The sequence below is a fragment of the Schistosoma haematobium genome, chromosome 1, assembly GCF_000699445.3.
Source record: "Schistosoma haematobium chromosome 1, whole genome shotgun sequence".
Lineage (NCBI taxonomy): Eukaryota > Metazoa > Platyhelminthes > Trematoda > Strigeidida > Schistosomatidae > Schistosoma > Schistosoma haematobium.
Genome location: NC_067196.1, coordinates 16210678 through 16345935, shown reverse-complemented (window position 1 = coordinate 16345935; position 135258 = coordinate 16210678). Strand labels below are relative to the sequence as shown.

Sequence of the window (135258 nt, the reverse complement as noted above, 5' to 3'; positions counted from 1 at the left end):
TTGGAAAAATGCAACTCTCGACATTAGGTATCCTGTGTAAATTTTTGCGTTGTGTTTTTTTTACACTACAGCTATTTTTGGGTTTTTCAAAATTCAATACAAATCATCAAACGTCTATTTTTTCCACAAACACGGATACCTAACATTCATTCTCTTTCGGTAACCCTAAATGATTATTTTCCTCTTGATTTCCTGTGAAACTATATGGTTTAACATGTACTCCAAAGTTCGGTTATGAAGACATACTGATTATTTTAATCTAATAATAGTACATTTTTAGAGCAAGCTTTAAATTTCTAAACCAACATACTGCTGCAGTCACCATATAACCAAACCCGTAATATCAGTACAATTTTGTGGTTCAATGTACTCACAAAATAAAACTTTGATTCGCGACAGTAATGTTCTTATTGTATTCCGAAGTAGATGATAAGTAAAAGCTTTAAGGAGTGAAGTGATATGATACCCATGTTTGATGTACACGAATAATTAAGGTGTTATAACAAAGGTCTTTGATTTAGACTAATATAAGTAATAATTTCGTTGTGATAGGCTGGGTGAAACTAGTTATATCAAATATCTGTGTTCAAGATGAAATTATAAACAAGGCACATGATTAGATGAAGCTAATAATACGCTTTGTTAATGTCGTAGCTGATATATCTCAAGGATATTTATATATCTGAATCTGATGACGGCAGAACATAACACGTTGTAAGTTTCAAAAAAATGAGAAGGAATTCACAAGTAATTATTAATAATTAGCAGACAAAACTATATAGTCTTAATTTACATATGGAATTTTATGTCTATATTTTTGGAATTGGTGCTCTAACATATGATTCAATATAACCTGCTTGTATTCCACGTTGAACTTTTACATATCCATTATCACCCCATTCTTTACTCCATGAATTTGCACATAACCAATAAGGTGTTTTTCCTTCATAACCCCAACCAATTATTCGTAAATTTATCCAACCTAAATTACTTGATCTAGGTGTTGGTAAATAAACTCCTGATTTATAGATCAAAAAATCTGTTTTCACAAAAATGCTTGCTATCACTGGACCATTCATTAAAATTTCTTTTTGAATATCCTCTTGATTATCATAAACATTATAAATTTGTTCACCTAACAAACATTATATGACAATTATTAGTATTGAGATTCTAAAACAATTGGTTAACACTTGTAAAACGATAAGAATATTATATTATTATTAAATGATGATGGGTTTGGGCATCCGGGCAGTATCACAGCCCTCACACATATCAAATGAGATTTGTGTGGCGCATATGTATTTGGTGCCTCCTTGTACCAATATCTATGTGTTAAAATAAATAAAGTCTGCTTTCTTTTTATTATATCCCAATAGGTAGAAAAAAATTGTATTTCTAACGCTTCATGATTTAATATAATCCAATTCTTCAAAGTAAATGAATTTATTTACTTGTTTGTTTATCTTACTATTGTTTGAATTGTTAGTTCATTTTGAAATTGTTTTGTCGCCACATGCAAATCGTTGAATATTTAATGCATTGAACGTAACAATTTCATGGTGATCAATAGTCGTTTCAAGTTGTGGATGGTCTTGTTATTTCATTATTGTTTTTTTCATGAGGAGAGATTTTGAAACAGTTTCACACTTCATCTCGACAAGAAATTGAAATTTGACTACAGTTAATAAGTAATTAGTGAGGTTAATTTTATCTTAGCTAGTTAATAGGCAGTGGTTCCTACACTATTCTCTTTTCTGGTGTTGATTGATTCATAGTTTAACTCTTAGTTCATTTATCTTTTAGTCATTTCGTTTATAGTTAGTAGTTTATTCTTGTCGATCTACTCGCTTATTATTATTATCAAGCTGACGGTTTATACCAGCGTTCCACGCCTAACCGTTGGAACTGATTGGTCGACGTTTAATAATACCATTTAAACTTCAATCAATTTCTGATACAACGCAACGACCATCCATTCTTGTTGAGTACAATTGTTTCATTCCCGACGTATCTGTATTCCACCATTTACGATTAATAGATCTTGATAATTGTCCTATCCCACTAAAAATGTTGCGTTAGTGAGGTAAATATTTGTAACTGTTTAATATGAAAGTACTTGGTCATAAGTCTTAGTTAGGTAAATGATAAGGATTAACTTTAATCGACATTTACATACAAATATTATCATTTAGAAACTAATAGGTTTTTCGCTAAGCACTGCCGCTAAACATTCAATTAACAAAATACGAATTCAAAGTTAGCTTGGTAATCCTTACAAGCAATCTCATGATTCCAACAACATCGTCAAGGAATTCATAACAAATAGAAAAGTTCTACCATACATTGGGTAGAAAAATATCTCTTATATGGATTGTTAACATGTGAAAACCATGTATAGAGAAGTAGTCAAACTTAAATTAAATGAATTTAATGTGTCATTTCTTTAGATTAGGTACAGTACATGTCTATATTAATTGGTATTTAAGAATTTTAGTAAAAATAAAATAATACACAACTCTTCAATAATAAACCCTAGTGAGAGAATCCAACTAGAAGAAAACTTAACACTGAACGTAGGACAACTGTATATATGATAAGCGGTGTAACCTTGAGACACATGACCAAGTTAACAAACTGTAAGTGACAACAATCAGTTAGTAAGTGGCATAGGTTGTGAAGGAAAATTATACTCGTAACTATTACTACATAAAAAGAACTATCACCCTTCTTAACAAAGTAAACGTCAATACATAAGAGTAAGATATTTGGTGGTATATATTTTGTAGTCACATTTACTTTGCATTTTAGTTTTATTAATGAATATTTTAATGGATAATAATATACTATTATCACCCGTCTATTCACTGGGATATTATTAAGTGACAATTGTAAGCTTTACTAATCAAAACCATAGGTTTTAAAACAGTTCAGTTTAAATCTAGACTAAATGTTTTATTTATTTTAACACAGATATTGGTACAATGAGGCACCAAATACATATGCGCCACATAAATCATTCGGTTTGTGTGAGGGCTGTGATACTGCCCAGGTGCCCAAACCGAAATGATACATATAAGTCTGAAACCAAATTAAGAAGTGATCACTGGAAAATGTGAATTATTTATCCCTTTTTAAATGATGTATTCTTTAGAACTTAAAATGTAACTGATAAACATTGCTTGTTTAATATTCTTACCATAAAACTTATCGTCTTCGTATGTCTTATTATAACCATCTTGACATTCGCTCGTACACAGTGGGAACTCATAATTCACGTCTTTGCACTCAGGATATTTTGAAAAAGGATAAGGTTGGCAGCCACTTTGATCTTCATATGACCCACCGGTAACAATACCATTTACAATCCAGTACATTAAAACTTCTATTTCATTTCCATGGGAACACCCTGGGCTAAAACCACAGCTTATAACATCACGAGCACTTAGTTGTACAGAAACTCTACCATTTGAATAAATACAAATTCTATCACTAATTGAGTCTACCGTTGCGAATGCCTATAGTAAATTAGTAGAAGTTTAAAATTAAAAATTTAAGCAAGAAATTACGGCGACATCTATAATATGCAAATGAGCTTAAGACTTAGCTTTTTTTATTATAAACACTACTCTTTTTCTGTGTATTACTTTATATTAGTTGCCAAAATCCAGTAACTAGTTTTAATTCTAATAACCTTTGAGAATATATGATCGTGTAATAGTCCTGAGTATTTATATAAACTAGTAACAGTCACATATCCTCTCAACACTTACTGCAAGTACTTGCGGTTTCTTAAACCTAACAGCTTCCATGTTTGTGTGCCGTTTGTCTCCATTTGTCGATAGTCATTATTGATGTTAGACACAGCTACCAGATGTCATTTACTCTATCATAATTTGTAATTAATCCTAATGTTCTCTTCCATATATACAGACAAATTAACTGAAACAGAATACTTGGAAGTAGATATTTGGACGTAATTCACATATATTTTTCAATGTTAAACCGTTCTCTCAATGAATCTTTGTTTTGAACTTGGATTTCATGTGCATTTCAGTTGTGTGGTTGAGCGTTTCGACAAGCTTATTATATTCTTCTCTTAATATGAAAAACCGGACAATTAAATAGTTGTATCTGATCACAAATTCCATCAATAAATACTAAACAATTGTAGTTTCTTTAAGCTTAATTTATCCAATTACATCCTGCTATGGTATAAGGTGAACAACTTTTCAGACCTAACTTTTTCAAGAGCTTTTTGGAGTTGTCTTTCGTGCATATAATATTATGTATCAGCCTCTTAATAAGAACAAGCTGTTTCGTCGATGTAGTTTTGTCACAGATTGAACTTAGGAAAAAGTGAATTGTCATAGTATAACTAACTAACCGAATGTTATCTTATTCACACTGAAACATGACGATCCTGAGTACGTTGGTATGAGAAGTATTGATTTGCATATCAAAAGAGTCTTGGACCGAATCGAAATATTTGTTCAGTAATCGTTGACTAGCTTTAATGAGAAACAGTCTTCAAAAAAAGTATTATAAATCTCCACTTATCACTTGACAAATAAAGTAATATGAATGTGAATTATGGAAGGAAATTACTTTAAACAAAACCAAAAAATTCCCAGTTTAGGTACTGAGAAAATATTTTAATCAAATAGATAGAAGTCAAAAAACATATTCGGGAAAAATCTACTGAATTAATTGATTATACAAATGAAACAGTAAAACTAACAAGAGATTCAGAGTTCTAATGAGAGGCCGTTACCAGTGGAGTTCAACCAGGTCTGTTGTGAGATAGGAACTCACTGAAGACAATGGTGTACGGTGGCGCAACTCCGTGGATTCGTTGAAGTTAGATATTAACACTGTTGGATGCCGGCTGACCGGTCTAGTTGGTTAAGCGCCTGGCGCGAGACTGATGGGTCCTGGGTTCGAATCTCGCGGGGGGGTCGTGGATGCGCACTGCTAAGGAGTCCCATACTAGGACGAAACGGCCGTCCAGTGATTCCAGGTTTTCCATGGTGATCTAGCTTCAAATGACTCATGATTTCAACCAGTGAAGATTCAGATAAATTCATAATATTTATTTCACTTCCTTATCGTATGTCCTTTTGCCAGAGAAATAAAGGACATATAGTTTCCTCCTTACTTTTAATTACCGACTTTGTTGTAAGATCAAATATCTAATGATAGATCACCTCAAAGTATTTAAATAAATAATAAGAAATTTCTGAGATCAATATATGAATACTAATGGACAGTAGTTACAGTCTTGTTACAGATCTCATTATAACCATGAAAACATCAAAGTTTCAGTAAATGAGACAGTTTACTTAGTTATTCTATAATAAATTTACTAGGTAAAATATCTTTGGTTTTTTATCTTTTGGAAAACAGTACTAAACAACCAATATTTATGGTAACAATTCACTCAAAATGGAATCTTACATCCTCTAGACAAACATCCCATTTGTTAGCTATAATTCATAAATAAAATGATCAATAACATCTGTTTAAATGCCCACCACTCAGTCTCACTCTGATCTTGATTTGATCCATCTTCAGTTAATTACCAATCAATAAAGATTGTACCCATCAGACTTTACTCTGATATATAATAATATTTATGTGCATATATGAAACCAATAAATTGATCAGGGTAGATTATGAGTTAGTGAACAAAAATGAAATAGATTACATAACTAAACATAATGAGTAAAATGTACGAATTGATAATGTGACGGTAAGTGTACTAGTTATGATTAAAACAATAAAGAATTGAAACAATTTTTCACAACTATATTCACTCCATAGTTTTATACTAATTATAGTCATTTATATTCCAGAAACAGATAATGTATTACTGGTCAATTTTTACCTGTTCTGATAGCAGTTGTTAAGTCCAGGCTCTGCTGTTAAACAGTATTATAGAACGCGTTTGAAAAAGATTTCTTTATATAAAATAAGTCCTACACCATTTTGAACCTTTGAGGAGAAATGGTAAGTCGATTAAAAGCAAAGAAGCGTTTCAGCCAAATCTTACTACTCTACTCATAGCCCACTACAAAGATTTTAATTTAACGAAAAATGGATTATGTGGTGTACAAAGAGGTAAAACTGTACGCAGTTTGTTTAGGCGACGTTGTCCTTAAACTGACAGTTTTCATGGCTTACTACTGAACCAAAGTTTTATATTTGTCATGGTCATATCAAGATTTGTCCTTCAAAGTTTACTGATGATTAAACTTCCACACTGATAAATGCACACGTTATTCATAAGCGTTTATATAAAGAAAAATGAGATACGTTTCAGACTTACCCAATCTGCTCTACAGCAACATTCATCATGAATGTTTTTGATAGTTGAACAGTTTACCCAATGGTCTCTTGCATCAAATGAATGAGGTATAACCATATCCATATTTCTATGGGAAATTGTTTGAATTTGTTTTCCACCTGAATCCTTAATTTTAATGTTATTTCTAAACAATTTTTGAGTATCTTTTAAGTTTCTGAAACGACTATTAATTCCTGCTTTCCATCCAAAGCCTGGCTAAAAAAAAGAATCAGAATGATGGATAAGATGATATTCGAGATTTTGGGGCGAGACTATAATTTATGGACGACCTTTGAGGGACGTTAAAGTTGCCTTGAGAATATCAACCTACTGACTAGGGCTAAATAATGATTTTAAACCAGTGTGAAGGATAAGGATTGTGATTAACAGTTGACGGTTAAGGTTAGGAATTAGATTCAAGGTTTTCATCACGAACTAACATCAGCTAAAATGTTAAAACTCTATTTAGCCAAATGGATGAGTGAATTTCGCGCTAAAATCTGAAACCTGTTACCTTATACCTGATTAGTTCGTCCATGAATTATAGTCTCGCCGATTATGATCCTATCTATAAAATGTATGGTTGTAAACAGTTGTTTAATAAATGATAATCTCAGTGGTTGAGATCATGAGTCAATCGAAGCTAGACCACCATGGAAAACCTGGAAGGACTGGATAGCGTTTCGTCCTATTGTGGGGCTCTTCAGCAGTGCGCATCCACGATCTCGCCCCTCGCCACACTGTAGGTCCTAGGTTCGAATCTCGTGGGGGGGCGAGATCATGGATGTTCACTGCTGAGGAGTCCCATACTAGGATGAAACGGTCGTTCAGTGCTTCCAGGTTTTCGATGATACCCTAGCTTCAATTGACTCATGAATTCAACTATTAAATTACTATAATATCCACAAAAACCCTTTCCTGAAAATAAAGAATAGTTCACGAATTACCTACATTTTGATTCACATATTCAATCAATTTTTCAAACACCGGTTCAATATGTTCATTCTCCAAAACATTTACTTCACAGTTACAGACAATGTTCAATAATAGTAAAAATATAAAATAAAACATAATTAAAATGACAGTAAGTGAATAATGTCATAGTATATATATATATATATATATATATATATATATATATATATACATATTTGATGATTGTTTCTTTGTGATTTTTGATCATACTTAAAGTGTAAACCAAGTGTGTGTGTGTGTATTATCAAGATTTAATTGTAAATTTCAAACAACAACAATAAAAAAAAATTTTTTTTCAGATTCTGATCCGATTTTTAGAACTATGATCTAATGTATAGATCTCAAGTTACCTGAGAAAAAAAAAGTGGAACATGAATAGGTTTTAGTGTCCAAATTAAAGGACAAATATATTTAAAAATAATCCTATTCATTTTTCTCATATACACTATTTGGCTTAATGTATGTATCATCAATTAATTTGTTGAAATATATGCTAATAAATCATGTTAAATGATATATGATATGGATCGATGATTTTGATCTGGAAATTTTTAAGATCTGAATTCAAACGTCATTTCATATATTTTCTTTTGCCAATAACGTAGATAAATCACTCAATATTATTCATAGATTATTGTTGTATCCCGATAAGAATAATGAATGGTAGTTTTTGGGATCCATTTATGGACCGATATTATGAGTATATTTTTATCGTATAATTGTTATGTAACTAAGCTGTTCATGTCCCTCTTATTATGAGCTTTATTTTGACCTATGAACTATTATTATACGATTTACCATTCATGAACTATTCCCCGACTGTTAATCGCGACCTCCCTCATTTACAGCCACATCTGACTAATTCTTGTACAAATGTTGTTTCATATTTTATTGGTACATTGTGGTCGGTTTGATTGGTATATAAACTCAGTATGCTTGAAATATAATGATTCATATCTCAGAGGCCGAGACTTGCGTTTTGGACTTAACTGGTTGGGCTAGACAGGAAGCAGGGCCAATCAGAACTCTAGACTGCTCATACGGTTTTACGAGTCATTGATTCGATCGATAAGTCACTGCTCTCCAATCAGCGGTCAAGTTATAACAATTATATTTTGGATATATTGTAGCAACAGATTAAATAGAGATGAGCGTTTAAGGTACCAAACTTAAAGGAAGTATTTGGAAAATTTTCGATCAATTAGAAGACGGACAAACAAATTAAAATGTATAGTTGACAACTTACTGTCTTAACTAAGCCTTCTACCCTTTATGGGGCATAAGTCTTCGACTAGACAGAGATCTCCAACGGACTAAAACCTGGGATTTCCCTTCCAGTTGTTCCCAAATGCTGTTCATCCTCTTGATGTCTGCTTTTAATTCCCGACACCATAACTTATTCACTCTCTTGTTTGTTTTGGTATATCCAGCTCATGCTTTGACTTTTTCTGCTTTTATTTATCTGTTGTTGACTACTATCTTATTGTTTCCTCTTTCTTGTGTCTTGCCCAAGCTTACTATAGAGATATGTTCTTTATGCTGGTGTTACTCAGGGTCTATGACCTTTTAGTATGTTTTAGTTACCTCTTCCTTAATTCGTTTCCAGTTGTTCATCTTAGTGATTCTCTCTTCTCTCTGTAAATCTTGTAATACTTGAGACTTGTAACTGAGAGCAGCTATGCTACACTTTCTAAGTCTGTTAGCACCTGGAAGGGATTCTGTGGTAAGCTTTAACAATGCTGATTGCTCAACTTTTCAGTGCTTCTTTAGCTTTAGTTTCGTCTTGGCTACCACCAGTTGGTGATCTGTGTCTAAATCAGCTCTCTTCTTTGTTCTTAGGTTTTCCATAGTCCTTCGGAGTTTTTTTCTTCATGTATATGTGACCGGTCTGGTTCTTCGTAATATGGCCCGGCGAAATCTGCATAGCTTTATCCACGCATTTGCGAGGCAAATTGTGTCAACTATAACCATGTTATTAAAAGCACACAAATTTATAAGGCTCTCACCATTCTCATTCCCTTCTCCCAGCCCATGTCACTCCATGATGTCTTCATACCTTGTGATGTCTTTACCGACCCTTGGATTAAAATCCTCGGTTAAGGTGGTCAGGTATTTTTCGTATTATTCCTCTAAGATGGACCACACCCTCTCATAAAACTAATTTTTATCCTCTTTAGCGCTATTGTTGGTGGGTGAGCAGAACTTAAAGGCACTCTTTGAAATTTTTTCCTCCTTTGTTTTGAAAGATGCTTTGATGCTCTAAGAGCCATGAGATTCCCATCCTTTAAGAGCATGCTGTGCTTCTTTGAACCTTACCGGTGCGATTCTCTGCGTAGGTGTGATTTTTCTTTGCTTTTCAACCACAACACGAGATCATCTTCTTTAAAATTAATCCCTCATGCTCAGATTGTCTCCAATCGGTTTTACTTATTCTAAATAGATTCAGGTTGTAGCTTCTCATTTCAGCGGCTATTTTAGTGACTCTCCTTCTCATCAAAATTGTTCGGGTATCCCATTTTCATATTTCTACTGTTACCTTAATTGTCAGATGAGTCTTAAGCCTCATGATATCCATAGACTCTTGGCTCTCAGCATGTAGCGTCACAATTCCTCTACATCGAAACCCGTCAACTCCCAGAACAAAGTGTAACTGGTTTCCCATGTTTAACGATCTCATAGAGTGGCTAATTTTTACGAGGTAGAGTTGTTAGGCCTCTTTCTTTATATGGGCTTACGACCGACAGTAGATCTAGAGAGGCTTTACGTGAAGTTACAACTAGCAAGAATGGAATAAAACGTTTGAAGTGATATGAAGTGAGTCGGCTACAAATTCTAAAGAATTAAGAACAGAAATTATGTTGATTTCAAAGTATTTCTACCTTTAATCTCTTATATTTGTAAGACTGATTAGTAACTCTACTCAGTTGTTTCCATCGGCTTGTCCATTTCACTTGTTAGCACAACTAAATAAGGTGAAATTTTCAACCACTTATTTACTAACGATCAAAAGTTTTATCTACGTTACTGACTTAACTATATTCAGTTTAGGAAATTTTCTGCATTAAAGTATTCAAGGTTAGATTCTAAATACAGATAAAAGATTAATTACTAATTAGTTAGTAAGTGAACAGTAATATGAACGGAAAACACTGGATATTTTGCTGAAGTGAATTAGGACTTTCAATGATTAAGATCATGAGTCAGTTGAAGCTAGACCATCAATTAAACTGTTGAAAACTACCAAAGTATAAGCATATTTAACTGATTTCTCTCTCTAGAATTTATGGTAAACTAAAGAAGAGCATTTGTCTGTCTTTAATTCTTAAGTTCACTATAGAAGACATTTTATTAAAGCGATCAATAATTAATTGAAGGAATGGATTAGAATCACCACATTATTTTCTATAGATTGTAGAATGTTTCGATGGTTTTTATTTTCAATTAATCCCTATAATGTGATGAAATCTCACTTATCTCTTCATGTAATTATGCTGGTTGGTGGCCTATGCTCCATTGGGGGGGTAACAGGTGTAAGTAAGTAAATCTTCATGTAATTGAAGATAAATAAATCACAGAAAATAACGTTGTTATAATACTAAGAACAACCTATGTATATATGTAGACAAAGCAATTTTATTTCGCTGATAAATGCATATCGATAAATAAATAGAAGCATGAATCTGATTATTCAGCTGTTGTGACATACATTCTACCAAACCAGCCAAGGTACTTAAAAATGTAGAATCAATGTCATAAATATGCAGTACTACATAGTATGTTTATAAGTATTCCTAGTAATATATCGAACACGAATAACTACATTCCTGTAGCTTTAAACCACTATTACTAATCAGCTCGTTTCGACATACATGGCCTACTTTTTTTTCACCTTTATAATTTCGACTATGACCTAACAATCTACATTGTTGAAAATAATATTATTTTTGGGAGTGAAAAACTAAGATCATTCGTGTCCATTTACTGAATAATAGATAATAATCAGATGAGTTTTGTGGAGATTGTAGTAATTTGATAATTGAATTCATGAGTCAATTGAAGCTAGAGCACCATGGAAAACCTGAAAGGACTGAATAGCCATTTCGTCCTAGTATGGGACTCCCCAGCAGTGCACATCCATGATCCCACCTCGCGAGATTCGAGGTTTTCCATGGTGGTCTAGCTTCATGACTCATGAATTCAATTATTAAATAGATAATACGTTTTGATGCACGAAACACTGAACTGAATGATATCAATAATCATGTAATCGATATACTAAATAACTAGATCATTATGCTAAATTGTGTGACATATAGATACAAATTATTCAATAGACAATCGAGAGCCAGACTGTAGGGACAGAATAATCATGTATTAACACAATGTAAAATCCAGAGTAGAATATAGTGAATCAGTCTTTAATGGTGGTTTGTATACTAACCTATGTGTCTTCACGCACAGATTACACAATTCTAGAGCACATAACTTATGGGTTAATACTTTTAACTTCGCTTTTGTTAACTGTACATCCAATATTTTATTTACTTATTCGTTCTCAACCCTCATGATTCAAATAAAAACCACCTATCTAATCGCCAAAAATAATGTTTAAATTTAAGATAAAAGTTAGACTACTTATAATCGTAATTGTTTCCGTTTTCCTCCTTTTTCCTTGAGTTAGCTCTTATTATCTAATTCAATATTAGTAGACAATTTACAAACTCCGCCTGTAGCTCTTCTAGAGTTACTGCCGGTCTCAAGCCTGGGTAAAGGAGGGAGGTTGGGCATGGCGTTAGCGTCCCCATCCCGTAGAAAACTAACTCGCTAAAAAACGCTTACCAGAAAAAATTATTCAAACCATTTAAACTCTGCCCTGAAAGTTAGAAGGTCTTCATTTAGAAGAATTATGACGCTTCATGGTGAAAGCCGAGTTCCTTTGGAAGCCACGAGGCCGATGCCCCTTCTAACAACCAGAGCAAAAATTTTTATAGGTACATGGAACGTCCGAACAATGTGGGAGACCGGGAAGACCAGTCAAATAGCAACGGAAATGAGGAGATACAACTTGACAGTACTGGGAATCAGCGAAACTCATTGGACCCAAGCTGGACAACAAAGGCTAAATACGGGAGAGATGCTACTATACTCCGGTCATGAAGAGGAAAATGCTCCGCACACTCAGGGAGTTGCTCTAATGCTGTCCAAAGTAGCACGAAATGCACTTGTAGGATGGGAATCTCACGGATCTAGAATCATCAAAGCATCATTCAAAACAAAGAAGGAGGAGATCACAATGAATATTATCCAATGTTATGCACCCACCAATGATAGCAACGACGACATTAAAGATCAATTCTACGAGCGGCTGCATTCAATCATAGAGAAGTGCCCAAGAAAGGACCTAACCATTCTGATAGGAGATCTAAATGCCAAAGTCGGAATAGACAACATCGGATATGAAGATATGGGACGACATGGACTGGGTGAGAGAAACGAAAATGGAGAAAGATTTGCAAATCTGTGTGCATTCAACAAATTGGTCATAGGCGGCACAATATTTCCACACAAACGTATACACAAAGCTACATGGACCTCACCGGACCACGCTACAGAGAACCAGATAGATCAGATCTGCATCAATAAAAAATTCCGAAGGACAACGGAAGATGTGAGAACCAGGAGAGGAGTTGACATAGCTTCAGATCACCATCTAGTTGTGGCCAATTTAAAACTGAAGCTAAAGAAGAACTGGACAAGTGGACAAACAGCACTACAAAGGTTCAATACAGCCTTCCTTCGAGATACTGACAAACTCAATAAATTCAAGAGAGCTCTCAACAACAGATTCCAAGCCTTACAGGATCTACTGAATGAAGAAGAAACTACTATGGAGGACAACTGCAAAGGTATCAAAGGAGCATTAACTTCAATGTGTCAAGAGGTTCTGGGCCTCAACAAGCATCATCATAAGGAATGGATTTCTATAGAAACACTGGACAAGATCAAAGAAAGGAAGAACAAGAAGACAGCAATTAACAACAGCCGAACACGAACAGAGAAGGTCCAAGCACAAGCTGAATACATAGAAGCAAACAAGCAAGAGAAGAAAAGCATCAGAGCCGGCAAGCAGAAATACGTGGAAGAACTAGCAACGACGGTGGAAAAAGCTGCAAGGGAAGGAAATATGAAATTACTTTACGACACAACGAAGAAACTAGCAAGGAAACACAGTAAACCAGAGAGACCGGTCAAGGACAAAGAAGGCAGACCAATCACTGAAATTCAACAGCAGCGGAACAAATGGGTAGAGTACTTCGAGGATCTCCTGAATAGGCCGGCTCCAATGAATCCAGTGGACATCGAAGCAGCACACACAGATCTTCCTATAGATGTCAATCCACCAACAACGGAAGAAATCAGAATGGCCATCAGAGAAATCAAGAGCGGGAAAGCAGCAGGACCCGACAATATACCAGCTGAAGGACTGAAGTCAGACATCGAAGTAACTACAAGCATGCTTCACCTTCTATTCAAAAAGATTTGGGAGGAGGAACAAGTGCCAATGGACTGGAAAGAAGGACACCTCGTCAAGATTCCAAAGAAAGGAGACCTGAGCAAATGTGAAAACCACAGAGGAATCACACAACTGTCAGTACCAGGAAAAATCTTTAACAGAGTTTTGCTGGACCGGATGAAAGATGCAGTAGACGCCCAACTTCGAGATCAACAAGCTGGATTCCGTAAGGATCGGTCGTGCACAGACCGAATTGCGACACTACGGATCATCGTCGAACAATCAGTTGAGTGGAACTCGTCACTGTACATCAACTTCATTGATTATGAAAAGGCATTTGACAGTGTAGATAGGAGAACGTTATGGAAACTTCTTCGACACTACGGAGTTCCTGAGAAGATTGTCAATATTATCCGGAACTCATATGACGGACTACAGTGCAAGGTCGTGCATGGAGGACAGCTGACAGATGAATTCCAAGTAAGGACCGGAGTCAGACAAGGCTGTCTACTCTCTCCTTTCCTCTTTCTTCTGGTGGTCGACTGGATTATGAAGACCTCGACATCTGAGGGAAAACACGGCATACAATGGACAGCTCAAAATCAATTAGATGACTTGGACTTCGCAGATGACCTAGCCCTCCTATCCCATACACACGAACAAATGCAGATAAAGACAGCCAGTGTAGCAGCAGTCTCTGCGTCAACAGGCCTCAAAATACACAAGGGGAAAAACAAGGTCCTCAAATACAACACGACGAACATCAATCCAATCACTCTTGATGGCGTAATTTTGGAAGATGTAGAATCCTTCACATATCTGGGAAGCATCATCGATGAACAAGGAAGTTCAGATGCAGACATAAAGGCGAGGATTGGCAAGGTAAGGGCTACATTTCTACAATTGAACAACATATGGAACCCAAAACAACTTTCAACCAATATCAAAGTGAGAATCTTCAATACGAACGTCAAGGCAATTCTACTGTACGGAGCTGAAACTTGGAGAACTACTACAACCATCATCAAGAAGGTACAAGTATTTATAAATAGCTGTCTACGCAAGATACTCAACATCCATTGGCCGGATACCACCAGCAACAGCCTTCTGTGGGAGAGAACAAACCAGCCTACAGCTGAAGAGGAAATTAGGAAAAGACGATGGAAATGGATAGGACATACATTACGCAAATCATCAAACTGCATCACGAGACAAGCCCTAACTTGGAATCCTGAAGGAAGGCGGAAAAGAGGAAGGCCAAAGAACACATTACGTCGGGAAATAAAAGCAGATATGAAATGGATGAATGGGAACTGGATGGAGCTAGAAAGGATTGCCCAGGACAGGGTTGGATGGCGAATGCTGGTGAGCGGCCTATGTCCCTTCACGAGGAGTAACAGGTGTAAGTAAGTAAGTAAGACAATTTACAAGGAAATATGTCCCAAAGATTGCCATTCGTGAACTCGCTGTGTAAGACTGTAATTTATGAACTCATACTTGAAGAAATACTTAAAACAAAGTAGTGTCCAATTTCAAAACACTGAATTATGTTCTGGCTCATATAAATATCCGTGACATAATACTTTCACACTTATTGGTTACTCTTTTGTAAGTTCACAATGTAAAATTTATTGACAATATTAAGTTTACACCACACCCTAAAAATATTTGAAAATTGGTTAGCTCGAAGTAATAATTTAGATAGGAATTACGTTACTAGGTTGTTTTTGATAAATAAACTGAAACAACACACACACAAAAAAAAATATGTTCTGAAAGTTAAGAACATGGTATGCTTACAACCAAAAATAAACATTCGTGTAAACGATGCATAGGCAAAGCATCCTGTACATTCGGTAAATAAAGAAAGATAATCATTTTTCTAAAAAAAATCTTAGGATTAAGTGAATATCAAGAATAAATTAAATTACAGAGTAATGTTTTTTTTTCCTTCTCTTTGTTGAGTATAACATCCATAATCCAAAATATATATTGATTTGACTCATCGACTGAGATGGTTGGGTCACGTGTTACATGTGCCTGAACACCGATTACCACGAAGTGCGATGCTAACCGGTGTTAGAGATGGTTGGAAGAAAGTTAGGGGCGGCCAAACCAAAACGTGGCATCAGTGCTTGAAGTCACTAACTTCTGGTTTGAGCCATGTTGGGAGATGCAGACTACTTGGTTGGTGTCCGCGTGACTATCGTAACCAATGGTTAGAGACTCTTGGTGACATGACTCGGAATCGATCACAATGGCGTCGGTGTATACACTCTCTATCTTCCCTCAAACTAAGAGATTAAAATCGCCTCATATCTTTCTTTCTACGAATTAATTCTTTCTTCCTGTACTATATCCTTATATGCAATCTTTCTCCTATATATTACCACCACTGAATTAACTACTCTTATGAATCCAGTGTTCATTTTGTTGTGCTAGTGAGGTATGGCAACTGGGACCGATGTACATATATGTCTGGTCCTACGTTGTAGCTGACTGACTGATTGATTGATTTGACTCAATATCTTTCTATTGGAGTATCTATTTAAATTGTTCCAATCAACTAATAATATCCATTCTACTCTGCTTTAAAATATTCTTATAATTTAATGAAAATATCAAGGCAACTCTGCCAGGATACATATACTTCAAATGAGATTAGCTAATTTCAGTCTTGAACATCATTAACGAGAAGATTTAAACTCTTGGTAAAATCTGAGAACCACACAGTAGATAATCCATTTACAAAATGTCCATCAATTGTCTCAAACTTTCTCGTTCCTTCATTTTCATATCAATCATTCTCTGTTTTGGTTCTCTTCTCTTCTATTTTTTCAACCTTCTACTGCTAGGCATTCCACTTTCGACTGGTGATACATACTACTCATGTCTGTCAACATCAACAGCACACATTAGAATGGTATTTACAAAGAGAATAAATAAAATATTTTGATAAAAGTTCAATTTTATAGTAACTATGTAGAACTTAGAGACGGATATTGAGAATATGTAAAAACATGGAAGTCAAGGAATTTAGAAAATTGTTTCAATATATCTTGATAGAATGTAGTAAATTAAAGTTCAGCCACCACACACTCCTATATCAACGATCAATGTAGGTAGAGTGTGCTGTGAAACTTTCATATGAATACAATGGTTGAGTTTGTGAACATGGATTCTGATAGTTTCAGCTAAATCCAAAAGACGAACTCATAAAACATGTAGTAAGTTTGATGGAGTGTGGTGGATAACTTTAAAGATTTGTTCAAGTCAACTTATTGTCCTGTGTCCACCTACTGAATGAGAATAAATTTCTTAATCACTATTGCTTGTTCTCTGCTGAACCAAAACGAATAGTGTTCTGTTATGAGATGATGAACTTGCCTATTCTCAAGTCTTATATAAATTTTTAAATCTTATACCTTATTCGGTGTAAGGATTCGTTTAATATTAATGACCTTCACAAAATCACTACAAGCAAACATGTCACCGGTAGGTAAAAAGAATACAACTGTCAATCTATTCATATTAATTAACTGAATATAACATTGAGAATTTGTATACTTTAATCTCTATCTAAATTTTGGTTGATTTTTTTTATAATAAATTAACAAAACTAGACAGCTTTCTACTTATATAATCAGTTTATTGAACATGTATGATTCAAACTAGAATGCCTTAAACACATAACAAATCTGTTATTAAACAATCTGTTCATTAAACCATCACTTAGATGACCATCATAGCTACTACTACTACTACTACTATACTAATAAGAATGAGACTGTTGGCAAGTAACCATGTCAACAAACATTTGTAAACAAACTAGATGTCCAAAATGTCAATAATAATAAATATTATTATCTTAAAATATTTCAATGTCAATCCATCTCTCTCTTTATTCATAAACTACTGTCCAAATTATTATTAATCCATGTCATAGGTAGATGAAAAATTAAGTTTACATTTCAATTATACTAAAACTAATCAGAATTGAATTGCCAAATAAATAAACAAAGAATTATAGGATTGTAGAGCCATGAATAATTCATACAAGGATGATAGAACATTAGGATGATTTATGCAAATTTATTTTGATATCCTTAAATGACATTCCTTCTTTTTGAATTACGTCATCCTGTTTAATGCTTAGAAACATAAATACAAATGGAGAAACAAAGAATAAACGAAAAGATGAAAATAATTTTCTTTCTATAAAAATTATTTATAAATAAAATAGACGAACAAGTTCAAAATAGCCGATTAACATCTGATGACACTAATTCCGATCTTTGTACAAATTAATTCAAACCAAAACTAGTGAGGAACAACGAGTTCATTTTATTATGTTCCCATAACTTGTAAAAAGTTGATTATGATTAGATTGTAACCCTAAGAGAATCATTGATCAACTCACTTGAAAAAAAAAACTATAAACATACAGTGTTGAAAATTTTCATATGAAATAGAACAGTTGTTCAATATGGCAAATGGTACTAAACAAACGCAAGTTGATGCTGTTGAAGATGGCACAGGTATTCAGTGTTTGGCAACGCTTTTACCAGCAACACCTAATATAATTCGTACCCACCAAGAGAAAGCAAAGGACAGAGTCAAGGAGATCGAAAGAGTGTATTTGGCGATTACCAATATATCGGAATTCTCTGATCTAATCTGGCTAGCGATTGCGATAGATGTTGAGCACAGCGTTACCACACGTGATCTGGTGCGGATGCATGACCGAGTGCCTTTAGCTAGATGAGTCCACTAAAACATATGGTCAGCATCCAATGTCGAAAACTTACAGAGCTATTTATTTTGGGGATTTATTTACTGCTACACTGTAATTTATTTGGATAAATCAAAAAATGAACACAGAGAAATTTTTATAGCTGAATTCATAAGTCAATTTAAGCTAGACCACCATGGAAAACATGGAAGCATTGGATGGCCGTCTCGTCCTAGTATGGGACTGCTCAGCAGTGAGCATTCACGATCCCGCCTCGTGAGACTTGAACTCAGGACCTATCGGTCTCGCGCGCGAATGCTTAACCATTAGAATACTGGTCTGGCATCCAACAGTGTTAATGTCTAACTTCAACCAATCTACGAAATTGAGTCACCGTGCACTATTTTCTTCAATGAGTTATTATCTTACAACAGAGAAATTCGTTTATTGAATTTATGATCATAATTATCAGAAAACTGTAAACTATTCATTTATATACACAACTTTATATCAAATAAATGATTATATTAATATTAGGGCTTTTTCTTTCCCTTCCTAGGTGACCGTATCACTTAAAGTGTTTACAAAATCTAATCTAGTCATTACTTTGTAATAAACACAAAATTTAAATCTTTTAAATTTCAAACTACATAAACACTTTGTTACTAAGTGTATTTAAAGTAACTGCGATAGACAAATTCTTGATTTAAAAACTAGAACTGAATGAAAATAGTTTTAGTGCTGTTTTATTCTATTATTTCCGAAATACAATATCAAAAGTTGTTGTTGTATGTGTGTGTGTTTCTTTCTTTTTTTCAGTTGTTATTTGACTGGTCTTCCCGGTCTCCCACATTGTTCGAACGTTCCATGTACCTATAAAAATTTTTGCTCTGGTTGTTAGAAGGGGCATCGGCCTCGTGGCTTCCAAAGGAACTCGGCTTTCACCATGAAGCGTCATAATTCTTCTAAATGAAGACCTTCTAACTTTCAGGGCAGAGTTTAAATGGTTTGAATAATTTTTTCTGGTAAGCGTTTTTTTAGCGAGTTAGTTTTCTACGGGATGGGGTCGCTAACCCCATACCCAACCCTCCTCCTTTACCCAGGCTTGGGACTGGCAGCAACTCTAGAAGAGCTACAGGCGGAGTTACTTCATTAAAATTATACAAAACCATTGTAACTATTCTAAATACTTTATTGAGAATAATTTGATTATTCTGTAGTTTTGATAAAGATAAAAATTAACTCATCTGCAATTCGATGTCGAATTATAATTACTTCATCAGTTGAGCAAATAGTGTCAATTGAATATTGGACCTATGATAGTTAGATAGTAAAAGTATATGCTGCTTTTGTTTGTTATACATGTATTTATCATAAGTCTTGGATAACATATACCTTGTATACTTCAGAAACCGATTATTAGTTTAAAAAAATTTAAATTCATTTCGTATTGTTTGTTTAAATCTTCTCACTGATGTTTAGAACTGTAATTGATCAGTCTCTTATTGGCATTTATAGATCCTGTGCAGATCGCCTCGATCCACTATCCATCTTTTCTTATAATCTTAGTGATTAAAGGTGTATTATCGAGGCCATACGTACAGTATACACTTATGCCAATAAGAGACTGATCAATTTGCTAGGTTTGGATCGATTACGAATTCACTGATTCTGCGAACGGAACAGACTTGTGACCAAAGACCAATAAACTAGCTATTCTGTTGCGTCCCAGACCCGCTAATTAGAGAGAGAAGTCGAAGTCCGAACGGGGAAGTATATTCTGCAAAACACCAGAAGCACGAGTGATAACAAGAGACACAAATCAAAACGTATATATACAGCACAAAACCGTCCTTGGGAAGGGTTACAAAATAGCATACTAAAAGACACAACGGACCAATAACGTTTAAGATTCTCCCAAGTGCGAAATATGACATGAAGGTGAAAAGAGTTTTTGGCGCGAAAACAAAGAAATTCAAATTTTCAAAATAAGATTACAAAATTAGGACCTTTTCCAAGTGAGTTCTGGGGATCTAACGTTCCTAACACAATTACAGTCTTAAACATCAATGGGAAGATTTAAGTGAATTTAAAACTTCACTCCATTGCACAAGCGAATGACTATCAAAACTCAGTAGCTAAGTGGATAACATTATGGTGTTTGAAACGAATAGTACTAGGTTCGAGTCCCGGAGTAAATATCAACTCTGTAATGCAAGTATATCCAGCTGATGAGTCCTAAATAGGATAAAACGTGCATACTAGATTCCAATGTTAGTTACTATCTATCTTTAGTGAAAAAAATTGTTATTTATGTTATCTACTATTATATAATTTCTCTGAATTGATTATTCTAAAATCACATTATTGTTCAATTTATCACCTAAAAATTAATCTTTTAATTATCAAATTATTAAATTCTTATTAGAAAATAAAATCAATTTAATTATCAATCAACATAAGAATAATTTATTTAAGTAATATAATATTCATCGTAATATTCATCATCAAACTGAATCACGAGGCAAGCCCTAACTTGGAATCCTGAAGGGAAGCGGAAAAGAGGAAGGCTAAAGAACACATTACGTCGGGAAATAGAATTAGATATGAAAAAGATGAATTACAACTGAAAGGAGCTAGAAAGGATTTCCCAGGACAGGGTTGGATGGAGAATGCTGGTGAGCGACCTATGCTCCTTCACAAGGAGTAACAAGCTTAAGTAAGTAAGTAAGTAATATAATATTCATAATGTGAATACTTCTCATCTAGAATAAGCTTTCATTCTATTATAATATTAAATCTATGTTGATTGATATGATGATGATGATGATCATTTTGTAATTGTATTCAGATCTAAAATTTATTGATTTATAAATTTGATTGAAAATCAATAAAACTAAGAATGTACATTATCTAAAATGAAAATTTTATGAAATAACTTATTTAACAAAGTTAACTAAATTCAATTGACTTTATTCATCTGTAATTTAATAATAGAATGTAAATCTCCAAGTTGGTAATTATATACCATATTGTAATAATAATAAAGGTCTACATCTCTTATTTCAATATTCGCATACTAAATTGAGTTTGTAGTGGCTGTGCTTCGTTAACCAATCACTCTCGTAACCGTTATCATATAATCCACAACGGTATTTGAAATCAGAAGGCAAAGAGAAGTAGCGACTACAGTTTTATTAGCAGATAACTCAAACCACAAAGCAATGATGCGAATGAGTGAGCCAGAGAACCGAGAGTATAGTGTTAAATCTACATCTATATATATATAGGGAAATGAATGGATCATCGAATCAATTAAGCAGTTAATAATAAAGCTAGCAGAATGAATATATGCGTAGGCGGTAAACAATGTTCAAGCATACATATTTCATACAAGCACAACAATAATGAAGGTACAATAAGTTGTTATAGTATAGTACGGATGACTTTGTCCGCTAAATAAGTTAACAAAAGGGCTAAACTGAGTTAAATGAGAACAAACTCAATTGCACGTGAGTTGCTATAAATTTTCAACCTAGAATGCAATAACTACTTAATTCATCCTAGTTCACATAAGTTCCCCAACTTATTATACTCAGTAAGGAAAACTGTCTCTAAACTACTCAAGTTTCCATAAAACAACTAAATTAAACGAAAATTAATACTATGTGCACTGTCCTTTAGGAAGTTCATTATTATACGAAGAAACAAATCAGTGACTGAAAGTCATATAGAACCTATAAAAAACGTCATAGTTATTTATGAATATTATTTATTATTATCAAAATATAAATGAATGTATACACAATTGATTGATCATTGGATGGTGATCAATGTCATGTGTGTCTAGTCCTTATTAGTACAGATCGAATGCTATCGACCATGTTGCAATTTGGCCACCAGTCTAGGTGACTCGACACTGCGTGCACTATATATTGAGATTAGATGGTGGTTGGAGGTAGTCGACAGGAAACCCTGGACCCAGGTTTCGTGCTACTTGGCACTCGTCAGTAAGGTGTACCTGTAATATTGAGGGAACTGGTGCTCCCTGACGGATTCAATCTCGTCACCCAGATTTACAGTCAGAGACCTTACCGCTGAGCTATCCGTGCCGTGACCGACCTCCTGTAGGGTTGAAATGTAATCACGATTGATTGATCACTGGATAGTGATCATTGTGGATTAAGTGTTTAAATTACAGTCAGAAGATAAATAATGCAGTAGTTGAATATATAATTTTACTTTAACCATTATCAGTCAGTGGTAGTACATTTAGTCTTAGAAGAACAACAGTGTTTAAATTATCACTATACAACCCCAAACATGTGTCAGCATAGTTTTCCCCGAAATTCAACGCTTTGTTCATTAGCTCTATATAATACTACATTTTCCATTGAATACCGATTAAATTCCTTTTACACCTTGTAAAATAAATGAACTAAACTACATATGTGGCCTATTGATGAATAGGATTATTTATGTGTTTAAAGAATATAGAAAATGTTTGTTGTCTTTCAATGTGAATTCAGTGTAATCAATTAGAATCTCTTCATCAACCTCGAAGTAAATTTATTTTAATTTAAATCAATCTAACAACTGATTGTCAAGTGGATGTCAAGCAATAAAAACGATTCAACTGTTAGTGTTCTGTCGATTCAACAAATTCAGTTTTTCATTAACTACTTACTTGTTTTCAAAAAAAGCTAAATACATTTTCTATACTACTGATGATTACAAACAAATTTAGGTAAGCCAAAAATAACTGAATTAAATGAGAGCAAACTCAATTGCACGTGAGTTGCTTTAAGTTCAATTTTAAACTTGAATCTTTTCCATGTATAATTTTTCATATATCATTTAGACACTATTATTTAATACCCGAAATCATATACATTTTTGGTGAACAGTGACAATTTGATTATTATCGATCATTGTAGTATTTGATCAGTGAATTTTTACTTCATAACACTGATTATCATCTAGTTAGATACAGTATATACAATATACCAAAAAAGGTTTGTCATATCAAATTGATAAAGTACATTAACTGTTTAAATATGTGTACTTATAAAGAAGTTTAATTTTGACCTATCAATCTATGTTTGACAGGTCAGTTTGAGTTAATACTTATTTATTCATTTATTTCAACACATAAACATTGGTACAAGGAGACACCAAATAGATACACGCCACATAAATCATTCGATGCATGTGAGGGTTGGGATACTGTCCGAGTGCCCAAACCGAAGTAGGTGCTCTTCTTAGGGAGTCACACCACGAGCCTTTGACCTAAAAGTCAAATCCACAAGGTAGTAGAGCAACTTAAGGAGATGCAGTTCCATGGTAGCCGGTGACAAACAATTGGTTCATATCTCATTTGATTTGGAATGAGGGTTTTCCAACTGCCCTAAGTGCGTCCTCCATATCCACCAACCAACCTGTTTAGAGTGCCGGATATTCGATTTTCCTCTTCTCGATTTCATAAACACCCCGGCCACTAGAAGGAAGTGAGTATGACTCCCCAGGCAGTGGTTGTATGCACGTGGCCATGTGAGAGTAGTTTGAGAAGGAGAGTTGACTCTCCTCACTCTGGACTGTACCAGGGCATTTGAGGGTAAAGTTCGGGCTTGTCCGAATACAGTAGTATCTTTTCCAGTTTCAGACGTCGGTTAGCAAATACATCCTAAATTTATCTCTTATACCAGCTGAAAATTACATGTCTTCCATAAGCTTATGTAGCAATGCCTAATTCAGGGCTTTTGTCGGACCAACTAGGGATTTCACCAAAGAAGCAGAGCCTTCTCTAAATTTACCAAAAAGTAGACCACGAGAACCAACAAGATTGTTATGATTGACAGAACTGAATGACTAATAGGTATATCGTGAAATTATTTGTCTCATTTAATTGACAATTTGCTGCGTGATAAGTGAATGATAAGATATTCTTAATTAATGACCACTTTGATTCATTTAGCCGATTAATTCTATTCAATTCAGATATGAGGATTGTCTTAATAAAAAAATCCGTTAAGTCGCTTGAAAGCCTTTCAACAGTTCTATCATTAGCTTACTCCATCAGTCTCCATGAAAGCTTCACTTACCACTTCCAAATTTATTAAGAAGAGAGGCAAATTCATTCTCATAATTCAACATAAAAATTATCATCTTATTAATTCTCAGATGAAATTTTTAAGAAATTAATGAATCAATCGTTGACCGCATTAACAAAACCATTCATAAAATGTTGTGGTACACGTCAGTTCCTATAAATAACTCTTAGCAAAATAAAGAATTTTAGTCATTCGACAATAAAATAACCTAACATATTTTGACTAACGGTACAGCATCATCGGTGAACAAGGATGATCTAATGCACATATAAACACAAAGATTGGCAAAGTAAGGGCAGCATTCATACAGCTGAAGAACGTATAGAACTCAAATCAACTGTCAGTCAACTCCAAAGTTCGAATTTTCAACACGGATATTAGACAGATCTATTGTACGCAGCGGAAACTTCCAAAACTACCACAACCATCATCAGACAAGTACAAGTAAACAATTTTATACACAAGATATTCAATGTCCATTGACAAGATACCATTAGCAACAGCCTAGTGTGGTAAAGAACAAATCCGCTTCTGACTGAGGAGGAAGTTAGGAATTGACGCTGCAGCTGGATAGGATATACATTGAGGAAATCATCAGAATTCATCACGAAGCAAGCAATAGCTCGGAATCCTGAGTGGAAACAGAAAACAGGAAGACCAAGGAACATATTGCGTCGAGAATTGAAGGCAGACATGAAAAGGATGAATAGCAATTGGAAACAAGTGAAACGAATTTTCTAGGACAGAGTTGGATGGAGAATGCTGGTGGGCAGTCTATGTTCATCTAACGGGGGTAATGGGCGTGTGTAAGTAAGTAAATAAGGGTACAGTATGTGTTTATAGTGAAAACTGAATATCCTAATAAAGCAAATGCTAAATTTTATGAAGGTTTTGCTTGATGCATGTAACAACATATTATTGATTCAAGATTGTTTCAAAGTTTAACACTTCATACAACTACCAAAGCGCCCCCAAATGCCCTGGTACGGCCGAGAGTGGGAAGAGTCAGCTCTCCCTCTCGGAATGCTCTCATATGGCCACGTTCATACAACTACTGCCATCTCGCCAAAGGGGTATTGTTTACAAAATCAAGAAAACGAATATCCGGCGCTCTAAATAGGTTGGTTGGTGGATATTGAGGACCTATCTAGGAGAGTTGGAAAACTCTCATCCTTAACTAATGGTGTACATAGGCTCCAGGATCCTGAAGGAACAAATGTCGTATGAACCAATTGTTTGTCATCGGCTACCATGGAACTGCATCTCCTAATGTTGCTCCACTTCCTTGTGGATTTGACTTTTAGGTCAAAGGCTCGTGGTGTGACTCCCTAAGAAGAGCACCTACTTCGGTTTGGGCACCCGGACAGTATCCCAACCCTCACATGAATCGAATGATTTATGTGGCGTATATTTATTTGGTGTCTCCTTGTACCAATGTTTATGTGTTGAAATACTAATAACAATACTTCCAAATTATAACAGTAGAATACAATAGTTTTTCTTTTCCAAATATTTCACAAACTGAAAACTTCCTTCTTTAAATAATGATTTGATTCAACATAAATATATCGATTTTACGGTATACAAGAAAAAGTAAAACAATATAAAGGTATACAATTTCAAAAGGAAAAACGAATGTCATTAAATAAAATTCTAAAAATTGAACAAATTGTACAAAATCTTAATCATACTTACAGTATATTTCATTAAATCTCATTTAACTTTGTCTACCTAATAAATAAAAAAAGCAAAATAAGAATATGATTTTCCGAAAGAATACTTTCCTGTCATTATTATTAGAACAGATTTATTAAATAAGACAAATTTTTTTAATCAGAATCCGGTTTAAAATTAATTTTTCATAGTTTGATTTTAAAACTTTATTTTAATTTATGAATTTAAAAAAGAAAAAAACAAAGAAAAACGGAAAGAATTATCTTTCAAAAGAATCGAAGAAAAAGAAAAGGAAGAAAGAAAAAAGAAAAACACGGATTAGAAATACCGAATGTTACATTGTCCAATGTTATATTTTATTGGACATTTGTATTAATTCGAATGTTGCTCTATGATTGGTCAATTTTAATAAACCAATCAGATTAATATCTTCAATCTTTTGTTATGGATGTATAATGGTAATGAGGATGATACATTTAATGGAAATGATCTCATCGAAATTGAAGCCAGAAATTACATGTCCATTATGTAATCAAATCTTTCAAACTCCTCTTTTACTTCCATGTGGACATTCTATTTGTTCTGGATGTATAAGTAAACTTTGTAGAACTTTGACCAAATCATCAATTGTCACTAATAATCAAACTCATTATCTAGCTACTCAAACAATTTCATCTATTGGAATTGAAGATGCTATTAGTGAAGCTGATTCTGGTGTAGTTGTTTGTAGTTTGGAATCTAATAATGATTGTCAATTAACATCATATTCACCTCAAAGTGTTAATCGTACTCATTCTATACAAGAATTATGTCGTATATGCAGTACTAATCGTAGTAATAATAATTCATTCAAAAAGACTAATAATTTTACAAGTTTAAATTTAGAAAATGGAAATAATGAAATATTATCAAGTGAAATATTACCTCATAATATAGCTTTGGAAAACTTAATTACACGAATAACTAAAGCTGAAGTGAATCATCGTGATACAGATACAACACTGAATTCTGGAGTTATTAAAAAAGATAATAACAGTCTATCTACAATAAGATGTCAATTATGTGAATCATCAAATGAGATTTTATCATTATCATTTTGTGAACAATGTAATCTTTGGTATTGTAAAACATGCCTAAAATTATGGCATCCACCTACTGAAATGTTAATTAAACATCGTATTACATCGTTTAATAATCATAATTGTTTATTGTATTCATCAAAACAGATTATTACAGAAGTAACTGGACCAACATGTACACATCACTCAGGATATGTTTGTAATTTATATTGTATAACATGCTCAATGTTTGTTTGCCTACGGTGCTTAAGTTCAAACGAAAGGAATTATAACAATGATCATAACTATTATAACACAAATAGTAATCACAATGATGTAACTACGCCTAATTTGTACACACCAAGCAGTACTTCTCCTCATGAATGCTTATCCCATATTGGTCATACAGTATGCTCAACTAATATTTATGCCAAAAAGATGAAGGTAAACATTTTTATCAAACTCTGTTAGAATTCTACTGTTTTCTTATCTACAATTCATCATTATATTTGCTAAGAACTCACAAAATTTGATGGATAAAATACGGTTTAGGCAAACTAAAAACAGACAAATAAATGTTTTTTTCATTCAGTTCATAAATCTTCTGAAGATTGTCATTGAACTAGTCTGTTATGATTTCCAACTGGATCTTTTAAGTAATTCTAATTCTTTAAAAAAAAATCATGGAAAACTATAGTGGTAGTATTCATTGTTCCCATGTTGACTTTTCTCAACATTGTTGAAATTGACATTGAGTCTATTAACTAAACACCATCTTAACAGGCATTTATCTTTATATTGTAAGAAGCATATTAAAAAAACTTGACTAACTATCAATTCACTATTCTGATGATTATTAAAGAATTAAAAGCTAACAGCTTAATAAGTCTTAAATTTCAAATCTGCTCGTGTCGTACAAATACGAAATACATCTAACATTTCAGTGTACTGGCTGCTTAGTTTCCTCAGCTTATACAACTGCTAACGACTTGACTTAAAAGGAATATGACAAAACTAATAAGTATGGTGTTTGAAATGAGTTTTTTTTATTGTCTACTATTGGAAGAAATGTCGATGAGACTATGATTTATGAACAAACTAATCAGATTTGAGATAACAGGTCCCACTCATTTGATTAAATACTATTTCGGCATCATAGCTTAAGTCGGTTCGTGATGAAAACTGTAAATCTAGTTCCTAACCCTAACCATAAATTTCAAATCATAAGTCTAATTCCTCTCACTGCTTTACAACACTCGGTTAGTCCTAGTTAGTAGATTGACATTTTCAAGGTCATTTTAGACTTGCTCAAGGGTTGTCCATAAATTATAGTCTCACCGAAATGTCTAATTTTATAATTATTCTTGAATATAATATCAGTTTGTCCAACTTGATAATTTAACTTCAAAATTGACGCTTTATATATTATTACATATATTCAGTTATGCTTGCAATGCGTTACAAAAATATCAACCTGTTGTGCAGGAAGACTATAAAAGTACCATCTGTTGTTTATTCCAAACCACACATTTTTTCTACTTTGAATGTAAAGTAAATAGCAATATGACGAATGTTAAAATTCATTAAATCATAAACACTTGTTCCAAATGACTCCACTAATCATGGATAATTATTGAGTTATCTCATCAAGGGTTGGATAGAGAGTGCTTGTTGACGGTCTATGCTCCTCCACAAGGGGTAACAGGAGTAAATAAGTAGACAAGTAAATCATCTAGAATAATATAAATGATGAATAGTATCGTAAAAATCAATGAAAACTTTGATCATATGATAGACAATAAATTAATGACTGATTATAACCATTTTTCTTCTAGATATGCTTTTAAAATTCATTTATCTGTAAGAAAGATTTTCATATCCATTAAGACATACGTAATCCAATGGTTTTAGTTCAAAGTAGACTTTTATTATTTTTCCCATTCTTAATATATTGCATTGAGATTACAGTCAAACACTATAACACTGGTATATATACGTATAAAGCTGACTAAAACTTGGTAAGAGATATTGTACTTTATCATTTTAAAGCTAATGGTTACCGAGTACAAAGCCCTTAAATGCCGTGGTATGGCCGAGAGTGGAGAGAGTCCGCTCTCACATGGCCACGCGTATATAGCCTCTGCTAGGGAAGTCCTACTTACTGCCTTCTCATGGCGGAGATTTTGTTCACGAAGTTGAGAGGACGAAAAGGGAATGTCCGGCGCTTTAACCGGGTTGGTTGGTGGATATGGAGGATCCATCTAGGAGAGTTGGAAAGCCCTCATTCCAAACCAAAGGTGCACATAGGCTCCAGTATCCTAAAGGAACAAATGGCGTATGAACCAATTGTTGGTCACCGACTACCATGGGACTGCATCTCCTTACGATACTCCACTGCCTTGTGGATCAGACCTTCAGGTCGAAGGCTCGGGGAGTGGCTCCCTAAGAAAACCACCTGCCTCGGCTTGGGCACCCGGGCAGTATCACAGCCCTCACACATATCGAATGAGATTTGTGTGGCGCATATGTATTTGGTGCCTCTTTGTACCAATATCTATGTGTTAAAATAAATAAATAAATAAAACCGAGTACAAGCTAAAAACTACATAAATCAAATGTCAAAGTGATTGTTTGGTGAGGAAAAATTACTAACCTATACTTACATCTCAGTTATGAAAACATACTCTATGCTCATTGTTAACTTATGTTCTGAAATAAGATAAAATATAATTTGAAGCAATCCAGCTTACTTGTAAGATTTAAATTCAAATACTTATTGTTTGTTACAAGGTGAGGTTAGTTTACTGTTACAGGCTTCGTAATAAATAAGATTGCATACTGGGTTTAACTATTGGTCCACAATGAAATCATCTAATTAATACCAAATAAATTTTTCTTTGACTAGCATTTAATGCCAAGCATCCTAATACATCGTTAATTAAATATCCGAAAAATATCACACATGTAATCACTGCATCTGTTATAACCTCAGGAAACTGATATTTGCAACAGAAAACTATGTTTCGCATAACACAATAAAGAAAGCAAGAAGATAAATGAAAGACGATTATTTATCAAAAAGAGATGAAAAACTATATCTAAATACATTGAGCTATATACATTAGAATTACCTGATCAACAGTCAACTTTAAATAAACTGAACTGGTCATATTTAGTACCAATTAATCAGTGACTGAATGTACGCACAAAATCATAAAATTAAACTGCTACGATCAACAAATATACTTATTTTAGTGAGTTTTATATTTGCTCATTCTTAACAGTACCCTATTAAGCTCATGTATTTTGCCAATAAACTAAGTAAATTTATCTACATAAAACCTTTCACAATATCAAATAAGTTCAAAATAAATCACTGTAAATCTGATCCAACTGATATTTGGACTTGGAAGCAATAAAACAATAACGAAACAGCCGTCTAGTGCTTACAGGTTTTCAATGGTGGTTTAACATTGGTCGATTCATGATCTCAATTTTTAAAAGTGATTTGCTGTAGGTTTATTATTGCTAAAGTCCTCAGTTAGCATAGCTTATTTAAAATTATATTTCATATTGTTCGTAAATACTCGTAACCATCAGAGGAACAGTAAGAACTTCTGATCATTGGATATATATTTCGTTCCAGTTCGGGCCTTTAAATAAGAAGGAAAATTTGTTCAAAACCTATCCTTTTTACTTTGATGTTGAAAACTGAACAGGAATGTAACTGGAGACTGAATGTGCAAATATTCTCTTATTTCTTCCAGAATTCCTGTCGTAAAGTCAAGCTAAATACTGATAGTACGTTGCAACTGACTCATTTTAATAATCTATATCATATCAATGTACACTTCAATCATTAATTGGTGTAATGACCTTTAAGTACATTTTTACAATCAGATCAGTTATTTTCTCATCTATAAATGAATTTCATAGATTCTCTTTATTTGCACATTTTTATCTTTTTTTATCATTGACTTTTCCTTCAAATTGTCTTCAAAAGGGCAAGGTCATTGCAAATTGTCCAGAACAATGGCATATATGAGTCCATATGAGAGCCACTGAGTCATCATTAATATAATCATCATTATTATTTCTAATGTCATTCGAGTCGGTTCAGCTTTTCTAATTATCTAACCTTGTATTTGATTCTATTAGTTTCTTCACACTTTAAATAACTTTGACCCTTGACCCAAAATTAAAAAAATTAAGATAAACTAATAATAATAATAATGAAAACTGTATTAATATAACAGAATCCAAAATCATAGAAAAGTCCCAGTCAGTCACGGTTTAAAGAGAGTTAAAAATAAATAAAACCTAATGTGAAATTTTACTTACTAACGTCTGTTACCCCTCGTGGAAGAACATAGGCCGCCCATAAACATTCTCTATCCAACTCCTCTCTGCTTCGAATTCTCGACGCAATGTATTCCCTGCTCTTCCTGTTTTCCGTTTCCCTTCAGGATTCCGAGTTAGTGCTTGCCTCGTGATGGAGTCTGATGATCTCAATAATGTGGCCTATCCATTTGAGGCGTCTTTTCCTAATTTCTTCTTCATCTAGAAGCCGATTTGTTCCGTCTCATAACTGGTTTTTGCTGATGGTATGTTGTCAACGGACATTGAGTATATTTTATAGACAACTGTTTATAAATACTTGTACATGTTTGATGGTGGTTCTTGTAGCTCTGGGAGTTTCCGCTGCGTACAAATGATCTGTACTTAATGTGCCAATCCTTGTGTTTACGTGTGCATTAAATCATCCCTGTCCATCGATGATGCTGTCCAAGTACATGAACGTTTCCACATCTTCCGGAACCCATCCACCAATCGTGATTTGGTTGCTGTTTGCCGTGTTGTATTTGAGGATCTTGCTTTTTCCCTTGTGTATGTTACGGCGTACAGATGCGGAGGCTTCTGCTACACTAGTTGTCTTCATTTGTAGGTGTGTATGGGATAGAAGAGCTAAATCGTCTGCAAAGTTCAATTCGTCTAGTTGGATGGAAGCTGTCCATTGTATTCCGTGCTCCACCTGAAATGTGGAGGTCTTCATATTCTAGTCAACCACCAGAAGAAAGAGGAAGAGAGAAAGTAAACAGCCTTGTGTGACACCGGTCCTCACTTGGAATGAGACTGTCAGCTGCTGTGATGAAGAACTGCTGCATAAGTTTCATATCACTAAAAGGAATAAAATCAAGCAAGAGTATAACGAGCTTATACATCTTTTCTTTCGAAACTGTCTGTGGGCATAACACTTTTCAATTAATACTGAATAAATGGAAAAAGCGTAATTTATCAACTGCTTTTTTTTTTACTGTTTATCGGAGTTCATGCAATTCATAAAAAATAGACCATTCCTTCTCACCAATTGTAACATTGGAAAAACTTAATTTTAAAGATACATGTTAGTTTTTATTCTACTAGATACAAATAACCTATACAAAAGGCTTTGTAAAACGTCAGATGCACGAACACATGACCTACTATCCGCTTACAAATTCTAATTTTAGCACCGAACGAAGTTAACAAAAATGAATAGAATGTTTATCGTATAGAATAGAAAATATTCATAAGGTAATGGACGAAAACATCAAATTTGGTAACAAAATAGACAATTATCCATCCACTATAACACAGAGTCCGTCCATGGGATACTGATTAGACTGAATGCTTTCAATCCTTTCTTGGCTTCTGGGAGCTTGTTTGAGGAATTCTGGAGGGTTACCGACATTTCAGATTTATTATTTGTAATTCATCCAAATGTTAAATGGTTTTTCAAGAAAACCTACTATATTGTCAGTTTATTGATTTTTCACAAAACAAAAGCATATTACAATATCTCGAGAATTCCAAATCGCACCTTCCAGAAAAATATTCGGAAAATGAAATTCACTCAAAATGATTATACATCTTTCTATGTTTCATCTCAGTGGCTATCATATCTACCACTTCTATAGTTTTTAGGTAAATGAAATACAAAAAAACCTCTACCACTATGGGATTTGATTTGACAACTGCATCTCTGTGCTAATGTGGTATGGCAACTTGAACTGATGTACGTACGCACGAAGTTCTACGTTGTTACTGACTGACTGTCTATAATAAATCTTAGCAAGATGATAGAAATATGTATTTGATTACCATTATTTGCCACTTCATAGGTAGAACTGTGAAGTTCAGACAACTCAACTACAACTCTATTGTAGTTTCTTCTTGCCTTATAGTAAAAATAATACTTAAGTATTTTTTTATAACAATCTTTACATCTTAATCATTTATTTTCTTGCTTATATCTAATTAATCTGATTGTACCTTTAACGTACAAAAATGTCCATTTAACATAAACATAAACTTATTTTTAACAATAAAGTATTCATAGAATATACAAGATATCCACTATTAGTATCCTTCTTTAGTATATGATAGTTCTAATCATTTCGTTAATTCCACTGAGTTGACTTCAATAAAAAAAAGGAATCGAATACATAGTTCCTCTTCTGAATTTTTCTTTTATATTCATATAGTCTCCATTTAGTGTTCTATCCACAAGAATACCTAGTGAAATATTTACAATCATATTTACCCCAACTACAACATGGAAGTAAAATATCTAATTATTCCTACGAACATATTTTGTACTCATAATAATATAATGAAAATAAGTATCAGTTTACTATTCATTATTCGAATGGGATTGTATCTTTCCATTGTTAATGTTAATCGCTCTACGTGAATTCAACTAATGAGTCCCATTATTATAGTGCGAAACTGTCGTCACTACTGGTTCCTATCCAAATTTACTAAATATCAGTTTTGTCTTTTTCTTGAATGAACCTTGTTAATATGATAGTAGGTGTGACGTTTAAATCCAAGCCAAAAGTATGACTAATCTGTCTTGATTTCTATTTTTGATAAGAATCAGTCAATTGTTTTGATGCATGTTTTAAAAAAAGTACTATTATCATTTTGTAAAGAATGCCATTTTTAATGAATAAGTTCGCAACAAACATTCACCCAAGTAACTAAACTATAGTCAGTATGAGGTATGGTATAAATTCAAGATTTGATATAGGCTTGGCTATTGAAAAGTGAACAAAATCCACTTTAAATATTTTCACAGCATGTACACAGTTATTTTTATATTTTTATAAGTTAAAAGTAATAACTATCCTGTCAAAAACCTATTTAATACATTATGATTATCAGTCAGTTTAAAAATACCTTACTGAAGGCCTCAAAGGAACGAATTCAAATTAAGATAGCGCCTTAAAGATTTTTTGCACGAAAACAAAAGAGCAATTAGAGTAGTGAGTTATTGTGACGTAAGTGAAAACTGGTAATATTTGGCCCCTAAAATCCTTGGAGTTAATAAAAAATATTACACAACTATACAATGAATATCAGCTCCTAATACAATTTGTATATAAGAATATTTATTGAGATGCAATACATTGTAAAGGATTCTTTACAGTTAAATAATACTATCCTACCCTAACTTGTAACTCAAAATCTAATCTTTAACTTTGAGTTTATAAGTAAAAGGTGACAAAGCTTCGTTATTTATTTATTTATTTGGACACATGAATATTGGTACAAGAGAGCGCCAATATATATGCGCCACACAAAACAATGAAAATTCGAGAGGAATACAAAGAAAGAAAAAAAAGCTAAGGAGCGCAACAAAAAAAGAGAGAACAATAACGAAGAGATTGGTGTAAGGTAATGTGCTAGTAATCAGGGAACGCAAAGGTACAATCAGAAGAAATCTTTCAGGTAAGGGAGACAACCACTTTTTATGAAGAAAGTAAAAGAAGGTTACAGCAGGATCGCCACTGGCTTCTATTCTGAGCCATATCTGATAACGTCTCTAGCCACTGTGTAGCACCATCTCTCAGACCCCAACCAGGGAGTCGTGAAGGACCAACACAAGCCAGTCCTTTGCAGCTTTCTTTCATGCCACGACACCATGTCATGCACTGACCACCTCTCCGCTTCTTCCAACCAGTCGCAGAGTCGGCAAATAATGCACGACGTGGAATTCTCTGGGACGACATTCGGAGAACATGTCCAAGCCACCGAAGTCGGTGTTTCAAGATGGTGACACCAATTGAATTATCATCTCTGTACCCGAACACACGATGCCGAACCTCTGCATTACTGACATGGTGTTGCCACTGGATGTCAGCAATCCTTCGGAGACAGCGATGATCGAACACAGAGAGTCGTCTAACGTCCTCAACTCGGAGAGACCAGGTTTCACAAGCATAGAGCAAAACTGCTCTCACCAACGCGTTGTAGATCCGACCTTTTACAGCCAGACTAACATCATGAAGGCGCCAAAGATGGCCCAGATTGGCATAAGCCGCTCTGGCTTTCACTATTCGTGCATTGATCTCATCACTCACACCCCCACCAGCACTTATGCAGCAACCCAGATACACGAACTTCTCCACTACGTCTATCTGCTCACCATCCAGGGTGAGTACAGGATTGGAATCCTATCAGTCTTGTAGAAGTACTTTGCACTTCGAAGGTGCAAAGCACATACCATACCTACGGACACTGATTGCCAACTGATTAAGTGCGGATTGCATGCCTTGGACATTATCGCACAGTAAGACAATATCGTCCGCATACTCAAGGTCGAGAAGTCTTTCTCCAGACAACAGATCCACACCACTATTACTTACATTCATCAGAGCTGTTTCCAGAATGTCGTCTATGGCAAAATTGAAGAGGAATGGTGAGATTGGGCAACCCTGTCTAACCCCACTGCTCGAATGGAACAATGGAGAAAGGTGGTTGTATGCCCTCACTCTGCCTGAGGTGATTGTATATAGGGCTTTTAGGATGCTAATAAACTTCTCAGACACACCCTTCTTCAATAGACAATCCCAGAGAACAGTTCTATCCAACGAATCGAAGGCAGCCCTGATGTCAAGAAACACTACGATTGTTGGCCTTTGATAAGTATGGCGGTGTTCTAACATTTGGCGGAGGGTGAAGATATGATCAATACATCCTCGACCAGAACGAAACCCAGCCTGCTCCTCGCGAGTCAATCTTTCTCGGGTTTTGAACAACCTACGAAGAATGACGGAAGCCAATAGCTTGGACGCAATCGGAAGTAGACTTATCCCTTGATAGTTGTTACAGGAATGACGTGAACTCTTTTTAAAGATAGGGACAACTATCGACTCATTCCATGACGTTGGTACACTCTCTAGTTCCCAAACCTTTGTAAACAACGTCGTCAATTCCTTAGTCAAAAAGTCACCACCATCTTTAAAAAGAGCCGGAGGTAAGTCATCTGGGCCAGGTGATTTGTGACGCTTCAAGAGTTGGAGTTCCTTGCGGACTTCCTCCTCGTTTGGTGGATCAGTCGTCACCGGCCATGGAGGGCAGGACAGTCTGACCAATGTTGCCGGAGCAGCAGGCCAGTTGAACTGCCCTTCGAAGAATTCTGCCCATCGTCCAAGACGTCGATGGATGTTAGTGATTGGCATCCCATCATCCTCGCAGATTGTTTCACTCACACCAGACTTCTTGCTGCCAGTGGCTCGGATGAGCTGGAAGAGCTTCCGGTAGTTACCAGATGCAGCTGCTGCTTCCAGCTCATTAGCACGCTTCGACCACCAGGCTTCTCGGTCCTTACGCAAGCTTTGCCCAATTTCAGTACGTAACATCCTTCGTTTATGGTCAAACTCACGGTCACCCGGAGTAGACCGACGGGCTTCAATGAGTTGTAAGGAACCTGCAGAAACCCAGTGCTTATAAGCGGGACGTTTCACGAACCCACAACTGACTGTACCCGCCATTTTCATGGCGTCATGCAATTGCAACCAATGTTCATCTATACTTTTCGGTGGAGTGGTAGCTAGCCTAGAGGCTAGCTCGGTTCGATACTTGCTAGCAACAGAAGTTGCAACCAGCTTGCTAATATCAATCCGTTGATGGCGGTCACTTCGTTGTCCACTGAAAAGTAAGGCAAGATTGGCGCAGACCAAGGCATGGTCAGAGTCCAGATAGGTACTACAAAAGGAGCGGTAGTCTTGTACACAACCACGCCAGCGGTAGCTGATCGCGATGTGATCAATCTGAGTCCAGGCTTGACATGCAGAGGGAGGACGCCAGGTGGCACATCGGCGATGACTGTGCCGAAAGTTAGTGCTAGCCAGAAACAGGTTGTGGTCTGTGCACAGTTGCAGTAGACGGTCCCCGTTATCTGTCCTACGACCGACGAGTCCCCATCGGCCACCTAAACGACTCTCTTCTGTGCCTAGACGCCCGACCTGGGCATTCAAGTCTCTGGCTAGTACTATAATATCTGTCGAACGCACTTTCTGGAGAAGAACAGATAACTGGTGGTAAAACTCATCCTTGATTGCATCCGGGCTGCAATCTGTCGGGGCATAGGCGGAGATGACGAAAAGACATCGTTTCTCACGCCGATTTCTTCTCACTTTGATGGAACTTTCTAATCTAACAGCACATAACCGACTGTTAATGTGGATCCAATCGACTAGTGCTGCCTCAGCTCTAGCGCTTAGTGCGACACCAACGCCAGCAACACCAATCGAAGATGCCACAGGGTCCCCGGATAAGCGCACGTAAAACAAGCTTTTTGAAGTGACAGATGTAGAGCGAATTTGTAGTACATCACCAGAGTCTTGAATACGGGTCTCAGATAGACAGCAGACATCGATATGAAGACTTTCCAAAGACATAGCCAGCCCTATCTGTTTCCCGACCTGCATAAGTGTGCGAACGTTGAAGGCAGCCAGTTTGAATGGCGCACGTGGTTTCAGAAAAACTGCTTCAGTACTCATATTCGATGGTAACATACAATTTTCAACCGGACAGTGACTCGAGAACGTTTAGATACAGTCGGATTTCCACCAAAGACGAGCCGCTGTATAAGTATAAAAGAGGGTGAATAATGTGGAAAATAATAATAATAATAATAATAATAATAATAATAATAATAATAATAATAATAATGACAATAATAGTAATAATAATAGTATTAATAATGATAATAATAGTAATGATAATTATTTGAATCGATTGATTGTTTATCGGAGCGAGAAAAGCAGTTGCCATAGACATAGAGTTCATCGTTTGTGTGTGGGCTGTGATACTGCCCGGGTGCCCAAACCGAAGCAGGTGGTTATCTTAGGGGCCACTCCCCGAGCCTTTGACCTAAAGGTCTAACCCACAAGGCAGTGGAGCATCGTAAGGAGATGCAGTCCCATGGTAGTCGGTGACCAACGATTGGTTCATACGCCATTTTTTCCCGCAGGATACTGGAGCCCATGTGCACCATTGGTTTGTGATCCGGTTAAAGCGCCGGACATTCGCTTTTCGTCCTCTCATTTTCGTAAACAACATCCCCGCCACGAGAAGGCAATGAGTAGTACTTCCCTGGCAGAGGCTGTATACGCGCGGCCGTGTGAGAGTATTTCGAGAAGGAGAGCGGACTCACCCCACTCTCGGCCGTACCAGGGCATTCGGGGGCTTCGTTAAATCATAGCTGATTTTTATTATGAACCCTAACCCTATTTCGTAATCCTAACTCATAACTCTAACCTAACTCAGAATCCCCAACCTTAATAACTTTTTGCATTACAGCTAATGTCAATTGATGACGAAAACCATAAAGATTTATAGCCCTAACATACAGCACTTATATAACTACTAACCGTTTTCTTTTACTATAAATGAATGATTCAGCTTGTAAAGGTAAATTAATCATATCAAAACCACTATTCCACTGTAATCTCGTTTATTATTGTTTTTGTTATATAACGAAACACTGTTTCATGAGACTAATAAATCGGTCAAGATCTTCAGTATACCACATTAAACCTGATTTTGTTAATACCTAGGTAACTAATTAAACTACAGAGAAGCCCTTGAATGCAATTGTACTTAATCCTATATAAAAGATTTTAAAAAACTCTCAATACAGTGACTACATTGTTTTATCACAAAAATGTAATAGCGTCCCTATATCATAAAACGGTGTGATACAGTAAACGAGGTTATCAGAAATCTCCTCACCAGATTAAAATATATGGCAACTCACGTGCAATTAAGTTTGTTCCTATTTAATTCAGTCAAGCCCTTTCGTTAACTTATTTAGCGGACAAAGTCATCCGTACTATACTATAACAACTTATTGTACCTTCATTATTGTTGTGCTTGTATGAAATATGTATGCTTGAACATTGTTTACCGCCTACGCATATATTCATTCTGCTAGCTTTATTATTAACTGCTTAATTGATTCGATGATCCATTCATTTCCCTATATATATATATAGATGTAGATTTAACACTACACTCTCGGTTCTCTGGCTCACTCATTCGCATCATTGCTTTGTGGTTTGAGTTATCTGCTAATAAAACTGTAGTCGCTACTTCTCTTTGCCTTCTGATTTCAAATACCGTTGTGGATTATATGATAACGGTTACGAGAGTGATTGGTTAACGAAGCACAACCACTACAAAAATATTGATTATAGAGTGTAGATTATTTCACTTCTAAAGTATCTTCCAACAATGTACATCATGGATAGAGATAACAGAAACTTTTCATAACCAGTATGAAAATTTGGTTATGCTTTACTACTCCTATTTTACTCACTTTATTAATTTGACTATATTTAACTTCATAAATTGTAGTCTTCTTTTCTTTATGATTTGTAAAATGAAACTGAACATTTGAACGTTCCATCTGAATCCTACAGGTTTTTCTCAGCCCAAATAGATCACTGATAATACTTCCGTCTGTTGACCTTAGTGGTTTGGTATCGAATACTTCAGCAAACACCAGTACCACCAAAATTCCAGATAACCTTACTGACATGCTCTGTCTAGCACAGAACCTACTTCCTGTTGACTATCTCCAAACATCTAACATTCAAACTTGTACTTTATTTTTCATGTTAACCTAGTAATGAATCTTTCAAAGAATGAATCTTAGAGGAAAAAACTGGTTTAAGAAAATGATTCGTATAATTCCTAAATATATTTGCCTTGCTTTGTGTCATAATGGTGACCTTATGATCAATACTTTTTATGATATGAGGATTGTTAGTAAATGAATGAATTTGTGTGAATTATCGAATTAAGAATATAAACTATATATCTATAGTGAATCGTATTCATCACAATTCGATTACATAAATAGAATAAAATTTGTTGTTTATTATTCGAAAGTTGTTTTTTCACTTTTAATGTCCTTGAGATAAATGTAAATATAAATAAAACCCAAATATAGAAACCATGGTTGTAAATCTATTATGGGATAGTAATCAATGTCACATTTTCTGGACCTTGACACTTCTTCAGTCGACGCAGTTACTAAAAATGACTGAGTATGTGGGACATTTTCCACGTTCAACTATCTTTATCCATTGTATTTAGCTGCATGTATAGATGCAAACTACAGTTAAGTAATCTAAATATCTTACACTTTGAAGGCTCTAAATTCATACTTCACATTTTGTGACCTGCTATTTCATAAAAGTGATTTAATCTTTCCCATAACTGAAACTTGTATAATCTATGTTTGGTGAATTTTTTTTTAGCTTTATAAACAAGATAGAAATTAAAATGCATACTTACTCACTTACTTACACCTATTACTCCGAATGGAGCATAGGCCACCGACCAGCATTTTCCAACCCACTCTTTCCTGGGCCTTCCTTTCTAGTTCTATTTAAACTAAAATACTTGGATTATCCTTATGGAACATTTTTTTACTTTATCATGATGCATTTCATAATTCTGTTTCTTGCAGATAATGTAGACATCGTACCATTTTAAAATTATATCAACTTGGATGTATATTTTCACTGAAATATCATAGAAGTTATGAACGCAATTGAATAAATGATTCACCAATCAGATGATACAGTATGAGAGGTCAGATAAGATGACCTTACGAAAATACATAATCCCTTTGTGAATAAATATTAGAACTATAATGACTGAGAAGTAAAATTTAACGGTCGTGTGTTGTAATATAATTGGTAGAGTATAGATAGATTCGATGTCCTGGATTTAAAGTGATTTGAGCCCTTTCGGAAGCCAGTTTACTATAGATAGTTAATCATTCATATGTAGTAGTATGTGTTAGCATTCTTCACAAATAAATCTGGCTACAAGTCTTTGCATAAAACAGTACATAGATGTTATGCTTCAATGTATCTTTTTTTAATATCCATATTGTCAAACGAACAAATTGAATGGATATCGTCTTTGTTAAAATATTCGGAACATTGTTTCAAATATAAGACAGAAACTTTTTCATGAATTTATGTCAATAATATAAATAGTCAAATGGTTTAAACTAAAGTATTAGAAACAAATTTATTTTTAGATTCTTATCAGGTGTCATGAAAAGATTCTCATTTACATGAAGGTTATTTATCAGAAGATTATTGATGAACTGTTTTGTTTTTCCGCTTCATATGCTTTCTTCATTTATGCACAACAACTACACCCTACATCTCATATATTTATAAAGTACGGAAGTTAGAGAACGTACAATACACAATCCAGAGAAAAAAAGTACTCAGTCCCATTCTATCATACAATGTTATGCTAAAAATAGAATGTGAATGAAATTATTAAATTCATTTGGTAGTGTTTACTTGAATCTTCTCATTGATGTTTAGCATTGCAATCGATCAGTCCCTTATTGGCATGTGTTCATACTGTGCAGATTGCCTCGATCCACTATCTATCTTTGCTTATAATCTTAGTGATTAAAAGTAATATCGAGGCCATATGCACAGTACGCACATATGCCACTAAGAGACTGATCAATCTCAGTCCTAAACATCAATTTGAAGATTCATGTAAATATTACCAAGTGAATTTAAACTTCACCCCATTGCACAAGCAAATGGCTATCAGGACTCAGTAGCTAAGTGGATAACATTATGGTGTTTGAAGCGAACGTTACTGGGTTCGAGTCCCAGAATGAATGTCAACTCTGGGATGAAAATAGATTCAGCTGACGAGTCCCAAATAGAACGTAATGTGCGTCTTAGATTCCACTTCTAGCCACTACCTATCTTTGCTTGAATGCAATTGTTAGTTATAATAATAATAATAATAATAATAATAATAATAATAATAATAATTATTATTATTATTATTATTATTATTATTATTATATGGCCAAGTATGTGTGAATAATTAAAATAACAAATACTTGTGACAATTTCACAATTTACTATTAATCAATATCATTGTCATAATACAAAGAAACCTGTGACTCACGTTCTCCTTGTACATATCAATGTTTTTCTAAGGTGTCTCATTTACAACTTTCTCAAATGTATACCTGGTCTTATGTATGTAAATGTCTCCGCATACAAATGTGTCTTTGTGCAAGTAACTTAATCTCTGCCCGGTATGAAATATTCGAAGCAGTAGTATATTAATTGGGACCTAACAACAAAATTGAATTCATCTACTTTTCTTATTTTAAACTTGTTGATTGTATTAAGTCAACTATGTGTTTCTATTTCAAATGATATTTGAAAGTACTACTTACCATTTCAAATAACATAGGGTTATTATGGTAAAAGTATATTAAAGGGGCAAGACAATCATAAACAATTTTTGACTGTACGTGCGAAATTCAAACATGAATCATTTTTATTTTATGTATTATACAGAGCAAGCAGAGTGTACACAACACGCAAATCAAATCTAACCGTTAGTCCATAATCTTTAACTGCGACCATAATTCCATAACTTTAGCTCTCTAATCCTAGCCAGGAACTATGTGGGACCTCCTAAAAACTGTTCGTATCTTTATAAGGATTCAAGAAGACAGATGTTCTATTGCCATCTGAACAAATTTACATAACATTGCTTTTGCAATTTACAGGCATAAAAGTCTTTAGAAAGACTTAAATAGAGTAATCACTTATATAAAATCTTTGTGACATTATTGCTTTTCCCATAAACTATTCATTAGCGATTACTGCTTTCTGATTGATGGGCTAAAATTTCTCGCAATTACTCTTGCTCATCTTTAAACCATACTCTTACCCTTATTACTAGATTACTGGAATATAGTGGTTGCCCACTTATTAATAATGTTGGTAATTTAAGTAGTTTGTTGTCTTTGACAGAACTAATTGTATATAATTTCCGACCTTATCCAGAATTCCTTCAGAACCTACAACTTTCACAACCAGCATGATAAAAGTCGGCTAATGGGTTGTTAGACTCAATGATCCAATAATTTGTACTTTGATTTAATTCCCATAGAGAATTATTCGTGTGGATATTTGGAAATGTAAACCAACCTAGAATGTTCAGTTTTTTCTTCAGCCTATGTTGGTCTAGAAACAAAAACCGTCTTCAGGTTAAAATGATTATTTATTAAAGTTGGATTACAGCTAGCAGTGGAATCCGAGACTGGCATTTCGTCCCATTTTGGAATCATCAGCTGGATGAGCTTACATCCTAGTGTTGATATTCATACTGAGACTCAAACTTCGTCAATTTTGCTTCAAACGACAATATGTTTTATACTGAGTTCTGGGTCTAAAGAGCAACTATCTGGTGCAATGAATATGAATTTTATTTTCTTTGTGTGGATTCGAATCTTCCCATTGTTGATGTTATGGTATATAATTAGTCAGTTTGGCTTATATGCACGGTGATTTTATAAAATCCTCTTCCATTGATAATTTCTAATGAAGATAGTAAAACATAGTTTGCAAAAGGCTAACTAATTTATTCATGCAAATTTTGTCGTTTTTTTAATTTATTAAACTAATAACGCTTTAAACATTTTCATGATACCACATAGAATGATTACGTCATTTATAGATCAGTAGGTCCTGGGTTCGAATCCCGTGGGGTGCGGGATCGTGGATGCGCATTGCTGAGGAGTCCCATACTAGGACGAAACGGCCGTCCAGTGCTTCCAGGTTTTCCATGGTGGTCTAGCTTCAATTGGCTCATGATTTCAATCAGTACAATTTATAGATCAGTTAATATACACTTATGGAAATGAAAGTGTAGACTTATGGAAATAAAAACAAATGAATTTGACCAATTAGTACACATGTCGTATCATATAAAGAGGATGAACTCTTCAAAAAACATTTATGTGATGACCCACTTATCCAATGACTATGAGATCAATTCTCAGCTACCCAGTTCAGGATCTAAATATCGCTTCACTTATTTTATTTTTCTCTCGTAAATGGGCTGTATCATTAGCTCTCAAACACTTAAATTTATGACTCGAAGTCAATCTGTACTTGACAATTTAGTTAATGGGATGACCTCAGATAATCAGTATTTTAGTATAAATTGTTTTGTCATTATTAATTTAATTAATGTGGTTACAAAAAAATCTTTATTCAGTAAACATTCTGTCCTTAGATTTATAATCCATAAGTTTTTAATCGGTATTATGTATATTCTTCTATATAACTTGTTTTCTTTTTTGGCATAATAAACGACCTGAACATAATTCAATGAAGCATGTAACTTTTATAATTAAAATAAGTGAACCATGACTATATCGAAGAATTTTCATCATTTAGTTAATAGGTAAGCTGAAAGTCATTTAACTAGTAAGATTGATATCACTTATTGATCGTTGTCGGTAGTATATGTATTTCAATGTGTGAACGTAACGTGTTTTTCTTTTTGAGGATTTATTACTTAATTTGGTTTGAATCAAACATGCTTTTCATGAGAACACAGATTTTTAAATACTAAAAGTTTTACATTAACCGAACAAACGGAAGGTTAACATTGGTTGTCTGCTGAACGTTAAGTAATAAAAAATGGATGTTTCATTCTGTTTAAAAATATTTAAATGGTAGTACTTATATAATGAGAAATATTTTTAAGACGTAGCTCAGGTTATAATCTTACCAATTTTACTATTTGAAGTAGTAAAACTTCATCAGTTGAGATGGCTGGAACACATATTACGTATGCCCAACCACCGACTGCCCCGGCGTGCAATGTTTTATGGTGTAGGAGTAGGTTGGAAGAAAGTCAGGGGCGGCCAGATCAAAACATGGCACAAATCCATAAAGTCACTGACAAGTGGTCTGAGCTATGTTGGTAGGTGTAGACTACCTGGTTGGGATCCACGAGATGATAGCAACCGATGGTTAAAGACCCTGAATGACATGGCTCGAAATCGTTTGCAGTGGCGCAGGTGCATCTACTCTTTGTGTTCTCCCAAATTCTAATCTTCTGAATTCTCCTTGTCTCTTTTTATCTCTTTCCAAATTTATTTCACTGGATTATACTCCTTGAATAACATCTTCAAACCCTAATCTTTCCGATTACCGCTTATACTCTCACTGCCCCTAATAAGAGCACCTGGACAGTATCCCAACCCTCACATGAGGCGAATGATTTATATGGCACATATTTATTTGGTGTCTCCTTGTACCAATGTTTGTGTTTAAATAAATAAACACAAGGTAGTGCAATAAAATCAGAAGTTGCTGAGCGCATTTTCCCCATTTTAAACTGTACCAGAGTTTTCGAAAATGAGTCAAGATTTATCATTTTAAAGTATACTAAATTACAAAGAGTTCAAATTCGTCAATATATTCTGAAAGTGAAGTAGGTGGTAATTGAACAAAAACTCAAGATTTATCTATGACTGATGCACTCTGTTACTGTTAACTTTATGAATTAATTAGTGACAACTGAGAATGAAATGAGTAATGAAACAGATTCATGGAAATTAGTCATCTTCTTGATGAAATCAAGTTCCATGAAGTACGTAGTATAATCATGAAGCTTTCATTATCTTTCTAGACAACATCACCAAAATAAACTTGTGGAAGAAATCGTCTATTATATGAATTTCTTAAATAGATTATAAACTTTGTTACAGAGTTATTTCTATCACATTTTATTCTGTGATTAAATTTTTTGTATTTTTTAAACTTTATTCAGTACCTTAAAAACATATATAAATCATAGTATCCTGTAGTGAACGAAAACGCAAACAGGGACGACCAAATGTATTTTGAACATAAATTACAGAATCTCTTAGCAAAATTTGAGAACCATACAGTAAATACTTCATTTGAAAAATGTCAATCAATTGTCTCAGACTTGATTGTTCCTTTATTTCCACACCGATCACTCTCTGTTCTCATTCGCTTTTCTTTGATCTTCTAAACAGTCTGCCTCTATATATCTCACTTTCAATTGGTGATATATACTACTTATATCTATCGACATCAGTAGCACACATCACATCCCACTACAATTTCGCTAAAATATGGTAATAGGAAGGATCGACAGTTCAACTGTGGGGGCTAACATGGGCCTAAAAACTTTAAATTTAAATATAAGTAAATAAATGATAGAGAAAAAAATGAAATATACTTTTAACTATTTATCAATCATCAGGTTATGATTTATCAATTTGACAGTCTACTATTTATTTTGTATTACTGTAATACTATTTATAATAATAATAAATAAATAAATTCACATTACAAAACACATCGATCCATGTTTTCCATGGTAGTCTAGCTTCAATTGACTCATGATCTAAGCTATTGAAATTACTATAATATCCACAAAAACCCCTTTTGATTTTAATCAACATATGCCCACTAGTGTATTTCCTTAAGTTGAGAAGCAGTGACCAATAGAGTTCAACCGGGTCTGTTGTGAAATAGTAACACACTGAAGACAATGGTGGCACAATTTCGTGGATTAGTTGAGGTTAGACATTAACACCGTCGGACGCCAGATCAATAGATTAGAGGTTAAGAGTTCACGGACGAGACCGATAGATCCTGGGTTTGAATCTCACAAGGCGGGGTCGTGGATGCACACTGCTGAGGAGTCCCATACTAGGATGAAACAACCATCCCATGCTTCCATATTTTCCATGATGTTCTAGGTTCAATCCACAAAAACCCCTTCTGAGATTAGTTATTTGTTATAAACATTATTTTTAAACCTGAATTTTTTTATAGCCATACTTTTAGAATAAGTTATTTCATATTGAAAATAATAATGCCGTTTTTTTCTTTCTTTAAAAACATGCACCTTTGTACATTTATACTTAGTTAGAATAGGTCCAAAGAGTTCAATGAATTGCCCACTCATAGAATATAATGTAAACATTCTACTGAATGTCGTAATCTCTCGTCATTTTCTTTTTCTTCTTATATAAACAAACTTGAATATACAATGAATGATTGAAATGAAAAGAGGTGAATAATATATAGTACTTAAGTAGTTTTAAAAAAAAATCACACTTGACTATGGAAATGTTAAATGAAAATGGGATTATTTGTTGTTTTTTTTCTCACTCAGATACGTGAATTTTACTTGATTACTTTGTTTATCATTATCATATCATAGTATAGAGGGTATAAATTCAACTTAGTATCTAGAAAGTAAATACTAAAATGTTTTTTTTCTTTCGAAAGATAATTAGACCACTACTGAAAACCTATAAGCACTAAACGGCCATTTCGTTTAAATATGCGGTTCCTCAACAGTGTGCATCCACGATCCCACATACGGGACTCGAAAATAATTTATAGAAACTTAGTAGAATAAATAATTATGTGAGAATATTATTATCAGTCTTTTTATTTTGAATTAGTTCAGTTAAAATTCATGTTATATCCTTTCTTTCTTTATGAATTTTTGGTTGACTTGTAAAATATCTAATCATTAAACATTTAATCCAATAACCGATGGAGTTCCTTGTTCTTTTACAAACCATATACAGGTAGGGTTTAGTAAAGTTTTAAAGAGTTCTACATTCTTTTATGACAATATCTTGTTTATAATAGTAATACTTAAGAGTAGTCAGTTTTTTCAACTATTCAAAGCCATTTACCAACTGGAAAATGATGAAACATTTATTCATGTCTAAAATTGTTTAGTATCAGAAGGAGTTATGTGGATATTAGAGTAATTTCAATGGTTGAAATCATGAGTCAATTGAAGCTAGGCTATCATGGAAAACTTGGAAGCGCTGGGTGGCCGTTTCATCCTATCGTGGACTCTTCAGGAGTATGCATCCACGATCCCACCTCCTGAGATTCGAATCCAGGACCTATCAGTCTCTTGCGCGAGTGCTTAACCACCAGACCACTGAGCCGGTACCCAACGATTTAGGTTGTTTATATTGGAATTCTGTAGCTAAAAATAAAGATGTTTTAAATGTTGTGTTTTTTGAATCCAATGGTTTAGTCATGAAGCTTTCATTGTTCATAAATACAATGTAAGGTTTATCACTTAATCATTCAGTTCAGAGAACATAATACGTTCAGAGCATTCTAAATTGTAGTGTATAAAATTGAAGCTCCAAATTTCAGTTAACATTGCCACGTGTTCTATATTCTATTATATAGTTTATCACCCAAAAGTATTTAGAACCGCTAACCCATTCACCACATTTCCATTGTTTTTTACATTAGTTAAAAATCAAGAGTGATTTTATTTTTTAAGCATGAACAGGTATCCACGGTTGTGGACTAGCAGTGGTTTTCTGTTAACATTATTGTAACCTAACGAGATATAAGCTACTAGTTAAGTGTTGAGATTTATGGTCGCTTCTGGCTATTCTTAATTAAAAGCAATTGAGGTATTTAATAAGCAACTGGCTCTATGCAAGCTTGATAGACTAGGAGACTGATGCACAACACTTCTACAATAATCCTAAATGCATCAGAAGATAAGAAAACTTGGTATTCACGATAAAAACAAGCCCAGTTTGTAATAAAACGATTCTGCACATATATATAGTAAACAACAATGACTTGTGGACAAAACTAGCTATTTGAGAAGGCTGTTGAGAAAATACCGATTTGAAAAATGCCATCGTAGTTATCCCTTCACAACATAAACAGTACTTATTTAGAAAACGCTATACAGCCAGGTCTTCCTAACACTGATGTGTCATCATTATTAATTGTGTATTCATTCTAATTTAGTGTATTTCGTTCATTATCATAGTATATATATATAGTTTTATGATTGACAAATGTTTGCTTTGCTCATGTATTTCCAATTATACCTATTCCTGTATGATATGTCAGTCAGTCATTTGATTATGAATACAGTGGTCTTGAGTGCTGTTATAGGTATGAAGGCGGTTATCACTTCCCGGTTGCCCACACCATGGGAGGGTTCTTCTGGAGGTACCTGAAAAGGAAATTGGATAAGAGGGTGGTCTTAGTGACCTGAGAGCGTGACCGCAGTGCCCAAGGGACAACTGCTTGAGGTCGGTCACACACGACCTTTTTATGGGTAATTTTCGTGTTAGCTCCGTACTTGTTGAGACCTTACCACCGGAGACGGATATCTGTGGGATAAGGCGAGGTGTGCACTCTTAGGGTTGACCTTTTCTAACCACACCCCTCATGGGAAGGCAGCATCGCTGTCATGTTGGTTGTCTGAAGGAAACACCTTACTGCTGTCACACCTCTGTACAGTCAGCAGTATGACTTCGCCTTCGGACCTTTGGTTTTGTTGCTTTTAATCTTACCGCTCTTCAACTGACCTGCCTGACATGGCAGGACCTTGAGGAATGGTTGTTCCAGCCAGTATAGCTCAGTTGCTTCATCACGATAGGCAAGCCCGACCACCACGTCAAGGTAGCAACAACGGTCGGCCTGTATGATATAACTCTGACAGTTAAATGTGTAAATATGGTTGCATCTTTTAACCTATTTAATGTTTTTTGTCAAGTTAGTTTATTTCCATCTATACTATTGTTACAGTTCTACTAGCGTCAATCTTTTCAAATTTCACAATTTTAATTTTTAGTCTACTCATACTTAATAGGTACCATTCAAACCAAACAATAGATTTTTAAATAAAGAATTTCGAGTTTTTTCTACTACACTACTACTGTGGTGTGTACTACTTATAGTGACATAAGTAGTATATGATGTTAGTCGTGAACAGAAGGTCTGGCAGCAGAGACACAAGAGGATCGGACAGTAAAGAATAGAAATAGAATTCAATTTGTATGAAAATGCAAGAACAATGAAGTCTGAGTCATTTTGAGACAATTGATGAACAGTTTGGAAATTACATAGTTACTATTTGATTGTTAGATTTTATTAACAAGTCCTGTAATTTTGTGTTAGATACATTCGATTGTCCCCACTGGTGTTCTTGTTCACTACACTACTACTACTACTTACTACGAATACTACTACTACTCCTTAGTTAAATTCGTTATGGTAAACTTTTGTTTTAATTTTTCGACATTGAATGTGAGAAATAATTCCACGTAATATAAGATTAAAAATAATAAAATGATTGTTTTTATTTATTTTTTTTTAAAATTTCATTTATATCTAACACCAATGGAATCATATTTCAAAATTGGCGCCATAATGTAATTTTAATAATTGTCAACAGTAATGAATGTTTATCTGATCTGTCAATGTTATGAACAAATTTTTCTGATCATTTATTCTAACATCTAAGTGTTAATGTTGGTTATGGTGATTGTAATGGTTAACAGTAAAATTTACCATATTGGTGGTAATATTTATATATAAAGTTTCTAAATTGTATTTACTTGTGTTAGTAACTGTCTACTTCAATTTAAAATCTATAGGAAAGGTGGATGGATCATAAAAGAAAATGAGTGTTAAAAATATACCTTGTAAATGAATGTTATTTTTACAGTTAAATATTTCAACAACAAAAAGTGTTCCGGTCATATTCAATTTGGGATTTTTTTTCAAAGACTCAAAACTAATCTAATTTTGAGATGGTGGAGATTTGTAGCTCAGGTGGATGGTTTTGGTGGAGTTTTGTTCTCTGAGCTCAGATTCAATGTTTAATGAATGTGAAATACACTTTTATTGATATATTCAATCGAACTGATTATTATTCAAATCGGTAAAGTGATTTTTTTTTAAAAAGCGAATATCTTTGATCGACTAGAAACTGATCAAGCGGGTTGTAGATATGGATTATTCATTGAATATAACAGTTATTGGTCTATGGAAAAAGAAATCATGCATCTATCTTGTTAAATATTTAGCAACATTATAAATTATCATTTATAACTTTGTGATATGCATATTTGTCACAACTATAATTTCAATAAAGAGATCTGATTTATCAGTTAGTTAGTCATGATCAACAAAAAACTTGGCTCAATTGTACACCTCATATTTCTATACAACCTCAGAAAAAAAAGTGAAATAAAATTCACAAAGTGAATTTCAAGACTCATTGTTCAAAAAATAAATTATTATTCCTAAGAAGATAAGATTTAGGTTTCGACCCTTGATACCAGTCATTTTCACAAAAAATCAATAAACGTTTGTTCTACTGTATTCATGCTTAGATGATCTGATTAACAAATTAAAATTTGAAAAGTGAAAATAATAAAACGATATTGTCTATGATAAGAGAGCTTTTTCTCAATTTTTTTTCTTTGTTTATCCTCAAATATGTATAAATAAAATGAGGGTGGATAACTTGAGTAACTAATGTCACGAATTCATTAGCTAATCAACAACTTAAAAGCAAATTATACAACAGTACATATTCTTAACATTTCTTAATCGAAATAAGCAATGCGACGAGACTCTAATTTATGGACGAGCCAATCAGAGGCGTTTTAGAGATTTCAAGGCTACAGCTCCAACTTCAGTGCTTAATGCTAACGTACGATCGGTTCACAGGGAATTTTGTACAAAACATGATAATTGAGCGGCTATAAGAAATAAAACGGCAAAACTATAATTTGTGAACGAAACAATTAGGTATAAGATAATAGATCTCGGATTTTAACACGAAAGCCTTTCATTCATTTGGCTAAATAAATTTCTGGTATTATAGCTGATGTCAGTTCGGGATGAAAACCCCATATATAATTCCTAACTAAGGCAAATTACAACAATTATTGCGAACTGGATAATAAAAGCACCAGTAACACTGTCTGCAGCCAGGTATTACAATATATACGGATATTAGGAGAACGTACAGACTCCTACATAGGCTTGGTTATGTGCATCGTGTCGTTATCCATAAATAGCATTTTGTGCACTCAACAACCGAAGTGCACATTAACAATATTGAAGCTATGTGGTCGAGGTTGAAAGTGTTTTTGAGACTTTATCATGTCTCCAGAGGCCGACTATTGTGTAGCCGTATGGATGATTTCCTCTACTGCATGCATTACGATTTTAGAACCTCTGAACCTCTTTCTAGCCTTGACAAGTTTTTGAACCATGTATAAGAAGTGTATCCATTTTATTTCCTTGGCTTTGTATATCATATTTTTACTCTATACTGACTGTTTGCTGATTGGCTAATATTTCTCAAGGTTGCTCGAGATTCGTTCAAAGGTCGTCCATAAATTAGAGTCTCGCCAGCAATGCAAATGTTAATCTACTAAGTAATAAATTAATGAATTAAATTTTCATATTTTAATTCCTATTTTTTTGTTTTGAATTAATGTTGTGATTCGTTGATGCTCTAAAAAAATCACTCACTTTAAAATTTGCTGATTATCCAAGTTACAACTATACATCAAAAATGATTGAAGTTATCTTGAAATCTTTTATGTATAGCCACTTATCGAAATACTCCAACGGAGAGTAGAGACAAAAATTTGAATAGAATAACATGAATTCACTAAGTTGATGTCAGTTGATTACAACATTACATGTTGTGAGCTGCTTATGAGAACCTGATGAAATAAACAAGGTGAATTCATGTTATTTTGCTTGAATCTATGTCCTTGCTGTCATTGAAATAATGAAAGCAGCTTAGTATGTGTATAAAAAAATATATACCTGATAGTTTATTATTAAAAAGAAATTTACCCATAAGAAATATTTTAGATGAACAATACAAACATTCTAAATAAATAATATATTTGTAATATCCCAATGAGTAGAAAACTAGATTTTCCGACGTTTCGTGACTTAATGTAAGTCACTTCTTCAGAGAATAAATAACCAAATTAAAATTAATACAAACATTCATCTACTTATCATCTTCACCTTCATCTAAATTATGGCAACTCAAACTGATGTACGTACGTATGGAGTTCTGTGTTGTTACTGACTGACTCATCTAAATTATTGCGTGTAATCAAATGATAAAATCTTAGAAGTAAACTTTTTTTCTGGTTGTTTTTTTCAATAGTTTGATCATTATTTCAATATTGATTTAATATTTTATGAATACCCTCTAGTAAGTGAGTAATTCAATTTCAAATAACTTGCTAAATGAATCACGAATTATATATGTAATCCCTTATATTTGACACAACTATCCCAGTAATCAATCAATAATTATCCTTGTCTTGACTAAGTCAGTAAACATTCACCTTAGAGAATAAGTAACAAAGAAAAGGGTTGGGTAGGGTTTAGTTCATGTTGTCTATTCACATAAAAAAAACAAAATGTGTGATATAACTGTATTTGACAACAACAAGTTGAGTTAACAATAATAATAAGGTGTTTTACTTACTTTATGGACAAGTAGAAAAAGCGATGAATCTTACTGCCTATTTGTTTATTTGCTGGTTTAATGATTATTATTATTATTGTTGTTATTGTTATTTTCCTTCTTATAACAAAAGAGGATAAACAATCTCATGAAATGATAAGTGAATAAATACTAATTTGATTGATAATGTTTATTGATATATAATCGTTTAACACTGAATGTATCAAACTTAATTGTGTCCCTCCTACCACCAAATAGAACATAACAGAAATATTATTTATCATTAAGATATACGTATTGTATAGTTTACATAATAGACTGATCTTGTTTATATAGTCTATTAAAAACCAATAAGAACTGGATAGTTGTTTCTTACATTACTAAGGAGTTCCATGCTAGGAGGAAAAATTTGTCTACTGTTTCTTGATTTATATACATAGAACATGCATCTTTCTTGTTATGAATGAAGTGTGTGTGAATTATACAACCATCCTTCAGTGTCTACTAGTTAGAGGCTGTCTATCGGAAGCTCTAGATTTCATATTAAATGAAACTTATCAATTAGAACAGTGTAACTGAAACCTTGAATACATTGGTTTTCTCTAGGTAACTTTTAACTATTTAACAGGGTATATTTGTCAAATATTTGTGAAGTATTGCAGGATATTATTTAAACCTTAGTGATTGATTAATGGTGAAGTTCATTTTCAGACTAATGTAGCTCGAGAACATGAAAATTAACTTTTATAGATTATGATAGTTGTGTCACACTTTTTATTATTTTATTTTCACAAATCAACTGTATAATCTTAACTACAAAGAATTCTTGATCTGTTTTTTAGTCATATTTGTCAAGATAAATAAATGATAGGCATGACCAAGTATACAAATATCTACAAATTAATTATCCCCCAAATGCCCTGGTACGGCAGAGAGTCAGGAGTGTCATCCCTCCCTCTCGAAATGCTCCCATATGGTCACATGCATACAACCACTGCCTTCTTGTGGCTGGGGTGTTGTTTACGAAATCGATAAAGACGAAAAGCGAATGTCCAGCGCTTTAACCGAGTTGGTGGACAAGGAGACTCCACCTAGGGGGACTTGGAAAACCCTGGTTTCAAACCAATGCTGTACTTGGGCTCCAGGATCCTGAAGGAACAAGTGGCGTATGAACCTATTGTGGATGACCAGCTACCATGAAACTGCATCTCCTTACGTTACTCCACTTCCTTAGACTTTTGGGTCAAAGGCTCGGGATGTGCCCCCCCCCCAGAGCAGTATCCCAACCCTGACACAAATCGAATGATTTATGTGGCGTATATCTATTTAGTGTCTCCTTGTACCAATGTTTATATGTTTAAATAAATAAATGTTTATCATGTAACTGCACATAGAAAGCCTACATACATTACACATAACAGGATAGATTCATAAATAAGAAAAACAGCAGAAAATGCACAACATTTGTATGTAAGTTAAGCTTCAATTAAAAATGATTTAAGATTGATTGAAATAACTAACGAATGTATAATGAAACGACACTTGTTTATTTATTTATTATGGTCTTAAAAGATAAAAAATATCTTAGTGTTTAAGTAAATAAATGGTTAAAATATTATAAAATATATCAATTTTAATGAACTAAGCTATGTGAAGATTAACTAAAAAGAATAGAAGAGTGAGAGAGAAAAGAAACAATCCAAAACTCATACTTGTTCCCCCCCTCAGTATACATGGTAACACATATGTCTGAAGAGTATGTATATTGGTATTTATTTTACACTTTAAACGGGTGCATATAATTGAAAATGTACTCCTTTTTATGTATAATCTACTGTCTTGTCTAATAATTATAGTGTAAAAAGTATCACATATATATAGTGTCATGTTGTTCCAGTTTAAAGCCAAGATGTTAAATTGTATATTTTATGTTTTAATGTTATTAAATCATATTTTACTATGAGAATGGGTTTAATGGAATAAAGGTTTTAAGAATAATTTAAAAAGATTTATTACTATACCATATGTACTTGTCGAATATAATATATAAGCATATAAAATACACATACAATATATGCATCAATGTATATGTATATCACTTCAACTTGCGAGCAAACATATACATATTCAACTTAATGTAATTGTGTATATTTATCCATGAAACTATACGATTTTTCTATTCGGTAAAATATACAAAATGAATCTTTGTCATATATATATATATCGTTATTAGTGAGGGGTTGAACTATACTGTTGTTGAGATTCAAGAGTGAATTTTGAATCAGTTTTTCTTGGTATATATTCTACCTGAACATCAATAACCGGATAATTCAAACCTTTATTAATAATAATAATATTAATATCATACCTATTGAATGAATTAATTGGTATTTGAAGTCAATATTTCAGTGGATAATACGTCGAACTAAAGGTGCTGAGGTTCAGTTCTAATGAGAAAACCAACAATGAGATACAGGTACATTTATATGACGAGTCCCAAATATAATGAAATACACTTCCTGTATCCACCTTTAAACAATCCATATATATATATATATATACATATATATATATATATATATAACATTTCACACGGTATCCTGTTATTTTAACAATCTATTCACTTTCTATTTTTCGAAGAACCTCAGATCTAAACAGTAAAATTAACCTTATCCAATTCCAGCAAAAAATCTAATTTTAATCCCAAAGGAATTCTCACTGATTAATTTCAAGAATGATATTTAATAAATGACTTATTTGAGTAATTATTTCACTTTTCTCATCAAACAGTATGATAAGTAGTTTAAAATGCTATGAAACCTAATATACATTTTATTCTTAACTCTGATTTCAAACCAATGGTGTATATGGCCTTCAGGATCCTGAAGGGACAAGTGGCGTATGAACCTATTGTTGATGACCAGCTACCATGAGACTGCATCGCCTTACGTTACTCCACTTCCTTATGGATTAGACTTTTGGGCCAATGGCTCGGGATGTGGCGCCCCCAGAGCAGTATCCCAACCCTGACACAAATCGAATGATTTATGTGGCATATATCTATTTGGTGTCTCCTTGTACCAATGTTTAGGTGTTTAAATAAATAGTATATCACCTATTTTCACAATATGTGAAAATCTATATGTTTTGAAAAGGGTTAAGAGATGAAGAATTTCTAATTGGAAAACTTACTTAAGCAAAGGAACTATTCATACTTAGGGAATGTTGAATAGATATTTCATCTTAATTTAAGTCTTTATTTAAAGAGTCATTGTCAGTCTTATGCGTAATCTCTTGTCCAATATCCCAAATTTGGTAGAGTATGTGATATGTTTTCAACGGTTAGTTATTATCAAATTGATCAAATCATTAAAATGATCTAGATCACTTAAAAATTAATTGATCTGCATTAAAGCAATCAAAATCATATCCTGTATGATTATTTTAGGGAGTTACTAGCTAAGTTACTATGAAATTTAACTGTTTGTTGGTTCATTAATTCCGACTGTTACAATATGTAGCATAGTTTATATATACAAAGGAATACTTGATTAACTGTTTATTTAATTTTAAATTCTGCAGTTTACTTTAAGTCTATCATTTTGTTGTTATTTTCACACCTTATAAACAATCTGTATGTGATGTACCTTAGCAACAAATAGTACACTGACCATTTATAATGACTTTTTCACAAAAAAAGAAATAAACTGGTACGAAGAACAGTTAGCTTATAATATGACCTTTTACATATCGGGAATGTTTAGATTTGATGAAAATACTTCCAATGTGAGGTATTTGAAATGATACTATAAAGATGGTGATAGAGTTCAAGAGATCAATGACTTATATTATCATATAATCCTAATTTGATATAATGTACATTTGTATTACATTTGAATTACCTTCTCAAATATTCACAGTTAAGTAAATCACCTTGTAAATATGTTTTCAACTAATGGAACTTATCAATAATCATGATATGAAATAAATATTGTCTTTCATTATGTTTTTACTTGAATAACAATACATATATTTTAATTTACTGAAATAGTGTTTCGCTATCAGATGAACTTTTATTTCTAGTTAGCACTTCATTTGTTGCATAAATTATCAATCCACGGTGGTTATTATTTAACTGTACTTGTTAACCATCAAAATATTTTTATTTCAGTTTGAAGTGATCAAAATTCAGTAAAAAAAGTTCGTCCCGGAACACTTGAACGGTGCACACACATGACTCCACAGGGGGGGGGATTTAACCCAGTATCTTCAAGTCTCATGATGATTACCTAACTGTTAAAAATACAACTTTTAACGGCACACATTTTCAGATTCAATTTATTCGCTATTTAGCATGATGTTCATTCAATTTAATTAGTAAGGACTTTCACTCTACTGGTCACAACTTTCCACTAGCATTTGAAGAACTTATTTCGAAGTAAACTGACTATTGTAGTTTAGATGAATAGGATTTGTGGAGATGATATTAATTTGTAGAAGTCTTATTATAGGACAAAGCACATCTCCAGTGCTCTTTAGTTTTATATAGTACCTGAAATAAGATTATTTGTGACGAATATCACCTAAAAACTAATCCTTACAAACTCCTTCATATGAACTTTTCGATATAATGATAGGTCAACTATCTTCACATTTAATATCTTTGATCAAATAAACTTAATCAATGTAAGGAACTAACTTATACTATGACTCAGGCTAGCTTCCTGTTGTATTCAGTTAAAACTGGACGTGTATGTTTTGCATCATTCATCTCTATCTTACTAGGTGGAAGTATTACGCAATCGAGAAACAATCATTACAGTTGACCAGTTGTCGAACTGATTCTATCACTTTGACTTAAATAATGACTAAAAGTACATTTATATTATTACTAAAATACATATTGGAAGCATGCATATATACAAAGATTGAGATACTATTAAGAATTGTCTAAAAACTAAATCGGTTGTGACCTTTTTTATTCCAATACAAAGTCATTCATTTCAACACAGCATGCGTCTGATTAAAGTCTAGATATGTAAAATTGTATAAATGTTGCAAGACATATATGCTAACTCAAACAATGGTTTTCATCACACATGTCAATATCATTTCAACAATCAGTAACAGTTTCGCAAATTCCTAATCTACAGATTCGTCTCATTATTCCTTTCCTTCCTCAGATAAATAGGTTGATGTCATTATAGTGTAACAATTATTGAGTTATATCTCCCGTTCGAATATTATTTAACACAAATAAATATTTCAACAGTTGAGATCATGAGTCAATTGAAGCTAGACCACCATGGAAAACCTGGAAGCACTGGACGGCCGTCTCGTTTCATTGTGGGACTCCTCAGCAGTGCGTATCCACGACCCCGCCTCGTGGAATTCGAACTCAGGGCCTGTCAGCTTTGCGCCAGGCGCTTAAACAACTAGACCACTGAGCCGGCCAACATCCAACGGTGTTAATGTCTAACTTCAACTAATCCACAAAATTGAGCGACACATCCACCATTTTCATCAGTGAGTTTCTACCTCACAACTGACCCGGTTGAACTCTACTGATCACTGCTTCTCAGTAGAACTCCTCACTAGAACACATTATTTACATATAAATGATCATCATAGCAGTTATTACTTTTAAAAAAAGATTTCACCAGTTAATTTCCAACTTATTTTGAATATTTCATTTTAAAAACTGAATCTTACAATTTAAGTGAACAGATCAAAAATGTCTGTATGAAACTTTAGGACAAAAATTTGAAAAACATATCAGTCACGTCAGTTGTATAAGTAGTAGGCTCAAACAAAATACTAATCCAGACAAAAGCACTTATGAATTACAAATTACACCCTATTATGACAAGTGTTATAGTCAAGTAGTTCTTATTTATTTATTTGAACACATGAACATTGGTACAAGGGGGCACCATATACATATGCGCTACACAATAACAATGAGGCCAGCAGTAGTTATCATTGATTTGTGTGAAGGCTGGAATACGATCCGGTTTTCTTAGGGGGCCACACCCAGAGCCTTTGACCCAGAGGACTAATCCACAAGGCAGTGAAGCAACGTCAGGAGATGCAGTTGCACGGTAGCTGGTGACCAACAATGGGTTTGTATGCCACTTATTACCTCAGGATACTGGGGTACATGTGTAACAATGGTTTGGAATTAGGGTTTTCCAACTCTTCTAGGTAAATCTGTAGTGAACAGAACAGCAGTGGGAACAATGGAATGTATTTGAGCGCATAATTAAAGATCATCTCAATAAAATCTGAGAACCATATAGTAAATCGTTAATCTGCAAAATATCAAACCATCATCTCAAACTTGACTGTTCTTGTTGCAAACATCCATCCATTGTCTTAGATTTCATTGTTCATGGGTTTTCATACCAATTGCATACGATTCCCGTTCTTTCCTCATCAACCTTCTACTGAAATATATTCTATGCCTGACCACAATTATATACTGCTTGTGTGGATATAAGTAACCCATACCACAAATCCTTCATATCCACAAAAACCCGATCAAAGCATCGGGCATTTGCTTCTCATCCTCTCAACTTCGTAAATAACATCCCCGTCGCGGGAGAAAGCAGTAAGTAGAACTTTCCTGGAAGTGGCTGTATACACGAAGCCATCATAGAGCATTTCGAGAGAGAGAGAGAGAGCGAGTGGGCTGACTCTTACCACCCTCCACCGTACCAGAGCATTTAAGGATACATAATAAAATTTTATGTTCATGGAAGATTTTTTTACCGTAAAACCCGATACTGATAGTTAAATTTAAATAGTTTCACGATGAAATATGAATACGATAAAGTATTTTTCCATAGCACAATGATTTCTCTACCGGATACTTTAACTTTGGATCAAAATCAGCTTAAATTAAATCCTACATGAGTTACGTAAAAAAATGAAGTGCTCTTACATTGTCCTGAAACTATTTAATTCGTCTAGAATATTTTAAACTAGATTGTATTTCTAATACTGATTGAAACTTTTAAAACTTCATATATACTAATACTTCAAAGTTTGTTGCTTTTGTGAGTAAAAATTAGTTACTCATAGAATGATTGTATTAGAACTAGGTTTAAATGAACAGCGAATAATTCTTTTTTTTTCGGAAAGAAAATTTTTCTATCGACTTGTTGCTAAGCTTAATAATTTAATATCTTGACTAATAATTCAAATAAATTATCTATTTGACTAAAATATATTCATGTCAGAAGGGTTTTGTGGATATTATAGTAATTGTTTAATAGTTGAGATCATAATTCAATTGAAGTTAGACCACCATGGGAAACCTGGAAGCACTAGGCGACCACTTCGTCCTATTGTGGGGCTCCTCAGCAGTGAGTATCCACGACCTTGCCTCGCGTGGTTAGATATTAACGTCGTTGTATGCCAGCTCAGTGGTCTAGTGGTTAAGCGCTCGCACGCGAGACTGATAGGTCCTGGGTTCGAATCTCGTGAGGTGGGATCGTGGATGCGCACTGCTGAGGAGTCCTACAATAGGACGGAACGGCCATCCAGTACTTGTAGGTTTTCCATGTTGGTCTAGCTTCAATTGATTCACGAACTCAACCATTAAGACATATTCGTTGCTTACTTAGAAACAGTATCAAATAATTTAAATATTTATCGGTCTTAGTGACAACAGAAAACATCATTGATTTAGTAGGTAAAATATTTTTGATTCAGATCATGAACTGATTAATGTTAGATCACCATTGAAAACCTGCAAACACTGGACGGCCATTTCGTCCTAGTATGGGATTCCTCAGCAGTGCTCATCTACGATTTCGCATGTGGGACTCAAACCCAGGATCTTTGGTCTAGTATCCACAAAACCCCTTCTGATACTAATTTGCACATATGTTTCTTATATTAGTTTAATGACCTATACTTGATTTTATTCTCACTAGATTGTTGGATACATTTTCAAATTAACTATTAAATTTTTTATTCTCCAGTTATTGAGAAAATAACATGGTTGACATATTTTGATGTTTATTAGAACTGATACTTGCTCATTAAATAACTGGGCGCTTTATTATGATTACAATATACTACCTTCATATGCATACATGATGTTTTACTTTCTTCGTACGCTGGCTCGTTTGTATCTACTAGATTATGTTTCGAACAGATCTATGAATTTAAATTGCATACACTCCGTTCAACAGTCTGACTTATTCTACGTAAACAATAACAGACTGTTGAGTCAGTCATTGGCAATTAAGAAATTAATGTTCTCGTTCTCACAAAATTCACCGGATTTATCTAAGTCGCCTAAAACCTTATTAAGGTGGGAAAATTTTACTTCTTTTATTTTTGCCATTGATTAAGCTTCTGAACTGGAAAAGAATCCAATAAATTCACCATTGACTTGCTGGCTCACAGAAAAAAAGTAGCAAAGAAATTTAGAGAACTTTATTCGAAGATAAGAAACTACATATCAATTTACCACCAAATAGTAAGTAATTTAATGTTGCCAGATCTTCGATGCCAACAAAACTCGACTAAATCAGATTCGTAATATAAGCAATTATCTAAATGATTCACTAATAAAGTAAAGGTTAATCATGTTTAATAAAGAAATGAAGCATATTGTTGCCTTAAGGATCGATTTTGTGCAATACTATTTGAAGCATCAAACCAATGATTCTTCTTATCTAATAAAGTTGAACATGTAGCTGTATTTATCTTCACAATCAAGATTAGAGGACACTAATTTCATTAATCAGTGCCATCTGTTACTCTTACCATATTTTTGATTTGTCTACTCCAGTTCTATACCAGATAACATTGAATATTCTGATAAGGAATGAATGAACATAAAAATCACTTACCTAAAACACCTAAATTTACTCATTTTCACAATTTCACTAATTGATTCTTTTCATTGACTTAAATCTAAACACCCTAAAGTTAACATAAAAGCTTAAATGCTTATTTGAATTAAAGTAAAATAAAAAAATTGAGGCAGATCAATATGAATTTATTTTATTTCTTATAATAAAGCCTAGAAACTAATAACATGGATTATGTGATAATTATGAAAGATTTGGAGATTTTGTGTAGGCTTAGGTAGTTAGTTAGATAAGAGACAAACAGTTAGATGAAAAGATGATTTTAGCGTAAGTAAAATAACGAATCGTTTGGAGAAAATTACATTAAAATGACAATGACAATAATAATAATAATAACAGGTGATTTTAATTAAAATTGTCGATTTATCAACGTGGAAATAAATCGATTACTGTCTTGTTGTGAATCTATAAATTCTATCTAAGCTTTCTAATTGCTACTTCTTCAAGTCAATCGAAGAGAAATGGAGTTATTTTGACTGTTGCTACAATTATTGTTTTGGCTTTATTCAAATTCATAAAGAAGACCAATTGTATGAGATTTTTAATGATTATTTAGAAGTAGGATGACAACCCATACCTAATTTTTTTTGAATTATAGGATATGATCGGTTGTTTTGAAGTGGTTATAGAGTCTTTGATAAATCTATAGAAAGGCTGATATGTTTGAGATCAAACACAAATCTTATCAGTTTAGGGGTTGTGGTGATTGTTAAGTTTTTGATTGAAATAATGAGTCAATTGAAGCTAGACCACCATGGAAAACCTGGAATCACTGGACAGCCGTTTCGTCCTAGTATGGGACTCCTCGGCAGTACGCATCCACGATCCCGCACCCGCGAGATTCCAAGCCGTGACCAGTGGAGCTAATCCGTGTCGGGTAGAAACAGGTGTCTACCTCAGTACAATGGAAGATGGTCGCGCAATTTCGTGGATTGGTTGAAGTTAGACATTAACAAATCTTATCGTCAGATTCGCTAACAGACACTATACTTGAAGTTTCACATAAATCAATGTTTATTTCGATTTGCAAGTGTTATTAAAAGTATTGTTAATATTAAATCATTCAAACAATCCACTTATTTTTTCTAAACTAGGCTGAAGTATCAAAACTTCTACATAGACTTTCTGAAGAAGCTAAACGTGGTGCCGAACTTGTCCAATCACTAAAACACACAGAAGATCAACTAAAAGTAAGTTGTTTTATTTTCGGCCCTATCGAAGTCATATATATATATATATATATATATATATATATATATATATATATATATATATAGTACAGTATGATATTTTCATGCTGCAGAACACTCCGGATTGTCAAAATGACTATTTGAGCTTTCCGTTAATTATAAGGAGAGAATTTATTCATTATTCATCTTAATTATAATTCCTGTCATTTAGATATTTTAAAATACAGATCGACAAATGTTTGTACTGATCATTTTCATTGGATAAATTTCAACAAATGTTATATAAAGAACGATCTGTTTGAATTACGCTTAACAGTTGTTTATTAGTAAAAAGACTATGTTTTAGATTATAATTTAATGACTGTATATTCTAGCTTTTATTCAACTATCAACTGTTCTATCTATATATTAATTAAAAAAAGGTGGGAGTTAAACTACAATATGATAAAGGAGTTTATCTAAAATCTATGAACTGACTAGGTTGTACTCTTTGAAATGTGAATGGATCTGTCTGTCCTGAAAGTGACCAGGTTCAATCAGAGAAAATTTGATATATTGAAACTGTAGAATCATTCAACTTGAAAAATCTCATTCAACATCTCAAAGTTGATATTAAATTAAAATATTACTTTAATTATTATGAAACAATAATCGTTTTGTGCCTTCAAAATATGAAATCATGCTTCAGGAATAAGACAAGAATTATTAGGATCACATATGGATCTAATATAATCATCAAGTTGGCCTTTTAGTTTTTGACATGGGAAGCTAATAAAAATTTCAAAAAAAAAACTTTATTTGAGGGATTTGTAAGAAATTAGGCAGAAGGAATACACATTTATTTCTGAGAAGTTACAAAGTATCCATATAATACATATATATATAGCCATCAATCGTTCATCGGAATCTTTCTGTGTGCTCTGCCATTTGAACTGTCTTCTTTTCTGGTTTCTAAGTGTTCTGTTAACGCTGTGTTTTCGATACTCTGAAACACTTCACTCCACCTGACATTTGTTGCAACTTCGATGCCACGTCCCACTACACACTACCTACAGACCTTCTTGTGAGTAGTGTCCACTACAATATGAACTAATCACCACGACGTTCTCTTGCATTCGAATACGTGGTAACTAAGATGTTACTTTCTGCATATCAAAAACCGAGGTACAGCATCTTTAAATATTTTACTTTGAGTGATGGTAATCAATAATAATAATAATAACAATAATAATCCATTATAACCAAAATATCCTTTCGAGGTATCATATACGATAATTATGATTTTATCATTTGAATCCTCAGAGAAATATTTCGAATATGGAAACACTTATCAACAAAGAAATCGATATGCTTGTTGATGCTCTACAGGAAAAGCGTACACAGCTTATTGAAAATTTACACTCAGAAGTACAACAAAGACGGCAGTATATACGTGAACAAACCAATCAGGCTGGAAGCAGACTTTCTTCAACAACTAGTTTAATTTACTTTGGTGTAGAATTAATAAAAGAGCGTGAATCATCCGCTTTTATCCAAGTATGTTATTTTTAAACTTACTTATCCCTTTATATTACATAATAAATAATGTTATCAGTCTAAAATCATTCGTGAAAATCTACACCAAACCTCAGTTGAATAGAAATGATGAAGACCACTAGGTGGCATGATTTCTCATGTGAAATTATGTTAGTCAGAAATGAACTTTGACTGAACAGTCAACGTGAACTATTTTAATCACTGTGGTACATCAAAAAGCAAGACACTTCAGGACTGTCATTATTATTTATTTATTATTTTATTTAAGCATATAAACGTTGGTACAAAGAGATACCAAATAAATATTCACCACATAAATCATTCGATTTGTATGAGTGCTAGAATACTGCTCAGGTGCCTAAACCGAAGCAGGTGGTTTTTCCTAGGAGGCATACCCGTAGCCTTTGACCCAGAGGTCAAATCCACAAGGTAGTGGAGCAACGTAAAGAGATGTAGTCCCATGGTAACCGGTGACCAACAATTGGTTCATACACCATTTGTTCCTTCAGGATACTGAAGCCCATGTGCACTACTGGTTTGGAATGAGGGTTTTCTAACTCCCCTAGGTGGATTCTCTGTGTCCACCACACCGGTTAAAGCGCCGGATATTCGCTTTATTTGTTATAAATAATCATTCATTTTAATATAATATTAAAGTATACAGAAATGACCGTAACTTTCTTTCCATACTGGTCAAACATATTTTAGAAATATCAAATAATACATTTTCGTGAGTTAGTAATTAAGAAATCGCTAACTTCTGTACTACTACTACGATGCAGATAAACTTAGATTCTTAAACTGGTCAAATATAGCTCATGTAGTTTATTATTTATGAAATAAATAATTATGCATATTTAATATTTCAAAAATGAGTGTGATATGAGATTTTAAACTAAGATTTCTTATCAGTAAGAAATTAACAATATAAATTAAGTAGTATATGTATTCAATGAAAGAGATAACATTGAGTGTTCATGCGAAGCTTCAATTCAGTGGAGGTACATTTAGCGGATTTTCACTTTTTCCAATGGTAAAGGTACTCAAACAAAGAATATACTAGTTCAATTCATCACTTACATGTATATTTACCCATTTATTTACTATTGTATAGTTATAGCCAAATCAGATATACTTTCAGAAAATCTAATTTAGTATTATTTAATCAGTATCTCTTTGAATAATCCAAAACGGTCACGTAAACTCACAACATAGACTTTTTTCTTTAAATTTGGTCTATAATGACAATATGATAGACAGGGCTAAGGTTTTTCAGGTAAGACTTCTTGAACGACCAATAATTTCTATATTTCACCTTTTGTAATTCTTCTTTACTACGTTTCGTATTCATGACTATTTTGAAGTTGAAGTTAGACACTAACACCGTTGGATGCCGGCTTAGTTGTCTAGAGGCTAAGCGCGGGACGGATAGGTCCTGAGGTCGAATCTTGCGAGATGGGATCGTGGGTGAGCACTGCTGAGGAGTCCTACAATAGGATGAAACGGATACCTAGTGCTTGCAGGTTTTCCGTGGTGGTCTAGCTTCAATTGACTGATGATCTCAACCATTAAAAAATTATTATAATATCCACAAAATCCCTTCCTATGTTTAACTAAAGTCAAATATTTAAATATCCTAGGAAAAACATTAATATCAATCGTGCTACTAGTGACTGTATTGTTGAATACTTATTTCTTTGACTGCTAAATTATCTGACACCCAGCTAATACAGAAAGGAACCTTTTTCATGTTCTTCGTATTCATATACTTGGTAAACAAACATGAATAGTTAGGTACAGTTAGAATTAACATGAGACAATTAATAATGTACTTTCAATTGTTTTAACAAACAGTTTTTCTGGTTCAAGGAGATTAACCACACAACTGGACATGTTGTTAATGAGTCTAAAACAATCTCTTGGTCATTAGAAGGTTACAACTCGCATGCACTGATCCTTAAATGTAGAACGTTAGTTTATCAATAGCTACCCTTGACTAAATTTTATCACTGAATGGTGTTATTAATGTCCTATTCAATTCAGTAGTCATCTAAGCAATCCTAATCAAACATATTATGTTCATGATTAGAGACAAAGTACAACCCATTAGGATAAACAAATTTTGTTTACGAATTGTTGAGATTGGAACTAGTCTGCCGTTTTACCAGTTGATCTAAATACATCTGAAGTGTAGACAAATTTAAAAGTAAAACTGGGAAAATGAATCACTTAAAACATACAACTACTGTTGAAACTTTCTAGTTGTGTGAGTTAGTTATACATAATATGTTGATCAGCTGCAAATATATGTAGTTTTTTTTTAATCATCAATTATTGCTATTTACAACACCAAGCTGTTAATTAAAGTTTAATCTATCCATTCCCATCAAATAAATGATATCTTAAGTAAAGTTACGAATTAGTTGGAGCTAGACATACACGTTAGTTGTTTAAAGGTACAGCGCTTGCTATCAGGCCAAAGGTCCTGGATATGATCTTTGGTGGGTTCATAGGTTTGAACTTCTAGAGAATTCCATACTAGTAAGAAATAGATGTTGTCTATTTTAGATCATTCCATGATTTAAACTATCACAAATAAAAAAATAGTTCGAAGAAAATCTAAAGCTATGTGCCAAAATTATTTGTTAAGATCTAATTTTTCTCTTATTATCTCTGTGTATGTCTAATTAAAAAAAGAAAGCAAAGAAAGAGAAACTCATCTATAAAAATCAGGACAAGTACAAAAGTTACTTATATTATTCCTTTGGGAAAATATCTGTATATCTGTATATACCGAATATCTAGAAGTGTGTGTAATATGAAATAATAACAAGAAAACAACTTCAGATTCATTCAACTGAACTGATAGATTCTCTATTTTTATTTCTGAAGAACAAATATCCAGATATTTCAAGCACCGTCTATTCGAAAATTATTCTCTTAAGAAAGGAATGAAAAAATTCTTTTCTTTGTTGATCCTACGATAGTGTTTGAAGTTGTTGTTGTTTTCCTCTTCTCTCAAGTGTCTATACTGACTAATAATTACTTTGCCATATGTACACATACACTGACTATTAACTTTATTCAAATAGTAGACACAGAAAATTATACAAGTACGTGTTAAAACTTCATTTTTGTAAATATGTAGTAGTTTTGTAGATTATTTCTTTTTTCTATTTCATCTAATGGGATTATCCAATTAGATGTTGTTACCTTATCCATATAATTTTGTCTGATAGTTTTGAACTTATACAATACAAAAAATCAGTATACAGAATTCTTTATGCTGCTACTAAAGATATTGTAGGATGTTTAAATTTGCTTGCTTATGTAATAATTAACCTCAGTTTGAAGTATTCAAGACAAAATCAGAGGTGATCTGTATATTTTTCTGGAAATTCAAGAATAATAAGCAGTTGTCTTCCTTTATTTTAGTGTATAATCTTACTTAAGTTCTGTTCATGATTATTCCTGATATAGATCTCTAAGATATAAAGTTGGAATATCTATATTCGAATACCTTTGCTGATATATATGAAATCAATATTTTCCATCAACTCATGATACAATCAGATGTTAGTGTTCTATGACATTTTACCTTTTTTACAATAAACGATTGTTTTTCAACTCCTTATACTCATAATGTTATCAGTAATGAGGAACAATACATATTCTCTTAATATCTCCTTTAGAAATATACATCTTGATAAAGAAATGTGATTAATGATTCAGGTCATCATAACAACGTATTAATTTTCCTTAATAAATTGTTTTCGTTGTATATGCATATCTAACATTCATCTAACATTGTACACAATGCATTACATCCAAACTGTAATTTCCTACACAATCAAAACTCTTCACTAGACTTGATTGCATAGTAATAATAAATACTTCTTGGAGATTTCACACGTAATTGTCTTATAGGATATCTTTAGAAACACTGAATATTATTTTATTCATACAAATCGTGCATGATCAAAGTAAATAATTTCTTGGAAATGAATCTTAAAGTAAACTTTTTTTGCCCACAGAAAAATTGTATTTCTTATTGATGAATCAACTTACGCAGCCTATAGAAACTATAGTACATTGCATTAGATAGAAAGGTTACTTGTTAATATTCACCGACCGAGATTTATTCGAATGAAAAGAGTAATGACAGAACGGAATTGATTTTAACCGGTCGCTTACATTAAGTTGTGTTTTAAATTCAAAAATTAAGGATGAATTTTACAGTTCATAAATGAAATTGACTGAAAGTTCATGAAAACATGTATCACTGTGGGGTAGAAAAGATTGAAATATTACAAATGTATATCATATGCTACGTCGAGAAATAGAATCAGATATGAAAAGGATGAATAACAACTGGAAGGAGCTGGAAAGGATTGTCCAGGACAGGGTTAGATGGCGAATGCTAGTGAGAGGCCTATGTTCCTTCACGAGGAGTAACAGGCGTAAGTAAGTAACTGAGTATATAATATGCAAAAGATAGTTCTGGAATATTAATTTTGATGGTAGTAATATACATTTCGTCCATCAGTATAATCTGACTGTCTTCTGGGGAATCGTGCTTTCATCAATTGTCCACCTATTTTCCTATATTACCTATTAATTAGTTAATCACCTTTTTGGGTTAGACACTTTCTTTTACAGTCCAATTGTTTATTAGTGTATTAAAATTCATCAGTAATTTTTTTGTGCCGTACTCAATTATTATGTAAGACAAATTATCCTTATATTAATAAATATAAGCTTTCATTAGGCTATATATATCTTAAAGGAAGGAACAAGATAAAAACATCATCTCTCATTTGTTTCTAAATCTTTCCTATCAAAATTTAATCTTGTATTATTCCGTTTTCCATTCTAAGGATTTTGTTAAGTGTATGTGATTACACTTTTATAAAAAACAGATCCAACAAACAATTTAAGTATAAATTGGTACTTTAAATGTTACTAAACTATATATGTGATCAAAACGAGTATAACGTTTAGTAAAACTACAGTTCCACATCACTACATCCGTGCAAAAACCCCGACTAGTTTTCAATATGCTCTACGGCTAACAATAACATTGATTGCCAGTATAGGGGTTGTGGAGATTATTAAGTTTTTGACTGAGATCATGAACCGATTGATGATGCTCATTAGTGACTAGCTTCGTGAGGGAATTCTCGGAGTTCTAGTGAGAAGCCGTGACTAGCGAAGATAATCCGTGTCAAGCAGAGACAGTACAATGGAAGATGGTCGCGCAATTTTGTGGATTGGTTGAGGTGAGACATTAACACCATTGAATACCGGCTCAGTGGTCCAGTTGGTTAAGCGCTTACGCGCGAGAGTGAAGGCCCTGGGTTCGAATCCTTCGAGCGGGGTCGTGGATGCGCACTGCTGAGGAGTCCAACAATAGGATGAAACGGCCGTCCAGTGCTTCCAGGTTTTCAATGGTGGCCTAACACCAATCTGTTCATGATCTCAGTAAAAAAATAACATTGATTATGATCAGTGTGAGTGATCAGTTTCTTAATTACTAGTCAGTACTTCGCGTACAATAATCTATCTTTTCTTATCTCAAGGTGGCTCCCTCAATTAAACAACGCCTAATTAGTACCGAAAATGAATTAATCCATGAAACTCAATTTTGTCGCGAAAATTGTCTAGGAGATTTCCAATTACGCGTAAGCAATACCAATGATCTACTTAAAAGAATTGAAGGCATTACTTTAAATGAAATCTATCGTAAGCTAATTTTTATTACATAATGTTTATCATTAGTTGAATTTGTTCTTAATTGTTTACTCTTGAGTTTTTTTTATACAATCCGAATGTACCAAATAAAAATTAGTCTGCTTATGTAATTATCAGAACGAACCATATAGAGAAGAATGAAACTAGTGATAGTATTTGATTATTAATTTGTTGGGTATTTGTTTCACACTCTATGTAATGAATCGTTGTCAATTCCTGGATCCACTTTCCTTTTATCCAATAGGGAATGTGATTTGAATACATATTAAATACGATTTTATCTTCCTCCAATACAAATAAACTGAAAATATCGAGCTTATTTATGCAGTATGAGATCATGACAGTTCTTCATTTTCTAGGTTTTAGGAGTACCGAAAGCAGACTATCATCTTAACATTGCAGGTATAAATTAGATGGATCGAAACACAAATTTCAATAGATTCATAACCATGAATGACCCCATAATTTTGAAAAGTGAGTATGAGTTCCACCTTAAAAAGTCAATATGGTAATAACAAGTGCTGCCAACATAATCCATGACAAGTTTTTCCTCATTGAGGAGTTTCCAATTGAAAATATTTAACTTTTAAAAAGACAAGTATGGACTGAAACCCAAACTTAGTATTATTTTACTTCTAACTAAAACGATTCTCATTTTGTTGTTCAACTCTTCTTATTACGGACGATTCTTAGATAAACGGTTGGGTTGTTTTCTTATATCCAACATTTAGGCAAAGTGAGATCCTATTGTCTGATATAACCCAGAGACTTCCTTTTCCTTTAGATTACGTTAGTTGCCTTATTCAAGTGGTAAAAAATTGAATCTCCATACCTTTCCTTTAGCTAAAACGCTGGAAATTAGGGATGGGGTCGCCAATCCCATCCTTTACCCGGAATTGAGACAAGCAGAGTAACCTGATAAGTGTTCCGATTGGGATCGGTAAACAAGTGTAAATCAGTTTGGTCGTCTTTGAATGTGTACCCAAATACAGCTAATAAATCGGTAAGGGAAATTGAATGCTGTATTTCTCCGAGAAACTTTATCATACTTGGTAGCGCATGTGTTTTGGGAATATCATCGACCAGCAGTACCAGTAACAGCGAAGGAATACCTGTGCATATATTATAAAATCAGTATGAAGGTTGGAATGCAGCCTGCATAAAAGAATAGGGTAAAATTACCGGTAGTTAATCGTATTTGTATCTGGATACCATCCAAAAACGACCCGACTTCCGTAAACTTTCTTGATAAACAATTAACATCTTTACTACTGAACAAAGAAATACCGTCAATAATGTCGTCCATTACATTATAGTTTAAGTAGGGTTGAAGGTTTTTCATCGGTTTACGTCATAGTGTTCTCCAAACTTCACTAATCTTATTTTTAGTCATGTTACAAGGCGTAGGCGATAAGACTGTAACCTACAAATCAGTGCAAACCGTTAACAAGGAAGTTTAAACAACATCACATGGAACAGTTAGCAGCGAAGCATTTCTAGACATGTAACCTACATTAACACTACCGCATTTATTTGCTTCATTTTCATCCTTATCACTTTGTGTTAAAGTGAAGTGTACTCGGTTTGAGTCCCAGAGTAAACATCAACTCTGAGATGCAGGTACATCCAGCTGACGAGTCCCGAATAGGACGAAACTCGCGTCTTGGATTCCACTACTAGCCGCTATCCATCTTTGCTTAGAATGCTTGTGAATTAAGACAATATCGAGGTGATACGCACAGGATGCACATATGCCAATAAGAGATTGATCAATTGCAGTGGTAAAGATCAATGGGAAGATTCAATTAAACAATACCAAATGCATTTCTAATTATGTTAAATGAAGAAAGAAAACTGTATGCCAAACTGAATTAGAAATTATTTCTTTTCACATTTGTTTATTTAATTTTTGTATAGTTTAGGGTCATACTTATTTCCTACTTTATTAATCAGATATTTGTTAAGGTTAGCAAGTCAGTGCTCATTTAGTTAGTAACTTTGCTTGTATTTATAACTCAGATCATTTAATGAATAGTCACATAAAAAAGCTTTGAATATAACACTAGTAAACTCAAAAATAGAGAATGATAATTGATCTAATATGAATAGGTAATTAATTCCTATCCATTGATTATCATAATTGTTAATAATTTTCCACGTAAATATCATGAAAGTACTCAAGAAGAATGAACTAACAAAAACGTTAAAACAAGTTTATTCGTCAACACAATCATTTCATATAAATATGATTGCACAATTTCTCAAAGTAGAATCATTGAGAAGAATAGCTTGTTCATTCAAATATTTGTTAACGAGAAGTATAAATTTTAGTGAAAATGAAGTATCTCGTACACTATGTGGTTAACAGCGTGTTCCAAGTGACATATAGCATGTTCTCTGAAGAAGTAACTCGCAATGAGTGACGTAACGTCAGAAAACTTGAAAATTTAATTTTTCTACTCATTAGGATATTACAAATACACTATTCTTATTAATCATATTCATCGTGGTTATGAAGTAATTCGCTTTACACTAAGGAAGTAAAAATATTTCATCCAACAATTAGGGTGACACCACTTTATCATTCAGATCGATCTTATTTGTTCTATTTTGATAATAACTAATATAAAAGTAGTTAATTCAGAGGTGGTAATATATAAAAGAAACATTGCAATAAGCATATAGTACATGAAGAAAGAATTAGTTCGTAGAAAAATATATGAGGCAATTTTAATCTTTTAGTTTAAGGGAAGACAGAGAGTGTATACACCGACGCCATTGTGATCGATTCTGAGCCATGTCACCCAGTCTCCAACCATTGGTTACTATAGTCACACGGACCCCAACCAAGTAGTTTGCATCTCCCAACATGGCTCAGACTAGAAGTTAGTGACTTCAAGCACTGATGCCACGTTGTGGTTTGACCGCCCCCTAAGTTTCTCCCAACCATCTCCAACACTGGTTAGCATTGCACGTCGTGGTAATCGGTGTTCAGGCATACGTAACACATGGCCCAACCATTTCAGTTTGTGAAGATTTACAACTTCATCAACTGATTTACCATCATCTCCTAATACCCTGAGTGACGGTAGCAATTTACATTCTGGTTAATTTCGATAGATAATTCTCCTTATAACCGATAATTATCTTTCTACTAGCATTTGTTTTGATTGAAACATAATGACATTTTATCACTCGCTACCTAGTAAAATTAATCAGTTATACTTTCCGTAAGTAGCTTATGAGATAGCAGTCTGTCAGGTGACACATGTAGCTATAAACCAATTAAATTTGAATGAAATAAATTTACACTATTCGCAAATGATTGACCACTGAACAGCGATCAGTATCATGTATATCTGATCACTTAGTGATAATCGAATTCTATCGATCAAGTTGCTATGTGAGCACAATTCGAATTGACTACTCAGATCACTCAAGAAGGACCAATTCCCCTAAAATTCCAGATGCACTTCACTGACGAATCCTAACTAAAACAAAACTTAGATTCACATTTTCTTCCTGATCCCTTCCAACTACCCACCATCTACATTATTCATGATTGGATTTTGCGTTCATGCTTAAGAGATAGCTAATCAAAGCTATATCAACACGTTTCACTAACGGATAGAAAAGTTGAATATTATTATAAAATAATAGTGTGGTTAGTAGTAACTACTTTTAACTAGTATATGTCTATTAAACTTACATTTCTTCAGCTCCTCCTGTTCCAAAAATTATTCTATCTCAATGTTTAGTTGAAAGTAATAGTATCCAACTATTATGGGATACAATCAATACATCGACTCCATTAAAAAATGATGAAAAAGAACATTACCATATGCAACAGTCATTTTCACTTTTAAACAATGCATCTAATTCAAATGAAGTTAAACGTGCTTTAGATCAAATTGATAATTCAAATATCCAGTTGAGTTCCAGTCATTCTCTATGCTGTAAAGACTTATACCATTCATTATCTAATAGTGGATTGACAACACCTGCAACTGTTCGTTTACAATCAAACTATCATATACCTGGATCTGTATCAGCATATGCTTTAATGACAAATTCAAAGGAAACAGAAGTCAGCAAAGAACAATACTTTCATCAGTCTATGGAGCATCGTGATCATCATCAACATAATCCCTTATCACTTTCATCAAATCAGTGTTCACTAACTGTTCCATCTACCCCAGAATTAAATGGATCGTATTCAGTAAATACCTTACATAAAAGTATAACAGTAAATAGTGATATTCGATTTCTATCAACTATGAATAATGGGGAATTAATTCAGTTTCAGTTAGAAGTAGACAATGGACGTGGTGGTCCATTCAAAGTACGTGTATTTTAATATCTATTTTAATGCTGTTATTTTCTGTTTACATAATTGAATTTCAGAGACTGTCAACTGTTCATCTGTAACTTAAGAGTATTTGTGTAATTTCAGCTGTAAAACAGATATATTTCGTAATGAAATGTTTATTTCTGCAACACTAAGATGAATAAAGAACTAAAATAAAAGTAATTGTGGTTAAACACACTCAAACATGCCTCAATATCGAAAAAATTTAAAACTTCAAATACAGTTATTTTAGGGGTTTCTGAAGATTTTTGGATTCCATGGTTTATATCACAACCTATAATTAAACAGTCATTGAAAACCAGGAATTTCTCAGCAGTGCGCATCCCCAACGCACTAGGGATCGAACCCAGGACGTTCAAGTCTTTCAACGATTGAGTAAACTTTATGCTACTGAGCAGGCATCCAATGGTTTACGTATCAAAATGAAATTAGATGGTTTCCACAAACCTTTGTAGTAATAATAATCATGTGTTCACCAGTGAACAACTTCAAGAGGCAATTCCTGGAGCTCCAGTGAGAAACTATTATCAGTGGAATTCAACGGCGTTTAGATTAAGATAAATGTTATCACTGGCAATGGACAATTGTCGTTCAACATGCCAGATTGATTGAAAAGGAAGCTCACTGCTGACTAGTCCAAAACCAGGACAAAGCGGATATCCGGTACTACCTGGTCATTAATAGTTGTTTAATCGAGAGAAATCTGTGATCTAGACTATTTTAACACAGTAAGCTAAATATTTTTTTTCCTAAAAAGTTCATCCTAAATGTATTATTTCTCCCGCAACTTTGTGAAGCCATATGATAGTGTTTCTTGATGTGCATATTTAACCACTATATTTTATCCGTCTTGCTAATGTTATTTTGTCAAATATAGTTACTCGAATTAATCTGATCGGATTGGTGTACTACATGTGTACTTACTACATTCATACAATTTTTAAATCCTCTTCTGGGCACAAGAGACACATTTTCTTTTAAATAAAACTGTATGAGTGAGAAAATCTCTTCTGTTTATCCGATGTAAACTATTATGACTTTGGCTTTAAACACTCCAATCACATTGAAGTGACAAAATTGTATTCGTACAATTGTTATCACCGTTTATTTAGTATTTACTGAATGATAAGTAAATTAAGTATATTCGAAACTGACAATAATTTTACCAGATTTGTCGTACTGTGACAGAAATTCGTCTTTAAACCTTTATTGAATATAAACCAGTGATTTCAGTTCTACTCAACACTTCAGAAACAAATAGAAAAACTTTGAAATTTTGTTTTTAGAAATATAAAATGAACAGAAGTCTCCGAAGTTGTCAGTAGTGTAAGTTTTGTGTTTGTTTACTTACTTACTGACACCTGTTAACCCTCGTAGAGAAGCATAGGCCACCCACCAACATTCTCCATCCTACTCTGTCTTGGTAAATCCTTTTCAGTTGTTACCAGTTGCTATTCATCCTTTTCATATCTACTTCCGATTCCCGACGCAATGTGTTTTTTCTCCATTCAGGATTCCAAGTTAGTGCTTGCTTTGTGATGCAGTTTGATGGTTTCCTTAATGTATGTCTTATTTACTTGAAACTTCTTTTCTTAATTCCTTCTTTAACTGAAAGTTGGTTTGTTCTCTCCCACAATAGGCTGTCGCTAATTGTATCCGACTAACGGACATTGAGAAAGTATACCTAAAGCTTGTTATTATCTACATTTAGAATTACGTCATAAGTAAATTGAGATAAATGTCTTACATGACATTATGTTGAACATTGAAATATTTCTTTTTCATAATGATTTTTAACCTAAATAAACAAATCCTACTGGAACATTTTTTTTTCATTGTAACGTTGATTTCTCTCTTTTGGTCAATGTCATTTTTCTGTAATCCAATGTATCTATTTCTTAGTATTATTATTTACTACAATTTACAGACGGTTTAGTGGGTTATGTAATAAATAATCATATATGTATATATATTCTTCCCCCTTACTAATCCGCCATCTTGTGTTTAAGTTGGTTACTTCGGTTGAACTTTATATCAAATAGAAGTAAAGTATAGAGTCTATGAACAGTTAAATCATCTTTATACTACACTACACTTGTTCATTATTTTTTTTTTATTTTCATGCTTACCATTCCCCACTTCACTATCACTTTTACTTTCCACAGTCAAGTATTCAATTCTATTCCAGTTGCTTAATGTATACTACAGTAAAGTGCCATTTTTCTAGTCTGTTGATGAGTCAGTCATAAATAAGTGAAAACTACTCTTATTTTTCTCTTACTATTTTTCTATTATGATTGTTTTTTTCTCTCTGAAAATTATAGACCAAACAATCCTGTTTTTATTAGAAATTTCATTCAGTGTATCATAGTTTTTCTTTCCTTTATTTTTCTCTCTGTTCACCCCGTATAAGTTGAGAATAGCGGTTTTATGTTATTAACTTATTTTATTTGGTGTAAATTTTATCATTATTACGAAGAATTTGAAGACGTTGAAAAAGTATGGGATTGTAAAATTATCTTTCACTGGTATAAAAGATGTAAATCTAACTTATATTCTTGATAACTTTATCACAACATTGACTGAATATTTTTAGTTTACATTACAGATTTGTCTTAATTAGACACCTATTGAGGATCACAAAGTATTGGACAGCTTTTTGGTTTTGGTATAAGACTCCTTAGCAGTGTGCATAAACGACCCCATCCAGTAACAAACCCAGGACATTTAGTCTTAACTTTTACAACCGAGTTAGGATCCAATGACCTTCATGTCTAACTTCAAATCAACTACCAATATTGTATATATATATCCTTCAGTGCTATTAGCAAACAACTGCATCACACTCGACATGGCTGAACTCCACGGGTAAAGACTTCTCACTAGAACTAAGTGAACTGTCTCTCAAGATTAGTTATTAGTAAACATATGGTTGTCATGAGTGTGAGGGGTTTGAGGAGATTATTGAATATTATAGTTTACGTTCCGAATTTAATAAATGTAGAAATGTAAGCCATTAGCTAACAACTTATTAGTCTACAGTCTAAGCACTGACCGGGTAACCTGGAAGTCCGGTGTCTTGCTTTTTCTGGAGTTGTTGATACACATCTCTGAGCAGACCTATGTTGGATCTAAACGACTGTCCAGTTCATCCTAGTTATCAATAGTTGTCAAACAAAAATCATATATAAGCGAACAATATTGTTTTCGATTAGATCCTTATCAGGCTTTACTCTAATATACAGTAATATTTATATGCATATACGAAATTATTAAACCAATCAAGGTAGTTTATAAGTCAATGATAACAATGGAAAAGATTACATAATAAGTAAAATGGGAAAAGTACAAATTGATGGTGTGACAACAGGTGCATTAGTTTTGATAAGCAATAATAAAGGTTCAAATCAATGTTACATAATCTGGAATAGGTCAGTGATTAGAAAAGCATAGAAACTGAGATAACAATTATAAAATTATAAGATGACGTAATAAGAAATGTTCAGATAATTGGACCATGAAACGTATAGTTGAGAGAAAATAAAGTGGTAGGAGGGTGTGAAGAAAAATAATAAACGAAGAGAAAGTTGGAAAAAGAATAAATAAATAAATAAATAAATTCATTTATTACCTTGATTAGTTTAATCATTTCGTATATGCATATAAATATTACTGTATATTAGAGTAAAGCCTGATGAGGATCTAATCGAAAACAATATTGTTCGCTTATATATGTTATTCTAAATTTACAATATGGGAATATTTCAAACAAAAATCAGTCAAGAATACAAACTATGAAGTTCATTAACCTTTCCGAACCTCTTTGCCTAGTAAAAATGAAATAGTTTCGTCATCTGATACTTCTGAAAACATTTTAAGATGATATCGGTCAAGATTTTAGAATGAATACTAAATGAATTGTATGTGATGAAGGTAAACAAAACAAATCGGCTTATAGTTTAAAATGAGCAAATCTGTCCGAATGCCATTAAGTGGATCATTTAAAATTATTAATAAGACGGTTATAGTTTAACTAAAGTCAAAATATGTAGTATACACGAATAAATGGTTATCAAACTAAATTGTATCATCAGAACTTGTTCACGGAAAATAAATGGCCATTTTCACTCAAATAATTCCCGAAGCTGGTCATTTAGAAATTTCAGTCAATTTTCTGTAACATTTTTCTTTCAATAATTGAAATCATGAGTCAATTGAAGTTAGACCACCCTGGAAAACCTACAAATACTGAACGGCCGTTTCGTCCTATTGCGCATTCATATTTTCCTTTCATTAGATTTTCTTTAATTTCATGAATAAAATTTCGCTTTATGAGATCGACTGAGAAATCAATCCCTACAAATTAATCATCAGTTCTTAAGGTACATACATGAATGTACTAAATGTCATATCCAGTTTCGAAATAATAAAATATATCAGAAGGGTTTTTTATGGAAATTGTAGTAATTTCAATAGTTGTGATCATGAGTCAATTGAAGTTAGACCATCATAGAAAATCTTGAAGCACTAGACGTCCGTTTCGTCCCATTGTGGGATTCCTCAGCAGTGCGCATCTGGGTCAGTTGTAAGATAGTAACTCACTGATTACAACGGTGGATATGTCGCTTAATTTCGTGGATTAGTTGAAGTTAGACATTAACACGGTTGGATGCCGGCTTAGTGATCTAGAGGTTAAGTGTCCTCGCGCGAATATTGTAGGTCCCGGGTTCGGATCTCGCGAGACGAGGTCGTGGATGTGTACTTCTGAGGCGTCCCATACTAAGACGAGACGGCCATCCAATGCTTCCAGGTTTTCTATGATGTTCTAACTTCAAGTGACTCATGATCCCAACTGTTGAAAATAAAATATATTTCAGTGATCAGTTATGAGTCTATGAATTGATGACTATAACATTAGTTCTGCTTATTTTTTGTTTCCTCTCAGCAGCAAAAAAATCTAAAATATTGATACACAATCTAAAATCGATTTATGTCTTTACATATTTATTTAGGTAATAGTGTATTTTCACATCATCTACTGAGTTTGGTTTTATACATAACAAACCGTGGATGATTGTGTAGCTGGATACACATTACCTTGTTGTTTAGAATTTTTTTATTTTCTTACATGTTCATTATCATATTAATATTCTTGTAATAGAAAAAATCTGTGTTATTTGTAATTTGACCTTAGACAAACTATAGAATAAATTAATTTCGTGATTTTTCTATATTTTCTTAAATATAACCATCTCTCAGCTATTTAACTAAGTTCCAATTTAAGAAACACTTAATCAAATATTTGTAACCATAACATTTATGTCATTATTAATATAACTGTGAGGGTTTCTAAGCAAAAGATGGATACATCCATCCAGGTACATCCATCTGACGAGCCCCAGATAGGAAGAAACGCGCGTCCTGGATTCCACTGTTAGCCACTATTCATCTTTGCTTAGAATGCTTGTGAATTAAGACAATATCGAGGTAATCTGCACAGGATGCACATATGCCAACATGAGACCGACCAATTGCAGTCCTAAATAACAATGGGAAGATACAAGTAAAACAACACCAAGTGAATGTAAGGGCTTCTCTTTTAAAGTATTATTTGAAATAAGTTTAAAAAGGAAATTTAACCAGAGATCTACATAGTTAACTATCACAACTAATCAAAGATTGAAATTATTATATGTTTCTGTGTTGGAATTAACTGACTAAGCAATCCGTTTGTTTAACTGTAAGTGATCAGATAATAAGTTTGCATATTTTGCACACGTGATTTAACTGAAATTCTACTATGGTAACGTGTGTTTACTAATTTTGTTCATATCTTCCTCCATATGTTAAACATTTCTTAGCTATTCACTTTATCTTTTCTTGTCTGTTTCCAAGATATTTCAATTTAGGGTAATTTCATCTTTCTTTGTTATTGTGAAGTGTAGAGGCTTTAGATAGTACATTTCATCAGAAGTGCCATGTTATTCCGCCTAGTTTATATGTTATGTTACTCAAAAAACAAAAACTACGGTACAGTAGAATCCTAAGTTGAACACTACACTTACTAACTGCATGATGACTATAATTTTATTCTAACACCTAGTTGAAGCAGATGATTTCTTTAATGGATTACCTCTAGACAATAAATAAATCTAAGCAATCGCTGTCGTATCCCTACCGGTAACCTGACCACTGTTCGTTCCCTTAGAATCCTGGAGTTTATTTTTTGTCGTTTGTTTGAAATTAAGGTTTTCCGGTTCCCCTTAGAGAGCTCTTTGTAACCAACAAACCTGAATCAAACATCAAACGTCCACTTTTGTCTTTTCACTTATGTAAGAACACAATAGTGTGTTAAAGACATTTTGAGAGGCTATAAACATACAGTCTTGCAATATCATTTCGAGACGGTGATGTAACTTACCACAGCTTCGATCATATCAAGTTATTTTAAAGTATTTCAGCCATTTCTCTCTATGTACATGTGCTTTTTCTTAGATAATGGATAAACTCATTTGTATTTAGTAACAAATTGATCTTTAATTTTTTTTTGTTATATCCAAAGCTTAACAAATTCTCACAATTTATTTCTTCTTGAAATATTATTGTGTATGATGTATGTAAAAGTAATTTGTTTTCTTAAATCAGTTATTGTACAACTACTATGGTAAAATAACCTTTTTGGTTACAAGATTAAGTAGTTAAATTTAGTTTCATCTAAAACATTGACTAAAATATCATCTGACTGAATTGATTTAATAATATTATAATCAACAAACTAAAGAGTAGTTATTAATTATGTAATTGTGGATCATGCATATTCACACTGTTGAAAGATCCCATACTACAACGAAATCGATATTCGATGGTTCCAAGTTTTCAATTATGATCTAATATTGATCGTTTCATGATCTCAATAAAAACTCAACAATCTCCATAACCCCCTATACTGACAATTATATAATCAATAGATCTATAACTCTATTCATTTGAGCAAGTATACCTACTTGGTATTATAATTCTAATGAAATCAATTTAACAGTGTTGCTTAAGTGATCAATGTAATGAATAACATGAACGCTAGAAAATTAATTGAAATGAATTCACTGAAATTCTAACTTGATAATGTCACCCTTAAAATGTGTTACAAAATAATGATGAATTCTATCTCAAAGTAAAATGATGATTGCTGAAATTTTAATGAAAATGTTTCTAGAAGAAGAAAACAACCTACTTAATAGATTGGTTATTTATTTGTTTACTTAAACACATAAACATTTGTACAAAGAGGAACCAAATAGATATGTACCACATAAATCATTCGATTTGTGTGAGGTCTAGGATACTACCCGAGTTCCCAGACCGAAGCAGGTGGTCTTCTTAGGTGGCCACATCCCGATCCTTTAACCTAGAGGTCAAATCCACTAGGCAGTGGAGCAACGTAAGGAGATGTAGTTACATGCTAGCCGGTGACCAACAATAGGTTCATAAGCCATTTATTTCCTTAGGATCTTGAAGCCCATTTGAACCATTGGTTTGGAACCAAGACTTTCCAACTCCCCTAGGTGGATGCTCGGTACTCACCAACCCGGGTCAATCATCGGACATTCGCGTCTCGTCTTCCTAATTTCGTAAACAACACTCCCGTCACGAGAAGGCAGTGGTTGTATGCAAGTAGCCATGTTAATGCATTTCGAAGGGGAGAGCTGAATTCGGTCTGCACTAATAAGGACTAGACACGCATGACATTGATCGCCATCCAGTGATCAATCAATTGTGAGAGCTGACTCTCCCCACTCTCGGCTATACCATGGCATTTGGGGACCGTTTGAGATAAATTATCTAAACTAATCAAATAATTGGTTGTCCCAAGAATAACATTCATCCACTATATTCATCGTTGCTTATTTGATGATGAAAGCTGTTGAATTTTTGTTTTGTGAATACACATTAACTAATCATCATACATTATTTATTTTTATTATTGAAAAAAGCATTTGAATTCTAGTATTTATGATAAGTGAATCAGTCATGAATGAAAAACTTGAAGTTCTCCTTCCAGTCAGATTATTGTAACTTCATTCAATTAAAATCAAATGAAAGAAGCAATTCAGTAATTATTCTAGTTTTGTTATTAGAAAAGTCTCTAATTCTCTATCTTTTGATCTCCAATCAGAGAAAATTATTGCAAAAACTAGGTCATTGATGGCGTTTTAATCCTCAGTGCAAACTAAATTTCACTAATCAGGATTTCTAATTCCAAAATTAAATAACCCATATTTAGGAAGGTATTCCCTATTTTTTATATATAGTCAGTCGTATGTTGTTACATCATCTTCCTATTTTCCACTTATCATAATTCATCTACTGCCTACATAAAATAATCACCTACACGTGTACAGTTTTAACATTTTAACACGTTTGTATACTGTTCACCATGACTAATATGTTTTAAAATACAGACATGGAGTTGAGAATCAAAAATTCTATAATTGTCTCCATTGGGATAATTTTATTTATTTCCTAATTGTCCATGTTTTTTTATAACAATTCAGTTGTCCCTCTTAGAATTTAAAATAATATTCCTCTATTCGTTTGTCTCTCCTCGCAATTATATCTGGGATATATGACATAAGAATAATATGGAAAGCGTAATGTTTATCAATATACCATCTCATCGATAGTCTTAAGGAATTTTCACTGATTAATTGTTCTCACATTTTCAACTGAATGAATTAAAAGTGGATGAGAAGCGAAAACATACTTGAGTAGTATGAGTCATATTTGTCTCAAAATAGCACTGTAGGTGTTTACGTATCAAATTTCTGGTAAGGTCATGCAAAGTCTAATAATAACAACAACAATAACAGAAAATGAAAACACTGTCTCATCTACTAACTAACTGATTACCACCTAATGTTGTTTAACATTTCATCCATTCAGTTCCTTTCTCTCTCTCTCTCTCTCACTCCAAAGAACACTTCACATATAAATGCGAATTAAGACTATCTCTTTCACATACACACATACATACAATACGCATACACACAGTAATGATGATCAACGAATCAAATTACCAACAATTTCTATTTGTAACATCTCTTTGAAAATATTTTTGTCTTTTTCCTCACTAAAAGATGAATTAAAACAAACTAATTATAAATATTCTTGTATTTTTTGTCTGGTTTATCTTCAAGGCAAAAAACTCCAGTTCAAAACACATTCATTAACTGATAGATATTGTGGTGGTATTGATGGATCACTGTAAGTTAATCAAGTAGACGCCTAATTCTGTTCGAATATGGAGTATATTATTTACACCAAAAAAAAAAGAATAAACAAGTGAACAAATTACGTCGTAAAAATCAATAAAATCAATTATTTCAAAGTTCACTCTTAATGTTAGTGTCTCAACATTGATCATTATCACTATATGATAGATATCTTTTCATCAAACCGTATAGATATACATGAGTTGTACACATGATTTCTTCTAACTAACTAGTCATTGCATTCACCCCCTCCTAAGGGTATAATATTTACACATATTTCATTGTTTTGTCATATGCAACTGCTATAGTGATAGCCCTTTAGTGTTAAGATTATGCAGTACAATCTTTGGAAAAAAACCAAAGTAGAATATTGTGGTTTAAATCCAGAGGCAACGAACGAGTATTTTAAATTCAGAATTACCTGAGAAAATTATAATACTGAATAATTAGGACCGTAATTCGAACATTAAAATGAATGACGACTTGCTTAAATATTTGGGCTACCTATCCCTGCCATCTGGATATTTTAACAAGTTATCTATTTTCTTATTTGTTTTAATACATCATTATGTTTATTAGTCGCATAACCTATTCAGGTGCGCTTGTGAAAAGTTTACGATATTTCGCTGTACAAGTTACAAAAGAGCCCAACTAGAGACATCATAGTTACTGGCAATATACATCGAAAATAATATACATTATTCAGATATCGATTTCTGAATACCTAATATCTAACTGGTGACCACTCAATATTTATTGCAAGGATCGATCAAGAAATAAGAAAAGGAAACTTATTGCAATACTTTGTGCTGAGAATCCTATATTGTACCAAAAATATAACATTGAGTAAAGCTAATAGTAATAATAATAATGACGTACTAGTAACATTAAAATGTTGTTTTGTAATATATGCATTGAAAGAGTTTATTGTAAAATTGACCGATCATTATGACATTAATACGAGGATCGAAACTTTTGTTCAACTATTTATAATACTTACGTAAGAAGATGAGAAATATAAATTCTGTATAGATATAACTTATTTCAGGCAATTTCACTCATAAATCACTTTGATCTCCTGAATCATAAATTTTCGATAAATTTTTTTAAGCCATATTGATGTTAAACGTTTTTAATGGAATTTATAGAAATCACTTATTGAGAAGTGAAGATTTGGTCTGTTACGATAAAAACCTGTTATCTAATTTTATTTAATGAAACCTATTTAAACCTTGAGGTAACTTGGAAGGCATACTTAACTTATTTAAGGCAATTGAATGTAGTATAGGGGTTGTGGAGATTATTAGCTTTTGATTGAGATCATGAACCGACTGATGTTAGACCACCTTTGGAAACCTGGAAGCACTGGACGGCCATTTCGTCCTATTGTGGGACTCTTCAGCAGTGTATAAATTAATATGTATATAATATAACTCAGTTGTTTGTTATTAGATTGTAGTTGGAGGTAGTCGACAACCACCATCTAATCTCACAATAGTGCATGCAGTTTCGAGTCACCTAGACTGATGGCCACATTGTATCATGGTTGATAGCAATCGATCTGCACTAATAAGAACTTGACATACATGACATTAGTCACCACCCAGTGATCAATCAATTGTGATCAGTTGTTTGTTATTAATCCCCCTACAGATCTCTTATGGATTCTCATTTTATTCCTGTTTTAAATGTAAAACTGATCAATAAAAATTAATGATGTACTGAAAAATATATGTTTTTTATACTTATCCGTTTAGTTAAACATTCAATCCATATACATAAATACATACATACAATTATGGTGAATGAATTCACTGTTTATTTATTGTGTTTACAAAGGTCAATTTTTAGTGACCTGGGTAACTAAGATTAAAATTACTAGTTAATACAATTTAAATACATTGTTAAGACTTAAATGATTTCTGTTAATGGCTTCTATTAACTACTAATTACATATTTATAAAACTAGTCACAAAATAGCGGAAATGTGTAAAATATTATTCATTAACATTGATATTTAAATTCAAAAGTAAATCTTGTTACTCTATATGGATTATAATTTTCATATTTTAACAAAATGACTAGTGATTTTAATAGTTGAATTCATGAGTCAATTGAAGTTAGATCATCATGGAAAACCTGGGAGAACTGGACGACCATCTCATTCTAGTATTGGACTACTCAGCACTGAGCATCCCCGATCCCACCTCGCAGGATTCGAACCCAGGACTACCAATGCTTCCAGGTTTTCCATGGTGGTCTAGCTTCAATTGACTGATGAATTCAACTATTAAAATTACTATAATATCCACAAAACCCCTCTCTGAATAAAATTACTAGTGATTATCTATACCTATGCAATTTAAATGATATTATAAATTACATCACGCACTGATCTTAATTAAACAGATACTAAAAACAAGGAAATACTAGACAGCTGTTTTATTCTAGTATGAGACCTCTCAGAATTGAGCATACACGTCTCAATAGGGATTGAATCTTTAACCTTCACGTTTCGAGACGATTGCTTAACAGATAGATCATTCAGTCGGTAATCAGTAGTTTACATATCTAACTACAGTTAGTTTTCCCAGATTAAGATGAAACAGCTGTTTAGTGTTTCTTAGTTATCCAATGGCTATCTAAATAAGGTCAGTCCATGATTGAAGTTGCGAAATGGAACAATCTCTACGATACTTTTTGTACCATTTAATTGTTTTATAAAACTTTGTATAAACTGAATGAAAAGTTTACTGTCTATTAATGTCATCTGGAAAAGTACTGAGACCGAGAAGCGTTGAACTGACAAAGCTTTTTTGTTACTGTAGACAATTTGTTAATGAACTGGATCAACTACAATAACTAAATCTAAGTATTTTTAATGGTCAACACAAATCACTTAACATCAAATACAGTCTATCATTAGTGTGGAGGGATGTGAAGACTACTGATTGTCATTGAGATCACGAACTAACTGAAGTTAGACAATCATTGAAAACCAATAAACACTAATCAGGTCAGTCTTTGATCTCAATAACAGTATATTTTTGCTTGTAAACATCAAGTTAAGTGACTACATTACATTATATATTTAGTTAATTTGGACTATCCATAAGGCGTGAGACATTTTGGTGATAACCATCGACTAAATGAGTTTGTAGGTGTCATTACCAAGGTTTGATTTGATAATTTCGAATAAATTGAGCAAATATATTATTTTTATTTACATCGACTAAATGCTCACTGTCTTCCTATTTTTTTCTGCTAACTTATGGATTACTGTTTTGTAACGTTCATTTTTTATCTTTGGGGAAATATAAAAGGAAGACATCAAAATACAGAAAGATTATCTAAACAGATTTTTAAGTCTTTTACTACTATATATATGATTCACTCCTGATACTTGAATAATACCAACTGTCATAATCATTCACTTGTGACATGTGAGATCTTTTTATCAAGGTATTTGTTTTTTTGTAACTGCCCCTTTCTCTGTTTTTCTTTGTTTCACCTAATTGAAACACAGGGTTTTCAGATTTGTACGTGTGGGTGATATCAAGTTTTGTGTCGCATGTACAGCTAAAGTAAGAGATGAACACACATTATCTTCTTGTCTGAAATAAAACGAATAGGAAGTAACAACGGAGTTACTGTCATCCATTAACATGGTAATTTATCCGAATGAAAAATAATAAGGATACAGGAGCAGGCTATATGACTAGGAAATGTCACATAAACATATTTTGATACATAGATAAATTATATTGTTAAGTTTTAGGATATTTTTAAAATGAATAATTCGTTTGACTAATGTCCTTCAGTAGTCCCGGCATCTGACTCCAGTTGGATTATATGCTGATTTTCATCGAAATATATATGCCGGCTATCCTCGTATATAATTATCAACATAATCCGCGTTAGTGGATAACAGAATTAAATAAGTCAAATACGTGAATGGATTTTGAATACGTATATTTCATACACTTATTGATCCAGGCTGACATCCAGCGAAACGAAGTGAAGAAAGCGAAGTGAAACGAGACGATGTATCGTGTAGCGGTGATGGCGAGTGAACCAACTCGTTTTTACCTAGCGTGACTCATTATTTATAGTCAGATAAGGCAAGTAATTAACACACATACGATCATATAAAAACAGTCAAGATTAATGATCAAATAAGTGACGGTAAAAATGTAGCTTGAGAAGAATAATTAGATCTGTCTATCCAGGATAGAATAACCAATGTGGGCTTGACATAGTACCAGCCCCTTTAGCCTCTCGTTCATCCAGTGATTAAGCCCAGTTGATTGAGAATGCGAACCACATGTATCAGTGAGTCATTATATTTCAATATGATTGAATATTTACCACTAAATAATATGTAGTGATTTAGAAAAAAAAGTGGGTTAAGTTACATTTGAAAAATATTTTCTCTGCAGAACTGATCAATAAAATGGAGGCATAATTTAGAAATCACTTATTCAATGAATAGATTACTGATTATAAGTGTAACTTGACGGCTTGTAGAAAGCAATTCATATATAACATTTGCGAAACCTGCAACCACTACTCTCGACAAGCAGTTTCAAGAGCTTATTTAACTTTATTCAGTAAGTTGAATTATTGTTTTTATATTAATAAAGATTAAAACAATATCCTTTTATAGCTTTTCCTCATTACAAAATGAAATACTGTTTGTTCTTTTATTGTTGAATATACTTATTTACTTACTTGCGCCTGCTGCTCCCTCTGGAGGAGCATAGGCCGCTTGCCAGCATTCTCCATCCAGCCCTGTCCTAGGAAATTATTTTCAGTTCTCAGTTGTTATTCATCCTTTTCATGTCTGCTTCCAATTCCCGACGTAGTGTGTTCTTCGGCCTTCCTCTTTTCCTTTTCCCTTCAGAATTTCAAGTTAGTGCTTGCTTCGTGATGCAGTTTGATAATTCCCCTAATGTGTGTTCTATCCACTTTCATCACCTCTTCCTAATTTCCTCTTCAGCTGGAAATTGGTTCGGTCTCCCCCACAGTACGATGTTGCTGATGGTATCCGGCCAAAAGATATTGAGTATCTTGCGTAGACAACTGTTTATAAATACTTGTTTATTTTTTCTTTACAGGTTGTCTACACAGGACCTGAATGTGTTTGTCGAGTGGAAGGTTTACATTTAAATACAACTTATCGCTTTCGTATTCGATCTACAAATGGAATTGCTCAAAGTGCTTATAGTGATATTGTTGCAATAAAAACAGCTCGTCGTAAGTAAAAATGCATCCTATATACTTTTAGAAGAAATTTTATAGAATCTAAGTAATAGAAGTTTGTTAAATTGCAAATTGAACCCATCTACACCTTTCAGAAACGCCCTTTCGGCAATGGTTCAAAGATATTCTCATGCGTACATTCCAACTGTTTATTTTACGAAATTCGAAATGAAGATCATCAGAATGAGGGTTTGCAGAGATTGTAGTAGTTCTATTGGGAAGTCGTAACCAGTGGAGTCCAATCCGTGTCGGATAGAGACAGGTTTCTACCTCAGACAATGAGTGAAGGGTTGCGCAAGATCATGGAACGATTGAAGTTAAACATTAAAACCGTCGGATGTCAGCTCAGTGGTCCAGAGGTTGTGTTCGTGAGCGAGATCGAAGGTCCTGAGTTCGGATCCCACACACGGGGTCGTGGATGCACACTGTCCCACATTAGTACGGAACGGTCGTACAGTGTTTCCATGTTTTCAATAATGGTCTAGCTTAGATCGACTTATGAATCCAACTATTAGAATTCGGAATGGCTTTGAAACTAAGAAGTTTTGATCTGTTTGTAAATATTTGCATTTCAAGTTGTGAATATTCTGGTTGTTTTAATGCTCGCCAACCTTTTTAAAACTTATACGTGTAGATCGTTTTACTTTAGTTACCTTCAGTTCTTTTTCATATAAAAATGGAACTAGCAGATCGTTCATTAATAATTTTAGGAGCAACTTTAAATGATCGCTTTAGCTTTCTTTCTATTTGTTTTAACAGATGATACCTGATTTCAACGTTTCCTCTATTTATTGAGTTTTTATCTGGTTGATTTTTAAACTAATCTCTATTTCTGCTACCAATCAGTAAGAAGAAAATAATCGACTAATCTTTTTTTAGTTATTCATTCACTCCATTATATGTCCATGAAGTTTATCCTAGCTTCATTTTCTTCTGAGGCTGTACTCAACGTGTCAATCATTGGTTGACTTTGAAAATTCTCATAACGAATTTGAGGAGTAATCAAAATACAAAAGCACCTCACTAATTATAATATTTCATTGTATCCATATCTTGACGTCTAGCAGTTTTTGTTTCCTTCTTCATACAATAAACTATATAGAGCCCATTAGACCTTTCTAATAATTAGTTTAATCCCAGAAATTTTACATAGTAGTCTCTTCTTTGTATACATAACACAAGTTATTTAAAGTGTTTCGTATGTTGACAAAATATCTCATCCTGTGCTAGTTCATTTATATCAGTTCTGTCCATTGAAATGACTGTCACTTATTTATTGAGCTAATATCGTAACATATATTCAAAAGTGTTAATGTAAGTTTCAAATTCGGAAGTGTAACTATACTGGATTTATTATTAAGACATTAAAAACTCAACGAAGGGATCTCTTTTTTCAACGAATTTATTATCAAGATGTACAACAGTATCAATATATGAAAATTTTGTTAAAGTATTAGTTCCATCAGGACATATGAACAAGGAATAAATATGATGATGTAACAGAAAGATTACATAATGTGAATAATAACAATAAGAGATTGTGTATGTACAAATAGAAAGCTTTGTAAAATTAATTAGTTAGCAACGGATTATAGTGTGAATGAAGTAACATTATTAAAATGTTTTTGTTACAATAATGAAAGGTAATAGAGAAGTTAAATGAAATGAAGTGATCTCAGAAACAATTATAAGTATAATCATGAGGATATGAAACATAATTAAAGAGAGAGGGGTATTTCAAATACAAAATATAATAATACTAATATAGTTTAAGGACATAATAATGATATCGATAAGGCGTACTTTTTTGTACTCTGTTCTGGTCTCATATCATGGATGATGAGAACTTCTATTGTTTTAAGGAGTTGGGTACGAAGAAACAGAAGAAGAAGGGATTGTGTAAACAACCTTAAAATCAACCTGTGGATCAGTGAAGTGATTAAAGTCGATTAGATGTTCAAAAATGGAACTTCTAACTGCTTTCCTCTCACACTTGTGGTGAAACCACATTGGGACATGTTCTCGTATACAAGTTGAAAGCAAGTGCTGGCTACAATTTATTTACACACAAATCAGAGGTGTGGTATAAACTTCTAATTATATTTTACGTCAAAGTTATTGCATTTCGCATCTCTAGCATATGTGCATGTATTGTGAATGCATAAATTCTTTACTTCCATTTACTCTGTCAATTCATAATGTGACTTTAGAATAATTAAAAGCCAATACTTTCGGAATCTAAAAGTCACTAATCAGAAATCCATAAGTTCCTAAATATTTTTATATACTAGATTCATATTGTATCTTAAAAACTACATTATATAACTTTCCATCTTCACTATTGCTTGTTCAATAGCTTTGTGTACATATGTACTCTAGCGACCAAACTTTAAATGTTATGTTTTTAATTTATTTCATCGTTTATGACTAGTACCTAGATTTTTTTTTTAACCTTTATTTTTATCTATACAGTTGCATCATTTGTTATGAATCCTTTATCTGGACCTGCTCCACCTATTAGTGGTTTAAAACTATCATCTGATGGATGTACAATCAGTGCTCAAGGAGATTTGGAAGATCGTGTTCTCTTGGGTGATGTTTGCTTCTCAGAAGGTATTCATTATTGGGAATGGAATGTTGAACAGTATGATGGTAAAGGACAGCCTTCATTCGGAATAGCACTGGCTCAAGTGAGCAAAGATAAAATGCTTGGTAAGTGATTATTGGTATGATCAAATAAGTACGTTTATGAGATCCCTCATAATTATTGTTTATGAATTAGGTTACCTAATAAGATTTTGGTTTGCTTGATAACTTTTGAGATTGTATTTGGGTTTGGAAAGAAGCTTGGATTATGGCACTATTTTAAACAGGAAAGATAACTAGAAAACTATTTCTCATTCTGTGGCTTCAAAGTTTTCCTTTCACCTCCAAAACACCAATCTTATAAGTATAAATACCAAGGTTGGACTTAATATTTTCAAGTGAATTAAGTATTGGGTAGAAACTTGGTGATAAATGTATTTTTTAAATTTCCTAATGAGTAGAAATTTGTATTTCTGACGTTTCGTGACCTAATGTAAGCCACTTCTTCAGAGTAAGCAAATAATCGAAACTAAATTAACACAAGTTTAAATAGGACAAAGGAAACAATGCAGAACATTTTTAGAACAATCAAAATTATAATGGGTCTGAACATGTCAATGTCATGTTATTTTTGGTCAAGGTGATTCTGTATGACAGATCACTGGATTTATTTGTGCGCATGATGGTAAGGTATGAAAAATGTACAATTTGTAATGTGAAGTAGTGAGGTTAAAACTTATTCTGAAGAAACGACTTAAATTAAGCCACAAAATGTCAGAAAAACAATTTTTTACTCATTCGACTATCACAAAAATATATTTATCACTATCAATCTTATAAGAAAATAATTGAAAACCTGGTAGCTTTAGGTCAAACTATTCAATCTTTATCTTGGAAACGTTATCTTACTTTGTTCACAAGTTTACCTATGCAGAATACCGAGAAGACAAGCTTTTCTGACTATGGATTATCCAACTAATAATACCCGACAAGAACGACGTTTTTAAATTATTGTTAGTTACATGATAACCATAGCTACTTTGATGAAACTTCATTAGTACACAAAGTTCGTCTTATTACATGATTTGAATATAGAATATTGTGTAATCGGAAAGCAATTTATCAAAGATTTTGAATCATTATTTTCAATGTCAATAAACATCAAACCAACCGTATAATAAATTCACATGGTATTGTCTACTTGAATCTTCCCATTGATGTTTTAGGACTGAAACTGATCAATCTCTTATTCGCATATGTGCATCATGTGCGCACTGCCTCCATATTACCCTAACTCACAAGCATTCTGAACAAAGATGAATAGTGACTAGTAGTGGAATCCAGGACACGCGTTTCTTCCTATTTTAGACTCGTCAAATAGGTGTGCCTGCATCTCCGAGTTGATGTTCACTCTGGACTCCGCAACTCGAACCCAGTACCGATCGCTTCAAACACCATCGCATTAATTATCCACCTAGCTACGTACAGTATGCATATATGCCAATAACAGACTGATCAATTGCAGTGGTAAACATCAATGGGAAGATTCAAGTGAACAATACCAAGTGAATCTAAACTTCACCCCATTGCACAAGCAAGTGGCTATCAAGAATCAGGAATCAGGAATCAGTAGCTAAGTGGATAACGCGATGGTGTCTGAAGCAAACAGTACTGGGTCGGAGTCTCAGAGTGAGCATGAACTCTGAGATGCAGGTATATCCACCTGACGAGTTCGAAATAGGACGAGACGCGCATCCTAGATTCCACTGCTAGCCACCATCCGTCTTTGCTTACAACCATAAAGTAGTTACTTGATGAACAAAACTTGTTAATAGTCTCTGTAATAAAGATCTTTCTTTACTAAATTAATCAATTACGTTCATAATTTAAACAAATTTGGTTTCTTCAGAATTCAATAATCATGATATAAAATATGGCAATGAAATTGAGTGAATGGTTATTGTAATACACTCTGTTTTTTGTTTTAAGAAATATTAAAATGCGTTCAAGATGATAAAATTAGTGTCTAGCAAAGCAAGATCTAGTCCCATGGTGTTCTGTTGATTCCTTACACTATTCAAACTAAACTAAGAGTTATTTGTACGAATTAGCCCATAGATTTTGGTAGACATGATGGACTAAGAAATGGGGCAATTAAGGAACTGTAAAATATTGCAAAACATAATGTCATTTTGTATTTATAAACTATAGGTAAGAGGTGAGAAATACGAAATAAACTATCATTGAAAAAATATAACATTCTGTTTAAGAATCGTTTCGTGTTCCATTTTACCAATGTCAATATATTCTGAATTTCTGTAGGTTAGAACTAAAGGACCACACATACGATAACATGTTTAGCTTTAGAAAATATATAATCTCAATCAACCCAATGTAATAATTATAGAATGAATTCCATAGCCATTTATAAACATAAATGCCAGTATAACTCAAGCCACTAAGGTAGATGCTGAAAGATTTAAGGGCGAGACTATAATTTATGGACGAACCAATCAGATTAAGAATAACAGGTCTTGGATTTTGACGCGAAATCCACTTACCCATTCGCCCAAATAGCGTCTTTGCATTTTAGCTGATATCAGCTCGTTATGAAAACTATAAATCTAAATCTTAACCCTTACCATCAATCGTAAATCATTGTCTTTATTCTTCAAACTGTTTTATAACCTTCATTTAGCCCTATTAAGTAGGTAGACACTCAAGATCACTATGGCGTCACTCAAAGGTCGTCCATAAATTATAGTCTCATCGATTTAGGTTCAAAGGACTAGTAATTTATGGTGAAATGACCACACTTCTAGGTAGCATATTTGGTAAAAATATACCATCAGATGTAAAACAATACTGATATTTTTTAAGAAATACAACTCTAAATTAGTTGTTAAATAGTGAAATATGTCATCTTTATTCATGTCTAGCTAAATTATTCATCACCAAGTATTTAGTTTTGGAATGTCTGATTCTGAGGTTAAGTTTATCAGTGCTGTATGAGCACTTATATCCAAATAATTTAAGTCTTCCATTAACTCGAAGAAATAATGTCTTTCAGTCTCAAAATGTAATTGCATGCCAAGTTGACTGTCATTTCTTTCCCTAAATTACTGAATGACTATTGTTTTTGGGATAAAAAGAATTTGATACAGATTGATTTGATTCCTCTTTTTTTCCACCTTCTAATAGTCCTCTTTGACTTGTCAGTTTAATTCATATCATATATTAATTTTACGTGATACGTTGAATAAATCATTTGGAAACTGAATAGTCTATTTTGAAAATATGTTTCATCAGAAAGTAACATCAGCTTGAGCACTATTGAAAATTTGATAGTAGACAGTTCATAGACACTTCATTGTAGATTGAAAGCCTTGAACAGTCTGACTTTTCCACGTTACACAAAAACGACCGAACTTAACACGATCATGTCCTATAAGATGAGGATTATTTATTCAGTTACTATATGTGTGGGTCTAACGGTCCTCATTACCCATGATCACAACTTGTGACCCTACATAGTTGGTTTTCAATAAAAACTTTGTAGAAATCATATTTGCTTGTTTAAAAAGTGTAACTGTTTAAAAAATTGATAGGGATCGTACGATGTGTAAATAGTTTGGACTATAATTATGCCATTAATCATATGTCGGTTCATCCAGGAGATCCGGTTTGATCCAAGTGATCTAAACAGCTCAGCTCAGCTCTTTCTGAGGTTGATCTAAAATAAGTGAAATAATTGTCCAGCATTTCAATCAATCAAACTCAAATCTGTTTATCGGCAGAGTAATCGATAGTTGAAACTATCACTAGCTATCCTAGTTAATCTAATTATTAAAAACAAACAGACTTGAATGACCTTATCTAATGACTCATTTATCACAATAAATACGGAATAGCAATTACCATCCCTTTTTTCCTCACTCTCATTTCTATTAATTAGTAGATATCATAAAAACCTATAACCAAGTAATTAGATTCTAATCTCATATTTCTTATCATATAAAGTCATTTAAGCTAAACACTTAAAAGTTCATTTGAAGTGTTTAATACAATTTACGGTTGATAACATGTCAACAAGATGTTCGTATACATGAACTACTGACTCTCAAGTCTAATTCAATACGTGACAATGAAAGAAATAAGTAATGTTACTTGAAGTTTAAAAGCACGTTATAATTATTACTTATAAAGTTATTGTATAACAATGGTGTGTTTATATGAATGGTTTATGTTTGTGATTTAATTTGTCTTGTTGATCTGTTCAACACGTAATATAAGGTCATACATTTACACAGATTAGTATGATTCAACTATACCGGATCATAACATAGTTAAACATAAAATTCTTACCAGAGTAAGTTGCAAGTGTCGAAATTTATCAGATTCAGATGTAATGTCGATCCATGACGTGTATATGTTTTCGAATGGGAATCTATAAACATTAGAAATTAGTGATTGAAGATCCTGTGTAGTTTAGCTGAATATCATTGATATTAGCGTAAATGCATTCCACCTTTATCTCTTCATACTTATACGTTGAATAAGCCCTGAAGATATTGTCTAGAACAATGACGAAAGATTTTTTAAATTAAACTATAACTTATTATCACTTTATACCTGTTTTATTTGTCGTCATATATTCGTTTTCGACTGTTACATAAACCATTGTCAGCACAAATCATTATAAATAAAAAAGCCTTTCATACAAGTTTCAGGCAACTGTTATAATACCAGTAACAATTCAGAACTTCTACAATACAAGTTATCAGTATGGGGTTGTGGAGATTACTAAATTTTTGACTGACATCATGAACCGATTGATGTTAGATCGCCATTGAAAATCTGGAAGCACTGGACGGCCGTTCCGTCCTATTGTGAGACTCCTCAGCGCGATCCCGCCCACGAGGTTCGAACCCAGGACCTTCTGTCTCACGCTCGAACGCTTAACTCCTAAACCACTGAGTCGGTATTCAAATGTTTTTGTTAAGGGTTAACCTCAACCAATCCACGAAATTGCACGGCTATGTTCTATTGTACTGAGGTAAATACCTATCTCTACCCGACACGGATTAGCTCCACTAGTCACGGCTTCTCACTAGAAACTACCATCCAGTGCTTCCAAATTTTCAATGGTCGTCTAACATCAATCGGTTCATAATCTCAATCAAAACTCAGATAATTTAACTAGTTTCATCTGATCAAAATGATGTAGTTTCACTAATTTGAATACATTTACAAACAATTATTACACTACATATATCATATAGTTTCATCTGTAACATTATCAAAACTAAAGTATTTAGTATCGAGGCAATAGGCACTGTATGCACATAAGCCAATAAGAGACTGATCAATTTCAGGTATTCGATTTTCCTCACCACCACCGAAAAAAAACTTATTTCAATTCCATACAACTCTTAAATAGTTTAATCATTATTCCAAATAATATTTCCCCTTTAAACCTGATTGGTTAACCTTTCTATTCTATTGAAATTTTAACAGTTATATATGACCTTATTATTTATTTTTATTATATTACCGTATAGTTTGTTTTATTCTATTCTATTCACCTTAATGTTAAAATCATAATTATAATTTGGTTATTTTGGAAGAAGAAGAAGAAAAAGTGATTTGCTTAAGGCAAAATTTTAATCTCAAGGGATAATGAAAATTTTTCCTAATTGAATAACTTTCAATTTAAGTGAATAAAGAGAAAAGAGAAAAAAAGAAGAGAATAACACTGAAGAGAAGTTTATCAAAGTTGTCAGTTTTTATTTAAGTTTTTTATCTTATCAAGAGAGCTATACAAGTAAATAAAATAATCAGACATAATTCTTATTCTAAGTCTAATTGAATATAGTAGTGAATATATGTATAGTGCTCCACAAATGCCCTGGTACGGTCGAGAGTGGAGAGAGACCGCTCTCCCTCTCGAAATACTCTCACATGGCCACGCGTATATAGCCTCTTCCAGAGAAGTCCTACTCACTGCCTTCTCGTGGCAGGGGTGTTGTTTACGAAAATGAGAGGACGAAAAGCGAATGTCCGGTGCTCTAACCGGATTCCAAACCAATGGTGCACATGGGCTCCAGGATCCTGAGGGAACAAATGGCATATGAACCAATGGTTGGTCACCGGCTACCATGGAACTGCATCTCCTAATATTGCTCCACTTCCTTATGCTGTGAAGCACAGATGATATGATTCAAAGTTCAAAAATCAAAACAATATAGAGTTATTCTTACTCACTTGAATTTTCTTTGTTTTCATATAAATATGACTAATTATTTTAAGTTTCACAGTGTGGAGTTTTAAACACAATGAATTATGTTTGAAGTTACTAGAATCTGTGACATTATAAATCACAATGATAAACATATATTCGACTATGGTAATGGACTGTACTATGGATATAGAGATTTACTCTAGTGGTAATAATATTAATGATAAAATATGGATAGTGGCTAGCAGTGGAATCCAGGATGCTCATTTCGTCCTATATGGGACTCGTCAGGTGGATATACCTGCATCTCAGAGTTCATGCTCACTCTGAGACTCCGACCCAGTACTGTTTGCTTCAGACACCATCGCGTTATCCACTTAGCTACTGATTCCTGATTCCTGATTCTTGATAGCCACTTGCTTGTGCAATGGGGTGAAGTTTAGATTCACTTGGTATTGTTCACTTGAATCTTCCCATTGATGTTTACCACTGCAATTGATCAGTCTGTTATTGGCATATATGCATACTGTACGTAGCTAGGTGGATAATTAATGCGATGGTGTTTGAAGCGATCGGTACTGGGTTCGAGTTGCGGAGTCCAGAGTGAACATCAACTCGGAGATGCAGGCACACCTATTTGACGAGTCTAAAATAGGAAGAAACGCGTGTCCTGGATTCCACTACTAGTCACTATTCATCTTTGTTCAGAATGCTTGTGAATTAAGGAAATATGGAAGCAGTGCGCACATGATGCACATATGCGAATAAGAGATTGATCAGTTTCAGTCCTAAAACATCAATGAGAAGATTGAAGTAAAACAATACCGAGTGAAATTACTGAGTAGTATTGTGGTGTGTGCTACTGATATCTACAGATATAAGTAGTATGTATCATCAATTCAAAGTGAAATGCCTAAAGGCAGAAGGTTTAGAAGATCAAAGATTAAGAATAAAGATTGATTGGTGTAGAAACGAAAGAACAATGAAGTCTGAGACGACTGACTGACATTTTACAAATGAACTATTTACTGTATGAATAAATAATATATTTGTAATATCCCAATGAGTAGAAAATTAGATTTTCTGACGTTTCGCGACTTAGTATAAGTCTTCATAGAATAAATAACCAAATTAAAATAATCCAAGTTTAAATAGTACAGCTGGACAATTAGCTTATTTATTCTCTGAAGAAGTGACTTACACTAAGTCACAAAACGTCAGAAAATCTAATTTTCTACTCATCAGGATATTACAAATATCTTATTTATTTATAACAATCTACCCAATGCTCAATTTATTCGAAATTATCAAATCAAACCTTGGTAATGATATGTATTTACTGTATGATTCTCAGATTTTAATTTTTATTATTTAAACATAAATATAGGTACAAGAAGGCACCAAATAGATATGCACCACATAAATCATTCGACTTGTGTGAGAGCTGGAATACTGCCCGGGTGCCCAAACCGAAGCAGGTGGTTTTCTTAGGTGGCCACGCCCCAAGCCTTTGATCTAAAGGTCTGATCCACAAGGCAGTGGAGCAACGTAAGGAGATGCAGTCCCATGGTAGCCGATGACCAACCATTGGTTCATACGCCATTTGTTCCCTCAGGATCCTGGAGCCCATGTGCACCATTGGTTTGGAATGAGGGTTTTCCAACTCACGTAGGTGAATCCACCGTATCCATCAACCCGGTTAAAGCGCCGGATATTCGTTTTTCGTCTTCTCAATTTCGTAAACAACAGTAATGCCGCGAGAAGGCAGTGAGTAGAACTTCTCTGGCAGTGGTTGTATGCACGAGGCCATGTGAGAGTATTTCGAGGAAGAAAAGAGTTGACTCTCCGCACTCTCGGTCCTACAAGGACATTTGGGGGCTAAACTTAGATGTTCTGTAATTTTGCGTTCGAATACATTCGATTATCCCCACTTGTGTTCTCATTCAATACAGTAAGACTTCTATTTTGATCAATTAATTATATTTGCCTTATGTTTTCACTATAATTCTCTTATACTCTAATCACACAATATGTGAAATTTATCGTAAGTTTCATATTCACAATGAATTTATTCCAGGTTATTTGATTGTTATTTATGAAGATGTCTTAAAATTAGAATGAATACTGGAAATATAAGAATGTCTATATTTTCCCTCCTTTTTTATTCTGTTTTGTATCGAATGTAAAACAAACAAACAAACAAACAGAATTCATGTCATTTAAATGAAATAAATCTCGTTTATATGTAGGTAACCTGAATCTAGAATTTCAATCAAGATTGAGTTACTTTAGACTGAATAAGAACATTGTTTTCATTGAAATTTCAATGGTAGTCATTATATTCAATTCATATAATAAGGAAAAAAGCTGGTATGAAATTGAGAACAGTTGTTTGATATCTTATTTGGTATTATACATTTTTTTTTCTTTCTAACAGGTCAAGATGAATTTGGTTGGGCAATGTATTTGAATTCTAAACGTTCATGGTTTCTTCATCGAGGTGAGCATAGAGATCGTACAGATGGTGGTATTAAAATAACACAACAAGAAATAAATGATAAAAGTATTACACAGAATACATCTTCAATTACAACTACAATTGGTGTAAGATTTGATTGTGAACGTGGTCATTTAGCTTTTTATTTAAATGGTGAACCTCATGGTCCTATAGCTTTTACAAATTTAAATATAAAACAAGGTGATAAATCAAATCAAGGTGGAGATAATACAAAAAAATCAAATTTATTCTATCCTGCAATTAGTTTAAGTTATTATACACGTGTTCGATTAGTATCCGGTTTAGAAGTACCAAGTGAAAGTGAAGATTCAAGTGATTCTTCTGAAGCAGAATATGATTTATCCTTATCAACTCCTCAATTCCATTTTAACTCTACAGATCCAAAGCATTATCCCATTGATCATAATGACAATAATAATAATAATAGTAATAATAATGAGTCTGAAAACAAGAACATTGTGACTTATCCATTCCCTACTTATTTAGTTCGTTCAACAACTGCACCGTGTATTCGAAAACCTTCAAGTCCCGATACATTACTGAGACAACCCAAGAAATCAATTGTATTACCTAAACTCATAACATTCAGTCGAAGTTAGCATGAATAGAAAATCGATTTCAAACAAGTTGGGTTTTTTTTTCGTGAAGATATCCGAGATCAATTCTTTGTATTTCAAAATCAAGGATTATTATCATATTTAACCATACATTTATTTGTTCATAATAAGTGAACAATTACAAGTCTTTTTAGTTTCTATTGCATTTTGCCTATTAGTTCTTTATATTGATTAATAAAACTCTTGGTTAATTTTGTACATAATCTTAAATACATACCTACTCAGGTAAGTTTCTTTCTAGAACAGAACAATTGTGAATTATTTTGTATCCTAATCATCATCTGGTAATTGACCTTTTAATAAAATATCGTGAATGTTAATTAACAACCTGTAGACAATTTTATCCAGTCGAAGTAAAGACCCTTCACATTTTCAAAAATTTTTTTTTGTTTTGAGAATTGAAACTATCCAAATTGATATTGTCTTGAAAGTGTAAATCATTTAAATTCACTCATGTTGGAGTGAGTTTCCTTTCTCTCTGTATTCCATTATGTATTGTACGTTTGCCTGTTTTGAATTCTTAGTAATCAGATTGAATTGAAGTCATTATGTACAGAAATTGTTTCATGTCATTATTCAATTATTTGTAAAAAAAAAATACTTCAGACGTTGTTTTTTTCGTTTTTGATTAGGTTACTTTAATAATTTTTCAGTAGCTAAGTATATAAAACTAAAAATAATCTGAAATTACATCTATGACGTGGCATAAATGGTTTTTCCAAATCTGAATCATCCACATATATCATTAAGCCTATTAGAATATACTATCTCATCTCCAGATTATTGTGTAACTCCTACCATTGATTCAATTATACAGTACCATCCCAGCAAGCTATGGATTTCTGTTATTATATCATGAGCGTAATTCGATTCATAAAACAGATGAATAAATTCAAGTATAACAGTGAAGTTTCTCAATCTTTATATGTTACAATCATTTCACGAATTTAATTCTGAATAAAAATATTTAGTAATGACCAGAGTTTCTTGTCAATGAAAATAGGTGACAATTTACAATGATAAAATCTATGAAAGTGCCTCTAGATTTTAGGAATCTATACTCTTATGATGGAATTTTGTTCTCTGAGCTACAAATCTCCACCATCTCAAGATCTATACTTTTTTACATTACTTACTCACTTACACTTGTTACTTCTCGTGGAGGAACATAAGTCGCCCATCAACATTCTCCATCTAACCCAGTCCTGGACAGTCCTTTCCAGTTTCTATTCCTCCTTTTCATGTCTGCTCCCATTTCCCGACGTAATATGTTTTTTTTTTGGCCTTCCCTTTTTCCATTTCCCTTCAGGATTCCAGGTTAAGGCTTGCCTCGTGATGCAGCTTGATGATTTCCATAATGTATGTCTCTAATACATTACTTTGATTAAATATGAGAGTTGATTAAGATTGAAACTTTTGTTTCTTTTCCTAATCTTACAATAATAAATCTCAATATTATCGAAATACTTTTTTAACTTGAATATATCTCAGAACTAAATTTTTTGGCATTACATAATCAATTCAATAAAGTTTTATTGATTGATTACTAAGTCATAATTAATCTTCAAATTATCAAAATATATTTTATGAACTTTTCGATAAAAGTGATTTCAACAGTTGAGATCATGAGTCAATTGAAGCTAGACCACCATGGAAAACCTGGGAACACTGGACGGCCGTTTCGTCCTATTGTGGGACTCCTCAGCAGTGCGCGTCCACGACCCCGCCTCGCGGGATTCGGACCCAGAACCTATCAGTCTCGCGCGCGAGCGCGTAACCCACCATTGAAATTACTAAAATCCCCCCAAAGTCCCTTCTGATAATAATCATCCTACTGGTGACTGACTTCAAGAGGCATTTCCTGGAGTTCTAGTGAGAAGCCGTGACCAGTGGAGTTCAACCAGGTTTATTGTTAGATATCAGCTCACTGAAGACAATGGTGTACGGTGGCGCAATTTCGTGGATTGGTTGAAGTTAGACATTAATACCGTTTGTTACCGACCGGCTCAGTGTTCTAATGGTTAAGTGCTCATGCGCGGGACTTATAGGTCCTGGGTTCGATACTCTAGGGGGGCAGGATCGTGGATGCGTACTGCTGAGGAGTCCCGCACTAGGATGAAACGGCCATCCGGAGCTTCCAGGCTTTCCATGATGGTCTAACTTCAACTGATTCATGATTTCAGCTATTGAAATTACTAAAATTACTAACAAATCCACATAATCATTTTAAATAACAATTTCTTATCAAACAACAGTGGATGTTAATGTAAATTTCACTATATACAGGTCATAGAATCAAGCTCATCAAAAGATTTTAACTAAGTAAGGACCATTCACAAAATTATTTTATCCTCTTAACCTATGACCAAGTCGTATTGTGATCTCGATTTTGCATGATAAAGGAACAGAATGTTACTGTCAAGCCACATTTTGTCAACTAGCATCGAATAAAAACAGTGTCTAAGAGGTAACAATATTATAACCAGCAAATCGAATTTGATTTAAAGGTAATGTGAATAGTCAGTGATGGATAAAAAAAATTAGGGTTTAAGGTTTATTATAAGAAATATATTTTGACACATTCATATGATAGCGAACTCATTGATTTCGCTCTTATGAATCTGTTGTATCCTCGTCTCTTATTCTTATACTTGAAAGAACTAAGAACCATTGTAATTCCCACGTCACGAAGTAAGAACATCAAGATTTGTACAAATGAAGATTTATTAACTTCAAAACACGATAACGATGACCCTAGTTCAAAACAAACTCATTTATATATTGATTGTATACTCATTTTGATTATTAATTAGAATAAAATCACATTTTTTTTAAAAAAAAACGTACCCAGGCTTATAGCAAAACCACATACTCTCTATCATCTTGAACCAAGTTCATATTAATTTAACACAAACAATATTGTATCTTGAACAAACACCATACTCATATAAATTAATGTTATTGTTATAACTTGTGCTCCGTGTCCTATAAATCTATGACGTAATGATATCACTAATTAGAGAACAGTGATTTACTGACCTGACCAATGACACATAAAACCCGTACGAGCAGTCTAGAGTCTTTCCCAGTCCTGCTTACTGCCTAGCCCAGCCAGTTGACTCCAGAACACAAATCTCAGCCTCTGCAATATGAATAAATTATTTCAAACATACCAAACAAACAGACCACATCTTACCATAAAATAAGAAACATTTGTAAAGGGTTTATCCAAAAGTGCCTGTGAATGTGGGAGGTAGTAACTGATAAACCAGGCATAACTCAGGAATGGTAAGTCGTATAATAATATTCGATACGTCAAAATAAAGCTTATGATAAGAGGAACACGAATATCAATAGTTTAGTTACTTAGCAATTATACGATAAAATATATGTATTGTATTAGTCCATGGATGGGTCCCAACAGTTACCATTCATTTTTCTCGTCGGGATATAACAGTTATATCGAATATCACACTGAAAAACAAAAAAAATATTAATCTGAGTAAACCGCGTATTGCATAAAAAAACTATAAAAAAATGGGAGTAATGTTAAACAGAAATCGCAGAGTTGTGAATGTGCTTTTCCCTTCTCAACTCGTTATATCAGAAACAATACATATGCATTTTCGTTTTAGAATCAAACAAGTATTCTTTCTTATTGTAAACCTAGACAGTACTAATGTGGTGCGTGCTACTTATATTGATGTAAGTAGTACATGACACGAGTCAGGAATGTAATATCTGGTAGCAGAAGATGAGGAAGATCAAGAAGGAAAAGAGGGAATAGAAAACAATTAGGATGGAAATGCAATAACAACGAAGTTCGAGATAATTATTGGACATTTTGCAAATTAACAATTTACTATATGGTTTTTCTATTTAACCAAGTAACTCTGTAATTTTGTGCCAGATATAATTCGGTCGTCCTCACCTGTGTTCTCCTTCCCGACACTAATACAAGAGTTTGGACAGCTAACTCTCCTTAATAAAAAAATATCACAAGCCTTTTCGACAAATACTCAATAATGACAACACACTAAGATTTGATTCTATAATGAAAAGTTTTAAGAATATTTTATACCAAATAAAAAATAAAAAGAATTATACCCTTTAAGCAATAAGATACTAACTTAATGAATGTTAATTACGTTTTAGTAAGTACAGAGTTTTCGAACTTATGATAAATATAAAAACTAAGATCTTGGTATGTAAACCCGAACACTATGATACTAAATATGTATCTCCATTTTTCTATAAGTCTCTATATTAACAGTTGCCTACGCAAAATACTTCGGATCCGTTGGCCAGACACTATCAGTAACAACCTATTGCAGGAGAGAACAAACCAGATCTAAGTGGAGGAAGAAATCAGGAAGAAGCACTGGAAGTGGATAGGACACATATTGAGGAAAGCACTCAACTGAGTCACAAGGTATACTCTCACATAGAATCCTCAAGGCCAAAGAAGAAGAGGAAGACCGAAGAACACATTACGCCGAGAAATGGAGACAGACATAAGAAGAATGAACAACAACTGGATAGAACTGGAAAGGAAGGCCCAGGACAGAGTAAGTTGGAGAATGCTGATCTGAGGTCTATGCTCCACTGGGAGTAGCAGGCGTAAGTAAAGTAAGTAAGTAAGTCTATATCGATGTGAGTACTTTAAACTATATCTTGTAATATTTAATAGGATCAAAATATCTCATTTTGAAATGAATTGAAATCGAATATAAACAACCTAATAGATGTCTTCTACCCACCTAATACTTAATAATCTCATTAGCTATTGTGTGTTTTAATACTGAGGAGTCTAAATTACTTTTTATTTCCAATCCTTTCTATTCACTTGTATTTGATTTGAGCCTCTTAAACTTTGATAAGCTATTAAACTTAAGCTTAGATTGGTATTTCTTATTGTTTTTATGACTTCCAATGTGGTTAGCTGTTCAAGATTTACCAAAAACACCATGAAGACATAGACATTAAGTGAATGAGGACTAATCGTTGATAGTCTTTTTTCTACTCATATTATTATTCGGTTTTTACCACTACGTTATACTATTAGTAGCTCATTATTGTTCCTTCTGATTTATACTCAATTCATTTGAGTACAACAGGAACATTATAAGGAAATTGGAAAGTTTTTAAAAAATCTAACCTCGATTTTATTTATGATACTAAATTTCATTTTACTTCTGCCTTAGATTTCTAAGACTTTCTTTTGCAATTGATATTTATCTTTGGCATTTCAATACCGCCCATTCAATCAATCAACTTCGTAAGATCGATGAGAAAATCACTACGTTATACAATAAAGTTATTAAAATGCTGCAAAACAAATCAACCTACTAATACAATCCTAGTAATATATTCAAAAGACGAAAAATACGAACAAGGTAAGAGGAGTATCACCCAGAATATCATGAAAACCATCGACAAGAAAACAAGATAGACAGGATGAAATTCATTAAATTCAATAACCAATTGAACAGAAAATTATCGAACTTCTATAAAATTTTTAAAAAAATGATGGCAGATACAGAGTAACGCACATCCCATTTATAAAAGTAAATAAAACTGCATTCAGTACAAAACAAAAGAAAAAAAGACCAGGAAAAAGTGGACGAAACAAACGAAAGCAAAATAAGACAAACATGCTAAACTATAATATGAAACAAACAGGAACAAAAATATCAGAAAACAATGTAAAATGCAAAACAGAGAATAAAAAACAAAATGTAACGAAAAATTATTGAAGAAGAACCGGAAATACAATTCGTTAAAAACACTCATATATAATTCAACTAAAACACATTGAGTGACGAGACCATAGTTGATGGACGAACCAATCGGATTTTGGATAACAGATGTTGGGTTTCAGCGCGAAATTCATAATCTTAATTCCTCACACTGGTTTGTTACCCTCCCTCATTTAGTCCTAGTAAGTAGATGGGCATTCTCAGGGTCACTTTAGCGTTGCTCAAAGGTCGTGCATAAATTGTAGTCTCACGGGAAGAACGAGCAACTTGTTATTCGATATCAGTGAGGATGATGGAGTGAGGTGAATTGAATAGTACGAAAATGTTGCACACCATCACTCGTCACGCCATCGACTGACCCGATCGGCGGACTGGTCATGAGCAGAGAGCGTTGGAGGTGCCGGGGATCGAACCCGGGACATCTCGCATGCGAAGCGAGCGCTCTACCACTGAGCCACACCCCCGACCGTCGGCTTCACTAGTAAACGCTCAACAAACCCCAATAAACTACCGCACAACAACACATGAGATTAACATCCTAACAAACTATATCTACTTCTACTATCGTTTGTTAGTATTATTATTATTATTATTGCTGTTATTATCATTATTATTACCATTAATATTATTATTATTATTATTATTATTATTATTATTATTATTATTATTAATATTGTTATTGTTATTACCATCCGACTCTTGTTAGGTCACAATCAACGTGTAGCAACGATCGTAAAGTGAATCATCATTGTCAAGTAACTGGATATAGAGTTGCAACAGAAGCAAAGATCGTTCAGTGAATAGACCTTATTGCACTTCCACTCTTTCAACGACGTTTCTTCTCAAACTGACACGTGATCGCAGTCAGACGAGCACATTCCTAGCACAGTACACTATGACCGGTGTGTTTTTCTCATGATTATTCAGTCTCATTTGTCCAAACAGTGTTATTTGTACGAACAACTTGTGAAATCGAGCATTCATTCAACTGTGCAATATTTATTCACTGTTTTATACTAATCTGTTTATGTTGTCTTTTTCTTACTCGTCTTAATTCAAAAATGAACTTCGACGAATTGACATTAGTGATTAGTGGTGAATACTGTGACGAGTGTTTTCAGCATTATCGTGCCAACTACAATCTACCCTATCCCAACATATTCTCACTATAATAGTTAATGTTTCAAATTGTTAATAGATTTTACTGTGAGACACGACAACTTACTACACCAATCTGTTCATCAATTCAATCACACTGAAGTTCCATCTGCACATGATCATTTAATTACTTATTTACTTATTTATTCATTTATTTACTTTTAACAGACAAATTTTACTATGATAATCATGGAAACATTGGGTTGTTTGATTAGACCATTTGCTGATAAAATGTTCAATAGTATTATTGAGGTGACGGTGTTCAACTTTGGTTAGAGCAAATTCGATTACATTTGCATTACGCAGCTAATATGTCTGATATACAAAGTGGACATTCACAAATTTATGAGGTATTTCGCTTAGTTAGATAGTGTCAACAAAACACCACTGTTACTAAATAGAACTTGAATACCAATATTCTAACTATATATATTGTTGTATCAAACCCGATTGAGCATTATGCTTGAATGTGAAGTCGTTGACACTACTAGAGGGGAAGGTAAACTGTGAATGCTCGTTTAGAAAGGACAAGAATGTATTACTACAGCAAGTTACTTACTATTTTTGCAAGCATTTACTATGGTATTTTATTTGTCGTGAAATTGCAATTAATTAGAAACACGTTGAAGTTGAATAATGATATTTTTTGATTTATTTTCCCATGTATTTTATCAAAATATATAGATAGTATGGTATGTTGAAAACACGTTGGGTGGAGGAGGGAAGAAAGAAAAACACACTATTATTCACTGTTAATATGAGCATTGTAAATGACGGGAGTTGGCTTGTGTAAGAGAGTATCATCTGCCTATGAGTATGCATATTTTAAGAGTGTTCAATTGATTTTAAACTTACTAGCTCCCGTTCGATCGTACTCCACTCCTGCTAACAATCGAAAAAATGTTGTTCCAGACGCCTAATTAATTAATTGCCTAACAATGGATAAATAAGAATCGTGATTCTTCCCTTTCTAGCACCACATTGCTACTCTCGTAATCACAGTCATCTGACTCACTTCGAACAGTAAGGCTGATTTACTATCCATATTTGAATACACATTCCGAGCATTTGTTGCAGCCATCAATCATTGACTTGATGTGACTTTCGTAAATCACATATGTACTTTACAATGGACTAAAACACATTGAGTGACGAGACCATAGTTGATGGACGAACCAATCAGATTTTGGATAACAGATGTTGGGTTTCAGCGCGAAATTCATAATCTTAATTCCTCACACTGGTTTGTTACCCTCCCTCATTTAGTCCTAGTAAGTAGATGGGCATTCTCAGGGTCACTTTAGCGTTGCTCAAAGGTCGTGCATAAATTGTAGTCTCACGGGAAGAACGAGCAACTTGTTATTCGATATCAGTGAGGATGATGGAGTGAGGTGAATTGAATAGTACGAAAATGTTGCACACCATCACTCGTCACGCCATCGACTGACCCGATCGGCGGACTGGTCATGAGCAGAGAGCGTTGGAGGTGCCGGGGATCGAACCCGGGACATCTCGCATGCGAAGCGAGCGCTCTACCACTGAGCCACACCCCCGACCGTCGGCTTCACTAGTAAACGCTCAACAAACCCCAATAAACTACCGCACAACAACACATGAGATTAACATCCTAACAAACTATATCTACTTCTACTATCGTTTGTTAGTATTATTATTATTATTGCTGTTATTATCATTATTATTACCATTAATATTATTATTATTATTATTATTATTATTATTATTATTATTATTAATATTGTTATTGTTATTACCATCCGACTCTTGTTAGGTCACAATCAACGTGTAGCAACGATCGTAAAGTGAATCATCATTGTCAAGTAACTGGATATAGAGTTGCAACAGAAGCAAAGATCGTTCAGTGAATAGACCTTATTGCACTTCCACTCTTTCAACGACGTTTCTTCTCAAACTGACACGTGATCGCAGTCAGACGAGCACATTCCTAGCACAGTACACTATGACCGGTGTGTTTTTTCTCATGATTATTCAGTCTCATTTGTCCAAACAGTGTTATTTGTACGAACAACTTGTGAAATCGAGCATTCATTCAACTGTGCAATATTTATTCACTGTTTTATACTAATCTGTTTATGTTGTCTTTTTCTTACTCGTCTTAATTCAAAAATGAACTTCGACGAATTGACATTAGTGATTAGTGGTGAATACTGTGACGAGTGTTTTCAGCATTATCGTGCCAACTACAATCTACCCTATCCCAACATATTCTCACTATAATAGTTAATGTTTCAAATTGTTAATAGATTTTACTGTGAGACACGACAACTTACTACACCAATCTGTTCATCAATTCAATCACACTGAAGTTCCATCTGCACATGATCATTTAATTACTTATTTACTTATTTATTCATTTATTTACTTTTAACAGACAAATTTTACTATGATAATCATGGAAACATTGGGTTGTTTGATTAGACCATTTGCTGATAAAATGTTCAATAGTATTATTGAGGTGACGGTGTTCAACTTTGGTTAGAGCAAATTCGATTACATTTGCATTACGCAGCTAATATGTCTGATATACAAAGTGGACATTCACAAATTTATGAGGTATTTCGCTTAGTTAGATAGTGTCAACAAAACACCACTGTTACTAAATAGAACTTGAATACCAATATTCTAACTATATATATTGTTGTATCAAACCCGATTGAGCATTATGCTTGAATGTGAAGTCGTTGACACTACTAGAGGGGAAGGTAAACTGTGAATGCTCGTTTAGAAAGGACAAGAATGTATTACTACAGCAAGTTACTTACTATTTTTGCAAGCATTTACTATGGTATTTTATTTGTCGTGAAATTGCAATTAATTAGAAACACGTTGAAGTTGAATAATGATATTTTTTGATTTATTTTCCCATGTATTTTATCAAAATATATAGATAGTATGGTATGTTGAAAACACGTTGGGTGGAGGAGGGAAGAAAGAAAAACACACTATTATTCACTGTTAATATGAGCATTGTAAATGACGGGAGTTGGCTTGTGTAAGAGAGTATCATCTGCCTATGAGTATGCATATTTTAAGAGTGTTCAATTGATTTTAAACTTACTAGCTCCCGTTCGATCGTACTCCACTCCTGCTAACAATCGAAAAATGTTGTTCCAGACGCCTAATTAATTAATTGCCTAACAATGGATAAATAAGAATCGTGATTCTTCCCTTTCTAGCACCACATTGCTACTCTCGTAATCACAGTCATCTGACTCACTTCGAACAGTAAGGCTGATTTACTATCCATATTTGAATACACATTCCGAGCATTTGTTGCAGCCATCAATCATTGACTTGATGTGACTTTCGTAAATCACATATGTACTTTACAATGGACTAAAACACATTGAGTGACGAGACCATAGTTGATGGACGAACCAATCAGATTTTGGATAACAGATGTTGGGTTTCAGCGCGAAATTCATAATCTTAATTCCTCACACTGGTTTGTTACCCTCCCTCATTTAGTCCTAGTAAGTAGATGGGCATTCTCAGGGTCACTTTAGCGTTGCTCAAAGGTCGTGCATAAATTGTAGTCTCACGGGAAGAACGAGCAACTTGTTATTCGATATCAGTGAGGATGATGGAGTGAGGTGAATTGAATAGTACGAAAATGTTGCACACCATCACTCGTCACGCCATCGACTGACCCGATCGGCGGACTGGTCATGAGCAGAGAGCGTTGGAGGTGCCGGGGATCGAACCCGGGACATCTCGCATGCGAAGCGAGCGCTCTACCACTGAGCCACACCCCCGACCGTCGGCTTCACTAGTAAACGCTCAACAAACCCCAATAAACTACCGCACAACAACACATGAGATTAACATCCTAACAAACTATATCTACTTCTACTATCGTTTGTTAGTATTATTATTATTATTGCTGTTATTATCATTATTATTACCATTAATATTATTATTATTATTATTATTATTATTAATATTGTTATTGTTATTACCATCCGACTCTTGTTAGGTCACAATCAACGTGTAGCAACGATCGTAAAGTGAATCATCATTGTCAAGTAACTGGATATAGAGTTGCAACAGAAGCAAAGATCGTTCAGTGAATAGACCTTATTGCACTTCCACTCTTTCAACGACGTTTCTTCTCAAACTGACACGTGATCGCAGTCAGACGAGCACATTCCTAGCACAGTACACTATGACCGGTGTGTTTTTCTCATGATTATTCAGTCTCATTTGTCCAAACAGTGTTATTTGTACGAACAACTTGTGAAATCGAGCATTCATTCAACTGTGCAATATTTATTCACTGTTTTATACTAATCTGTTTATGTTGTCTTTTTCTTACTCGTCTTAATTCAAAAATGAACTTCGACGAATTGACATTAGTGATTAGTGGTGAATACTGTGACGAGTGTTTTCAGCATTATCGTGCCAACTACAATCTACCCTATCCCAACATATTCTCACTATAATAGTTAATGTTTCAAATTGTTAATAGATTTTACTGTGAGACACGACAACTTACTACACCAATCTGTTCATCAATTCAATCACACTGAAGTTCCATCTGCACATGATCATTTAATTACTTATTTACTTATTTATTCATTTATTTACTTTTAACAGACAAATTTTACTATGATAATCATGGAAACATTGGGTTGTTTGATTAGACCATTTGCTGATAAAATGTTCAATAGTATTATTGAGGTGACGGTGTTCAACTTTGGTTAGAGCAAATTCGATTACATTTGCATTACGCAGCTAATATGTCTGATATACAAAGTGGACATTCACAAATTTATGAGGTATTTCGCTTAGTTAGATAGTGTCAACAAAACACCACTGTTACTAAATAGAACTTGAATACCAATATTCTAACTATATATATTGTTGTATCAAACCCGATTGAGCATTATGCTTGAATGTGAAGTCGTTGACACTACTAGAGGGGAAGGTAAACTGTGAATGCTCGTTTAGAAAGGACAAGAATGTATTACTACAGCAAGTTACTTACTATTTTTGCAAGCATTTACTATGGTATTTTATTTGTCGTGAAATTGCAATTAATTAGAAACACGTTGAAGTTGAATAATGATATTTTTTGATTTATTTTCCCATGTATTTTATCAAAATATATAGATAGTATGGTATGTTGAAAACACGTTGGGTGGAGGAGGGAAGAAAGAAAAACACACTATTATTCACTGTTAATATGAGCATTGTAAATGACGGGAGTTGGCTTGTGTAAGAGAGTATCATCTGCCTATGAGTATGCATATTTTAAGAGTGTTCAATTGATTTTAAACTTACTAGCTCCCGTTCGATCGTACTCCACTCCTGCTAACAATCGAAAAATGTTGTTCCAGACGCCTAATTAATTAATTGCCTAACAATGGATAAATAAGAATCGTGATTCTTCCCTTTCTAGCACCACATTGCTACTCTCGTAATCACAGTCATCTGACTCACTTCGAACAGTAAGGCTGATTTACTATCCATATTTGAATACACATTCCGAGCATTTGTTGCAGCCATCAATCATTGACTTGATGTGACTTTCGTAAATCACATATGTACTTTACAATGGACTAAAACACATTGAGTGACGAGACCATAGTTGATGGACGAACCAATCAGATTTTGGATAACAGATGTTGGGTTTCAGCGCGAAATTCATAATCTTAATTCCTCACACTGGTTTGTTACCCTCCCTCATTTAGTCCTAGTAAGTAGATGGGCATTCTCAGGGTCACTTTAGCGTTGCTCAAAGGTCGTGCATAAATTGTAGTCTCACGGGAAGAACGAGCAACTTGTTATTCGATATCAGTGAGGATGATGGAGTGAGGTGAATTGAATAGTACGAAAATGTTGCACACCATCACTCGTCACGCCATCGACTGACCCGATCGGCGGACTGGTCATGAGCAGAGAGCGTTGGAGGTGCCGGGGATCGAACCCGGGACATCTCGCATGCGAAGCGAGCGCTCTACCACTGAGCCACACCCCGACCGTCGGCTTCACTAGTAAACGCTCAACAAACCCCAATAAACTACCGCACAACAACACATGAGATTAACATCCTAACAAACTATATCTACTTCTACTATCGTTTGTTAGTATTATTATTATTATTGCTGTTATTATCATTATTATTACCATTAATATTATTATTATTATTATTATTATTATTATTATTATTAATATTGTTATTGTTATTACCATCCGACTCTTGTTAGGTCACAATCAACGTGTAGCAACGATCGTAAAGTGAATCATCATTGTCAAGTAACTGGATATAGAGTTGCAACAGAAGCAAAGATCGTTCAGTGAATAGACCTTATTGCACTTCCACTCTTTCAACGACGTTTCTTCTCAAACTGACACGTGATCGCAGTCAGACGAGCACATTCCTAGCACAGTACACTATGACCGGTGTGTTTTTCTCATGATTATTCAGTCTCATTTGTCCAAACAGTGTTATTTGTACGAACAACTTGTGAAATCGAGCATTCATTCAACTGTGCAATATTTATTCACTGTTTTATACTAATCTGTTTATGTTGTCTTTTTCTTACTCGTCTTAATTCAAAAAATGAACTTCGACGAATTGACATTAGTGATTAGTGGTGAATACTGTGACGAGTGTTTTCAGCATTATCGTGCCAACTACAATCTACCCTATCCCAACATATTCTCACTATAATAGTTAATGTTTCAAATTGTTAATAGATTTTACTGTGAGACACGACAACTTACTACACCAATCTGTTCATCAATTCAATCACACTGAAGTTCCATCTGCACATGATCATTTAATTACTTATTTACTTATTTATTCATTTATTTACTTTTAACAGACAAATTTTACTATGATAATCATGGAAACATTGGGTTGTTTGATTAGACCATTTGCTGATAAAATGTTCAATAGTATTATTGAGGTGACGGTGTTCAACTTTGGTTAGAGCAAATTCGATTACATTTGCATTACGCAGCTAATATGTCTGATATACAAAGTGGACATTCACAAATTTATGAGGTATTTCGCTTAGTTAGATAGTGTCAACAAAACACCACTGTTACTAAATAGAACTTGAATACCAATATTCTAACTATATATATTGTTGTATCAAACCCGATTGAGCATTATGCTTGAATGTGAAGTCGTTGACACTACTAGAGGGGAAGGTAAACTGTGAATGCTCGTTTAGAAAGGACAAGAATGTATTACTACAGCAAGTTACTTACTATTTTTGCAAGCATTTACTATGGTATTTTATTTGTCGTGAAATTGCAATTAATTAGAAACACGTTGAAGTTGAATAATGATATTTTTTGATTTATTTTCCCATGTATTTTATCAAAATATATAGATAGTATGGTATGTTGAAAACACGTTGGGTGGAGGAGGGAAGAAAGAAAAACACACTATTATTCACTGTTAATATGAGCATTGTAAATGACGGGAGTTGGCTTGTGTAAGAGAGTATCATCTGCCTATGAGTATGCATATTTTAAGAGTGTTCAATTGATTTTAAACTTACTAGCTCCCGTTCGATCGTACTCCACTCCTGCTAACAATCGAAAAATGTTGTTCCAGACGCCTAATTAATTAATTGCCTAACAATGGATAAATAAGAATCGTGATTCTTCCCTTTCTAGCACCACATTGCTACTCTCGTAATCACAGTCATCTGACTCACTTCGAACAGTAAGGCTGATTTACTATCCATATTTGAATACACATTCCGAGCATTTGTTGCAGCCATCAATCATTGACTTGATGTGACTTTCGTAAATCACATATGTACTTTACAATGGACTAAAACACATTGAGTGACGAGACCATAGTTGATGGACGAACCAATCAGATTTTGGATAACAGATGTTGGGTTTCAGCGCGAAATTCATAATCTTAATTCCTCACACTGGTTTGTTACCCTCCCTCATTTAGTCCTAGTAAGTAGATGGGCATTCTCAGGGTCACTTTAGCGTTGCTCAAAGGTCGTGCATAAATTGTAGTCTCACGGGAAGAACGAGCAACTTGTTATTCGATATCAGTGAGGATGATGGAGTGAGGTGAATTGAATAGTACGAAAATGTTGCACACCATCACTCGTCACGCCATCGACTGACCCGATCGGCGGACTGGTCATGAGCAGAGAGCGTTGGAGGTGCCGGGGATCGAACCCGGGACATCTCGCATGCGAAGCGAGCGCTCTACCACTGAGCCACACCCCCGACCGTCGGCTTCACTAGTAAACGCTCAACAAACCCCAATAAACTACCGCACAACAACACATGAGATTAACATCCTAACAAACTATATCTACTTCTACTATCGTTTGTTAGTATTATTATTATTATTGCTGTTATTATCATTATTATTACCATTAATATTATTATTATTATTATTATTATTATTATTATTATTATTATTATATTGTTATTGTTATTACCATCCGACTCTTGTTAGGTCACAATCAACGTGTAGCAACGATCGTAAAGTGAATCATCATTGTCAAGTAACTGGATATAGAGTTGCAACAGAAGCAAAGATCGTTCAGTGAATAGACCTTATTGCACTTCCACTCTTTCAACGACGTTTCTTCTCAAACTGACACGTGATCGCAGTCAGACGAGCACATTCCTAGCACAGTACACTATGACCGGTGTGTTTTTCTCATGATTATTCAGTCTCATTTGTCCAAACAGTGTTATTTGTACGAACAACTTGTGAAATCGAGCATTCATTCAACTGTGCAATATTTATTCACTGTTTTATACTAATCTGTTTATGTTGTCTTTTTCTTACTCGTCTTAATTCAAAAAATGAACTTCGACGAATTGACATTAGTGATTAGTGGTGAATACTGTGACGAGTGTTTTCAGCATTATCGTGCCAACTACAATCTACCCTATCCCAACATATTCTCACTATAATAGTTAATGTTTCAAATTGTTAATAGATTTTACTGTGAGACACGACAACTTACTACACCAATCTGTTCATCAATTCAATCACACTGAAGTTCCATCTGCACATGATCATTTAATTACTTATTTACTTATTTATTCATTTATTTACTTTTAACAGACAAATTTTACTATGATAATCATGGAAACATTGGGTTGTTTGATTAGACCATTTGCTGATAAAATGTTCAATAGTATTATTGAGGTGACGGTGTTCAACTTTGGTTAGAGCAAATTCGATTACATTTGCATTACGCAGCTAATATGTCTGATATACAAAGTGGACATTCACAAATTTATGAGGTATTTCGCTTAGTTAGATAGTGTCAACAAAACACCACTGTTACTAAATAGAACTTGAATACCAATATTCTAACTATATATATTGTTGTATCAAACCCGATTGAGCATTATGCTTGAATGTGAAGTCGTTGACACTACTAGAGGGGAAGGTAAACTGTGAATGCTCGTTTAGAAAGGACAAGAATGTATTACTACAGCAAGTTACTTACTATTTTTGCAAGCATTTACTATGGTATTTTATTTGTCGTGAAATTGCAATTAATTAGAAACACGTTGAAGTTGAATAATGATATTTTTTGATTTATTTTCCCATGTATTTTATCAAAATATATAGATAGTATGGTATGTTGAAAACACGTTGGGTGGAGGAGGGAAGAAAGAAAAACACACTATTATTCACTGTTAATATGAGCATTGTAAATGACGGGAGTTGGCTTGTGTAAGAGAGTATCATCTGCCTATGAGTATGCATATTTTAAGAGTGTTCAATTGATTTTAAACTTACTAGCTCCCGTTCGATCGTACTCCACTCCTGCTAACAATCGAAAAAATGTTGTTCCAGACGCCTAATTAATTAATTGCCTAACAATGGATAAATAAGAATCGTGATTCTTCCCTTTCTAGCACCACATTGCTACTCTCGTAATCACAGTCATCTGACTCACTTCGAACAGTAAGGCTGATTTACTATCCATATTTGAATACACATTCCGAGCATTTGTTGCAGCCATCAATCATTGACTTGATGTGACTTTCGTAAATCACATATGTACTTTACAATGGACTAAAACACATTGAGTGACGAGACCATAGTTGATGGACGAACCAATCAGATTTTGGATAACAGATGTTGGGTTTCAGCGCGAAATTCATAATCTTAATTCCTCACACTGGTTTGTTACCCTCCCTCATTTAGTCCTAGTAAGTAGATGGGCATTCTCAGGGTCACTTTAGCGTTGCTCAAAGGTCGTGCATAAATTGTAGTCTCACGGGAAGAACGAGCAACTTGTTATTCGATATCAGTGAGGATGATGGAGTGAGGTGAATTGAATAGTACGAAAATGTTGCACACCATCACTCGTCACGCCATCGACTGACCCGATCGGCGGACTGGTCATGAGCAGAGAGCGTTGGAGGTGCCGGGGATCGAACCCGGGACATCTCGCATGCGAAGCGAGCGCTCTACCACTGAGCCACACCCCGACCGTCGGCTTCACTAGTAAACGCTCAACAAACCCCAATAAACTACCGCACAACAACACATGAGATTAACATCCTAACAAACTATATCTACTTCTACTATCGTTTGTTAGTATTATTATTATTATTGCTGTTATTATCATTATTATTACCATTAATATTATTATTATTATTATTATTATTATTATTAATATTGTTATTGTTATTACCATCCGACTCTTGTTAGGTCACAATCAACGTGTAGCAACGATCGTAAAGTGAATCATCATTGTCAAGTAACTGGATATAGAGTTGCAACAGAAGCAAAGATCGTTCAGTGAATAGACCTTATTGCACTTCCACTCTTTCAACGACGTTTCTTCTCAAACTGACACGTGATCGCAGTCAGACGAGCACATTCCTAGCACAGTACACTATGACCGGTGTGTTTTTCTCATGATTATTCAGTCTCATTTGTCCAAACAGTGTTATTTGTACGAACAACTTGTGAAATCGAGCATTCATTCAACTGTGCAATATTTATTCACTGTTTTATACTAATCTGTTTATGTTGTCTTTTTCTTACTCGTCTTAATTCAAAAATGAACTTCGACGAATTGACATTAGTGATTAGTGGTGAATACTGTGACGAGTGTTTTCAGCATTATCGTGCCAACTACAATCTACCCTATCCCAACATATTCTCACTATAATAGTTAATGTTTCAAATTGTTAATAGATTTTACTGTGAGACACGACAACTTACTACACCAATCTGTTCATCAATTCAATCACACTGAAGTTCCATCTGCACATGATCATTTAATTACTTATTTACTTATTTATTCATTTATTTACTTTTAACAGACAAATTTTACTATGATAATCATGGAAACATTGGGTTGTTTGATTAGACCATTTGCTGATAAAATGTTCAATAGTATTATTGAGGTGACGGTGTTCAACTTTGGTTAGAGCAAATTCGATTACATTTGCATTACGCAGCTAATATGTCTGATATACAAAGTGGACATTCACAAATTTATGAGGTATTTCGCTTAGTTAGATAGTGTCAACAAAACACCACTGTTACTAAATAGAACTTGAATACCAATATTCTAACTATATATATTGTTGTATCAAACCCGATTGAGCATTATGCTTGAATGTGAAGTCGTTGACACTACTAGAGGGGAAGGTAAACTGTGAATGCTCGTTTAGAAAGGACAAGAATGTATTACTACAGCAAGTTACTTACTATTTTTGCAAGCATTTACTATGGTATTTTATTTGTCGTGAAATTGCAATTAATTAGAAACACGTTGAAGTTGAATAATGATATTTTTTGATTTATTTTCCCATGTATTTTATCAAAATATATAGATAGTATGGTATGTTGAAAACACGTTGGGTGGAGGAGGGAAGAAAGAAAAACACACTATTATTCACTGTTAATATGAGCATTGTAAATGACGGGAGTTGGCTTGTGTAAGAGAGTATCATCTGCCTATGAGTATGCATATTTTAAGAGTGTTCAATTGATTTTAAACTTACTAGCTCCCGTTCGATCGTACTCCACTCCTGCTAACAATCGAAAAATGTTGTTCCAGACGCCTAATTAATTAATTGCCTAACAATGGATAAATAAGAATCGTGATTCTTCCCTTTCTAGCACCACATTGCTACTCTCGTAATCACAGTCATCTGACTCACTTCGAACAGTAAGGCTGATTTACTATCCATATTTGAATACACATTCCGAGCATTTGTTGCAGCCATCAATCATTGACTTGATGTGACTTTCGTAAATCACATATGTACTTTACAATGGACTAAAACACATTGAGTGACGAGACCATAGTTGATGGACGAACCAATCAGATTTTGGATAACAGATGTTGGGTTTCAGCGCGAAATTCATAATCTTAATTCCTCACACTGGTTTGTTACCCTCCCTCATTTAGTCCTAGTAAGTAGATGGGCATTCTCAGGGTCACTTTAGCGTTGCTCAAAGGTCGTGCATAAATTGTAGTCTCACGGGAAGAACGAGCAACTTGTTATTCGATATCAGTGAGGATGATGGAGTGAGGTGAATTGAATAGTACGAAAATGTTGCACACCATCACTCGTCACGCCATCGACTGACCCGATCGGCGGACTGGTCATGAGCAGAGAGCGTTGGAGGTGCCGGGGATCGAACCCGGGACATCTCGCATGCGAAGCGAGCGCTCTACCACTGAGCCACACCCCGACCGTCGGCTTCACTAGTAAACGCTCAACAAACCCCAATAAACTACCGCACAACAACACATGAGATTAACATCCTAACAAACTATATCTACTTCTACTATCGTTTGTTAGTATTATTATTATTATTGCTGTTATTATCATTATTATTACCATTAATATTATTATTATTATTATTATTATTATTATTATTAATATTGTTATTGTTATTACCATCCGACTCTTGTTAGGTCACAATCAACGTGTAGCAACGATCGTAAAGTGAATCATCATTGTCAAGTAACTGGATATAGAGTTGCAACAGAAGCAAAGATCGTTCAGTGAATAGACCTTATTGCACTTCCACTCTTTCAACGACGTTTCTTCTCAAACTGACACGTGATCGCAGTCAGACGAGCACATTCCTAGCACAGTACACTATGACCGGTGTGTTTTTCTCATGATTATTCAGTCTCATTTGTCCAAACAGTGTTATTTGTACGAACAACTTGTGAAATCGAGCATTCATTCAACTGTGCAATATTTATTCACTGTTTTATACTAATCTGTTTATGTTGTCTTTTTCTTACTCGTCTTAATTCAAAAATGAACTTCGACGAATTGACATTAGTGATTAGTGGTGAATACTGTGACGAGTGTTTTCAGCATTATCGTGCCAACTACAATCTACCCTATCCCAACATATTCTCACTATAATAGTTAATGTTTCAAATTGTTAATAGATTTTACTGTGAGACACGACAACTTACTACACCAATCTGTTCATCAATTCAATCACACTGAAGTTCCATCTGCACATGATCATTTAATTACTTATTTACTTATTTATTCATTTATTTACTTTTAACAGACAAATTTTACTATGATAATCATGGAAACATTGGGTTGTTTGATTAGACCATTTGCTGATAAAATGTTCAATAGTATTATTGAGGTGACGGTGTTCAACTTTGGTTAGAGCAAATTCGATTACATTTGCATTACGCAGCTAATATGTCTGATATACAAAGTGGACATTCACAAATTTATGAGGTATTTCGCTTAGTTAGATAGTGTCAACAAAACACCACTGTTACTAAATAGAACTTGAATACCAATATTCTAACTATATATATTGTTGTATCAAACCCGATTGAGCATTATGCTTGAATGTGAAGTCGTTGACACTACTAGAGGGAAGGTAAACTGTGAATGCTCGTTTAGAAAGGACAAGAATGTATTACTACAGCAAGTTACTTACTATTTTTGCAAGCATTTACTATGGTATTTTATTTGTCGTGAAATTGCAATTAATTAGAAACACGTTGAAGTTGAATAATGATATTTTTTGATTTATTTTCCCATGTATTTTATCAAAATATATAGATAGTATGGTATGTTGAAAACACGTTGGGTGGAGGAGGGAAGAAAGAAAAACACACTATTATTCACTGTTAATATGAGCATTGTAAATGACGGGAGTTGGCTTGTGTAAGAGAGTATCATCTGCCTATGAGTATGCATATTTTAAGAGTGTTCAATTGATTTTAAACTTACTAGCTCCCGTTCGATCGTACTCCACTCCTGCTAACAATCGAAAAATGTTGTTCCAGACGCCTAATTAATTAATTGCCTAACAATGGATAAATAAGAATCGTGATTCTTCCCTTTCTAGCACCACATTGCTACTCTCGTAATCACAGTCATCTGACTCACTTCGAACAGTAAGGCTGATTTACTATCCATATTTGAATACACATTCCGAGCATTTGTTGCAGCCATCAATCATTGACTTGATGTGACTTTCGTAAATCACATATGTACTTTACAATGGACTAAAACACATTGAGTGACGAGACCATAGTTGATGGACGAACCAATCAGATTTTGGATAACAGATGTTGGGTTTCAGCGCGAAATTCATAATCTTAATTCCTCACACTGGTTTGTTACCCTCCCTCATTTAGTCCTAGTAAGTAGATGGGCATTCTCAGGGTCACTTTAGCGTTGCTCAAAGGTCGTGCATAAATTGTAGTCTCACGGGAAGAACGAGCAACTTGTTATTCGATATCAGTGAGGATGATGGAGTGAGGTGAATTGAATAGTACGAAAATGTTGCACACCATCACTCGTCACGCCATCGACTGACCCGATCGGCGGACTGGTCATGAGCAGAGAGCGTTGGAGGTGCCGGGGATCGAACCCGGGACATCTCGCATGCGAAGCGAGCGCTCTACCACTGAGCCACACCCCCGACCGTCGGCTTCACTAGTAAACGCTCAACAAACCCCAATAAACTACCGCACAACAACACATGAGATTAACATCCTAACAAACTATATCTACTTCTACTATCGTTTGTTAGTATTATTATTATTATTATTGCTGTTATTATCATTATTATTACCATTATTATTATTATTATCGTTATCATTATTATTATTTTATTATTATTATTATTATTATTAATATTGTTATTGTTATTACCATCCGACTCTTGTTAGGTCACAATCAACGTGTAGCAACGATCGTAAAGTGAATCATCATTGTCAAGTAACTGGATATAGAGTTGCAACAGAAGCAAAGATCGTTCAGTGAATAGACCTTATTGCACTTCCACTCTTTCAACGACGTTTCTTCTCAAACTGACACGTGATCGCAGTCAGACGAGCACATTCCTAGCACAGTACACTATGACCGGTGTGTTTTTCTCATGATTATTCAGTCTCATTTGTCCAAACAGTGTTATTTGTACGAACAACTTGTGAAATCGAGCATTCATTCAACTGTGCAATATTTATTCACTGTTTTATACTAATCTGTTTATGTTGTCTTTTTCTTACTCGTCTTAATTCAAAAATGAACTTCGACGAATTGACATTAGTGATTAGTGGTGAATACTGTGACGAGTGTTTTCAGCATTATCGTGCCAACTACAATCTACCCTATCCCAACATATTCTCACTATAATAGTTAATGTTTCAAATTGTTAATAGATTTTACTGTGAGACACGACAACTTACTACACCAATCTGTTCATCAATTCAATCACACTGAAGTTCCATCTGCACATGATCATTTAATTACTTATTTACTTATTTATTCATTTATTTACTTTTAACAGACAAATTTTACTATGATAATCATGGAAACATTGGGTTGTTTGATTAGACCATTTGCTGATAAAATGTTCAATAGTATTATTGAGGTGACGGTGTTCAACTTTGGTTAGAGCAAATTCGATTACATTTGCATTACGCAGCTAATATGTCTGATATACAAAGTGGACATTCACAAATTTATGAGGTATTTCGCTTAGTTAGATAGTGTCAACAAAACACCACTGTTACTAAATAGAACTTGAATACCAATATTCTAACTATATATATTGTTGTATCAAACCCGATTGAGCATTATGCTTGAATGTGAAGTCGTTGACACTACTAGAGGGGAAGGTAAACTGTGAATGCTCGTTTAGAAAGGACAAGAATGTATTACTACAGCAAGTTACTTACTATTTTTGCAAGCATTTACTATGGTATTTTATTTGTCGTGAAATTGCAATTAATTAGAAACACGTTGAAGTTGAATAATGATATTTTTTGATTTATTTTCCCATGTATTTTATCAAAATATATAGATAGTATGGTATGTTGAAAACACGTTGGGTGGAGGAGGGAAGAAAGAAAAACACACTATTATTCACTGTTAATATGAGCATTGTAAATGACGGGAGTTGGCTTGTGTAAGAGAGTATCATCTGCCTATGAGTATGCATATTTTAAGAGTGTTCAATTGATTTTAAACTTACTAGCTCCCGTTCGATCGTACTCCACTCCTGCTAACAATCGAAAAATGTTGTTCCAGACGCCTAATTAATTAATTGCCTAACAATGGATAAATAAGAATCGTGATTCTTCCCTTTCTAGCACCACATTGCTACTCTCGTAATCACAGTCATCTGACTCACTTCGAACAGTAAGGCTGATTTACTATCCATATTTGAATACACATTCCGAGCATTTGTTGCAGCCATCAATCATTGACTTGATGTGACTTTCGTAAATCACATATGTACTTTACAATGGACTAAAACACATTGAGTGACGAGACCATAGTTGATGGACGAACCAATCAGATTTTGGATAACAGATGTTGGGTTTCAGCGCGAAATTCATAATCTTAATTCCTCACACTGGTTTGTTACCCTCCCTCATTTAGTCCTAGTAAGTAGATGGGCATTCTCAGGGTCACTTTAGCGTTGCTCAAAGGTCGTGCATAAATTGTAGTCTCACGGGAAGAACGAGCAACTTGTTATTCGATATCAGTGAGGATGATGGAGTGAGGTGAATTGAATAGTACGAAAATGTTGCACACCATCACTCGTCACGCCATCGACTGACCCGATCGGCGGACTGGTCATGAGCAGAGAGCGTTGGAGGTGCCGGGGATCGAACCCGGGACATCTCGCATGCGAAGCGAGCGCTCTACCACTGAGCCACACCCCCGACCGTCGACTTCACTAGTAAACGCTCAACAAACCCCAATAAACTACCGCACAACAACACATGAGATTAACATCCTAACAAACTATATCTACTTCTACTATCGTTTGTTAGTATTATTATTATTATTATTGCTGTTATTATCATTATTATTACCATTAATATTATTATTATCATTATTATTATTATTATTATTATTAATATTGTTATTGTTATTACCATCCGACTCTTGTTAGGTCACAATCAACGTGTAGCAACGATCGTAAAGTGAATCATCATTGTCAAGTAACTGGATATAGAGTTGCAACAGAAGCAAAGATCGTTCAGTGAATAGACCTTATTGCACTTCCACTCTTTCAACGACGTTTCTTCTCAAACTGACACGTGATCGCAGTCAGACGAGCACATTCCTAGCACAGTACACTATGACCGGTGTGTTTTTTCTCATGATTATTCAGTCTCATTTGTCCAAACAGTGTTATTTGTACGAACAACTTGTGAAATCGAGCATTCATTCAACTGTGCAATATTTATTCACTGTTTTATACTAATCTGTTTATGTTGTCTTTTTCTTACTCGTCTTAATTCAAAAATGAACTTCGACGAATTGACATTAGTGATTAGTGGTGAATACTGTGACGAGTGTTTTCAGCATTATCGTGCCAACTACAATCTACCCTATCCCAACATATTCTCACTATAATAGTTAATGTTTCAAATTGTTAATAGATTTTACTGTGAGACACGACAACTTACTACACCAATCTGTTCATCAATTCAATCACACTGAAGTTCCATCTGCACATGATCATTTAATTACTTATTTACTTATTTATTCATTTATTTACTTTTAACAGACAAATTTTACTATGATAATCATGGAAACATTGGGTTGTTTGATTAGACCATTTGCTGATAAAATGTTCAATAGTATTATTGAGGTGACGGTGTTCAACTTTGGTTAGAGCAAATTCGATTACATTTGCATTACGCAGCTAATATGTCTGATATACAAAGTGGACATTCACAAATTTATGAGGTATTTCGCTTAGTTAGATAGTGTCAACAAAACACCACTGTTACTAAATAGAACTTGAATACCAATATTCTAACTATATATATTGTTGTATCAAACCCGATTGAGCATTATGCTTGAATGTGAAGTCGTTGACACTACTAGAGGGGAAGGTAAACTGTGAATGCTCGTTTAGAAAGGACAAGAATGTATTACTACAGCAAGTTACTTACTATTTTTGCAAGCATTTACTATGGTATTTTATTTGTCGTGAAATTGCAATTAATTAGAAACACGTTGAAGTTGAATAATGATATTTTTTGATTTATTTTCCCATGTATTTTATCAAAATATATAGATAGTATGGTATGTTGAAAACACGTTGGGTGGAGGAGGGAAGAAAGAAAAACACACTATTATTCACTGTTAATATGAGCATTGTAAATGACGGGAGTTGGCTTGTGTAAGAGAGTATCATCTGCCTATGAGTATGCATATTTTAAGAGTGTTCAATTGATTTTAAACTTACTAGCTCCCGTTCGATCGTACTCCACTCCTGCTAACAATCGAAAAATGTTGTTCCAGACGCCTAATTAATTAATTGCCTAACAATGGATAAATAAGAATCGTGATTCTTCCCTTTCTAGCACCACATTGCTACTCTCGTAATCACAGTCATCTGACTCACTTCGAACAGTAAGGCTGATTTACTATCCATATTTGAATACACATTCCGAGCATTTGTTGCAGCCATCAATCATTGACTTGATGTGACTTTCGTAAATCACATATGTACTTTACAATGGACTAAAACACATTGAGTGACGAGACCATAGTTGATGGACGAACCAATCAGATTTTGGATAACAGATGTTGGGTTTCAGCGCGAAATTCATAATCTTAATTCCTCACACTGGTTTGTTACCCTCCCTCATTTAGTCCTAGTAAGTAGATGGGCATTCTCAGGGTCACTTTAGCGTTGCTCAAAGGTCGTGCATAAATTGTAGTCTCACGGGAAGAACGAGCAACTTGTTATTCGATATCAGTGAGGATGATGGAGTGAGGTGAATTGAATAGTACGAAAATGTTGCACACCATCACTCGTCACGCCATCGACTGACCCGATCGGCGGACTGGTCATGAGCAGAGAGCGTTGGAGGTGCCGGGGATCGAACCCGGGACATCTCGCATGCGAAGCGAGCGCTCTACCACTGAGCCACACCCCCGACCGTCGGCTTCACTAGTAAACGCTCAACAAACCCCAATAAACTACCGCACAACAACACATGAGATTAACATCCTAACAAACTATATCTACTTCTACTATCGTTTGTTAGTATTATTATTATTATTGCTGTTATTATCATTATTATTACCATTAATATTATTATTATTATTATTATTAATATTGTTATTGTTATTACCATCCGACTCTTGTTAGGTCACAATCAACGTGTAGCAACGATCGTAAAGTGAATCATCATTGTCAAGTAACTGGATATAGAGTTGCAACAGAAGCAAAGATCGTTCAGTGAATAGACCTTATTGCACTTCCACTCTTTCAACGACGTTTCTTCTCAAACTGACACGTGATCGCAGTCAGACGAGCACATTCCTAGCACAGTACACTATGACCGGTGTGTTTTTCTCATGATTATTCAGTCTCATTTGTCCAAACAGTGTTATTTGTACGAACAACTTGTGAAATCGAGCATTCATTCAACTGTGCAATATTTATTCACTGTTTTATACTAATCTGTTTATGTTGTCTTTTTCTTACTCGTCTTAATTCAAAAATGAACTTCGACGAATTGACATTAGTGATTAGTGGTGAATACTGTGACGAGTGTTTTCAGCATTATCGTGCCAACTACAATCTACCCTATCCCAACATATTCTCACTATAATAGTTAATGTTTCAAATTGTTAATAGATTTTACTGTGAGACACGACAACTTACTACACCAATCTGTTCATCAATTCAATCACACTGAAGTTCCATCTGCACATGATCATTTAATTACTTATTTACTTATTTATTCATTTATTTACTTTTAACAGACAAATTTTACTATGATAATCATGGAAACATTGGGTTGTTTGATTAGACCATTTGCTGATAAAATGTTCAATAGTATTATTGAGGTGACGGTGTTCAACTTTGGTTAGAGCAAATTCGATTACATTTGCATTACGCAGCTAATATGTCTGATATACAAAGTGGACATTCACAAATTTATGAGGTATTTCGCTTAGTTAGATAGTGTCAACAAAACACCACTGTTACTAAATAGAACTTGAATACCAATATTCTAACTATATATATTGTTGTATCAAACCCGATTGAGCATTATGCTTGAATGTGAAGTCGTTGACACTACTAGAGGGGAAGGTAAACTGTGAATGCTCGTTTAGAAAGGACAAGAATGTATTACTACAGCAAGTTACTTACTATTTTTGCAAGCATTTACTATGGTATTTTATTTGTCGTGAAATTGCAATTAATTAGAAACACGTTGAAGTTGAATAATGATATTTTTTGATTTATTTTCCCATGTATTTTATCAAAATATATAGATAGTATGGTATGTTGAAAACACGTTGGGTGGAGGAGGGAAGAAAGAAAAACACACTATTATTCACTGTTAATATGAGCATTGTAAATGACGGGAGTTGGCTTGTGTAAGAGAGTATCATCTGCCTATGAGTATGCATATTTTAAGAGTGTTCAATTGATTTTAAACTTACTAGCTCCCGTTCGATCGTACTCCACTCCTGCTAACAATCGAAAAATGTTGTTCCAGACGCCTAATTAATTAATTGCCTAACAATGGATAAATAAGAATCGTGATTCTTCCCTTTCTAGCACCACATTGCTACTCTCGTAATCACAGTCATCTGACTCACTTCGAACAGTAAGGCTGATTTACTATCCATATTTGAATACACATTCCGAGCATTTGTTGCAGCCATCAATCATTGACTTGATGTGACTTTCGTAAATCACATATGTACTTTACAATGGACTAAAACACATTGAGTGACGAGACCATAGTTGATGGACGAACCAATCAGATTTTGGATAACAGATGTTGGGTTTCAGCGCGAAATTCATAATCTTAATTCCTCACACTGGTTTGTTACCCTCCCTCATTTAGTCCTAGTAAGTAGATGGGCATTCTCAGGGTCACTTTAGCGTTGCTCAAAGGTCGTGCATAAATTGTAGTCTCACGGGAAGAACGAGCAACTTGTTATTCGATATCAGTGAGGATGATGGAGTGAGGTGAATTGAATAGTACGAAAATGTTGCACACCATCACTCGTCACGCCATCGACTGACCCGATCGGCGGACTGGTCATGAGCAGAGAGCGTTGGAGGTGCCGGGGATCGAACCCGGGACATCTCGCATGCGAAGCGAGCGCTCTACCACTGAGCCACACCCCCGACCGTCGGCTTCACTAGTAAACGCTCAACAAACCCCAATAAACTACCGCACAACAACACATGAGATTAACATCCTAACAAACTATATCTACTTCTACTATCGTTTGTTAGTATTATTATTATTATTGCTGTTATTATCATTATTATTACCATTAATATTATTATTATTATTATTATTAATATTGTTATTGTTATTACCATCCGACTCTTGTTAGGTCACAATCAACGTGTAGCAACGATCGTAAAGTGAATCATCATTGTCAAGTAACTGGATATAGAGTTGCAACAGAAGCAAAGATCGTTCAGTGAATAGACCTTATTGCACTTCCACTCTTTCAACGACGTTTCTTCTCAAACTGACACGTGATCGCAGTCAGACGAGCACATTCCTAGCACAGTACACTATGACCGGTGTGTTTTTCTCATGATTATTCAGTCTCATTTGTCCAAACAGTGTTATTTGTACGAACAACTTGTGAAATCGAGCATTCATTCAACTGTGCAATATTTATTCACTGTTTTATACTAATCTGTTTATGTTGTCTTTTTCTTACTCGTCTTAATTCAAAAATGAACTTCGACGAATTGACATTAGTGATTAGTGGTGAATACTGTGACGAGTGTTTTCAGCATTATCGTGCCAACTACAATCTACCCTATCCCAACATATTCTCACTATAATAGTTAATGTTTCAAATTGTTAATAGATTTTACTGTGAGACACGACAACTTACTACACCAATCTGTTCATCAATTCAATCACACTGAAGTTCCATCTGCACATGATCATTTAATTACTTATTTACTTATTTATTCATTTATTTACTTTTAACAGACAAATTTTACTATGATAATCATGGAAACATTGGGTTGTTTGATTAGACCATTTGCTGATAAAATGTTCAATAGTATTATTGAGGTGACGGTGTTCAACTTTGGTTAGAGCAAATTCGATTACATTTGCATTACGCAGCTAATATGTCTGATATACAAAGTGGACATTCACAAATTTATGAGGTATTTCGCTTAGTTAGATAGTGTCAACAAAACACCACTGTTACTAAATAGAACTTGAATACCAATATTCTAACTATATATATTGTTGTATCAAACCCGATTGAGCATTATGCTTGAATGTGAAGTCGTTGACACTACTAGAGGGGAAGGTAAACTGTGAATGCTCGTTTAGAAAGGACAAGAATGTATTACTACAGCAAGTTACTTACTATTTTTGCAAGCATTTACTATGGTATTTTATTTGTCGTGAAATTGCAATTAATTAGAAACACGTTGAAGTTGAATAATGATATTTTTTGATTTATTTTCCCATGTATTTTATCAAAATATATAGATAGTATGGTATGTTGAAAACACGTTGGGTGGAGGAGGGAAGAAAGAAAAACACACTATTATTCACTGTTAATATGAGCATTGTAAATGACGGGAGTTGGCTTGTGTAAGAGAGTATCATCTGCCTATGAGTATGCATATTTTAAGAGTGTTCAATTGATTTTAAACTTACTAGCTCCCGTTCGATCGTACTCCACTCCTGCTAACAATCGAAAAAATGTTGTTCCAGACGCCTAATTAATTAATTGCCTAACAATGGATAAATAAGAATCGTGATTCTTCCCTTTCTAGCACCACATTGCTACTCTCGTAATCACAGTCATCTGACTCACTTCGAACAGTAAGGCTGATTTACTATCCATATTTGAATACACATTCCGAGCATTTGTTGCAGCCATCAATCATTGACTTGATGTGACTTTCGTAAACCACATATATATTTTTCTTTGCTGGAACAATGATGTGTAATTCATTTTGAAGGAATTGATGGACGTTTTTGAATTAATGCAGTTACTTTATGATTATGTAAATTTATTAATGTGTCGTATAGTTTTTTGTTAAATTCATTCGATTGTGCGCACTTGTATTCTTGTTCAGTACATTGCATGTATACATGAGAATGTTGTATTCCAGTATATATAAGAAGATAGAAATGGAATACATTTGCGCCACTGTGAAATATTTTTAATCCAAGACTCCAAACACTAATAGCTGTCTTGACTTGGACACCAACTAGTTAGTCTATATCACGTATAATAGCTTACACTCACTGTCAATGGCTTCATAGTCTGATGTAATGTCTAATTCTGGTGAAGAAATGGTTTTCCATCGCAACTATAAACTAATATATACAATTACGACTGGGGATAAAATTGATATGATAGTAAATTAGTCAACGTTTAATAATCGAGGTAATCAGGATTAAACCCAGGACTAAGGTTTCGTGCTCGTCATTAACTCATATCTACAATCCTCAGAGAATAGACATCTCATGTATGATTAAAACCAGTGTCTCAGTCAAAGATATTACCACTAACGTATTTAGACCACTACTAAAGGCCTATAAACTTGAGATTGTTATGTTTTAGGGAAGTTGCTGGTTTTTTGTGCCTTGAGATTTCTGTTCGATATCATGTACTATGTTGGTAGTCAGACCGGTGACCTGTTTCACGAATTTACACACTGACCAATGAACAACAATCAAGGTCTTAACACTTATTGGTCCTCAGGCCCCATCTGATCCAGTAGCCAATCAGAGGGCATAATCAGAAGGTAGATTATCTCCCTATTGTATCCAGTTCCATTATGACTCAAAACTCACAATAATTTCATTGGAATTATAAACTGATCTAAGTTAGACCACAACTAAAAGCTTGGAAGCACTGAACAGCCGTTTCGTCTTAATTACACAGTAATATTCTGAAAATACGTGGCCATACAGCATATGAAATAAAAAATAATACTTTCAGCACAACCATACCATAAGTAGTAGAGGTCAGAGCAAACAGTAGATAATTAATTAGCAAAAATTAAGGAATAATATGACGCATAACAACAGTCAATAGGTCTACTGAAAGCTAAAAATGAGGGAAACGTAGAACTGCAACAATAATGTTATCTACTAATTATAGAATACAAATATTAATAATAATAATAATAACAATCCGAAAAACTGGGTTAAGAGTTTTAACTTTCCAAATAGTCGTTATGATATAACAGAGATGTTCAAATTAGGTTTTCTCTGAGTGATAACCAATATCATATTATCAAATCAAAAAGTGGATAACTTATCTGAATTAGATCAGCATTTGATAATCAAAATAATGCTCATAAGTGATCGATGTCTTTCACCTATAGTATGTAATGCGACTACTTTGCCAGTCTATTTACATCTTTATCGATGGCACCTATTTCTTTTGATTTAACTAAGCCACCTAAACTGTGATTGGGTGGTAAGAGGTCATTTTGTGATGTCAGCCCATTTTCTTCCAATGGATCATTAGAAAGCGGACATATGAACAGCATCAAAATTGACTAGTCTATTCTCTACATGGCAGTTCTTTCCCTTCTGCCTTCCCTGTAAATTAGTGATTGAGCTAAATAAATTCTGGGTTATCTAAACAATGTGTTCCTCTCATTCGTTAATTCAATTCATGCCTAAACGATAACATATTATAACTAGCTTTATATCACACTTTAACGTTGATCACTGATTATTAACGTACGTTGTGGTAGAGCTGCATATGTACATTTGATCTAAATTACGCTAAATCAGTTCATCATTTCAGCTAAACAAATATTTTGAATATTAATCTTGAAAGGAAATTACTCCTCTGGGTTCATGAATTTTCATGTTCATTTAAATTAGATCTGTTCAATAAAAAATATCTGTATAAGATCTGAAATAAATCATGTATTTCTTTTCAGTGTTAAGCATCAAAAGGGAGAAAAATAGATCTACAGAATTCTACAAACAGTACTTAACTCAAATTTCCATATAATTTAATGAGTAAAAGTTAAGTTTGTTTTACTTTGTTCTTATTCACTCCCCTTCCACTCTTTTATGTATTGTTTTATACTACTTATTTATATTCAGTAAATAGTTGTATTCGCGGAAATTTTTAAACTTGTGTTGTAACGCAAATACTTCAAATAGACCTAACAGTAAACATTTACTGTAATTTGCTTCCTTCCTTACGCCTGTCATCTCTCGTCGAGAGGCATAGGTCACTCACCAGTACTCACCATTCAACCCTACCCTGGGCAGTACTTCCCACTTCTTTCCAGTTGTTATTCGTACTTTACATATCTGCTTCTATTTCCCAACGTAATGTGTTCTTCGGCCTTCCATTTTTCTGATTCCCTTCAGAATTCCAGGTTAGCGTTTGTCCCGTCATGTGGTTTGATGATTTGCGTAATGTATGTCCTATCCATTTTCATTGTCTTTTCTTAATTTCCTCGTTATTCTGATTCAACAGTAGGTCCTGGGTCCGGATCCCGCGGGGTGCGGAATCGTGGGTGCGCACTGCTGAGGAGTCCCATACTAGGACGAAACGGCCATCCAGTGCTTACAGGTTTTCCATGGTGGCCTGGCTTCAATTGAGTCATGATTTCAGCCTGTAAAATTAAGACTACTGAATAATAGTGTAGCTTCTTATGTAGATAAACGGTGAACGATGTAGACAGTAGGAAAAAAAATCCAAAAAC

At 33.8% G+C, this 135258-nt stretch overlaps 2 protein-coding genes across 2 annotated transcripts; one reads left to right on the top strand and one right to left on the bottom strand.

Annotated features, from left to right (window-relative positions):
• Positions 1-737: 737 nt before the first annotated feature.
• Positions 738-7417, bottom strand: MS3_00003625 (uncharacterized protein; the record flags this gene model as incomplete). Its single annotated transcript, XM_035732699.2, has 4 exons — positions 738-1135; positions 3200-3518; positions 6329-6562; positions 7298-7417. The coding sequence occupies 4 exons, from the start codon at positions 7415-7417 to the stop codon at positions 810-812; spliced, it is 999 nt and encodes a 332-aa protein (XP_035586003.1). The 3' UTR covers positions 738-809.
• A 19030-nt stretch (positions 7418-26447) lies between these two features.
• On the top strand, positions 26448-102731 carry TRIM9_3 (E3 ubiquitin-protein ligase trim9). The gene is made up of 8 exons (XM_051211448.1): positions 26448-27853; positions 63882-63977; positions 65280-65513; positions 71093-71255; positions 74984-75606; positions 90020-90158; positions 92637-92876; positions 101426-102731. Exons 1-8 carry the CDS (start codon positions 26807-26809, stop codon positions 102103-102105), a joined length of 3222 nt encoding a protein of 1073 aa, XP_051073261.1. The 5' UTR covers positions 26448-26806; the 3' UTR covers positions 102106-102731.
• The last annotated feature ends 32527 nt before the right edge of the window (positions 102732-135258 follow it).

Excerpts from the sequence above, each read along its gene's own strand:
- TRIM9_3 (XM_051211448.1), top strand. The coding sequence starts at position 26,807 with ATGGTAATGAGGATGATACATTTAATGGAAATGATCTCATCGAAATTG. Across the intron at positions 63,978-65,279 it reads ACACAGAAGATCAACTAAAA|AGAAATATTTCGAATATGGA; the intron begins GTAAGTTGTTTT and ends TTGAATCCTCAG. Across the intron at positions 65,514-71,092 it reads AATCATCCGCTTTTATCCAA|GTGGCTCCCTCAATTAAACA; the intron begins GTATGTTATTTT and ends TCTTATCTCAAG.